The sequence below is a fragment of the Oncorhynchus mykiss genome, chromosome 13 (genome assembly GCF_057628025.1).
Source record: "Oncorhynchus mykiss isolate SJ-2025 chromosome 13, ASM5762802v1, whole genome shotgun sequence".
Classification (NCBI taxonomy): Eukaryota; Metazoa; Chordata; class Actinopteri; order Salmoniformes; family Salmonidae; genus Oncorhynchus; species Oncorhynchus mykiss.
In genome coordinates this window covers 71,227,179-71,366,427 of record NC_143034.1, presented here as the reverse complement: position 1 = coordinate 71,366,427, position 139,249 = coordinate 71,227,179, and the positions used below count along the sequence as shown (strand labels likewise).

Here is a 139,249-nt window from a genome sequence, read left to right as displayed (position 1 = left end):
GCTATATACAGTAGAGAGGCTATAACAGTAGCGAGGCTATATACAGTAGAGACGCTATATACAGTAGAGAGGCTATATACAGTAGAGAGGCTATATACAGTAGTGAGGCTATAACAGTAGAGAGGCTATAACAGTAGCGAGGCTATAACAGTAGAGAGGCTATATACAGTAGAGAGGCTATAACAGTAGCGAGGCTATATACAGTAGAGAGGCTATATACAGTAGAGAGGCTATATACAGTAGTGAGGCTATAACAGTAGAGAGGCTATATACAGTAGTGAGGCTATAACAGTAGTGAGGCTATATACAGTAGTGAGGCTATAACAGTAGAGAGGCTATATACAGTAGTGAGGCTATAACAGTAGCGAGGCTATATACAGTAGTAAGGCTATAACAGTAGAGAGGCTATATACAGTAGTGAGGCTATAACAGTAGTGAGGCTATATACAGTAGTGAGGCTATAACAGTAGTGAGGCTATAACAGTAGTGAGGCTATATACAGTAGAGAGGCTATATACAGTAGAGAGGCTATATACAGTAGTGAGGCTATAACAGTAGAGAGGCTATATACAGTAGTGAGGCTATATACAGTAGAGAGGCTATATACAGTAGTGAGGCTATATACAGTAGGGAGGCTATAACAGTAGCGAGGCTATATACAGTAGAGAGGCTATATACAGTAGAGAGGCTTTATACAGTAGTGAGGCTATATACAGTAGTGAGGCTATATACAGTAGTGAGGCTATATACAGTAGTGAAGCTATAAACAGTAGCGAGGCTATATACAGTAGCGAGGCTATATACAGTAGCGAGGCTATATACAGTAGTTAAGCTATATACAGTAGTGAAGCTATAAACAGTAGCGAGGCTATATACAGTAGTGAAGCTATAAACAGTAGCGAGGCTATATACAGTAGCGAGGCTATATACAGTAGCGAGGCTATATACAGTAGCGAGGCTATAAGAGTAGCAAGGCTATATACAGGCATCGGTTAGTCAGGCTGATTGAGGTAGTATGTACATGTAGGTATGGTTAAAGTGACTATGCATATATGATGAACAGAGAGTAGCAGTAGCGTAAAAGAGGGGTTGGCGGGTGGTGGGTGGCTGGACACAATTCAGATAGCCCAGTTAGCCAATGTGTGGGGGCATTGGTTGGTCGGCCCAATTGAGGTAGTATGTACATTCATTTATAGTTAAAGTGACTATGCATATATGATAAACAGAGAGTAGCAGCAGTGTAAAAGAGGGGTTCGGGCCTTCCTCTGACACCGACTGGTGTAGAGGTCTGGAAGGTATGAAGCTTAGCCCCAGTAATGTACTGGGCCGTACACACTACCCTCTGTAGTGCCATGCGGTCGGAGGCCGAGCAGTTGCCATACCAGGCAGTGATGCAACCAGTCAGGATGCACTCGATGTTGAAGCTGTAGAACCTTTTGAGGATCTGAGGACCCATGCCAAATCTTTTTAGTGCAACAGGTATACAGAGATGACCAGTTTACAGAGGAGTTTAGAGTGCAATGATGTGTCCTATAAGGAGCATTGGTGGCAAATCTGATGGCCGAATGGTAAAGAACATCTAGCCACTCGAGAGCACCCTTACCTGCCGATCTATAAATGATGTCTCCGTAATCTACCATGGATAGGATGGTCAACTGAATCAGGGTTAGTTTGGCAGCTGGGTGAAAGAGGAGCGATTACGATAGAAGAAACCATGTCTAGATTTAACTTTAGTCTGCAGCTTTGATATGTGCTGAGAGAAGGACAGTGTACCGTCTAGCCATGCTCCAAGTACTTGTGTGAGGTGACTACCTCAAGCTCTATATCCTCAGAGATAGTTTGACTGTTGCTGGGTGTTATCGGCCACTATCAGCACCGGCCTGTACCCTAAATGCCCTAAGCTCTCTCCTGGCCCCTTACACTAAGTCTGAATTTGTCCTGCTAGGTAACCTACGCTGGGACATACTTAAACCACCTGACCAGGTCCTAAAACAATGAGACTCACTAAATCATTCTCAGATTATTACCAATCCCACAAGATGTGACTCCAAACACCCAGAAAAGGCTACTCTCCTTGATGTTATCCTTACAAATAGTCTGCTCAGTGAAACAACCTGTCCTGCTTTGTCATAGACTCTTGCTAAAAAACTTTATTGAGCAAGTCTTCCTTCATGACCTGGCCTCTGTAAATTGGTACAGAATCAGCTTGATCTCCTCTGTCAAAGATGCTTGGACCTTATTTTTTGACATTTTCAGTGGTATCGTTAACAAATATGTGCCCATAAAGAAAATAAGAATTAAAAACAGGTTCAGCCCCTGGTTCAACCGTGATCTGGTAGAGTTACTCCACCTCAAGAATTCTATTTGGCAAATCGCTCAGCACAAGCATACTCAGGCTGACTGGCTCTCGTTCAGGCAAATTAGAAATAAATGCAGTCAGGCTATCCGGAATGTTGATGATGTGGTTGTTACTGACAAGGAGCACATGTCCCTTAATGTTGATGATGTGGTTGTTACTGACAAGGAGCACATGTCCCTTAATGTTGATGATGTGGTTGTTACTGACAAGGAGCACATGTCCCTTAATGTTGATGATGTGGTTGTTACTGACAAGGAGCACATGTCCCTTAATGTTGATGATGTGGTTGTTACTGACAAGGAGCACATGTCCCTTAATGTTGATGATGTGGTTGTTACTGACAAGGAGCACATGTCCCTTAATGTTGATGATGTGGTTGTTACTGACAAGGAGCACATGTCCCTTAATGTTGATGATGTGGTTGTTACTGACAAGGAGCACATGTCCCTTAATGTTGATGATGTGGTTGTTACTGACAAGGAGCACATGTCCCTTAATGTTGATGATGTGGTTGTTACTGACAAGGAGCACATGTCCCTTAATGTTGATGATGTGGTTGTTACTGACAAGGAGCACGTGTCCCTTAATGTTGATGATGTGGTTGTTACTGACAAGGAGAACATGTCCCATAATGTTGATGATGCGGTTGTTACTGACAAGGAGCACATGGCTGAGCACTTTATCCACCACTTCATTCCTTTTAAGATGACACCATCTATCTTTTCATATATGTGCAAATCTTTCTAAAACAGAAAATGGACACAATTCAATATATCAGTCAACGAGGAGGTAAGAATATAGTCTGTAAGAACATGTTGAAGGCTGGATGTATTGGCTGAAGATGACTGAACTGCTCCCTTTTCATTTGTTTGTTTTATTTAACTAGGCACGTCAGTTAAGAACACATTCTTATTTACGATGACGGCCTAACCCAGCCAAACCCGGACGACACTGGACCAATCGTGCGCCACCCTATGGGACTCCCAATCACAGACGGATGTGACAGCCTGGATTCAAACCAGGGACTGTAGTTACACCTCTTGCCCTGAGATGCAGTGCCTTAGACCACTGCACCATTCAGGATAATTCATTTAACAGGTGTGGCCGTGCCTCTTAAAAACTTGATCTGACGTCTCTAAACAAGTGATGTATTTTATAGGGATAATCAAGGTGGTCAGCTGATTTGCCTAAGGTGTTTGTCTTCGATTTCCTGTCAACCTCAGGGCCATTCAGAGTCATAAAGAAAGGGGGTGAACAGATGAGCTATTGTCCCTAGTGGCCTTTATGGCCCCATCATATAATGAAGCCAACATTCCAGCTCTGTTAAACCACTTCAGGACATGAAGGGTGATGCTGGTTCCTGTGTTAATGTGTAATTGTAAATTACCCCCCATTGTGGTCTATGGTTCGTATCCCTCGTGGTCTATCGTTACAGCAGGAGCATGATGGGTGGGGCACTGCTTCTGATGATAAACAATGTCATATCCCTGATGGGCTTGACATTGATGATGAAATGAGGTTAGAAGTTGGGTTACGGGAAGGAGGGACCTCCTTATACAGGCAGAGCCTTTGAGTGGATGGTTAGGTGTTCACACAACTCTGATCAGAACAGACATACTTTCTGAACTCATTAGATTTTCTACCTTTGGAAAGGATATGACATTTTGAACAGAGCGAGCTTGGATTGTAACAAATCACAAACAAACTGTGGACTAGACCTTTGCAGAATGAGAAACATCATGCACTTGACCTTTGGCTTCTTTTCATGCAAATCCAGCAAGATGACATCTGAAGCTGAGATGGCAGTTGAGGAGGGCTACATATCCCCCCCGCCCACCAGGCCCACCCTCCCTTCCACCCAGTGTTCCATCCACTTGGGAGTCCAGGCGGGGAGTATGAGGAGGGGGAGCGACGTCTTCCCGACCAGCAGGGGCATGGTGAGCGAGAGGGGCCGTAACCGCAGCTGGCTACTCTCTAGCATCATCACTTTCAACGTCCTGATCCTAGGTATTGCTCTGGTCAGTGGCAGTGTCTTCAACAACGTTAAGATCAACGCCATCAACCTGCAGATCTTCCTCATCGTCCTCATCATCCTCACCACTGCCTGGATGCTGTACTACACCATCTACACATCCAGGGAAGATCATGCCGTGCTCTACAAGGATAGCTATGCCGGGCCTGTGTGGCTCAGGGGTAAGAGAAGACACTTTTCTGATCTTCTTGGTCTACAGCTGCTAAATTACAGAAACTTTTCCAGAGTTCACAGTTTTTGTTTTTCCCCTGAAAATCACTGGAAATGAATAATGTCTCCCTCTGTTAAAATCACTGGAAATTAATAATCTCTCCCTGTGTTAAAATCACTGGACATTAATAACCTCTCTGTTAAAATCACTGGACATTAATAATCTCTCTTTCTGTTAAAATCACTGGACATGGTATCCAAGAGTACATCTGACTCTGGGGAAGTAGTTGGCCCTGGCCTGCTGCTGTTTTTCCTAGCCACCGTGCTTCTACAACTGCATTGCTTGCTATTTGGGGTTTTAGACTGGGTTCCTGTTCAGCACTTTGTGACATCTGCTGATGTAAAATGGGATTTATAAATACATGTGATTGATTGAAGTAGATTAAGGGCCTCATTGCCAAAATGCCGGAGCATCCATTTAATAATATTTATTTCTGTTAAAATCACTGGACATGAATAATCTCTCTGTTAAAATCACTGGACATGAATAATCTCTCTGTTAAAATCACTGGACATGAATAATCTCTCTGTTAAAATCACTGGACATGAATAATCTCTCTGTTAAAATCACTGGACATTAATAATTCCTCTTTGGATTGGGGAAGAGTTCTATTCTAATAGGATATTGTTACGAATCCCTTTTGGCCCGACAGTCTAGGGGAGATGGTATTGAGACCCGTAACATAACTCAAGCAAATTCTAATAGTGACAAAGTAAAAGTGAGAGCGAAATAACCAGGACAACTGAAATCTACCGTCAAACTCAGGGTTTATTAATAAACACACGGTAATGGGGGGAGCAGGAAAAGGGGCTGAGCTGGACCCAAGGAAAGAAACAATAAGCATTCAAAAACACCCCTAAACTAGACTAGCCTACTTTAACAACAGCTAACTAACTAACCAAAAATACAGTGGGTGGTCCGCCCAGTTCTAACTAGTGTATTTAACAAAGTTCACCTACGAGTAGTGTATGCCCATGGGCGACTTGTCTTAGTTTCCCCTTTTCCCACCAGCAATCAAACACAAACACCATAACCAAAAACAATACTCACAGGTGATGACAAAGTGCTATGGAGGTGCTCAAACAAAAGAGAGGTCAATACACAAAGAGAGAGTGAAACAGAGAGACCTACTGACATGGCATTACAGAGAGATTGAGCTCTAGAGCAAACAACTGATGGGGTTTTTAAACCAAGGGAAATTAACTGTGATTGGGAAAAGGAGAGAAAAGAACACAGGATACACACACAGGATACTGGTGTCCGTAACAGACACAGTGCCTTGCGAAAGTATTTGGTCCCCTTGAACTTTGTGACCTTTTGCCACATTTCAGGCTTCAAACATAAAGATATAAAACTATATTTTTTTGTGAAGAATCAACAACAAGCGAGACACAATCATGAAGTGGAACGACATTCAAACTTTTTTAACATATCAAAAACTGAAAAATTGGGCGTGCAAAATTATTCAGCCCCTTTACTTTCAGTGCAGAAAACTCTCTCCAGAAGTTCAGTGAGGATCTCTGAATGATCCAATGTTGACCTAAATGACTAATGATGATAAATACAATCCACCTGTGTGTAATCAAGTCTCCGTATAAATGCACCTGCACTGTGATAGTCTCAGAGGTCCGTTAAGAGCGCAGAGAGCATCATGAAGAACAAGGAACACACCAGGCAGGTCCGAGATACTGTTGTGAAGAAGTTTAAAGCCGGATTTGGATACAAAAAGATTTCCCAAGCTTTAAACATCCCAAGGAGCACTGTGCAAGCGATAATATTGAAATGGAAGGAGTATCAGACCACTGCAAATCTACCAAGACCTGGCCGTCCCTCTAAACTTTCAGCTCATACAAGGAGAAGACTGATCAGAGATGCAGCCAAGAGGCCCATGATCACTCTGGATGAACTGCAGAGATCTACAGCTGAGGTGGGAGACTCTGTCCATAGGACAACAATCAGTCGTATATTGCACAAATCTGGCCTTTATGGAAGAGTGGCAAGAAAAAAGCCATTTCTTAAAGATATCCATAAAAAGTGTCGGTTAAAGTTTGCCACAAGCCACCTGGGAGACACACCAAACATGTGGAAGAAGGTGCTCTGGTCAGATGAAACCAAAATTGAACTTTTTGGCAACAATGCAAAACGTTATGTTTGGCGTAAAAGCAACACAGCTGAACACACCATCCCCACTGTCAAACATGGTGGTGGCAGCATCATGGTTTGGGCCTGCTTTTCTTCAGCAGGGACAGAGAAGATGGTTAAAATTGATGGGAAGATGGATGGAGCCAAATACAGGACCATTCTGGAAGAAAACCTGATGGAGTCTGCAAAAGACCTGAGACTGGGACGGAGATTTGTCTTCCAACAAGACAATGATCCAAAACATAAAGCAAAATCTACAATGGAATGGTTTAAAAATAAACATATCCAGGTGTTAGAATGGCCAAGTCAAAGTCCAGACCTGAATCCAATCGAGAATCTGTGGAAAGAACTGAAAACTGCTGTTCACAAATGCTCTCCATCCAACCTCACTGAGCTTGAGCTGTTTTGCAAGGAGGAATGGGAAAAAATGTTCAGTCTCTCGATGTGCAAAACTGATAGAGACATACCCCAAGCGACTTACAGCTGTAATCACAGCAAAAGGTGGCGCTACAAAGTATTAACTCAAGGGGGCTGAATAATTTTGCACGCCCAATTTTTCAGTTTTTGATTTGTTAAAAAAGTTTGAAATATCCAATAAATGTCGTTCCACTTCATGATTGTGTCCCACTTGTTGTTGATTCTTCACAAAAAAATAGTTTTGTATCTTTATGTTTGAAACCTGAAATGTGGCAAAAGGTCGCAAAGTTCAAGGGGGCCGAATACTTTCGCAAGGCACTGTATCATTCACTATACCTAGGCAAAGTTTTACATTCACCCATTGTTTTTAATGAGTGAGATTATTTCTACTTGGATTTCATTGTTTTTTTCTCTAGGTGGACTGGTGCTGTTTGGCTTATGCAGTCTGATTATGGACGTGTTTAAGATTGCTAACTACGTAGGCTACCTGCACTGTGACTCTGCTGTGAAGATAGCGTTCCCTGTCGTACAAGCTGTATTCATACTTGTCCAAGTAAGAACACAAGTTCTGACATCTCAAATGGAGCTTCCATTAGGCGATATGACATTAAGGAAACCACTGAGGGATTTGGCTGGTGAGAAAAATGCAAGTATAGGTGATCATTGTATCTTTCTCAGACATACTTCCTCTGGCTCCACGCTAAAGACTGTGTACAGCTACAACGGAACATAACTCGGTGAGGGTAACTAACTGCTACTGTATAACTGAATGTATTACCATTTAATTATGTAAATTGATGGTTGGACATTTAACATTCCCCTTGGGAAGCATAAAGTCTTATTTATTATGTTATGTTATATTCTATTCTTACAGAATTAAATAGGATATACAAATAGTTAGTATTCTGTTCTGAACTCCTGTGTTTCCGTCTTGAAGCTGTGGGCTGATGTTGACTCTGTCTACCAATCTGATGTTGTGGATGGCAGCAGTCACAGAGGAGTCCATACACCAGACTGTTGTTCCACCAGAGGACGACAACAGCACACATTCCTATGACATCAGAGGTAGAGAACATTGTGTTGTTGAATCTTCTCTCTAGAAAATCTAAGTGAAATACTACAGGGTTGGGTTCAATTTCATTTCAATTCAGTATGTAAACTGAAATGGGAATTCCTTGTTTAAGGGTTCAATTCCATTTCAATTCAGTATGTAAACTGAAATGGGAATTCCTTGTTTAAGGGTTCAATTCCATTTCAATTCAGTATGTAAACTGAAATGGGAATTCCTTGTTTAAATAAAGGATCAATAAAATAAAATACATTATTAGTTTACTTTCTGAATTTACTGTATTTAAATAGAATTACCGAAGCCTATGAAATACAACCAACCAACATAACAAAACATCACCTCAGATTGATTTTATTTCAGCCCCTGGTGGATCCAGCAGCTGTAACTGCAGCCACTCTGCCTGTGCTGTCTTAGAAAAGGCCTATTACTACCTGTACCCCTTCAACATCGAGTACAGCCTGTTTGCCTCGGCCATGGCCTACGTCATGTGGAAGAACGTGGGCCGCCTGGTAGACGAGCACAATCACCACGCGCTCCATTTCCGCCTGAAGGACGTGCTGGTGGGGCCTGCGGTCGGGCTGGTCATGCTGGTGGCGGGCCTGGGAACCTTCGTCATCTACGAGGTGGACGTGGAGTCGGGGGACCCGGGGAAACGTGACACGGCGCTGGTGATACACTACGTGATGAACACGGTGGCTGTGACTCTCATGTCCGTCTCGACCGTGGCTGGTTGCGCCATCTACCGGCTGGACCAGAGGGACCACGTGTCGGGGAAGAACCCCACACGGAGCCTGGATGTAGGCTTGCTGATCGGCGCCTCATTCGGACAGTTCACCATCTGTTATTTCACCATCGTGGCTGTGGTGGCAACGGGGGCCGAGGGCCACCTCAACGCTCTCAACCTGGCTGTCTCCCTGCTCACTGTGATCCAGCTCTGCCTGCAGAACATCTTCATCATCGAGGGCCTGCATCGTGAGCCCTTCCACGAAGACATGCACCGGGCCTCTGTATTCACAAACCCATACGTCCTTCAAGCCCAAGCCCATAGAGACATACACAACCTCCCAGGGACATTCATGGAGACCAAGACGTCCCCGGCCCTCACAGTTCACAGTATGCATGTTGCTCCTTCTGCTCCTTCTAGCTCCCCCCTTCCTCAGCGCCATAGGCTGACCTGGAAGAGGAGGGCCCTGAAGGAGATCTGTGCATTTCTGCTGCTCTGCAACATCCTTGTGAGTAGCCTACTGAGTACCCACCACTGTCCTTTTCAAAATGGCTCTTTTAAAGGGCTTGTTAACCTAGGATGTTGTCCTTTCATCCCAAACAGTTTTTATTAAGTTTGGATAAAACTAGGGCCTCCTGAGTGGCGCGGTGGTTTAAGGCACTGCATCACAGTGCTAGCTGTACTGCATCACAGTTCTAGCTGTGCCACTAGAGATCTTGGTTTGTGTCCATGCTCTGTGGCAGCTGGCCGCGACTAGGAGACCCATGAGGCGGGGCACAATTGGCCCAGTGTTGTCTGGGTTAGGCCGGCAGGGATGTTCTTGTCCCAACGCACAATAGCGACTCCTGTGGCGGGCCGGGAGCAATGCACGCTGACACGGTCGCCAGGTGTACGGTGTTTCCTCCGAAACATTGGTGCGTTTGGCTTCCAGGTTAAGTGGGCGTTGTGTCAAGAGGCAGTGTGGCTTGGCTGGGTTGTGTTTTGGAGGACACACGGCTCTCGACCTTCGCCTCTCCCGAGTCCGTATGGGAGTTGCAGCGATGGGACAAAACTGTAACTACCAATTGGATACCACGAAATTGGGGAGAAGCATTTGGAATAAACGTCAACACCCTAGGTACTTCGAAAATAAGATGAAACTGCTGATCCATCATTTAAAGTAAAACAAATATATGTTTCCATAACTTGCTCATGAGCCAAATGGGGTTACTAGTTATTTCTACCGTACAATACATCATAGTAGAGTATGATCCTAACTAGTATGTTTAAGTTGAAAGATTGGACTGAACATCTTTACTCTGTTTCCGTTGACAGCTCTGGATCATGCCGGCGTTTGGCGCCCGCCCCCAGTTTGACAACACGATTGGAGCAGAGTTTTACGAGTTCACCATGTGGGCGGCTGTTGTGAATATCGGACTCCCCTTCGGAATCTTTTACCGTATGCACTCAGTCGCCAGCCTCTTTGAGGTCTTCCTAACCTCATAAGCAGGCGAATTACAGAAACAATTCTGAACTATTTTTTTGTATAATATTTTGTATTAAATATTATAACATGTTTTATTTTATTCCCACAACAAATACAAATGTATACATATGAACAACCATTTACAGCCGCACAGAAACAACAACTACATCTCACCTGCCCAGACCTGCATGCTCACATGCCCATCCCTAGAACAACAACTATGTCTCACATGCCCATCCCTAGAACAACAACTACGTCTCACCTGCCCAGACCTGCATGCTCACATGCCCATCCCTAGAACAACAACTACATCTCATCTGCCCAGACCTGCATGCTCACATGCCCATCCCTAGAACAACAACTACATCTCACCTGCCCAGACCTGCATGCTCACATGCCCATCCCTAGAACAACAACTACATCTCACCTGCCCAGACCTGCATGCTCACATGCCCATCCCTAGAACAACAACTACATCTCACCTGCCCAGACCTGCATGCTCACATGCCCATCCCTAGAACAACAACTACATCTCACCTGCCCAGACCTGCATGCTCACATGCCCATCCCTAGAACAACAACTACATCTCACCTGCCCAGACCTGCATGCTCACATGCCCATCCCTAGAACAACAACTACATCTCACCTGCCCAGACCTGCATGCTCACATGCCCATCCCTAGAACAACAACTATGTCTCACCTGCCCAGACCTGCATGCTCACATGCCCATCCCTAGAACAACAACTACATCTCATCTGCCCAGACCTGCATGCTCACATGCCCATCCCTAGAACAACAACTACATCTCACCTGCCCAGACCTGCATGCTCACATGCCCATCCCTAGAACAACAACTACATCTCACCTGCCCAGACCTGCATGCTCACATGCCCATCCCTAGAACAACAACTACATCTCACCTGCCCAGACCTGCATGCTCACATGCCCATCCCTAGAACAACAACTACATCTCATCTGCCCAGACCTCCATGCTCACATGCCCATCCCTAGAACAACAACTACATCTCATCTGCCCAGACCTGCATGCTCACATGCCCATCCCTAGAACAACAACTACATCTCATCTGCCCAGACCTGCATGCTCACATGCCCATCCCTAGGACAACAACTATGTCTCACATGCCCATCCCTAGGACAACAACTACGTCTCACCTGCCCAGACCTGCATGCTCACATGCCCATCCCTAGAACAACAACTATGTCTCACATGCCCATCCCTAGGACAACAACTACGTCTCACCTGCCCAGACCTGCATGCTCACATGCCCATCCCTAGGACAACAACTACGTCTCACCTGCCCAGACCTGCATGCTCACATGCCCATCCCTAGAACAACAACTACATCTCATCTGCCCAGACCTGCATGCTCACATGCCCATCCCTAGGACAACAACTACATCTCATCTGCCCAGACCTGCATGCTCACATGCCCATCCCTAGAACAACAACTACGTCTCACCTGCCCAGACCTGCATGCTCACATGCCCATCCCTAGGACAACAACTATGTCTCAACTGCCCAGACATGCATGCTCACATGCCCATCCCTAGAACAACAACTACGTCTCACCTGCCCAGACCTGCATGCTCACATGCCCATCCCTAGAACAACAACTACATCTCATCTGCCCAGACCTGCATGCTCACATGCCCATCCCTAGAACAACAACTATGTCTCACCTGCCCAGACATGTATGCTCACATGCCCATCCCTAGAACAACAACTATGTCTCACCTGCCCAGACATGCATGCTCACATGCCCATCCCTAGAACAACAACTATGTCTCACATGCCCATCCCTAGAACAACAACTATGTCTCACCTGCCCAGACATGTATGCTCACATGCCCATCCCTAGAACAACAACTATGTCTCACATGCCCATCCCTAGAACAACAACTACGTCTCACCTGCCCAGACCTGCATGCTCACATGCCCATCCCTAGAACAACAACTATGTCTCACCTGCCCAGACATGCATGCTCACATGCCCATCCCTAGAACAACAACTACGTCTCACCTGCCCAGACCTGCATGCTCACATGCCCATCCCTAGAACAACAACTACATCTCACCTGCCCAGACATGCATGCTCACATGCCCATCCCTAGAACAACAACTACGTCTCACCTGCCCAGACCTGCATGCTCACATGCCCATCCCTAGAACAACAACTACATCTCACCTGCCCAGACCTGCATGCTCACATGTCCATCCCTAGAACAACAACTATGTCTCATCTGCCCAGACCTGCATGCTCACATGCCCATCCCTAGAACAACAACTATGTCTCACCTGCCCAGACATGCATGCTCACATGCCCATCCCTAGAACAACAACTATGTCTCACCTGCCCAGACATGCATGCTCACATGCCCATCCCTAGAACAACAACTATGTCTCACCTGCCCAGACATGCATGCTCACATGCCCATCCCTAGAACAACAACTACGTCTCATCTGCCCAGACCTGCATGCTCACATGCCCATCCCTAGTGCCTGAATTATTGTTTGCCAATTGGCCTTAAATTGTACCCATTTGTTTTTCTCGGTGGCCCAGGCTATTTCAACATTTCAATAATAAATCATTAGATTTTTCCATTGTGTTAGTGATGGTGGATTGATTTCTATGTTTTTTGTATACATATTTTCAAGATGAGTGATGAGAAGAGAATCTTCCAGCCCATTGGGTATCTCACTACCCCCCCATATGCCATGTCTTGAAATGTCCAGACAGACAGATTAAAAGTAAGTTTACATTGTAATACTTCTGAAGGCCAAATTTCTAGCTCCGTCCATAACTTTTGGACTTTATAGCATTCCCAGAAAGCCTGGATTATTGAGTTATTATTAATTTTACACTTAAGACATGACTCTGCCCTTGTGCTGAAGAATATGTGAATTCTGTCTCTTGTATCAAAAATATCTATACGTTAATTCATACTGGATTAAGCATAATTTCGTTAGTTATGTTCCAACTTTCCCTCCTTCTTGTGTCAACGTCAATTCTTTTTAATTCTTGGTTCCTAGAGCTTGTATTTTTTTCCTAGGAGATAGTCAGTTGGATAGGCTCTCTGCAAGGTTTTCTTCCCTCTATCATATGAACATAATTTTCGGATTTTTTTTTTTTTAAAGGTTGCTCTGAAGTCCAAACGATTTCAAATTGCATTTTTTTACATGTAACTTCTAAGTTGCATGTATTTCAAAACATCTACATTGGTTAGTCCAAACTTACTTTTTAATGATGTCATTTCTTTCCTGTTACCAAGTCATTTACAGTTTCTATGCCTTTAGTTTTCCATGTGGACCAATTTATCGGTGAATTCTGAAAAGCTTTTCCAAGAGTTGTTCCATAAGGTTGTGTTTTTAGGGAGTGATGTTGGTTCTTGTAGAATACGTTACATTTTCTTCCATATTGTTATATTGTTCTTATCTGTGAAGTTGTTAATGTTCTTAGCTTTATCCTTTGAAAATAAACATGTAGAACAATTCCGGGGATGAGCATTCGCATCTTCAATATTTACCCATTGTTCATCTTTAGTGTATTCAACTAAATGTCGCAAGTAAAAGCTTTGCGTAGCGAGTTGATACAATTCCAAGTCTGGATGGTTAAAACCAGCCTCAAATTTAGGAAGATGGAAAACTTTCCTTTCTATTCTATGAATTTTATTTGCCCATAAAGTCTGTAATGACCGAGTATACACTTAAAAAAACGTATTCGCCACGGTAATTGGTATTACCGAATATAAATACAAAAACTTTGGGAGCCATGGCATTTTGAAGAGGTTTATTCTACCTGTAAAATGTATCGGAAGATTGTTCCATTTAATTAGATCTGCTTTCATATTGTTGAGTAATGGAATAAAGTTATCTTTATACATTTGTTGTTCGTTGTCACTTATTAAGCAGCCTAAGTTAAAAAACAACAACAACTGTCGTCCACTTAAAGGATTGCTGTAGATCATGAGTTATTATTTTTCTATTGCCATTATTTCATTTTTTCCCGGATGATTAAAGTATTCTTAGGAAAGGGGGCATTGAGTTTTTAATATCGGTATTATAACCCTTGTTATTATTTTATTGTCACAATTTATTAAACTTTCCAGTAATGTTTTCATGGTATCCAATTGGTAGTTACAGTCTTGTCTCATCGCTGCAATTCCAGTACGGACTTGGGAGAGGCGACCGTGTCAGCACGTATTGCGCCCGGGCCGCCACTAGAGCACGATGGGACAAGGACATCCCTGCCGGCCAAACCCTCCCTAACCCAGACCACGAGCCAATTGTGCGTCCCCCCACCTGTCTACAGGTCGCGGCCGGCTAAGTCAAGCCTGAACTCGAACCACAGCTAGAGATCAATGCAGTGCCTTAGACCACTGCGGCACTTGGGAGGACCTAGATTTTCCTAGTTTTAATGTTTGAAATAACAGTTTGATACATGGAACTAGGAAGTACTGAATTGAGTGACGTACACTACCTGTCAAAAGTTTTAGAACACCTACTCATTCAAGGGTTTTTCTTAATTTTGTATTATTTTCTACATTGTAGAATAGTAGTGAAGACATCAAAACTATTAAATAACACATAAGGAATTATGTAGTAACCAAAAATATATTTTATATTTGAGATTCTTCCAATAGCACCCCTTTGCCTTGATGGGCGGGGAGTCTGGGTGCTTTCCGGGTGCTCTGTATATTCATGTCTGTCAAGTTATTGTTAAACGTCAAATGTAATTCAATTGCATTGTTGTTATATAGTAAAATAAAACCATATAAACTCGAATATTAAAGAAAGATGGTCATACCATGGATCATTTAGCTATTTGATTAAGAATTTAAATATATATATATTTAACAAATATTTAAAAAATGATTTGATAAAATATTGAATTTGGCCTTTACTACTATCAAAACACATGGAAAAAGACAGTCAAAACATGGATCATAAGTCATAAGGTTTTGGTGTGTCTGTCCTGTGTCTAGGACATACGTAGGACATACGTATAAGAAACCTCAGGAAATATTGGTATGTTTTTTCATGTTCATGTTCATGTTTTAAAACCGGTTAGCTTCAGACGATTCCAGTGACACTTGTGGGGGTCGTAGTCGTGAGAGTCTCATCTTTCCATAGAGTGGTCATATTAGTTTGAAGACCGTCTCAGGATGTCTCATCTTTCCATAGAGTGGTCATATTAATTTGAAGACTGTCTCAGGATGTCTCATCTTTCCATAGGGTGGTCATATTAATTTGAAGACCGTCTCAGGATGTCTCATCTTTCCATAGGGTGGTCATATTAGATTGAAGACTGTCTCAGGATGTCTCATCTTTCCATAGGGTGGTCATATTAGTTTGAAGACTGTCTCAGGATGTCTCATCTTTCCATAGAGTGGTCATATTAGTTTGAAGACCGTCTCAGGATGTCTCATCTTTCCATAGGGTGGTCATATTAGATTGAAGACTGTCTCAGGATGTCTCATCTTTCCATAGAGTGGTCATATTAATTTGAAGACCGTCTCAGGATGTCTCCTCTTTCCATAGGGTGGTCATATTAATTTGAAGACCGTCTCAGGATGTCTCATGGTCTGCCCCCTGTTCACTGCAGATGCGGAAGTGCGAAATCTTTGCTGCAGTATTTGTGTTACATAACTCAACTAACCTGGTCCCAGATCTGATTGTGTCTTGCCAAGTTGACAGTATTTTGTGTTACATAACTCAACTAACCTTGTCCCAGATCTGTTTGTGTCTTGCCAAGTTGACAGTATTTGTGTTACATAACTCAACTAACCTTGTTCCAGATCTGTTTGTGTCTTGCCAAGTTGACAGTGTTTGTGTTGTCATGACAAAGTTAGTGGCAGATAGACAATTCACACAGCCTTGCCAAGTTGGCAAGACAGCACAAACAAGATCTGGGACCAGGCTAGGACTGAACATCACATCCTCCTGAAACGACCTGCATTTGTTTATTTTCTCAACTATCTGCACCAGACAAAATGTGTATAGTTGTGCTGATATAGGTGATGTTTTGTGACACTACAATTTATTTCCCCAAGACACCGATAAGGCTGTGCAAAATTGTGAATGATCTACATGACATTATTAAAGGTGAGGTCATTGGGTTGATTCCCACAAGACTTTGATCTGTTCAGTCATGTTATTTATCAGTGATTACTCCAAGGAAGGGAGTAAGGAAACTCATATGGAATTTGAATAGGGCCTATGGTTGGCTCCCTCATGTGAATACACAGGGATAACAACTTCCACCTATGGACTAAATAATGAAAAGCAGAAAAAAGTACAACTACTGTGTAAAGACATGCCACAAGACATACCACTGCTCCTAGCAGACCTTGGTTAGGCAAAGCAAACATCTGTTCCTCACATACTCCCTTTAAAGAACTTAACTTGAAAAACAAAGGGATACAAAAAAAACTCTTGAGATGCCGTAACAACATCATAGCCAGTATGCACTTCCTCAAAATAGTCAGAATAATTCTAAGATAAATCCACATTTTTTTGCAGAGGAGGTCTCAGTCATGCAGCTGTACATCTAAACGAAGATGTTTGGTGAAGTAAGTAATAAAAAAAAAAAAGAAAACTAGTTGTGTCTCATTGAATGAATCCCGTCCATAGTTCCTACTCCTATTAGGAGTAGTACTGTTGACCAATCACCGACGAAGGGGGCGTAGACTTCGGCTACCGAATTTTGACTTGCCTCAAGAAAAAAAATGTGCTCAAAATGAAACTAATAAAAAAAAATCACAGAATGTAATTAGAAATGTGCATGAGTTGTTGACTGGGAAGCATGCGACAGGCTTTCCATATCAGACAATTCTATATGACATCTTATGGTTCCTTCAAATGCAATATGATTGTAATGTCTATCAACAATGACAAGCCACCGGGGTCTGACAACTTGGATGGAAAATGACAGAATAAAAGCAGACAATATTGCCACTCCTATTTGTCATTCCTTCAATCTAAGCCTACTAGAAGGTGTGTGCCCCCAGGCCAGGAGGGAAGCAAAAGTAATTTTGCTACCCAAGAATAATAAAGCCCCCTGTCCTGGCTGAAATAGCCGACCAATCAGCCTTTTACCAACGCTTAGTAAACTTTAGGGAAGCACGCTTAAAGGGAAGGACATTCAACAAGCATGGCACTTACACAAATGACTGATGATTGGCGGAAAGAAATTGAAGATACAAAGATTGTGGGAGCTGTTTTGTTAGACTTCAGTGTGGCTTTTGACATTATTGATCATAGTCTTCTGCTGGAAAAACGTATGTGTTATGGCTTTACACCCCCTACTATTGTCACGCCCTGACCTTAATTATCTTTGTTTTCTTTAGTATTTTGGTCAGATCAGGGTGTTGCTAGGGTGGGTATGTTAGTTTTTGTATTGCCTAGAGGTTTTTGTATATCTAAGGGGTTTTGTAAGTCTAGGTATATGGTGGCCTGAATTGGTTCCCAATCAGAGGCAGCTGTCTATCGTTGTCTCTGATTGGGGACCATATTTAGGTAGCCATTTGCCACAGGGTATTTGTGGGTTCTTATTCTATGTTTAGTTTCCTGTCTGCACTACTCATATTTGCGTCAAGGTTCATTATGTTAGTTTGTTCAGTGTTCTTCCTTTATTAAAGAAGTATGTAGGCTTACCACGCTGTGCCTTGGTCTCCTCCATACGACGACCGTGACAACTATATTGTGGATAAAGAGTTACTTGTCAAACAGAACACAGAGGGTGTTCTTTAATGGAAGCCTCTCCAACATAATACAGGTAGAATCAGGAATTCCCCAGGTCAGTTGTCTAGGCCCTTTACTTTTTTCAATCTTTACTAATGACATACCACTAGCTTTTTAGTAAAGCCAGTGTGTCTATGTATGCGGATTACTCAACACTCTACACATCAGCTACTACAGTGGGTGAAATCACTGCAACACTTAACAAAGAGCTGCAGTTAGTTTCAGAATGGGTGGCAAGGAATAAGTTCTAAATATTTTTAAAACTAAAAGCATTGAATTTGGGACAAATCATTCACTAAATCCTAAACCTCAACTAAATATTGCAATAAATAATGTGGAAATTAGGCAAGTTGACCAACTGTCATGGTCAAAACATGTTGATACAATAGTAGCTAAGTCTGTCCATAATAAAGTGCTCCTCTGCCTTTTTAACAACACTATCAACAAGGCAGCTCCCACAGGCGAGTTTTGTCGCACCTGGACTACTGTTCAGTCATGTGTTCAGGTGCCACAGAGGTTACTCTGAAAACTACAATTGTCTCAGAACAGGGCAGCATGGCTGGCCCTTAAATGTACAGGAAGAGCTAACATTAATAATATGCATGTGATTCTCTCATGGCGGCTCAAAGTGGAGGAGAGAATGACTTCATCACTAATTGTTTTTGTAAGAAGTGTTGACATGCTGAATGCACTGAGCTCTCTGTTTAATATACTAGCACACAGCTCGGAAACCCATGCATACCCCACAAAACATGCCACCAGAGGCCTCTTCATAGTCCCCATGTCCAGAACAGACTATGGGAGGCACAGTTTTATGTAGAGCCATGGCTACATGGAACTCTATTCCACATCCGGTAACTGATGCAAACAGTAGAATCAGATTTAAAAAGCAGGTAAAAATACACCTAATGGAAGAGTGGGGACTGTGAAGAGACACACACAAAGGTACAGACACACACTTACACATAGTAAGATACACTCTACACACACTTACATATGGATTTTGTCATGTAAATATGTGGTAGTAGAGACCTGAGGGAACACACTTAATATGTGGTGAAAAGCGTTATGAAATGTAATGTCATTAAATATTTTAAATTGTATATAAGTGCCTTAATGTTGCTAGACCCCAGGAAGAGTAACTGCTGCCTTGGCAGGAACTAATGGGATCCTTAATTAATACAAATAAAATAATTGAAAGGCTTTGCTGGTTCCTTTATGAATAGTTTATAATATAATATTCTGTATAATTCAAGAAAAAAATACTACTTTAAACATCAAACACAGTATTTACAGTCGACAATGCTGATTGCAGAATGATATGCAGACAAATATAACAATGTACATGTAAGATATAGCCATTGACTTTTACACAGTAACATAAAGTCAGTTTGGATATTTGTTTCTTTCAGTCTGGAACAGACAATAGTGTCCTTTTCAAGTTCTTGACAAGATACAATCCCTTGTCACATTGCCACTTTACAAAGAACACAGCAGTAAGGTCTCATTGGAGGAAGTGCAATTTCACAACATGACACGTTCTCACTTTAATGTGTCAAATACAATTCATGTGAAATAGCAATGCCATCCAATAATATTTTAGGCTGCTATCTAAAAGTGTAATTTTGACACTTTATAATACATTTCATGAATAAGCAACAGTAAACATTTCTGTATTTAGAAGCATTGGAATTCCTACAAATGTATAATAATTTCTGAACATGTATAAGTTTATATAATGTCTTCATAAAGGTCATATAATAAAGTGTAACCAATGTCTCCCATACTCTTCCAATCACTCTCTCCATCACTCTCTCCATCACTCTCTCCATACTCTCTCCATCACTCTCTCCATCACTCTCTCCATACTCTCTCCATCACTCTCTCCATCACTCTCCATCCACTCTCTCCATCACTCTCTCCATCACTCTCTCCATACTCTCTCCATCACTCTCTCCATACTCTCTCCATCACTCTCTCCATACTCTCTCCATCACTCTCTCCACCACTCTCTCCATCACTCTCTCCATCACTCTCTCCATACTCTCTCCATCACTCTCTCCATCACTCTCCATCCACTCTCTCCATACTCTCTCCATCACTCTCTCCATCAAAGCTGATTTTCACACAGAGCTTTAACATGGAGTCCATGAATAGGAAGGGAGACGGAAAGACAGTTTGCTTGCTAACACTAATGTCTCAGTGCTTTGACAGACATTCTGTAGTCTTGAGGTTTCAGGGTGTACTTACACAGTGTAGATAATAGTTCTATCCTCATCCATGTCTAGGGGTTTGAATTACACATTGACCCTTGTGGGTGCCCATTGTTTATGTCTTTGACACTTCTGGTATGGCTTCACATAGATATTTCAATTCTGATATGGGGTCCTGATTTGTAAAAGGGGGGTCCTGATTTGTAAAAGGGGTGCCCAGCCCCTCTTAGCCCCCCTGTAATTTGAACCCTGTACAACTCAACCTCCTGCTTTTGGAGTAGGTGCTAGCTATCCCCCCCCTTTCTCAATATTGTCCACATTACGTTTGCACAACCGGGGGAAAGTCAAAGAGAAGGTGTGAGGGGCAAGCATGATGATGATGAGGCAAGTTGAAGGTAGGTGAGGTTCAAGGTAGGTGAGGTTCAAGGGAGAGAGTGCCAGTAGGAGGAAGGGGCAGGAACAAGACAGGAAGTAGTCCCATGTTCAGTCAACATCTCTTTCCTGTTATCTACATCTTCTGGATCTCAAAGAGACGTACGTCCGTGTCGTACCAGATGGGCGGGTCCACGTTGCTGTGGAGACAAAGGTTTCAACTGTTAAATACATTGGAAGACTATTTCCTCTTAGATCTAAGACGAAGAGAGAACGCATTGGAACATTTGAAAAATGTTCAGGAAGTCCCTCCCTGCTTAATTCATTTTCTTCTGTTTGTTGCCAAATGAACACATCCCAGAAGAAAGAAGTACACGGATGAAACCCCACATGAATCATGAAAATGAGTGAAATACCATAGGACTACAGCTCCCATCATGCCCTACTCACCGCAGGTAGACCACTCCCCACATGTAGGTGCGGAACCACATGGCCGTGCCGGCGTTGGCCTGGTACTTCCGGATGAGGATGGGATGGGGGACGGGCAGGAGGCCCACCAGGGTACCATGCTGGAGGAACTTCAGGATCTCAGACTCGTCTGTCAAACCTCTGAGAGAGAGGGAAAATATATTTTTGGCTCCACATACATAAAAACAGATATTTAAATATCATCAGTCATTAAAGTGTTTCTTCCAAAATGGATGGTGTGTGTTGTATGAAGGGGTTGGGAGCAAAGTTAGAAAAATAATAAAATAACTTATAATATATATAATATTATAACGTATAATATATATAATAAAATAACTTCACAGCATCTACTGACACTTCATAGAAGTAAACCTTTGATGACCAATATGACCAGTGATGTTTGACTTACTTGTCGATACAGATCTTCTCAACCTGTGGGACCAGCACCTGCAGCAGACGCATTATGGTCTGTAGGGGGAGCTTACACTTCCAGGAGAGGACCTGAGGGAGAAGGAAGGGACACGTCACACTCTTAGAACAAAAGGTGCTAAGTAGAACCATTACAGGGTTCTTCAGTTTGTCCTCATAAGGGAACCATTTTTGGTGCTGGATAAAACCCTTTGCAGAGGGTTCTATCTAGAATGGATCTGTGGGTTAGAGTGTGGCCATGGCAACACCAGGGTTGTGGGTTAGTGTGGCCATGGCAACACCAGGGTTGTGGGTTAGTGTGGCCATGGCAACACCAGGGTTGTGGGTTAGTGTGGCCATGGCAACACCAGGGTTGTGGGTTTGAGTCCCACATTCACTGTCTATGTTGACAGTTCTTTAAGTGGCCTTGAATAAAACCGTCTTCTAAATGACAATATTTCATTTTACTATTAAAACTACTCACCCAGTCTGGTGTAGGGACCAGTGAGATTGATACCTACTCACCCAGTCTGGTGTAGAGGACCAGTGAGATTGATACCTACTCACCCAGTCTGGTGTAGAGGACCAGTGAGATTGATACCTACTCACCCAGTCTGGTGTAGAGGACCAGTGAGATTGATACCTACTCACCCAGTCTGGTGTAGGGGATCAGTGAGATTGATACCTACTCACCCAGTCTGGTGTAGAGGACCAGTGAGATTGATACCTACTCACCCAGTCTGGTGTAGGGATCAGTGAGATTGATACCTACTCACCCAGTCTGGTGTAGGGGATCAGTGAGATTGATACCTACTCACCCAGTCTGGTGTAGGGACCAGTGAGATTGATACCTACTCACCCAGTCTGGTGTAGGGACCAGTGAGATTGATACCTACTCACCCAGTCTGGTGTAGGGACCAGTGAGATTGATACCTACTCACCCAGTCTGGTGTAGAGGATCAGTGAGATTGATACCTACTCATCCAGTCTGGTGTAGAGGACCAGTGAGATTGATACCTACTCACCCAGTCTGGTGTAGAGGATCAGTGAGATTGATACCTACTCACCCAGTCTGGTGTAGAGGACCAGTGAGATTGATACCTACTCACCCAGTCTGGTGTAGGGACCAGTGAGATTGATACCTACTCACCCAGTCTGGTGTAGGGAATAGTGAGATTGATACCTACTCACCCAGTCTGGTGTAGGGACCAGTGAGATTGATACCTACTCACCCAGTCTGGTGTAGGGGACCAGTGAGATTGATACCTACTCACCCAGTCTGGTGTAGGGACCAGTGAGATTGATACCTACTCACCCAGTCTGGTGTAGGGGACCAGTGAGATTGATACCTACTCACCCAGTCTGGTGTAGGGACCAGTGAGATTGATACCTACTCACCCAGTCTGGTGTAGGGATCAGTGAGATTGATACCTACTCACCCAGTCTGGTGTAGGGATCAGTGAGATTGATACCTACTCACCCAGTCTGGTGTAGGGATCAGTGAGATTGATACCTACTCATCCAGTCTGGTGTAGAGGACCAGTGAGATTGATACCTACTCACCCAGTCTGGTGTAGGGACCAGTGAGATTGATACCTACTCACCCAGTCTGGTGTAGGGGACCAGTGAGATTGATACCTACTCACCCAGTCTGGTGTAGGGACCAGTGAGATTGATACCTACTCATCCAGTCTGGTGTAGGGATCAGTGAGATTGATACCTACTCACCCAGTCTGGTGTAGAGGATCAGTGAGATTGATACCTACTCACCCAGTCTGGTGTAGGGACCAGTGAGATTGATACCTACTCACCCAGTCTGGTGTAGAGGACCAGTGAGATTGATACCTACTCACCCAGTCTGGTGTAGGGACCAGTGAGATTGATACCTACTCACCCAGTCTGGTGTAGGGAATAGTGAGATTGATACCTACTCACCCAGTCTGGTGTAGAGGACCAGTGAGATTGATACCTACTCACCCAGTCTGGTGTAGGGATCAGTGAGATTGATACCTACTCACCCAGTCTGGTGTAGGGACCAGTGAGATTGATACCTACTCACCCAGTCTGGTGTAGGGGACCAGTGAGATTGATACCTACTCACCCAGTCTGGTGTAGGGACCAGTGAGATTGATACCTACTCATCCAGTCTGGTGTAGGGATCAGTGAGATTGATACCTACTCACCCAGTCTGGTGTAGGGATCAGTGAAATTGATACCTACTCACCCAGTCTGGTGTAGAGGACCAGTGAGATTGATACCTACTCACCCAGCCTGGTGTAGAGGACCAGTGAGATTGATACCTACTCAACCAGTCTGGTGTAGGGATCAGTGAGATTGATACCTACTCACCCAGTCTGGTGTAGGGATCAGTGAGATTGATACCTACTCACCCAGTCTGGTGTAGGGACCAGTGAGATTGATACCTACTCACCCAGTCTGGTGTAGAGGACCAGTGAGATTGATACCTACTCACCCAGTCTGGTGTAGAGGACCAGTGAGATTGATACCTACTCATCCAGTCTGGTGTAGAGGACCAGTGAGATTGATACCTACTCACCCAGTCTGGTGTAGAGGACCAGTGAGATTGATACCTACTCACCCAGTCTGGTGTAGAGGACCAGTGAGATTGATACCTACTCACCCAGTCTGGTGTAGGGATCAGTGAGATTGATACCTACTCACCCAGTCTGGTGTAGAGGACCAGTGAGATTGATACCTACTCACCCAGTCTGGTGTAGGGACCAGTGAGATTGATACCTACTCACCCAGTCTGGTGTAGGGGACCAGTGAGATTGATACCTATTCACCCAGCCTGGTGTAGGGACCAGTGAGATTGATACCTACTCACCCAGTCTGGTGTAGGGACCAGTGAGATTGATACCTACTCACCCAGTCTGGTGTAGGGACCAGTGAGATTGATACCTACTCACCCAGTCTGGTGTAGGGGCCCAGTGAGACTGAGAGGTACAGGAGATGGTGGATGATGTGCTTGACATGCGCCTTCTCTCCATCTCTGCCTCAGTGTAGAAAACATCCTGAGAACATAGAACACTGATGACTGATACACACACACGCACGCGCATGCACGCACGCACGCACGCACACACACACGCACACACACACACACACACACTTACCTCATTGTCCCTTCCAGAAACAGACTCTGTGTCGCTGGCCCCTACAATGGCGCCGTGGACAGCCTGGGGTGTGTGGTCAGCCTGGGTTGTGTGGTCAGCCTGGGGTGTGTGGTGTGATGCGTGTGAATGCTCCATCTTCAGCACAGAGATCATGGTGCCATCCTCTGACACCTGAGACTTCTCGGTCAGTTTGTCAATGGCTGCAGACAGGGATTGATTTGACTGCACAGTAAAACAATCCACACAGTACAAAGGTGCTCCGAACGTGACAGAGATAGCACAATAAAGACAGAGTTATATTTCCTTTGTGGTCCTGAAGGGACTGACGCTATATGTCAGTTCATACAAAACTATGACACCCCACTGGATGATAACTGTTGTGTTGAGAGAGTCCATATGGGGGAGGTGCAGTTGTGTATCTGGTATAGAATCCTGGTAGTGCTCAGATAGTAGTTATAGATACAGTAGTTATTGCACCTAGTAGTGTTCAGATAGTAGTTATAGATACAGTAGTTATTGTACCTGGTAGTGTTCAGATAGTAGTTATAGATACAGCAGTTATTGTACCTGGTAGTGTTCAGATAGTAGTTATAGATACAGTAGTTATTGTACCTGGTAGTGTTCAGATAGTAGTTATAGATAGGTTGTGTACCTGGTAGTGTTCAGATAGTAGTTATAGATACAGTAGTTATTGTACCTGGTAGTGTTCAGATAGTAGTTATAGATACAGTAGTTATTGTACCTGGTAGTGTTCAGATAGTAGTTATAGATACAGTAGTTATTGTACCTGGTAGTGTTCAGATAGTAGTTATAGATACAGTAGTTTTGTACCTGGTAGTGTTCAGATAGTAGTTATAGATAGGTTGTGTACCTGGCAGTGTTCAGATAGTAGTTATAGATACAGTAGTTATTGTACCTGGTAGTGTTCAGATAGTAGTTATAGATAGGTTGTGTACCTGGTAGTGTTCAGATAGTAGTTATAGATACAGTAGTTATTGTACCTGGTAGTGTTCAGATAGTAGTTATAGATACAGCAGTTATTGTACCTGGTAGTGTTCAGATAGTAGTTATAGATACAGTAGTTATTGTACCTGGTAGTGTTCAGATAGTAGTTATAGATAGGTTGTGTACCTGGTAGTGTTCAGATAGTAGTTATAGATACAGTAGTTATTGTACCTGGTAGTGTTCAGATAGTAGTTATAGATACAGCAGTTATTGTACCTGGTAGTGTTCAGATAGTAGTTATAGATACAGTAGTTATTGTACCTGGTAGTGTTCAGATAGTAGTTATAGATAGGTTGTGTACCTGGTAGTGTTCAGATAGTAGTTATAGATACAGTAGTTATTGTACCTGGTAGTGTTCAGATAGTAGTTATAGATACAGTAGTTATTGTACCTGGTAGTGTTCAGATAGTAGTTATAGATAGGTTGTGTACCTGGTAGTGTTCAGATAGTAGTTATAGATACAGTAGTTATTGTACCTGGTAGTGTTCAGATAGTAGTTATAGATACAGTAGTTATTGTACCTGGTAGTGTTCATATAGTAGTTATAGATACAGTAGTTATTGTACCTGGTAGTGTTCAGATAGTAGTTATAGATAGGTTGTGTACCTGGTAGTGTTCAGATAGTAGTTATAGATACAGTAGTTATTGTACCTGGTAGTGTTCAGATAGTAGTTATAGATACAGTAGTTATTGTACCTGGTAGTGTTCAGATAGTAGTTATAGATAGGTTGTGTACCTGGTAGTGTTCAGATAGTAGTTATAGATACAGTAGTTATTGTACCTGGTAGTGTTCAGATAGTAGTTATAGATAGGTTGTATACCTGGTAGTGTTCAGATAGTAGTTATAGATACAGTAGTTATTGTACCTGGTAGTGTTCAGATAGTAGTTATAGATACAGTAGTTATTGTACCTGGTAGTGTTCAGATAGTAGTTATAGATAGGTTGTGTACCTGGCAGTGTTCAGATAGTAGTTATAGATACAGTAGTTATTGTACCTGGTAGTGTTCAGATAGTAGTTATAGATACAGTAGTTATTGTACCTGGTAGTGTTCATATAGTAGTTATAGATACAGTAGTTTTGTACCTGGTAGTGTTCAGATAGTAGTTATAGATACAGTAGTTTTGTACCTGGTAGTGTTCAGATAGTAGTTATAGATAGGTTGTGTACCTGGTAGTGTTCAGATAGTAGTTATAGATACAGTAGTTTTGTACCTGGTAGTGTTCAGATAGTAGTTATAGATAGGTTGTGTACCTGGCAGTGTTCAGATAGTAGTTATAGATACAGTAGTTATTGTACCTGGTAGTGTTCAGATAGTAGTTATAGATACAGTAGTTATTGTACCTGGTAGTGTTCAGATAGTAGTTATAGATACAGTAGTTATTGTACCTGGTAGTGTTCAGATAGTAGTTATAGATAGGTTGTGTACCTGGTAGTGTTCAGATAGTAGTTATAGATACAGTAGTTATTGTACCTGGTAGTGTTCAGATAGTAGTTATAGATACAGTAGTTATTGTACCTAGTAGTGTTCAGATAGTAGTTATAGATAGGTCGTGTATCTGGTATAGAATCCTGGTAGTGTTCAGATAGTAGTTATAGATACAGTAGTTATTGTACCTGGTAGTGTTCAGATAGTAGTTATAGATAGGTTGTGTATTTGGTATAGAATCCTGGTAGTGTTCAGATAGTAGTTATAGATACAGTAGTTATTGTACCTAGTAGTGTTCAGATAGTAGTTATAGATAGGTTGTGTATTTGGTATAGAATCCTGGTAGTGTTCAGATAGTAGTTATAGATACAGTAGTTATTGTACCTGGTAGTGTTCAGATAGTAGTTATAGATAGGTTGTGTATCTGGTATAGAATCCTGGTAGTGTTCAGATAGTAGTTATAGATACAGTAGTTATTGTACCTGGTAGTGTTCAGATAGTAGTTATAGATAGGTTGTGTATTTGGTATAGAATCCTGGTAGTGTTCAGATAGTAGTTATAGATACAGTAGTTATTGTACCTGGTAGTGTTCAGATAGTAGTTATAGATACAGTAGTTATTGTACCTGGTAGTGTTCAGATAGTAGTTATAGATACAGTAGTTATTGTACCTAGTAGTGTTCAGATAGTAGTTATAGATAGGTCGTGTATCTGGTATAGAATCCTGGTAGTGTTCAGATAGTAGTTATAGATACAGTAGTTATTGTACCTGGTAGTGTTCAGATAGTAGTTATAGATAGGTTGTGTATTTGGTATAGAATCCTGGTAGTGTTCAGATAGTAGTTATAGATACAGTAGTTATTGTACCTAGTAGTGTTCAGATAGTAGTTATAGATAGGTTGTGTATTTGGTATAGAATCCTGGTAGTGTTCAGATAGTAGTTATAGATACAGTAGTTATTGTACCTGGTAGTGTTCAGATAGTAGTTATAGATAGGTTGTGTATCTGGTATAGAATCCTAGTAGTGTTCAGATAGTAGTTATAGATACAGTAGTTATTGTACCTGGTAGTGTTCAGATAGTAGTTATAGATAGGTTGTGTATTTGGTATAGAATCCTGGTAGTGTTCAGATAGTAGTTATAGATACAGTAGTTATTGTACCTGGTAGTGTTCAGATAGTAGTTATAGATAGGTTGTGTATTTGGTATAGAATCCTGGTAGTGTTCAGATAGTAGTTATAGATACAGTAGTTATTGTACCTGGTAGTGTTCAGATAGTAGTTATAGATACAGTAGTTATTGTACCTGGTAGTGTTCAGATAGTAGTTATAGATAGGTTGTGTATTTGGTATAGAATCCTGGTAGTGTTCAGATAGTAGTTATAGATACAGTAGTTATTGTACCTAGTAGTGTTCAGATAGTAGTTATAGATAGGTTGTGTATTTGGTATAGAATCCTGGTAGTGTTCAGATAGTAGTTATAGATACAGTAGTTATTGCAATTCTCAGTATTTGTCCATAGACCCGAGATACATTTTTGCCATTTTAAAGTTAATTTCCTGCAATTCTACACATTTTGCTATGGAGCTGAGAGAAAATGTTGCAATTTTAAAGCACTTTTCCAGCGATTCTATATATTCTGCCATAGAGCTGAGAGGAAATGTTGGTTACAAAACTAATTTCCAGCGATTCTACATATTCTGCCATGGAGCTGAGAGGAAATGTTGGTTACAAAACTAATTTCCAGCGATTCTACATATTCTGCCATGGAGCTGAGAGGAAATGTTGGTTACAAAACTAATTTCCAGCGATTCTACATATTCTGCCATGGAGCTGAGAGGAAATGTTGGTTACAAAACTAATTTCCAGCGATTCTATATATTCTGCCATGGAGCTGAGAGGAAATGTTGGTTACAAAACTAATTTCCAGCGATTCTACATATTCTGCCATGGAGCTGAGAGGAAATGTTGGTTACAAAACTAATTTCCAGCGATTCTATATATTCTGCCATGGAGCTGAGAGGAAATGTTGGTTACAAAACTAATTTCCAGCGATTCTACATATTCTGCCATGGAGCTGAGAGGAAATGTTGGTTACAAAACTCATTTCCAGCGATTCTACATATTCTGCCATGGAGCTGAGAGGAAATGTTGGTTACAAAACTAATTTCCAGCGATTCTACATATTCTGCCATGGAGCTGAGAGGAAATGTTGGTTACAAAACTAATTTCCAGCGATTCTACATATTCTGCCATGGCGCTGAGAGGAAATGTTGGTTACAAAACTAATTTCCAGCGATTCTACATATTCTGCCATGGAGCTGAGAGGAAATGTTGGTTACAAAACTAATTTCCAGCGATTCTACATATTCTGCCATGGCGCTGAGAGGAAATGTTGCAGTAAAAAAAAATATGAAAGAAATAAAATACAACAGAAATACATTGTTTACAGAAGTATTCAGACTCTTTGCTACGAGACTCGGATTTGAGCTCAGCTGTATTCTGTTTCCATTGATCATCCTTGAGATGTTTCTACAACTTGATTGGAGTCCACCTGTGTAAAATCTAATTGATTGGACATGATTTGGAAAGGCACACACCTGTCTCTATAAGGTCCCACAATTGACAGTGCATGTCAGAGCAAATATCAAGCCATGAGGTTGAAGGAATTGTCCTTAGAGCTCCAGAGACTGGATTGTGTCGAGGCACAGATCTAGGAAGGGTACCAAAACATTTCTGCAGCATTGAAGGTCCCCAAGAACACAGTGGCCTCCATCATTCTTAAATGGAAGAAGTTAAGAACCACCAAAGACTCTTCCTAGAGCTGGCCACCCGGCAAAACTGAGCAATCAGGGGAGAAAGGGCTTGATCAGGGAGGTGACTAAGAACCCAATGGTCACTCTGACAGAGCTCTAGAGTTCCTCTCTGGAGATGGGAGAAGCTTCCAGAAGGACAACAATCTCTGCAGCAGTACTCTAATTAGGCCTTTATGGTAGAGTGGCCAGACGGAAGCCACTCCTCAGTAAACGGTACATGACAGCCCGCTTGGAGTTTGCCAAATGACCACTAAAGACACTCAGACCATGAGAAACAAGATTCTCTGATCTGATGAAACCAAGATTGAACTAATAGCAAGCTTCACACCTGGAGGAAACCTGGCACCATCCCTACGGTGAAGCATGGTGGTGGCAGCTTCATGCTGTGGGGATGTTTTCCAGTGGCAGGATCTAGGAGACTAGTCAGGATCGAGGCAAAGATGAACGGAGATCCTTGATGAAAACCTGCTCCAGAACGCTTAGGACCTCAGACTGGGGTGAAGGTTCACCTTCCAACAGGACAACGACGCTAAGCAGCCAAGACAACGCAGGACTGGCTTTGGGACAAGTCTCTGAATGTCCTTGTGTGGCCCAGCCACAGTCCGGACTTGAACCCGATCTAACATCTTTGGAGAGACATGAATATAGCTGTGCAGCATTGCTCCCCATTCAACCTGATAGAGGCATTGCTTTATCTTGGCCAGGTCGCAGTTGTAAATTAAATAAAGGTTGTGGTTAAATAAAGGTGAAATAAAAATAAGAGAGGATCTACAGAGGATCTACAGTGAAGAATGGGAGAAACTCCCCAAATACAGGTGTACCAAGCTTGTAGAGTCATACCCAAGAAGACTCGAGGCTGTAATCGCTGCCAAAGGTGCTTCAACTAGGTACTGAGTTTAAGGGTCTGAATACTTATGTAAATGTGATATCTCATTTAATTTTTTTATAAATTAGCAAAAATGTATAAAAAAATGTTTTTTCTTTGCTATTATAGGGTATTGTGTGTAAATTGATGAGGATTTAATCAATTTTAGAATAAGGCTGTAACCTAACAAAATGTGGATAAAGTCAAGGGGTCTGAATACTTTCCGAAGGCACTGTATATAAGTTGTTATAGTTATGGATCGGTGGTGCACCTGGTATAGCGACCAGGCTGGTCTTCAGCGTTCCTGGCTCGGCGGGGACGGCCGGACGGGAACCCTCCATGGACACCGTTTCCTGGGAGCTGGTACGGGAGATGCCGGTGATGGCATCCGGTGACTTTCTCTTCCTCAGCAAGGCCTTCTGGATGGAGGCGGGGTCGGACGGCAGGTTGGCCAACTGATGGAACAAGTTGCGTTTGCGGATAATGGCGTAGACTAGGTTACAGTTTCCTGGAAGATTTAAGAGTCAGGGTTTATGAGGGTTACATTGATACGACACAGCAGCACATCAAAGGCAGGCAGTGAATAGTCCTTCTACTGACTGAACCCACAGAAAGTAAGAAACACATAAATAGACTAAATACAATTCCCTTTCATATTGTATTTATTTATCCATGGAACAGTGAGGAATTGAGAGCCTGGAAATAGATTATAGAGGGGCCCAGGTAGGAGAGTGGCAGAGACAGACTCAAACCCCCGTCACTAGCCGGTATCTGTGGTCCAGAGTCAACAGCAATACCAACAGATCAGACTCTGGCAGGACTAAACACAGTCTTATGCTATTCTACGGAGTCAGACATGTAACGTGTTCTGAGAGGAGCAGGCTGGGTAAACACTGGTCCTCTCACCATCAAACTGGTACTGGATGATGTTGTTGAAGGCCTCCAGCAGGAAGAAGACAAGATGGTGGTTCTGGGAGGCGGAGAAGAGGAACCAGTTGGTGGAGAAGGCTTCCAAGAGGTGGAGCAGTTTGTTGGCTGCAACCATTGACAGACTCTTCAGGTAGGGAGACACTGTGGAGGAGAGGGAGGAGAAGTCATTCAGGTAGGGAGACACTGTGGAGGAGAGGGAGGAGAAGTCATTCAGGTAGGGAGACACTGTGGAGGAGAGGGAGGAGGAGTCATTCAGACACTGTGGAGGAGGGGGAGAAGGAGTCATTCAGGTAGGGAGACACTGTGGAGGGGAGGGAGGAGAAGTCATTCGGATACGGAGACACTGTGGAGGAGAGGGAGGAGGAGTCATTCAGGTAGGGAGACACTGTGGAGGAGAGGGAGAAGGAATCATTCAGGTAGGGAGACACTGTGGAGGAGAGGGAGGAGAAGTCATTCAGGTAGGGAGACACTGTGGAGGAGAGGGAGGAGGAGTCATTCAGGTAGGGAGACACTGTGGAGGAGAGGGAGAAGAAGTCATTCAGGTAGGGAGACACTGTGGAGGAGAAGGAGGAGAAGTCATTCAGGTAGGGAGACACTGTTGAGGAGAGGGAGGAGGAGTCATTCAGGTAGTGAGACACTGTGGAGGAGTGGGAGAAGGAATCATTCAGGTAGGGAGACACTGTGGAGGAGAGGGAGGAGAAGTCATTCAGGTCGAGAGACACTGTGGAGGAGAGGGAGGAGGATTCATTTGTAGAGATACTGTACATTGTGACCACAGATTGAGCCTAATCCTAGCTAGACTAAAAAGCAAGTAACATCTCAATATGCATGTACAGCATCTAAGAATTACTTAATGAGTACATCTGTTTGGGTGTTTAAGGTGATCTCAGGGACTGTCCCAAAGTAATGTAATATTGAACTGTTCAATACCTCAGAACTTTCTGTGAGGCTGAGGTTACAAAAAGGAGTGTAGATGTTTCCTGTGGACCGGATTGTCTCATGATGACGTGTTGCTGTGCCGATTGTAGCCTACTGTATGTTTTAAATGTTGTAACGCTGTAATGACTACTGCTGTAATGTAACGCTGTAATGACTACTGCTGTAATGTAACGCTGTAATGACTACTGCTGTAATGTAACGCTGTAATGACTACTGCTGTAATGTAATGTTGTAACGCTGTAATGACTACTGCTGTAATGTAACGCTGTAATGACTACTGCTGTAATGTAACGCTGTAACACTGTAATGTAACGCTGTAACACTGTAATGTAACGCTGTAACACTGTAATGTAACGCTGTAACGCTGTAATGACTACTGCTGTAATGTAACGCTGTAAGGACTACTGCTGTAATGTAACACTGTAAGGACTACTGCTGTAATGTAACGCTGTAACGCTGTAAGGACTACTGCTGTAATGTAACGCTGTAATGACTACTGCTGTAATGTAACGCTGTAATGACTACTGCTGTAATGTAACGCTGTAATGACTACTGCTGTAATGTAACGCTGTAATGACTACTGCTGTAATGTAACGCTGTAAGGACTACTGCTGTAATGTAACGCTGTAACGCTGTAAGGACTACTGCTGTAATGTAACGCTGTAATGACTACTGCTGTAATGTAACGCTGTAAGGACTACTGCTGTAATGTAACACTGTAATGACTACTGCTGTAATGTAACGCTGTAATGACTACTGCTGTAATGTAACGCTGTAAGGACTATTGCTGTAATGTAACGCTGTAACACTGTAATGTAACGCTGTAATGACTACTGCTGTAATGTAACGCTGTAACACTGTAATGACTACTGCTGTAATGTAACGCTGTAATGACTACTGCTGTAATGTAACGCTGTAACACTGTAATGACTACTGCTGTAATGTAACGCTGTAACATTGTAATGTAACGCTGTAACGCTGTAATGACTACTTCTGTAATGTAACGCTGTAACACTGTAATGTAACGCTGTAATGACTACTGCTGTAATGTAACGCTGTAATGACTACTGCTGTAATGTAACGCTGTAAGGACTACTGCTGTAATGTAACGCTGTAAGGACTACTGCTGTAATGTAACGCTGTAATGACTACTGCTGTAATGTAACGCTGTAACACTGTAATGTAACACTGTAATGACTACTGCTGTAATGTAACGCTGTAACACTGTAATGACTACTGCTGTAATGTAACAATGTAATGACTACTGCTGTAATGTAACGCTGTAACACTGTAATGTAATGCTGTAACACTGTAATGTAATGCTGTAATGACTACTGCTGTAATGTAACGCTGTAACACTGTAATGTAACACTGTAATGACTACTTCTGTAATGTAACGCTGTAACACTGTAATGTAACGCTGTAATGACTACTGCTGTAATGTAACGCTGTAACACTGTAATGACTACTGCTGTAATGTAACGCTGTAACACTGTAATGTAACGCTGTAACAGTAATGACTACTGCTGTAATGTAACGCTGTAACACTGTAATGTAACGCTGTAATGACTACTGCTGTAGTGTAACGCTGTAACACTGTAATGACTACTGCTGTAATGTAACGCTGTAATGACTACTGCTGTAATGTAACACTAATGACTACTGCTGTAATGTAACACTGTAATGACTACTGCTGTAATGTAACGCTGTAATGACTACTGCTGTAATGTAACGATGTAATGACTACTGCTGTAATATAACACTGTAATGACTACTGCTGTAATGTAACGCTGTAACACTGTAATGTAACGCTGTAACACTGTAATGTAACGCTGTAACACTGTAATGTAACGCTGTAACACTAATGACTACTGCTGTAATGTAACGCTGTAACACTGTAAGGTAACGATGTAATGACTACTGCTGTAATGTAACGCTGTAACACTGTAATGACTACTGCTGTAATGTAACACTGTAATGACTACCACTAATGTAACGCTGTAATGACTACTGCTGTAATGTAACGCTGTAATGACTTCTGCTGTAATGTAATGCTGTAATGACTACTGCTGTAATGTAACGCTGTAACACTGTAATGTAACGCTGTAACACTGTAATGTAACGCTGTAACACTAATGTAACGCTGTAACACTAATGACTATTGCTGTAATGTAACGCTGTAACACTGTAAGGTAACGATGTAATGACTACTGCTGTAATGTAACGCTGTAACACTGTAATGACTACTGCTGTAATGTAACACTGTAATGACTACCACTGTAATGTAACGCTGTAATGACTACTGCTGTAATGTAACGCTGTAATGACTTCTGCTGTAATGTAATGCTGTAATGACTACTGCTGTAATGTAACGTTGTAACGCTGTAATGACTACTGCTGCCTTCTTGGCCAGGTCTCTTTTGTAAAATAGACTACGTTTCTCAATGGGACTTTCCTGGTTAAATGAAGGTTGAATAAATAAATAAAGAACCATGTGCATATTTGACCAGCAGATGGAGCCAGTGCAGAGATACTCGCCATTCACTACGATGGTGAGCAGGCAGTCAAAAAGAGGCTGTAGACGCTGGTGGCCGCTGGTGATGATCTTGTGGAACACCTGGAGATCACACAGAGGTACAGACATAGAGATATAATTACTAGAAGGGACAAGGGCAATTTGACTGGTACACTTATGGGTACACTCAATCGCCGTCAAGCCACCCATCAGACAACATTTATTGACTTGAATGTCTGTTGTAGCAATTATATTTCTATAGGACCTGGATTCAAATAATATTTGTTTCCATTCAAATGCTTTATCTGGGTTTCATTGATCTTGCTTGGCGCAATGGAACCAATGGGAGAGTCCCAATAGGGAGAACCCCGCCCATTTGGCACTTCAGGCTCAATTACAAATATTTGAATGAAATACTATTTGAATCTAAGTGTAATAAAGACACTAAGCTATAACTGGAGAGGCTTTTTAATTAACACACAGAGGCAGATCCCAGAAAATGTAATATTGCCTGCAGAACTAATCCGTTTGCTACAGTCACACTGTATTCCACAGAGATATATTCTATTCATTCTATATCTATGCTGTCACCTACTGTAACTTGTATGGCAGAGTCTTACTACTATGAGTAGGTCGGCGTGGGTCCCTGTAAACACTGGGATGTCCATAGGTACGTGGACAGAGTAGGGCTTGTTGAGACGCACACCAAAGTTCCTCTCTCCACTCAGCAGTAGCAGGATGAAGACACCGATGTGCATGAGACCCACACGGGCTGTAGCAGAAACACACACACACACACACACACACACACACACACACACACACACACACACACACACACACACACACAGATATATAGTATATTCCAGTCCCTACAAACTATACTCACACCCTGCCATCATTCATAGGATAGGTCTATCCGTGTGTGTGTGTCGACAGACTGTACTCACACTGGTCGGCCCGGGCATCATTAAGGTAGAAGAGGATGGGTACCAAGATGTCCAGAACATCACTGCTCTTCAAAACGAAGAATAGGAACTTCTGTGATGGGCAGAGAGACGGTGGTATGGGTTATTAGAGTGTGATGCGTGTTTGTTTCTCTGTTGAGGGTCGGCTATTCCTCTATTCTATCTCTGTTGAGGGTAGGCTATTCCTCTATTCCTCTAGTGTTGAGGGTAGGCTATTCCTCTATTCTATCTCTGTTGAGGGCAGGCTATTCCTCTATTCTATCTCTGTTGAGGGCAGGCTATTCCTCTATTCTATCTCTGTTGAGGGCAGGCTATTCCTCTATTCTATCTCTGTTGAGGGTCGGCTATTCCTCTATTCTATCTCTGTTGAGGGTTGGCTATTCCTCTATTCTATCTCTGTTGAGGGTTGGCTATTCCTCTAGTCTATCTCGTTGAGGGTAGGCTATGCCATCTCTGTTGAGGGTAGGCTATTCCATCTCTGTTGAGGGTCGGCTGTTCCATCTCTGTTGAGGGCAAGCTATTCCTCTATTCTATCTCTGTTGAGGGCAGGCTATTCCTCTATTCTACGTCTGTTGAGGGCAGGCTATTCCTCTATTCTATCTCTGTTGAGGGTAGGCTATTCCTCTATTCTATCTCTGTTGAGGGTAAGCTATTCCTCTATTCTATCTCTGTTGAGGGTAGGTAATTCCTCTATTCTATCTCTGTTGAGGGCAAGCTATTCCTCTATTCTATCCTATCTCTGTTGAGGGTAAGCTATTCCTCTATTCTATCTCTGTTGAGGGCAAGCTATTCCTCTATTCTATCCTATCTCTGTTGAGGGTAAGCTATTCCTCTATTCCATCTCTGTTGAGGGTCGGCTATTCCATCTCTGTTGAGGGCAGGCTATTACTCTATTCTATCTCTGTTGAGGGCAAGCTATTCCTCTATTCTATCCTATCTCTGTTGAGGGTAAGCTATTCCTCTATTCTATCTCTGTTGAGGACAGGCTATTCCTCTATTCTATCTCTGTTGAGGGCAGGCTATTCCTCTATTCTATCTCTGTTGAGGGCAGGCTATTCCTCTATTCTATCTCTGTTGAGGGTCAGCTATTCCTCTATTCTATCTCTGTTGAGGGCAGGCTATTCCTCTATTCTATCTCTGTTGAGGGCAGGCTATTCCTCTATTCTATCTCTGTTGAGGGTCGACTATTCCTCTATTCTATCTCTGTTGAGGGTTGGCTATTCCATCTCTGTTGAGGGTCGGCTATTCCATCTCTGTTAAGGGCAGGCTATTACTCTATTCTATCTCTGTTGAGGGCAAGCTATTCCTCTATTCTATCCTATCCTATCTCTGTTGAGGACAGGCTATTCCTCTATTCTATCTCTGTTGAGGACAGGCTATTCCTCTATTCTATCTCTGTTGAGGGCAGGCTATTCCTCTATTCTATCTCTGTTGAGGGTCGGCTATTCCTCTATTCTATCTCTGTTGAGGGCAGGCTATTCCTCTATTCTATCTCTGTTGAGGGTAGGATATTCCTCTATTCTATCTCTGTTGAGGGTCGATTATTCCTCTATTCTATCTCTGTTGAGGGCAGGCTATTCCTCTATTCTATCTCTGTTGAGGGTCGGCTATTCCTCTATTCTATCTCTGTTGAGGGTTGGCTATTCCATCTCTGTTGAGGGTCGGCTATTCCATCTCTGTTGAGGGCAGGCTATTACTCTATTCTATCTCTGTTGAGGGCAAGCTATTCCTCTATTCTATCCTATCTCTGTTGAGGGTAAGCTATTCCTCTATTCTATCTCTGTTGAGGACAGGCTATTTCTCTATTCTAACTCTGTTGAGGGCAAGCTATTCCTCTATTCTATCCTATCTCTGTTGAGGGTAAGCTATTCCTCTATTCTATCTCTGTTGAGGACAGGCTATTCCTCTATTATATCTCTGTTGAGGGCAGGCTATTCCTCTATTCAATCTCTGTTGAGGGTCGGCTATTCCTCTATTCTATCTCTGTTGAGGGTTGGCTATTCCATCTCTGTTGAGGGTCGGCTATTCCATCTCTGTTGAGGGCAGGCTATTACTCTATTCTATCTCTGTTGAGGGCAAGCTCTTCCTCTATTCTATCCTATCTCTGTTGAGGGTAAGCTATTCCTCTATTCTATCTCTGTTGAGGACAGGCTATTCCTCTATTCTATCTCTGTTGAGGGCAGGCTATTCCTCTATTATATCTCTGTTGAGGGTAGGCTATTCCTCTATTCTATCTCTGTTGAGGACAGGCTATTCCTCTATTATATCCTATCTCTGATGAGGGTAAGCTATTCCTCTATTCTATCTCTGTTGAGGGCAAGCTATTCCTCTATTCTATCCTATCTCTGTTGAGGGCAGGCTATTCCTCTATTCTATCTCTGTTGAGGGTAGGCTATTCCTCTATTCTATCTCTGTTGAGGGTCAGCTATTCCTCTATTCTATCTCTGTTGAGGGTAGGCTATTCCTCTATTCTATCTCTGTTGAGGGTAGGCTATTCCTCTATTCTATCTCTGTTGAGGGTCAGCTATTCCTCTATTCTATCTCTGTTGAGGGTCAGCTATTCCTCTATTCTATCTCTGTTGAGGGTAGGCTATTCCTCTATTCTATCTCTGTTGAGGGCAGGCTATTCCTCTATTCTATCTCTGTTGAGGGTAGGCTATTCCTCTATTCTATCTCTGTTGAGGGTCAGCTATTCCTCTATTCTATCTCTGTTGAGGACAGGCTATTCCTCTATTCTATCTCTGTTGAGGGCAGGCTATTCCTCTATTCTATCTCTGTTGAGGGCAGGCTATTCCTCTATTCTATCTCTGTTGAGGACAGGCTATTCCTCTATTCTATCTCTGTTGAGGACAGGCTATTCCTCTATTCTATCTCTGTTGAGGACAGGCTATTCCTCTATTCAATCTCTGTTGAGGGTCGGCTATTCCTCTATTCTATCTCTGTTGAGGGTCGGCTATTCCTCTATTCTATCTCTGTTGAGGGTCAGCTATTCCTCTATTCTATCTCTGTTGAGGACAGGCTATTCCTCTATTCTATCTCTGTTGAGGGTAGGCTATTCCTCTATTCTATGTCTGTTGAGGACAGGCTATTCCTCTATCCTATCTCTGTTGAGGACAGGCTATTCCTCTATTCTATCTCTGTTGAGGACAGGCTATTCCTCTATTCTATCTCTGTTGAGGGTCAGCTATTCCTCTATTCTATCTCTGTTGAGGGTCGGCTATTCCTCTATTCTATCTCTGTTGAGGGCAGGCTATTCCTCTATTCTATCTCTGTTGAGGACAGGCTATTCCTCTATTCTATCTCTGTTGAGGGTCAGCTATTCCTCTATTCTATCTCTGTTGAGGGCAGGCTATTCCTCTATTCTATCTCTGTTGAGGGTCAGCTATTCCTCTATTCTATCTCTGTTGAGGGCAGGCTATTCCTCTATTCTATCTCTGTTGAGGACAGGCTATTCCTCTATTCTATCTCTGTTGAGGGTCAGCTATTCCTCTATTCTATCTCTGTTGAGGGCAGGCTATTCCTCTATTCTATCTCTGTTGAGGACAGGCTATTCCTCTATTCTATCTCTGTTGAGGGTCAGCTATTCCTCTATTCTATCTCTGTTGAGGGCAGGCTATTCCTCTATTCTATCTCTGTTGAGGGTCAGCTATTCCTCTATTCTATCTCTGTTGAGGGTCAGCTATTCCTCTATTCTATCTCTGTTGAGGGTAGGCTATTCCTCTATTCTATCTCTGTTGAGGACAGGCTATTCCTCTATTCTATCTCTGTTGAGGACAGGCTATTCCTCTATTCTATCTCTGTTGAGGACAGGCTATTCCTCTATTCTATCTCTGTTGAGGACAGGCTATTCCTCTATTATATCTCTGTTGAGGGTAGGCTATTCCTCTATTCTATCTCTGTTGAGGACAGGCTATTCCTCTATTCTATCTCTGTTGAGGGTAGGCTATTCCTCTATTCTATCTCTGTTGAGGACAGGCTATTCCTCTATTCTATCTCTGTTGAGGGCAGGCTATTCCTCTATTCTATCTCTGTTGAGGACAGGCTATTCCTCTATTATATCTCTGTTGAGGACAGGCTATTCCTCTATTCTATCTCTGTTGAGGACAGGCTATTCCTCTATTCAATCTCTGTTGAGGGTCGGCTATTCCTCTATTCTATCTCTGTTGAGGGTCGGCTATTCCTCTATTCTATCTCTGTTGAGGGTCAGCTATTCCTCTATTCTATCTCTGTTGAGGACAGGCTATTCCTCTATTCTATCTCTGTTGAGGGTAGGCTATTCCTCTATTCTATGTCTGTTGAGGACAGGCTATTCCTCTATCCTATCTCTGTTGAGGACAGGCTATTCCTCTATTCTATCTCTGTTGAGGACAGGCTATTCCTCTATTCTATCTCTGTTGAGGGTCAGCTATTCCTCTATTCTATCTCTGTTGAGGGTCGGCTATTCCTCTATTCTATCTCTGTTGAGGGCAGGCTATTCCTCTATTCTATCTCTGTTGAGGACAGGCTATTCCTCTATTCTATCTCTGTTGAGGGTCAGCTATTCCTCTATTCTATCTCTGTTGAGGGCAGGCTATTCCTCTATTCTATCTCTGTTGAGGGTCAGCTATTCCTCTATTCTATCTCTGTTGAGGGCAGGCTATTCCTCTATTCTATCTCTGTTGAGGACAGGCTATTCCTCTATTCTATCTCTGTTGAGGGTCAGCTATTCCTCTATTCTATCTCTGTTGAGGGCAGGCTATTCCTCTATTCTATCTCTGTTGAGGACAGGCTATTCCTCTATTCTATCTCTGTTGAGGGTCAGCTATTCCTCTATTCTATCTCTGTTGAGGGCAGGCTATTCCTCTATTCTATCTCTGTTGAGGGTCAGCTATTCCTCTATTCTATCTCTGTTGAGGGTCAGCTATTCCTCTATTCTATCTCTGTTGAGGGTAGGCTATTCCTCTATTCTATCTCTGTTGAGGACAGGCTATTCCTCTATTCTATCTCTGTTGAGGACAGGCTATTCCTCTATTCTATCTCTGTTGAGGACAGGCTATTCCTCTATTCTATCTCTGTTGAGGGTAGGCTATTCCTCTATTCTATCTCTGTTGAGGACAGGCTATTCCTCTATTCTATCTCTGTTGAGGACAGGCTATTCCTCTATTCTATCTCTGTTGAGGACAGGCTATTCCTCTATTCTATCTCTGTTGAGGACAGGCTATTCCTCTATTCTATCTCTGTTGAGGACAGGCTATTCCTCTATTCTATGTCTGTTGAGGACAGGCTATTCCTCTATTATATCTCTGTTGAGGACAGGCTATTCCTCTATTCTATCTCTGTTGAGGACAGGCTATTCCTCTATTCTATCTCTGTTGAGGGCAGGCTATTCCTCTATTCTATCTCTGTTGAGGACAGGCTATTCCTCTATTCTATCTCTGTTGAGGACAGGCTATTCCTCTATTCTATCTCTGTTGAGGACAGGCTATTCCTCTATTCTATCTCTGTTGAGGACAGGCTATTCCTCTATTCTATCTCTGTTGAGGACAGGCTATTCCTCTATTCTATCTCTGTTGAGGGCAGGCTATTCCTCTATTCTATCTCTGTTGAGGACAGGCTATTCCTCTATTCTATCTCTGTTGAGGACAGGCTATTCCTCTATTCTATCTCTGTTGAGGACAGGCTATTCCTCTATTCTATCTCTGTTGAGGGCAGGCTATTCCTCTATTCTATCTCTGTTGAGGACAGGCTATTCCTCTATTCTATCTCTGTTGAGGGCAGGCTATTCATCTCAGCTACTAAATGTAACATTACTGTCTATATGGTATATTTTGTACAGTGCCTTGCGAAAGTATTCGGCCCCCTTGAACCTTGCGACCTTTTGCCACATTTCAGGCTTCAAACATAAAGATAGAAAACTGTATTTTTTTGTGAAGAATCAGCCCCTTCACAACAGTATCTCCGACCTGCCTGGTGTGTTCCTTGTTCTTCATGATGCTCTCTGCGCTTTTAACGGACCTCTGAGACTATCACAGTGCAGGTGCATTTATACTGAGACTTGATTACACAGGTGGATTGTATTTATCATCATTAGTAATTTAGGTCAACATTGGATCATTCAGAGATCCTCACTGAACTTCTGGAGAGAGTTTGCTGCACTGAAAGTAAAGGGGCTGAATAATTTTGCACGGCCAATTTTTCAGTTTTTGATTTGTTAAAAAAGTTTGAAATATCCAATAAATGTCGTTCCACTTCATGATTGTGTCCCACTTGTTGTTGATTCTTCACAAAAAAATACAGTTTTATATCTTTATGTTTGAAGCCTGAAATGTGGCAAAAGGTCGCAAAGTTCAAGGGGGCCGAATACTTTCGCAAGGCACTGTATGTACCTGTCTTCTACCTTTTGTGTATTCACTGATGATGTAAATATGGTATATTATGTGACGTTTACGTACACCTTAGCCAAATACATTTAAACTCAGTTTTTCACAAGGTCAGTTAGGATCACCACTTTATTTTAAGAATGTGAAATGTCAGAATAATGGTAGAGAGAATGATTTATTTCAGTTTTAATTTCTACCCTGTGGGTCAGAAGTTTACATACACTCAATTAGTATTTGGTAGCATTGCCTTTAAATTGTTTAACTTGGGTCAACCGTTTTGGGTAGCCTTCCACAAGCTTCCCACAATAAGTTTTGGTCCATTCCTCCTGACAGAGCTGGTGTAACTGAATCACATTTGTAGGCCTCCTTGCTCGCACACATTTTTTCAGTTCTGTCCACACATTTTCTATGGGATTGAAGTCAGGGCTTTGTGATGGCCACTCCAATACCTTGACTTTGTTGTTCTTAAGCCATTTTGCCACAACTTTGAAGGTATGCTTGGGGTCATTGTCCATTTGGAAGACCCATTTGCGACCAAGCTTTAACTGATGTCTTGAGATGTTGCTTCAATATATCCACGTAATTTTCCTACCTCATGATGCCATCTATTTTGTGAAGTGCACCAGTCCCTCCTGCAGCAAAGCACCCCCACAGCATGATGCTGCCACCCCCGTGTTTCACGGTTGGGATGGTGTTCTTCGGCTTGCAAGCCTCCCCTTTTTCCTCCAAACATAATGTAGGTCACTAGGGCCAAACAGTTATATTTTTGTTTTATCAGACAAGAGGACATTTCTCCAAAAAGTATGATCTTTGTCCCCATGTGCAGTTGCAAACCGTGGCTTCTTCCTTGCTGAGCGGCCTTTCAGGTTACGTCGATAGAGGACTCGTTTTTTCTGTGGATATAGATACTTTTGTACCTGTTTCCTCCAGCATCTTCACAAGGTCCTTTGCTGTTGTTCTGGGATTCATTTGCACGTTTTGCACCAAAGTACGTTCATCTCTAGGAGACAGAACGCGTATCCTTCCTGAGCGGTATGACGGCTTCGTGGTTCCATGGTGTTTATACTTGTGTACTATTGTTTGTACAGATGAACGTGGTACCTTCAGGCGTTTGGAACTTGCTCCCAAGGATGAATCAGACTTGCGGAGGCCTTGAAATACATCCACAGGTACACCTCCAATTGACTCAAATGATGTCAATTAGCCTATCAGAAGCTTCTAAAGCCATGACATAATTTTCTGGAATTTTTCCAAGCTGTTTAAAGGCACAGTCAACTTAGTGTATGTAAACTTCTGCCCCCACTGGAATTGTGATACAGTGAATTATAAGTGAAATAATCTGTCTGCAAAAAATTGTTGGAAAAATGACTTGTGCATGAGTAGATGTCCTAACCGACTTGCCAAAACTATAGTTTGTTAACAAGACATTTGTGGAGTGGTTTAAAAACAAGTTTTAATGACTCCAACCTAAGTGCATGTAAAATTCCGACTTCAACCGTACCTGTCTTCTACCTGTTGTCTATTCACTGATTATGTCAATATGATATATTATGCATGTACCTGTCTTCTACCTGTTGTGTATTCACTGACGATGATGATGTCAGAAGGTGCATCTAGCTAAAATGTTTGTTTTTTTCAAATATAACGTGGCTCAATTGAATACAGTCCACACAATAACATCCTGTATGGTTTCCTACCAGCCTGGTCCTAGATCTGTTTGTGCTGTATATCTTAGCACTCCTACAGTATGGTAAGGAATAACACAGATCTGGGATCAGGCTAGTCTCCTACCTTATTATAATATAATAATATGATAATAATGTACAATAGTAATATATTATAAATGACCTTATTGAAGTCACAGAGCTTCCAGAAGAGCACCAGCAGCTCCTGGTGGAACTGGATCTTCTTGGTGGAGTTGGGCAGGTAGGTCTGCATCAGTGGGTTTACCAACAGGCGAGCCAGTCCCTTCAACACAAAGTCATAGTCCTGGAGAGGGGGTGACACAAGCAGGCTTTGAGGTTCACATCTTAATTTGAGAGTTTTAGAACAACGTCTTTTCACATAGCAAAGCTGCACTTGTGATGTACCATTAGAGGAGAAAGTGTGTAAACATGATAGAAGAGAGAACTACAAAGAAGAGAGAACTACAAAGAAGTGAGAACTACAAAATAATAGTCCTAGGGGGACTATTATTGGGGGGGTCACATGACCTTTAGACTAGGGTCAGACCTTTAGACTAGGGTCAGACCTTTAGACTAGGGTCAGACCTTCAGACTAGGGTCCGACCTTTAGACTAGGCTCAGACCTTCAGACTAGGGTCAGACCTTCAGACTAGGGTCAGACCTTTAGACTAGGGTCAGACCTTTAGACTAGGGTCAAACCTTTAGACTAGGGTCAAACCTTCAGACTAGGGTCAGACCTTTAGACTAGGGTCAGACCTTTAGACTAGGGTCAGACCTTCAGACTAGGGTCAGACCTTTAGACTAGGGTCAGACCTTTAGACTAGGGTCAGACCTTTAGACTAGGGTCAGACCTTTAGACTAGGGTCAGACCTTTAGACTAGGGTCAGACCTTTAGACTAGGGTCAGACCTTTAGACTAGGGTCCGACCTTTAGACTAGGCTCAGACCTTCAGACTAGGGTCAGACCTTTAGACTAGGGTCTTTTGACACGGCTGCACTTGTAATGTAGCCTGGTTAAATGAGACTGAACATTCCTCACAACTAAAACAGTGTAACATTCAGTCTACATGTAATGCACCATTTAAAGGAGCATGTCTAGGACCAATAGGCTCCTTAACAGCTTCAACCTCCAAGCTATAAAACTGTTGAACAACCTCCAAGCTATAAAACTGTTGAACAACCTCCAAGCTATAAAACTGTTGAACAACCTCCAAGCTATAAAACTGTTGAACAACCTCCAAGCTATAAAACTGTTGAACAACCTCCAAGCTATAAAACTGTTGAACAACCTCCAAGCTATAAAACTGTTGAACAACCTCCAAGCTATAAAACTGTTGAACAACCTCCAAGCTATAAAACTGTTGAACAACCTCCAAGCTATAAAACTGTTGAACAACCTCCAAGCTATAAAACTGTTGAACAACCTCCAAGCTATAAAACTGCTGAACAACCTCCAAGCTATAAAACTGCTGAACAACCTCCAAGCTATAAAACTGCTGAACAACCTCCAAGCTATAAAACTGCTGAACAACCTCCAAGCTATAAAACTGTTGAACAACCTCCAAGCTATAAAACTGCTGAACAACCTCCAAGCTATAAAACTGCTGAACAACCTCCAAGCTATAAAACTGCTGAACAACCTCCAAGCTATAAAACTGCTGAACAACCTCCAAGCTATAAAACTGCTGAACAACCTCCAAGCTATAAAACTGTTGAACAACCTCCAAGCTATAAAACTGCTGAACAACCTCCAAGCTATAAAACTGCTGAACAACCTCCAAGCTATAAAACTGTTGAACAACCTCCAAGCTATAAAACTGTTGAACAACCTCCAAGCTATAAAACTGTTGAACAACCTCCAAGCTATAAAACTGTTGAACAACCTCCAAGCTATAAAACTGCTGAACAACCTCCAAGCTATAAAACTGCTGAACAACCTCCAAGCTATAAAACTGTTGAACAACCTCCAAGCTATAAAACTGTTGAACAACCTCCAAGCTATAAAACTGTTGAACAACCTCCAAGCTATAAAACTGCTGAACAACCTCCAAGCTATAAAACTGTTGAACAACCTCCAAGCTATAAAACTGTTGAACAACCTCCAAGCTATAAAACTGTTGAACAACCTCCAAGCTATAAAACTGCTGAACAACCTCCAAGCTATAAAACTGTTGAACAACCTCCAAGCTATAAAACTGTTGAACAACCTCCAAGCTATAAAACTGTTGAACAACCTCCAAGCTATAAAACTGTTGAACAACCTCCAAGCTATAAAACTGTTGAACAACCTCCAAGCTATAAAACTGCTGAACAACCTCCAAGCTATAAAACTGCTGAACAACCTCCAAGCTATAAAACTGTTGAACAACCTCCAAGCTATAAAACTGTTGAACAACCTCCAAGCTATAAAACTGTTGAACAACCTCCAAGCTATAAAACTGTTGAACAACCTCCAAGCTATAAAACTGTTGAACAACCTCCAAGCTATAAAACTGTTGAACAACCTCCAAGCTATAAAACTGTTGAACAACCTCCAAGCTATAAAACTGTTGAACAACCTCCAAGCTATAAAACTGTTGAACAACCTCCAAGCTATAAAACTGCTGAACAACCTCCAAGCTATAAAACTGTTGAACAACCTCCAAGCTATAAAACTGCTGAACAACCTCCAAGCTATAAAACTGCTGAACAACCTCCAAGCTATAAAACTGTTGAACAACCTCCAAGCTATAAAACTGCTGAACAACCTCCAAGCTATAAAACTGCTGAACAACCTCCAAGCTATAAAACTGCTGAACAACCTCCAAGCTATAAAACTGTTGAACAACCTCCAAGCTATAAAACTGTTGAACAACCTCCAAGCTATAAAACTGTTGAACAACCTCCAAGCTATAAAACTGTTGAACAACCTCCAAGCTATAAAACTGCTGAACAACCTCCAAGCTATAAAACTGCTGAACAACCTCCAAGCTATAAAACTGCTGAACAACCTCCAAGCTATAAAACTGTTGAACAACCTCCAAGCTATAAAACTGTTGAACAACCTCCAAGCTATAAAACTGTTGAACAACCTCCAAGCTATAAAACTGTTGAACAACCTCCAAGCTATAAAACTGTTGAACAACCTCCAAGCTATAAAACTGTTGAACAACCTCCAAGCTATAAAACTGTTGAACAACCTCCAAGCTATAAAACTGTTGAACAACCTCCAAGCTATAAAACTGCTGAACAACCTCCAAGCTATAAAACTGTTGAACAACCTCCAAGCTATAAAACTGTTGAACAACCTCCAAGCTATAAAACTGCTGAACAACCTCCAAGCTATAAAACTGTTGAACAACCTCCAAGCTATAAAACTGTTGAACAACCTCCAAGCTATAAAACTGTTGAACAACCTCCAAGCTATAAAACTGTTGAACAACCTCCAAGCTATAAAACTGCTGAACAACCTCCAAGCTATAAAACTGTTGAACAACCTCCAAGCTATAAAACTGTTGAACAACCTCCAAGCTATAAAACTGCTGAACAACCTCCAAGCTATAAAACTGTTGAACAACCTCCAAGCTATAAAACTGTTGAACAACCTCCAAGCTATAAAACTGTTGAACAACCTCCAAGCTATAAAACTGTTGAACAACCTCCAAGCTATAAAACTGTTGAACAACCTCCAAGCTATAAAACTGCTGAACAATTCATCAAATGGCCACCCGGACTACAGCCATTTTATTGTGTTACATTTTTTACTTTAGTTTATTTAGTAAATATTTTCCTAAATCTATTTATTGAACTGCATTGTTGGTTAAGGGCTTGTAAAGTAAGCATTTCACTGTAAGATCTACACCTGTTGTATTCGGTGTAGCAGATATGTGACAAATACAATTTGATTTGATTTGCTTAGAAATGTGTGAAAAATATGACAAGAAGAAAAATGACTGTACCTCTTCCCTGTGAATTCTTGAAAGGTAGTTTACAAACAGGTTGTCAGGGCCCACAGACTGCAGAGAGACGGAGAGAAAAATTATGTAACAGCAACAACTGAGGGCCATGACAGACCCCTGGTCTCTGAAGGTGAATGTTAACACAATGTATCACGACAGACCCCTGGTCTCTGAAGGTGAATGTTAACACAATGTATCACGACAGACCCCTGGTCTCTGAAAGTGAATGTTGACACAATGTATCATGACAGACCCCTGGTCTCTACAGGTGAATGTTAACACAATGTATCATGACAGACCCCTGGTCTCTACAGGTGAATGTTAACACAATGTATCACGACAGACCCCTGGTCTCTGAAGGTGAATGTTAACACAATGTATCACGACAGACCCCTGGTCTCTGAAAGTGAATGTTGACACAATGTATCATGACAGACCCCTGGTCTCTGAAGGTGAATGTTAACACAATGTATCATGACAGACCCCTGGTCTCTACAGGTGAATGTTAACACGATGTATCATGACAGACCCCTGGTCTCTACAGGTGAAGGTTAACACAATGTATCATGACAGACCCCTGGTCTCTACAGGTGAATGTTAACACAATGTATCATGACAGACCCCTGGTCTCTACAGGTGAATGTTAACACAATGTCAATGTATCATGACAGACCCCTGGTCTCTACAGGTGAATGTTAACACAATGTATCATGACAGACCCCTGGTCTCTACAGGTGAATGTTAACACAATGTATCATGACAGACCCCTGGTCTCTGAAGGTGAATGTTAACACAATGTATCATGACAGGTCCCTGGTCTCTACAGGTGAAGGTTAACACAATGTATCATGACAGACCCCTGGTCTCTGAAGGTGAATGTTAACACAATGTATCATGATAGACCCCTGGTCTCTACAGGTGAATGTTAACACAATGTATCATGACAGGTCCCTGGTCTCTACAGGTGAATGTTAACACAATGTATCATGATAGACCCCTGGTCTCTACAGGTGAATGTTAACACAATGTATCATGACAGACCCCTGGTCTCTACAGGTGAATGTTAACACAATATATCATGACAGACCCCTGGTCTCTGAAGGTGAATGTTAACACAATGTATCATGACAGACCCCTGGTCTCTACAGGTGAATGTTAACACAATGTATCATGACAGACCCCTGGTCTCTGAAGGTGAATGTTAACACAATGTATCACGACAGACCCCTGGTCTCTGAAGGTGAATGTTAACACAATGTATCACGACAGACCCCTGGTCTCTGAAAGTGAATGTTGACACAATGCATCATGACAGACCCCTGGTCTCTGAAGGTGAATGTTAACACAATGTATCATGACAGACCCCTGGTCTCTGAAGGTGAATGTTAACACAATGTATCATGACAGACCCCTGGTCTCTGAAAGTGAATGTTAACACAATGTATCATGATAGACCCCTGGTCTCTGAAGGTGAATGTTAACACAATGTATCATGACAGACCCCTGGTCTCTACAGGTGAATGTTAACACAATGTATCATGACAGACCCCTGGTCTCTGAAGGTGAATGTTAACACAATGTATCATGACAGACCCCTGGTCTCTACAGGTGAATGTTAACACAATGTATCATGACAGACCCCTGGTCTCTGAAAGTGAATGTTAACACAATGTATCATGATAGACCCCTGGTCTCTACAGGTGAATGTTAACACAATGTATCATGACAGACCCCTGGTCTCTGAAGGTGAATGTTAACACAATGTATCATGACAGACCCCTGGTCTCTACAGGTGAATGTTAACACAATGTATCATGACAGACCCCTGGTCTCTACAGGTGAATGTTAACACAATGTATCATGACAGACCCCTGGTCTCTGAAGGTGAATGTTAACACAATGTATCATGACAGACCCCTGGTCTCTACAGGTGAATGTTAACACAATGTATCATGACAGACCCCTGGTCTCTACAGGTGAATGTTAACACAATGTATCATGATAGACCCCTGGTCTCTGAAGGTGAATGTTAACACAATGTATCATGACAGACCCCTGGTCTCTACAGGTGAATGTTAACACAATGTATCATGACAGACCCCTGGTCTCTGAAGGTGAATGTTAACACAATGTATCATGACAGACCCCTGGTCTCTACAGGTGAATGTTAACACAATGTATCATGACAGACCCCTGGTCTCTGAAAGTGAATGTTGACACAATGTATCATGACAGACCCCTGGTCTCTGAAGGTGAATGTTGACACAATGTATCATGACAGACCCCTGGTCTCTACAGGTGAATGTTAACACAATGTATCATGACAGACCCCTGGTCTCTACAGGTGAATGTTGACACAATGTATCATGACAGACCCCTGGTCTCTGAAGGTGAATGTTGACACAATGTATCATGACAGGTCCCTGGTCTCTGAAGGTGAATGTTGACACAATGTATCATGATAGACCCCTGGTCTCTGAAGGTGAATGTTGACACAATGTATCATGACAGACCCCTGGTCTCTGAAGGTGAATGTTGACACAATGTATCATGACAGACCCCTGGTCTCTACAGGTGAATGTTAACACAATGTATCATGACAGACCCCTGGTCTCTACAGGTGAATGTTGACACAATGTATCATGACAGACCCCTGGTCTCTACAGGTGAATGTTAACACAATGTATCATGACAGACCCCTGGCCTCTACAGGTGAATGTTAACACAATATATCATGACAGACCCCTGGTCTCTACAGGTGAATGTTAACACAATGTATCATGACAGACCCCTGGTCTCTACAGGTGAATGTTAACACAATGTCAATGTATCATGACAGACCCCTGGTCTCTACAGGTGAATGTTAACACAATGTATCATGACAGACCCCTGGTCTCTACAGGTGAATGTTAACACAATGTATCATGACAGACCCCTGGTCTCTACAGGTGAATGTTAACACAATGTATCATGACAGACCCCTGGCCTCTACAGGTGAATGTTAACACAATGTATCATGACAGACCCCTGGCCTCTACAGGTGAATGTTAACACAATGTATCATGACAGACCCCTGGTCTCTACAGGTGAATGTTAACACAATGTATCATGACAGACCCCTGGTCTCTACAGGTGAATGTTAACACAATGTATCATGACAGACCCCTGGTCTCTACAGGTGAATGTTAACACGATGTATCATGACAGACCCCTGGCCTCTACAGGTGAATGTTAACACAATGTATGTTGAATTAAATGTGAGAGACACACAGACAGAGAGACACACACACACACACAGCATCACTCTCCCCCTGTACAGAAGGGTCCAGGCCTTACATCCTGGTCCTCCATGCTGGAGGGAGAGGGGGGTCGGTGGGCCAGCCCTCCTCCATCGTGCTCCAGGGTGACGATGAGGATCTGCACGGCTTGCTCCACCAGCTGCTCCCGGTAGTCGGAGAAGAGCAGGTGATTGTAAGGGATGCCATAGCCCACCGGGTCGTAGGCACACACCACGTTTACCAGGGAGGTGAAGAGAGGCAGGGCATGCCTGAGGTAGGTGGACGGAGGGAAATAATCACTTGTGTCAGTTATTGTTAGGGGGAAATTATGTGGTGTGTGTGTGTGTGTGTGTGTGTGTGTGTGTGTGTGTGTGTGTGCACCTCACCTGTTTTCTGTGGAGCAGAAGAAGCTGACCCAGGGGTTGAGGATGGTGTTGTCTGAGGAGGGAGGGAGGTACATGGCCTCAGAGAAACAGGTTAGCAGCAGCCTCAGCAGCTCCGTCCTGAGGGGTGAAAATCATACATAGAGAGAGATTCACTGTGGGGGAGAGAGAGAGAGAGTGGGGTAGGTAGAGAGAGAGAGAGAGAGAGAGAGAGAGAGAGAGAGAGAGAGAGAGAGAGAGAGAGAGAGAGAGAGAGCGCAACACAATTTGACCCAACCAAATCATGAGAAAACAAAAAGATAATTACTTGACACATTGGGAAGAATTTACAAAAAAAACAGAGTAAACTTGAATGCTATTTGGCCCTACACAGAAAGTACACAGTGGCAGGTGACTGGCCCAAAATTAAGGAATTCTTTGACTATGTACAGACTCAGTGAGCATTGTCTTGCTATTGTGAAAGACAGCCGAAGGCAGACATGGCTCTCAAGAGAAGACAGGCTACGTGCACACTGCCCACAAAATGAGGTGGAAACTGAGCTGCACTTCCTAAAATCCTGTCAAATGTATGACCATATTAGAGACACATCTTTCCCTCAGATTACACAGATCCACAAAGAATTCATAAACAAATCAATTTTGATAAACTCCCATATCTATTGGGTGAAATACCACAGTGTGTCATCACAGCAGCAAGATTTGTGACATGTTGCCTTAAGAAAATGTCAACTAGTGAAGAACAAACATCATTGTCATTACAACCTATATTTATGTTTATTTATTTTCCCTTTTGTACTTTAACTATTTGCACATCATTACAACACTGTATATAGACATAATATGACATTTGTAAAGTCTTTATTCTTTTGGAACTTTGTGAGTGTAATGTTTACTGTATATTTCTTATTGTTTATTTCATTTTGGTTTATTATCTATTTCACTTGGTTTCCCATGCCAATAAATCCCATAAATTGAATTGAAATTGAATTGAAGGGGGGGAGAGAGAGAGAGAGAGAGAGAGAGAGAGAGAGAGTGGGGGTAGAGCGAGAGAGTGGGGGTAGAGCGAGAGATAGAGAGAGAGAGTGGGGGTAGAGAGAGAGTGGGGATAGAGAGAGAGGGAGAGAGTAAGAGATGGTGGGGGTAGAGGGAGAGAGAGAGATAGTGGGGGTAGAGAGAGAGAGAGTAAGAGATGGTGGGGGTAGAGCGAGAGAGTGGGGGTAGAGAGAGAGAGAGAGAGAGAGAGTAAGAGATGGTGGGGGTAGAGCGAGAGAGTGGGGGTAGAGCGAGAGAGAGAGAGAGAGAGTGGGGGTAGAGAGAGAGAGAGAGAGTAAGAGATGGTGGGGGTAGAGTGAGAGAGTGGGGGTAGAGCGAGAGAGAGAGAGAGAGAGAGAGTGGGGGTAGAGAGAGAGAGTGAGAGAGTAAGAGATGGTGGGGGTAGAGGGAGAGAGAGAGAGATAGTGGGGGTAGAGAGAGAGAGAGAGAGAGAGAGAGAGAGAGAGAGTGAGAGAGGGGGGATAGAAAGACGATCATCAGAACTGTGATCATCACTGTGACTCACCTGTTGAGGTCGTGGATGTAGTTGAGTGGGGGGGACTGGGCGAACCCCACCCCTGCCTCCCAGATATACTCACAGCTGTCTATGGTCTGCATGTCCTCCACAGAGTCCTGTAGGATGGTGACATCATCATGGGACCATCAATCCCAATAACTACTGGGAGAGAGCTACTACTGCTCCGTACACCATCACATCACTGTTCAGTCATCTAAAGCAATGAATACATCATATGAAGCTAACAACGAGTCAGTGCACAATTTCACAGAGAGACCTAAGGTGCTATGGTGCCGTGTGGTTCAGGTGGTAGAGCATGGTGCCATGTGGTTCAGTTGGTAGAGCACGGTGCTGTGTGGTTCAGTTGGTAGAGCACAGTGCTGTGTGGTTCAGTTGGTAGAGCACGGTGCTGTGTGGTTCAGTTGGTAGAGCACGGTGCTGTGTGGTTCAGTTGGTAGAGCACGGTGCTGTGTGGTTCAGTTGGTAGAGCATGGTGCCATGTGGTTCAGTTGGTAGAGCACGGTGCCATGTGGTTCAGTTGGTAGAGCACGGTGCTGTGTGGTTCAGTTGGTAGAGCATGGTGCTGTGTGGTTCAGTTGGTAGAGCACGGTGCCATGTGGTTCAGGTGGTAGAGCACAGTGCTGTGTGGTTCAGTTGGTAGAGCACGGTGCTGTGTGGTTCAGTTGGTAGAGCACGATGCTGTGTGGTTCAGGTGGTAGAGCACGGTGCTGTGTGGTTCAGGTGGTAGAGCACGGTGCTGTGTGGTTCAGGTGGTAGAGCACGGTGCTGTGTGGTTCAGGTGGTAGAGCACGGTGCTGTGTGGTTCAGTTGGTAGAGCACGGTGCTGTGTGGCTCAGTTGGTAGAGCACGGTGCTGTGTGGCTCAGTTGGTAGAGCACGGTGCTGTGTGGCTAAGTTGGTAGAGCATGGTGCTGTGTGGTTCAGTTGGTAGAGCACGGTGCCTTGTGGCTCAGTTGGTAGAGCACGGTGCCTTGTGGCTCAGGTGGTAGAGCACGGTGCTGTGTGACTCAGTTGACTCAGTTGCCGCCCACCTCCTCCAGGACTGCTTTGCAGAAGAAATGCCAGACAGTGTAGAGACGCGAGAAATTGAACTTCAGTGAGTTCGCCCCATTAGTTTGCACAATATAGATCAGCGATTTTTCTGTGATCGAATCAACATTATATCAGCCCATTGTCAATGCAGCAAACCGATACAAATCTAACTTTGCAAGATTGAGTATGTGATTTTATTGTAGGCAGAGCCTGAGCGCAACGGAGAGTAGAATTCTATTGGCAGCCCACGAGCGGTCTTTCAACCACCCGCGAGCGAATGCGCTTTTCAGATCAGTTCAGATCAGAGCCGCGCTTGTGTGCACGTTTCTTTATATTCTTTCATTCATTTTATTTCGTAAAGTGGTTATTTGCAATTTACAGTCACCTTGGCGCATGGTGTTACAGAAAATACAAATTATAAATGAATGTTAAGCCCTTCATAATGTAAAAACGTTTTTTTAAAGTTTCATGCAATGTAGGTCTGTATTGAACACCACCTACAGGCTACTGTAGGCTGTATCATAGAAATCAAAAGCTATTTCCATGTGAAAATGTTATGGGATTTGCTCCATTAAAACGGTAAGGGTACAGCCTATTGGCTACTGTCTAAAACTGTAAGGGTACAGCCTATTGGCTACCGTCTAAAACTGTAAGGGTACAGCCTATTGGCTACCGTCTACAACTGTAAGGGTACAGCCTATTGGCTACCGTCTACAACTGTAAGGGCACAGCCTATTGGTTACTGTTTAAAACTGTAAGGGTACAGCCTATTGGCTACCATCTACAACTGTAAGGGTACAGCCTATTGGCTACCGTCTAAAACTGTAAGGGCACAACCTATTGGTTACTGTTTAAAACAGTAAGGGTACAACCTATTGGTTACTGTCTAAAACTGTAAGGCTACAGCCTATTGGCTACCGTCTAAAACTGTAAGGGTACAGCCTATTGGCTACCGTCTACAACTGTAAGGGTACAGCCTATTGGCTACCATCTACAACTGTAAGGGTACAGCCTATTGGCTACCGTCTACAACTGTAAGGGCACAGCGTATTGGTTACTGTTTAAAACTGTAAGGGTACAGGCTTAATGTTCACTGTAAACGCGAGCGGGAAGTTGCACAAAATTCTCCCAAGGTTCAAGTTTTCACTCACAAGACAAACAATTTTCTCAGTGCCCCACTTCAAGACCTCTTTACTGAGGAATGTGGTTGTTTTTTATCATTGTGTTTTGTGTTTTTGTGTTTTCTTGGTGTATTTCCTATGCTGCTGTGATTGGGTAATTGTTGTGTAATTGTTAAGCTGCAGGGCTCCCTTGCAAAAGAGACCTTGGTCTCAATGGGACTCCCTGCTAAAGAGACCTTGGTCTCAATGGGACTCCCTGCTAAAATAAAGGTTCAATCAAAATGAATAAGCACTGGATCCGATGAGAGTACTCACAGGTCCTCTCCGGTGGCTGTTCACAGTGAAGTCAGGACAGAAGAGCAGGTCGGCCATGGCCAGGAGCAGAGACTCAGCCAGTGGACGAGCTCCATCATCATCCATCTCATCTGTCTGTGAAGGAGGACAGGAGGATGGAGTGGACAGGAGGATGGAGTGGACAGGAGGATGGAGTGGACAGGAGGATGGAGGGGACAGGAGGATGGAGTGGACAGGAGGATGGAGTGGACAGGAGGATGGAGTGGACAGGAGGATGGAGTGGACAGGAGGATGGAGTGGACAGGAGGATGGGGGACAGGAGGATGGAGTGGACAGGAGGATGGAGTGGACAGGACAAAAGACAAAAGTAAACCCAGAAACTTCTGAATGAGTTGTTTGCCAAAGCATCCTGACATTTCTGAATGTCTAATGAGGAACTAGAGTTGTACTGAACTTTTAGGAGTCTAGTTCCTCTTATCTTCCCATGTAGGACGAAACAAATGTGATGAGGAGAGGTAGAATATGCACCTGGGAGATGTGTTCTTCTCTCAGCATCATGATGCATTTCTGTGTTGTGTTCATTAGGCAGCTGATGGAAGAACTGCCAGGGACTACCTACACTTGTCCAATAAGAAATGGCTGTGTGCTCAAATGACGACACAACCATGGTGTACTGTGGGTGAAACATTACCATCTACTGGAATGAGGAAACTAATTAGTCAAATGAATGAAGTATTTCATTTGTTTTGTTGTCAACCGAAGCCAATTTCCTCCCACATATCCACCAGTCTCACTTGGCTCCAGTGCAGGGACTACAGACATCTAAGACTCATTCATGTTGAGATGACACATTAACAGGACTGGTATTTTTTACTAACATCTTCCATGAAGTGTTTGTAAAATGGAACAGTGGGTAGAGTCTGTCTAGCCTGGTCCCAGATCTGAGACCAGGCTAGTATCTGTGGAATATGGGACAACACACTGGTGCTTGCAGCAGCTACAGTATGTGGGTGTTTGCTGCAATAAGAGGTTAGCCTACACTGATCTGCAGCCATAGGGATTATCATTTCAAATCTCACTGCGGGCAACATTGCCATAGTGCAAAAGCACTGCGCAAATGAAATCACGCCGCCCGATTGTAATAAGGGTTTACGGTCATTTGAGCCAGTTTACTACAGCAGGAACATAATCCTGCAGCAACAGGAAATGTGATTTATTATGTGGATCATAATTAATGGACATGTTTGTAAGGGTTGATATAATTTTCATAAGGGAAAATCAAGTCAGAAATTTGCAAAGCCTTTTTAAACCACAAATACACTAAAAATAAAACATTTACTGCATTGCAAAAAAAGTTATTCTGCAACAGGGTGATCAAATTAAGATCTTACATCTGTGCTGTAAGTGTTTCTCAAACCCTAGCCAAATCTACACACAGTATACTCCTATGTTTTACTCCCACACACCCACCGCCCACTCCCCACAGCTCTTCCAGCACCAGGCACAGTGGACCAGAAGAGGTCCCTACACTCACCACAGCTCTTCCAGCACCAGGCACCGTGGACCAGAAGAAGCCCCTCCAGTCTTGGTCCTCAAAGATGTAGGGGAGGATGCGGGTCAGCATACGACTACAGTTCAGAACAATCTGTTTCTCCTTCTCCGAGGGGCATCCTGACTCTGCTGCCTGCACCAGCTTCTCTACGGCCTGGGGGAGAGATGGCCTTGGTGTTATAAATACAGCCTGGGGGAGAGATGGCCTTGGTGTTATAAATACGACCTGGGGGAGAGATGGCCTGGGGGGAGAGATGGCCTTGGTGTTATAAATACAGCCTGGGGGAGAGATGGCCTTAGGGAGAGATGGCCTGGTGGAGAGATGGCCTGGTGGAGAGATATGGCCTGGGGGAGAGATGGCCTGGGGGAGAGATATGACCTGGGGGAGAGATATGGCCTGGGGGAGAGATGGCCTGGTGGAGAGATATGGCCTGGGGGAGAGATATGACCTGGAGGAGAGATATGGCCTGGAGGAGAGATGGCCTGGTGGAGAGATATGGCCTTGGGGAGCGATGGCCTGGTGGAGAGATATGGCCTGGGGGAGAGATGGCCTGGTGGAGAGAAATGGCCTGAGGGAGAGATGGCCTTGGTGTTATAAATATGGCCTGGGGGAGAGATATGGCCTGGGGGAGAGATGGCCTGGTGGAGAGATGGCCTTGGTGTTATAAATACGGCCTGGGGGAGTGATGGCCTGGTGGAGAGATGGCCTTGGTGTTATAAATACAGCCTGGGGGAGAGATGGCCTGGAGGAGAGATGGCCATGGTGTTATAAATACAGCCTGGGGGAGAGGTGGCCTTAGGGAGAGATGGCCTGGTGGAGAGATGGCCTGGTGGAGAGATATGGCCTGGGGGAGAGATGGCCTGGGGGAGAGATATGGCCTGGGGGAAAGATGGCCTGGTGGAGAGATATGGCCTGGGGGAGAGATGGCCTTGGTGTTATAGATATGGCCTGGGAGAGAGATGGCCTGGTGGAGAGATAAGGCCTGGGGGAGAGATGGCCTTAGTGTTATAAATACGGTCTGGGGGAGCGATGGCCTGGTGGAGAGATATGGCCTGGTGGAGAGATATGGCCTGGGGGAGAGATGGCCTTGGTGTTATAGATATGGCCTGGGGGAGAGATGGCCTGGTGGAGAGATAAGGCCTGGGGGAGAGATGGCCTTAGTGTTATAAATACGACCTGGGGGAGAGATGGCCTGCTGGAGAGATATGGCCTGGGGGAGAGATGGCCTTGGTGTTATAAATATGACCTGGGGGAGAGATGGCCTGGTGGAGAGATATGGCCTGGGGGAGAGATGGCCTTGGTGTTATAAATACGACCTGGGGGAGAGATGGCCTGGTGGAGAGATATGGCCTGGGGGAGAGATGGCCTGGTGGAGAGATATGGCCTGGGGGAGAGATGGCCTTGGTGTTATAAATACGGCCTGGGGGAGTGATGGCCTGGGGGAGAGATATGGCCTGGGGGAGAGATATGGCCTGGGGGATTGGTCATTTTCTGGTAGTACCTCTCTGTTCCACTCTGTTTTCTTTCATGCTGTGCCTACAGAACACAGCCATGATGTTACAGAACACAGCCATGATGTTACAGAACACTGCCATGATGTTACAGAACACAGCCATGATGTTACAGAACACTGCCATGATGTTACAGAACACAGCCATGATGTTACAGAATACAGCCATGATGTTACAGAACACTGCTATGATGTTACAGAACACTGACATGATGTTACAGAACACTGACATGATGTTACAGAACACAGACATTATACAACGGGTGGGTCTAATCCTGAATGCTGATTGGTTAAAACCGCATTCTAGCCGGTGTCTATTCCACAAGTTACTACCGGCTAAATCTGACGTTAAAATGCCTATTTACTCTGTTCTATCTGACTGTGCAATCCACTGTCTCATCAGCCCAGCCAAGCAATGTATCTCCTTGATCTCCACTATAAAAAACATCTAGACATTATCTCACATTTCTTGTAGACTAACATTTAGTTTTCAACAGTGTAGATTTGTATAAACCTTGTTGTCTGTCTGACATTTGAAACATTGTTTCTTTATTCAAATTCGATCTCCAGTTGTCCCACTGTAATGAACGTGTCGGGAGTCGGGACAAGACAGACAGGCAGGCAACGTTTCTCAGCCAGTCAAAATCAGGAATCAGCATCATTTTTATAGATATATACAAAGAAATGTCAATTGAAAACAGGTCAAAAAAAATGAAGTGCAGCTAGTTTGCAGTCCTTCCAGCTTCAGTTTGATGTGATTGTGTTAGCTGTGTTGTTGGCTCACTCCTCTGAACAACAGTGTCATGACGAGTGAGCACATTTTCTATGCCAGGTGAAATTGCGCATCACTAGCTTATTGCTATGCATGTTTCCAAGTAAATGTCACTAGAAACCAGCTTAAACAAATGCAAATGCAGCTACTTTGCTGTTATTCTGGCTGCACTTTTTGATGTGACTATAAGTTAGCCGTAGTTGGCTAGCTAGCGAGCAAGAGATAAGAACGTTACCAGCCAGTCTGTCCTGTTCCATTAGAGAGCCCCCAACACCAACAGTCTGTCATGTTCCATTAGAGAGCCCCCCCCAGTCCCCAACAGTCTGTCATGTTCCATTAGAGAGCCCCCCCCCAGTCCCCAACAGTCTGTCATGTTCCATTAGAGAGCCCCCCAGTCCCCAACAGTCTGTCCTGTTCCATTAGAGAGCCCCCCAGCACCAACAGTCTGTCATGTTCCACTAGAGAGCCCCCAGTCCCCAACAGTCTGTCATGTTCCATTAGAGAGCCCCCCAGCACCAACAGTCTGTCATGTTCCATTAGAGAGCCCCCCAGCACCAACAGTCTGGCATGTTCCATTAGAAAGCCCCCCAGCCCCAACAGTCTGTCCTGTTCCATTAGAGAGCCCCCCAGTCCCCCACAGTCTGTCATGTTCCATTAGAGAGCCCCCCAGTCCCCCACAGTCTGTCCTGTTCCATTAGAGAGCCCCCCAGTCCCCCACAGTCTGTCCTGTTCCATTAGAGAGCCCCCAGCACCAACAGTCTGTCCTGTTCCATTAGAGAGCCCCCCAGTCCCCAACAGTCTGTCCTGTTCCATTAGAGAGCCCCCAGCCCCAACAGTCTGTCCTGTTCCATTAGAGAGCCCCCCAGTCCCCAACAGTCTGTCCTGTTCCATTAGAGAGCCCCCCAGTCCCCAACAGTCTGTCATGTTCCATTAGAGAGCCCCCCAGTCCCCAACAGTCTGTCATGTTCCATTAGAGAGCCCCCCAGTCCCCAACAGTCTGTCCTGTTCCATTAGAGAGCCCCCAGCCCCAACAGTAGGTGTGTTTTGTTTCTGATAGTTCCATTAGAGAGCCCCCCAGCCCCAACAGTCTGTCATGTTCCATTAGAGAGCCCCCCCAGCCCCCAACAGTCTGTCATGTTCCATTAGAGAGCCCCCCCAGCCCCAACAGTAGGTCTGTTTTGTTTCTGATAGTTCCATTAGAGAGCCCCCCAGCACCAACAGTCTGTCCTGTTCCATTAGAGAGCCCCCAGCCCCAACAGTCTGTCCTGTTCCATTAGAGAGCCCCCAGCACCAACAGTCTGTCCTGTTCCATTAGAGAGCCCCCCAGCCCCAACAGTAGGTCTGTTTTGTTTCTGATAGTTCCATTAGAGAGCCCCCCAGCACCAACAGTCTGTCCTGTTCTATTAGAGAGCCCCCAGCACCAACAGTCTGTCCTGTTCCATTAGAGAGCCCCTAGCACCAACAGTCTGTCCTGTTCCATTAGAGAGCCCCCAGCACCAACAGTCTGTCCTGTTCCATTAGAGAGCCCCCAGCACCAACAGTCTGTCCTGTTCCATTAGAGAGCCCCCAGCACCAACAGTCTGTCCTGTTCTATTAGAGAGCCCCCAGCACCAACAGTCTGTCCTGTTCTATTAGAGAGCCCCCAGCACCAACAGTCTGTCCTGTTCCATTAGAGAGCCCCCCCAGCCCCAACAGTCTGTCCTGTTCCATTAGAGAGCCCCCAGCACCAACAGTCTGTCCTGTTCCATTAGAGAGCCCCCAGCCCCAACAGTAGGTCTGTTTTGTTTCTGATAGTTCCATTAGAGAGCCCCCCAGTCCCCAACAGTCTGTCATGTTCCATTAGAGAGCCCCCAGCACCAACAGTCTGTCATGTTCCATTAGAGAGCCCCCAGCCCCAACAGTCTGTCATGTTCCATTAGAGAGCCCCCCCAGCCCCCAACAGTCTGTCATGTTCCATTAGAGAGCCCCCCCAGCCCCAACAGTAGGTCTGTTTTGTTTCTGATAGTTCCATTAGAGAGCCCCCCAGTCCCCAACAGTCTGTCCTGTTCCATTAGAGAGCCCCCCAGTCCCCAACAGTCTGTCCTGTTCCATTAGAGAGCCCCCAGCCCCAACAGTCTGTCCTGTTCCATTAGAGAGCCCCCCCAGCCCCCAACAGTCTGTCCTGTTCCATTAGAGAGCCCCCCCAGCCCCAACAGTAGGTCTGTTTTGTTTCTGATAGTTCCATTAGAGAGCCCCCAGTCCCCAACAGTCTGTCCTGTTCCATTAGAGAGCCCCCAGCACCAACAGTCTGTCCTGTTCCATTAGAGAGCCCCCAGCACCAACAGTCTGTCCTGTTCCATTAGAGAGCCCCCAGCACCAACAGTCTGTCCTGTTCCATTAGAGAGCCCCCCAGCACCAACAGTAGGTCTGTTTTGTTTCTGATAGTTCCATTAGAGAGCCCCCAGCACCAACAGTCTGTCCTGTTCTATTAGAGAGCCCCCAGCACCAACAGTCTGTCCTGTTCCATTAGAGAGCCCCCAGCACCAACAGTAGGTCTGTTTTGTTTCTGATAGTTCCATTAGAGAGCCCCCCAGCCCCAACAGTCTGTCATGTTCTATTAGAGAGCCCCCCAGCCCCAACAGTCTGTCCTGTTCCATTAGAGAGCCCCCCAGCCCCAACAGTCTGTCCTGTTCCATTAGAGAGCCCCCCAGCCCCAACAGTAGGTCTGTTTTGTTTCTGATAGTTCCATTAGAGAACCCCCCAGCCCCAACAGTCTGTCCTGTTCCATTAGAGAGCCCCCCAGTCCCCAACAGTCTGTCCTGTTCCATTAGAGAGCCCCCAGCACCAACAGTAGGTGTGTTTTGTTTCTGATAGTTCCATTAGAGAGCCCCCAGCACCAACAGTAGGTGTGTTTTGTTTCTGATAGTTCCATTAGAGAGCCCCCAGCACCAACAGTAGGTCTGTTTTGTTTCTGATAGTTCCATTAGAGAACCCCCCAGCCCCAACAGTCTGTCCTGTTCCATTAGAGAGCCCCCCAGTCCCCAACAGTCTGTCCTGTTCCATTAGAGAGCCCCCAGCACCAACAGTAGGTGTGTTTTGTTTCTGATAGTTCCATTAGAGAGCCCCCCAGCACCAACAGTCTGTCCTGTTCTATTAGAGAACCCCCAGCCCCAACAGTCTGTCATGTTCTATTAGAGAGCCCCCCAGTCCCCAACAGTCTGTCCTGTTCCATTAGAGAGCCCCCCAGCCCCAACAGTCTGTCCTGTTCCATTAGAGAGCCCCCCCAGCCCCCAACAGTCTGTCCTGTTCCATTAGAGAGCCCCCAGCCCCAACAGTCTGTCCTGTTCCATTAGAGAGCCCCCCCAGCCCCAACAGTAGGTCTGTTTTGTTTCTGATATTTCCATTAGAGAGCCCCCAGCCCCAACAGTCTGTCCTGTTCCATTAGAGAGCCCCCAGCACCAACAGTCTGTCCTGTTCCATTAGAGAGCCCCCAGCACCAACAGTCTGTCCTGTTCCATTAGAGAGCCCCCAGCACCAACAGTCTGTCCTGTTCCATTAGAGAGCCCCCCAGCACCAACAGTAGGTCTGTTTTGTTTCTGATAGTTCCATTAGAGAGCCCCCAGCACCAACAGTCTGTCCTGTTCCATTAGAGAGCCCCCCCAGCCCCAACAGTCTGTCCTGTTCCATTAGAGAGCCCCCAGCCCCAACAGTAGGTCTGTTTTGTTTCTGATAGTTCCATTAGAGAGCCCCCCAGCCCCAACAGTCTGTCATGTTCTATTAGAGAGCCCCCCAGCCCCAACAGTAGGTCTGTTTTGTTTCTGATAGTTCCATTAGAGAGCCCCCCAGCCCCAACAGTCTGTCATGTTCTATTAGAGAGCCCCCCAGCCCCAACAGTCTGTCATGTTCCATTAGAGAGCCCCCCAGTCCCCAACAGTCTGTCATGTTCCATTAGAGAGCCCCCCCAGCCCCAACAGTAGGTCTGTTTTGTTTCTGATACTTCCATTAGAGAGCCTCCCAGTCCCCAACAGTCTGTCATGTTCCTTTAGAGAGCCCCCAGCACCAACAGTCTGTCATGTTCTATTAGAGAGCCCCCCAGCCCCAACAGTCTGTCATGTTCTATTAGAGAGCCCCCCAGCCCCAACAGTCTGTCATGTTCCATTAGAGAGCCCCCCAGTCCCCAACAGTCTGTCATGTTCCATTAGAGAGCCCCCAGCCCCAACAGTAGGTCTGTTTTGTTTCTGATAGTTCCATTAGAGAGCCCCCAGCACCAACCGTCTGTCCTGTTCCATTAGAGAGCCCCCAGCACCAACAGTCTGTCCTGTTCCATTAGAGAGCCCCCAGCACCAACAGTCTGTCCTGTTCCATTAGAGAGCCCCCAGCACCAACAGTCTGTCCTGTTCCATTAGAGAGCCCCCAGCACCAACAGTCTGTCCTGTTCCATTAGAGAGCCCCCAGCACCAACAGTCTGTCCTGTTCCATTAGAGAGCCCCCAGCACCAACAGTCTGTCCTGTTCCATTAGAGAGCCCCCAGCACCAACAGTCTGTCCTGTTCCATTAGAGAGCCCCCAGCACCAACAGTCTGTCCTGTTCCATTAGAGAGCCCCCAGCACCAACAGTCTGTCCTGTTCCATTAGAGAGCCCCCAGCACCAACAGTCTGTCCTGTTCCATTAGAGAGCCCCCAGCACCAACAGTCTGTCCTGTTCCATTAGAGAGCCCCCAGCACCAACAGTCTGTCCTGTTCCATTAGAGAGCCCCCAGCACCAACAGTCTGTCCTGTTCCATTAGAGAGCCCCCAGCACCAACAGTCTGTCCTGTTCCATTAGAGAGCCCCCCAGCCCCAACAGTAGGTCTGTTTTGTTTCTGATAGTTCCATTAGAGAGCCCCCCAGCCCCAACAGTAGGTCTGTTTTGTTTCTGATAGCAGTTTATAAAGGAAGCAGCGAGTCAGAGACGGGAAGGGAGGACGCCTTGCTTCTTTCCTGCATCCAGGAGCAGCGGGCCCTGACTCCCTGACAGACACCTCTGCCAGTCAGCCAGCTACTCAATAAAAGCTGTTTCAGAACAATATCTCTGTGGAATGCATTGGATGTTAGTACAGCTTGCATCCAGTACCTAAAACAAATGTGTTTAGTCTTAGAGTGCAGTATCTAACAGTTTTTGTCGGTTTCCCAGACAGATTAAACCTAGTCCAGTTCTAAAAAACATTCTCAGTGGAGAATCTCTATTGAAAGATGTTTTCAGTCCATGAGTATAGGCTTAATCTGTGTCTGAGAAACCGTTCTGGTTCATGTGCTGCAGCCCAGTGCAGTTCCTCTTCCATAACATCCTCCTCATCATCATCCTTCTACCTTATAGCAGAGGGTTGCCAGATTGGAGGGGGACTCCTCCCGAACAGCTCGGATCTCTGCGGCTGGCACCAGGGCAAACACATCCTGCACAGTGGTGGCAGTGTCAGCCCAGAACTGGTCCCAGAAGGCATCGTCTGTGGCCTCCACTGGCTGTGGAAAATGCATGTATCTGCTTTTAGACTACATTTCCCACCACCCATTGGGCTCGTCTAGGCTTGCTCCAATCTGACTAATGATAACCTATTAGATTGGGTGTAAAAACAGCATGTATAACAGTGTCATAGAAAGCAATAGGGTAATGTAATATAATGAATATCAAATCACACAACAAATGCATTCAGAATCAACAAATATATCAGATTGGAGCAAGAGGGCTAGAATAATAGAAATAAACATATCATGAGAATAATGTCACCTCATTCTAATAACTAGGTTTCATGTCAACACAAGTTAGCAGATGGGGCAACATAACAACCTATCTCTTCCTAATTGCTGTTAGTCTATACAACAACAGGAAATATGAGCTGCTCTAATCTCTGCACATAACAGTACACCTGCCACATCTGTGTGCGGTGGGAGAAAGGACCCCTACGTCATTTGACCATCGAATAAGATATGCGTTACCGGTGATCTATAAGAATCCAAATAAAATAAAAAAAACATTTTAAACAACAAGTAGTCTACTTGGCTAAAAACTATGCTGCCTGTTTCTCATGTCGTCGATGATAAGGTCTGCAGAAGGGCGTTATGATCATGCAGACAGTGAATAGACACTGACTATTAAACAGCGGGGTGTTTGGATATGGTAAAGGTTTATGAGCCCACTTTTCATATAACACAGAAACCTAATGCGAAATAGAAACACGCCGGAATAACAATAGGACAGGATAAATCATATGAGAGTTTTAAAACAGTAGCGTGTCACTGCTATCATTGCGGGGGATTTGATTATAACCTAACAAAACGCATGATCAAATACGCCAAGCATTTCATGACGTGCGGGACAATATTTTTTTTAAATAAATATCTCAATATAGACCTATGCATTAAACATCGACGGACTATATGCAGACCCTATCTTTTGTTTTCCAATAGAGCTCTTATCCTTCCTAGTGATATACAACCAGCTATAGCGCTCTTTCTGTGATCGCTATTTATACTCAAATATTTTCCTATTTCTCAGCGTTGGCCTATAATAAATATTTCAAAGGTACCCAACCTGTGTTTTGGTTGTCAGCTGTATCACTGCTTTCCTGAAGTTCAGTTTAGAATCGGTGTTACCCATTTTGATATTCCTTTATATACTACAGCGTTGTTGATGCCGTGAATCCCTACTAATCTTGTTCACCTCTTTCCTCCGCTTGAGTCACTCGCGGAGGCGTTTTTACGTCACTGGTTGGCTAGCCTTTTACACCGGGCTCTAAACTTCCGGGTTCTTCAAGAGTACAATAATCACTATGCCTATCATAAGGTCAAATGTAATACATATTATACAGGGAACCCTTGTACCTGGTATAATATCATAATATTTTAGGGTTATCTCTTTAAAAATATATTAATGGCCTGCAATTTACAATACAATCGGGGTTTTATTCTATACAATCACTTTGATTGAAATCACTGTTATAATATTGATATAATTGGTTACAATATGCATAAATGTAACAATAAGATATTGTAAATTGTATCGATAATTGTATGAGTGTCTGTACTGGCTGTAGACGGTACCGGAAACAGCGACACCATGTGGTATCTCCTGTCAACGTTCTGTCTGTACTGCGCAGTCGCGGTGTCATGTAAACAGCAGAGGTTCGTGAGCTAGCTAACCAGCTACATAGATGTTAGGGCGTTGATACCGGCGATATTGTTCAAATGTAGCTTTCAATCAATATATTTGTATTTCTTTACCACACATCGCATTGTCTAGCAGGATAATCTGACCTGTGAGACCCTTATCTACACCGAGGATACCTCCTTTTGTTGTTTTGATCAGTGATTCGAGAAGGCTAACGTTACGGTAGCTAGCAAGTTAACGTTAGACAGCATAGTTTGGGTTCTTGCAACGTTGAGCTTCAAAGCTCGAATGTAAGGGCGGGTTTCTTTCTCTTACATTGTTTACATTTTAGCTAACTTTAGATAGCTATCAACCTAACGTGACCGTCTTGCTAGCTTAGTTATAGTCTGTCAACTGTCGTTTTGCTAGCCATGATTTGACTTCGAAAACAGCAGGTGTACCATTATGATATTATTGATTTGGTGCTTTGACTGTTTGGTCGTTTCTAGCTAAACAGCTTAGCTGGTAATACAGTAGTTAAAATGTCATGTTTGGGTGAGGTAGCCAAGTGTATGTCCCTTTGTTAGTTAGCTATATATTCGACACGCTGGTTTCATGGCACTTAAAATACCAACATTATGTATTTTAGCAGGCTTGTAACAACTGTGTGGGACACTCGCTAGATCGTTAATTAATTAGCTTGCTGGGCTGTAATCAACCTGTGAGTAGCCTAGGCCGAAAACGGACTGTGACAAACAACTTGTCACTGCAGCCTAACGTTATATTGCCCACGACACGTAACCAGCTGCAAGGCCTGTCATTAGGACAATACAATCAATACATGTTAACTGAAAACAGGTGAGTTCGTTGCATTATTTATCTGCATGCTACTTGCACCGTCGGGCATGTATATTGTATCTTAGATTCTAATGCGTTTGTCTTTCAATCCCTTATAAGGAAACGCCAGCGGAGTGGTGGGGAAGAGGAGAATGGCCAGCTGGTGCCTAAGGCCAAAAGGTCGAGCAGAGGAGCTAACCCCCTCTCTCCTGAGCTGGGCCTGGATGCCTGGGACTCTGAGGTACGTACGAGCGCCAATGACAAGAGACATCACATTGTCAACATTGTGTGAATCCCCCCAACAGTACATTGTCAGCTAGGGGTAACGGCAGCCTAGTGTCAGCCTACTCTTAGGCCTACCTTTCCTTCCTGTACTTTCACTAACAGTGCCATTGGGCCTACCGCTGTTACACTTGAGACGTGTTGTTAAAATGGTTAACCTACTGTGTGTGTGTTATTGTCAACAGGTCGACAGACACTGAATGAGGAAACCATAGTCAGTCAGTAGTGTTTTTGCTAATGCTTGAATGCCACTATCTCCTCATCCAGTTGTCCAACAGTGAGAGCAGAGGGATTAGCAGTCCGGACCATGCGGTGGGGAGCAGCAGCAGTAGCCAGTGTGCTGTGGACAGCCTCAGTGGGGCCCAACCCTACGCCCCTGGCCCATGTAGTCCCCTCAGCTCGGCTCTCTCCTCAGAGCTAGCTGACCCCACTAACCTGGTCTCGTACCATCAAATCAACCGCATCCTACGAGAGGCCCACTTTGAGAGTCTGCAGTGCCGAGGCCACCCCAGAGATGCATGATGATTTCCCCCCATTCCAGCCATGCCTCTGGGGCAGGAGAGGACCGACCACAACCTGGGCATGCCCGGAGCATTACATGGTGGATCACTCACTCAGCTCTACTACCCCTCTACATCTCCTGTTTCCATAACATCACAACAGCTCTATGCTGTCTGCATATCGTTGGATGGAGACTAGCTAGTCCAGGCCTGCTTTATTATTGAAACTTGGCAATCCATTTAGAATGTAAAAAGAAACCTGTTCATATTGTTGGCAATAATAACTCTTTGATCCAATTGGGAATATCCTGACCTGTGACTCTTATTTTGTTGTTCCAGACCAGTCTGGGTTATATGCTGCATAGTACCAGTCTGGGTTACATGCTGCATAGTACCAGTCTGGGTTACATGCTGCATAGTACCAGTCTGGGTTATATGCTGCATAGTACCAGTCTGGGTTATATGCTGCATAGTACCAGTCTGGGTTACATGCTGCATAGTACCAGTCTGGGTTATATGCTGCATAGTACCAGTCTGGGTTATATGCTGCATAGTACCAGTCTGGGTTACATGCTGCATAGTACCAGTCTGGGTTTGTACCATGTTTGAGAGTGAAATTGGAGGGGCTGCAGGAACTTCGTGTCTGTACAGGGTTACTGGGGTTTGGTGTCTGTGTAGGGGTTGCTGGGGTTTAGGGTCTGTGTAGGGGTTATTGGGGTTTAGGGTCTGTGTAGGGGTTACTGGGGTTTAGGGTCTGTGTAGGAGTTACTGGGGTTTAGGGTCTGTGTAGGGGTTACTGGGGTTTAGGGTCTGTGTAGGAGTTACTGGGGTTTAGGGTCTGTGTAGGGGTTACTGGGGTTTAGGGTCTGTGTAGGGGTTACTGGGGTTTAGGGTCTGTGTAGGAGTTACTGGGGTTTAGGGTCTGTGTAGGGGTTACTGGGGTTTAGGGTCTGTGTAGGGGTTACTGGGTTTGGGTAGTCATATACTGAATGAAATCTGCACTATGAAGGTTACGGTGTACTGTACGTGAATCAATAACTGTGAGGATTTGTTTGCTTCCGCACTTTACAGGGGGCTAACAATCACCTACTTTAACTATCCAGGGTTTTGTTTATTAGGTACCAAATGGACTGAAAAGGGGGAATGCCTGGACTTGTCCATAAAAATCATTTGTTTAAATTTTATTTCGCAATGTTTTACTACAGTGTGCCCTACTGAACAGGACCAAGGGTCATAAAAATAATTTGTTTAAATTTTATTTCACAATGTTTTACTACAGTGTGCCCTACTGAACAGGACCAAGGGTCATAGTGCAACTTAATCAGGAAAATGTTCACCTACACCAGTAACGAAGAAGGGACCTTGGATCTGACTGAGCTTGTATAAAAATGCACTGTAACCTCTGTTTTGTGACCTGTTTTTGGGGGAGCTTTGCACACGGCTTTACTACCCAAACACCTCTTATCAAGAAGACCTTCCCTCAGCCCGGACTTGTTAGCAGTGTGGTTGAAGCCACTGAAACTGGCCTAGCTGCAAAACAAACCCACTTGAATCCAGGTGGATGGTTGCTGTATGATTCAGTCTGAATCCAGCTGGATGGTTGCTGTATGATCCAGTCTGAATCCAGCTGGATGGTTGCTGTATGATCCAGTCTGAATCCAGCTGGATGGTTGCTGTATGATCCAGTCTGAATCCAGCTGGATGGTTGCTGTATGATCCAGTCTGAATCCAGCTGGATGGTTACTGTATGATCCAGTCTGAATCCAGCTGGATGGTTGCTGTATGATCCAGTCTCTGTGAACATCCAGGTATTTAAAGCACCGACCATAAGGCTGTGTGTTTTCACAGGCCCCTTTCCCCCAAAGTTGGATTCGCTGTCCTCTTCGTGGGGGAGGAGCGCAACTGTCCCTCTTTAAGTCAAGACTAGGTTTAGTGTTATATCAGAAAATATGGTTTATTTTTATCATTATTTTTTGTATTAAGAATTTCTACATGACATCTTGCCTGCCATTGAAATTTTGGATTTGATTTAGTTTTTTTAATTCACCTACATTTGAAAATAAAGATGTTTTGAAACAGCTTTGTGTTGTATCTTTGTACCTTAGCCTGAATTTTCAATAGAGACGTGTCCCCTTTGACATTTTTTTATTTTATTTAACCTTTATTAAAATATTGTATAAAACAATGAGATACTTTAATGAGATATGACCTGTGTTAGGGTCTGCAGCCCAGCATTAATGAGATATGACCTGTGTTAATGAGATATGACCTGTGTTAATGAGATATGACCTGTGTTAGGGTCTGCAGCCCAGCATTAATGAGATATGACCTGTGTTAAGCACTGCAGCCCAGCGTTAATGAGATATGACCTGTGTTAGGGTCTGCAGCCCAGCATTAATGAGATATGACCTGTGTTAAGCACTGCAGCCCAGCGTTAATGAGATATGACCTGTGTTAAGCACTGCAGCCCAGCGTTAATGAGATATGACCTGTGTTAAGCACTGCAGCCCAGCGTTAATGAGATATGACCTGTGTTAAGCACTGCAGCCCAGCGTTAATGAGATATGACCTGTGTTAAGCACTGCAGCCCAGTGTTAATGAGATGTGACCTGTTAGAGGATTGGTGGTGAAAGATCCCTTTAATGAGATGTGACCTGTTAGAGGAATGGTGGTGAAAGATCCCTTTAATGAGATGTGACCTGTTAGAGGAATGGTGGTGAAAGATCCCTCTAATGAGATGTGACCTGTTAGAGGAATGGTGGTGAAAGATCCCTTTAATGAGATGTGACCTGTTAGAGGAATGGTGGTGAAAGATCCCTTTAATGAGATGTGACCTGTTAGAGGAATGGTGGTGAAAGATCCCTCTAATGAGATGTGACCTGTTAGAGGAATGGTGGTGAAAGATCCCTTTAATGAGATGTGACCTGTTAGAGGAATGGTGGTGAAAGATCCCTTTAATGAGATGTGACCTGTTAGAGGAATGGTGGTGAAAGATCCCTTTAATGAGATGTGACCTGTTAGAGGAATGGTGGTGAAAGATCCCTTTAATGAGATGTGACCTGTTAGAGGAATGGTGGTGAAAGATCCCTTTAATGAGATGTGACCTGTTAGAGGAATGGTGGTGAAAGATCCCTTTAATGAGATGTGACCTGTTAGAGGAATGGTGGTGAAAGATCCCTTTAATGAGATGTGACCTGTGTTGGAGGAGGAGCGCTGAAAGATCCCTTTAATGAGATGTGACCTGTGTTGGAGGAGGAGCGCTGAAAGATCCCTTTAATTAGTCCCATCATTGTCTTGTCTCAGACCCATTTTAAACAGATGACATACATTAATGCATCCCACGTAACCAGGGCTACCTCCTACTGGAAGTCCTCAGTACCAGTGAGCGTGCCTAAAATGTCCTATGCTTCCCATGTCCTCATAAGGAAATGATGGATGTGTCAATGATAACCCATGATTAGTTATCTGTTGGGAGGACAGTTGGTGCCCTAGGATGTGTTCATTAGGGCATGCAACGTAAATCATTTTGCAACAGAAAATTTCAATTTCTTAACAGAAAAGTGCAGGTAGTCCCTGCTTAGGCCTCCTAGGCCATGCCTCTAACTCATTATCATGGCAAATTCTGCTAGAAAACAGACATAGGACTTCAAACGAGAGAGGCAAGTGTATCGGCCCTCTTTTTCAACACACAAGATGGCCTTGAGGAGAATTTAGTCCTGAGCGGGAAAGCTCATTTATCCTATAGGCCTGGGCAAACCGAAACAATATATTTAAATATTTAATTTACTTTGTTTTTTTCCAGAACAGTTCCAGCAGCTATGGTAGATGCATAACTAGGCCAGCTCAGTTTAGCCCGGCTTGGGATGGTTTGTTTCGGTATGGCCCTATAGTGTGGAATTAAATCAGGCGTTCCATTTCTAAAACCAGCATCACATTCCATTTAAGCTTGGGCTTATCTATTTAGGTGCTAATTAATGTAGACATGTGGCAAAATGCTCACATCCAAGCATCTTGAATAAAACATCTAGTAAGTCTTTCATTGAATTGAAGACCTTATTTAGAAAGCAATGCCATTTATTTGGACAATGAAAACGATAAGGAGTGTCCTGGCTGATTGCCAGTGTGGTAAATGACAAACTGATACAGGAAGCAAAGGAATAGACAGGCCATAGAGAAGGAGTGTGTGAGTGCGTGTGCACGTTAACCTTGACTCTTTCTTTAGCAAGGCAGGCTAGACCAGACAGTGTTTATTTCCTGGCCGTCTCTGAGGAATGTCTAGTCAAAGACAAACCTTACACCCTTGATCCCTGTTCACACGTTGATTATTAAACAGCACTAATGTTCATCACCACTAGATGGTGACAGACTCTGAGAAATAAATCAAGTAGCTTTGGAACGGAAATACTTCCTGTATGAATGATTTCAACTCTGTGAGTGTCAGAGAATTCTTGGTTTGTGATGCACTTTAATAAGAATGCACTGAATCAACTACATTTATTTGTTTAGAATCCCTGTTCACACACACACACACACCCGCTAGTGGAGGAGGCTGAGGGGAGGACAGGCTCATAATAATGTCTGGAACGGAGTGAATGGAATGGCATCACACATGGAAACCATGGAAACCATGTGTTTCAGTTATTTGATACCATTCCAGCTACTCCTCTCCAGCCATTATTATGAGCCTGTCCTCCCTAATTAAGGCACCACCAACCTCCTGTGACACACGCACAGCACATAAAGGTGGGTGTCTGTGATGAATGGCCTATATTATTCGTGCAGAGGGGAAAGAGGTAGTTCAAATGAACTGTCCTTGTTCTGGGTTTGATGTATATGAACACATTCATACATGTTTTACTATGGCCAGCAGAATCTGGGTTAGGGCCAATTCCTTGTTTTCATTTTGTCCTCTGCAAAAACGTCTCTAACTCCAAATCAGTCAAAGTAATTGAACTCCAAACAGTTCATTGGAATGTTTTTACCATGGTTTTGTTGGTGAAATGTCATTATTTCTCTTTGTAGTCTGAAAGATTTGGCCTCCATTAGCAAGACTTCTAGACATGTTGAGAGAGACATGGTCTGGCTCCCATATCGTCTGTCCACGTAGAGCTGCGACAGACTGTGGTGGTGGGAGGCAGAGAGTTTATCTAGTCACCCTCCCTCTCTATGTAAGACCGGGGTGAAATGTGTTTGGGCAGCTGTTTCTGTTGGCTGGCTTGAGATGGTCATTGGGCTGGCATATACAGCCCTGGGTCTCCCATCTACCATACTGGCCAACACAAACATCTGCTCTACCCTCCCAATACAGACAGACAGACAGACAGACAGACAGACAGACAGACAGACAGACAGACAGACAGACAGACAGACAGACAGACAGACAGACAGACAGACAGACAGACAGACAGACAGACAGACAGACAGACAGACAGACAGACAGACAGACAGACAGACAGACAGACAGACAGACAGACAGACAGACAGACAGACAGACAGACAGACAGACAGACAGACAGACAGACAGACAGACAGACAGACAGACAGACAGACAGACAGACAGACAGACAGACAGACAGACAGACAGACAGACAGACAGACAGACAGACAGACAGACAGACAGACAGACAGACAGACAGACAGACAGACAGACAGACAGACAGACAGACAGACAGACAGACAGACAGACAGACAGACAGACAGACAGACAGACAGACAGACAGACAGACAGACAGACAGACAGACAGACAGACAGACAGACAGACAGACAGACAGACAGACAGACAGACAGACAGACAGACAGACAGACAGACAGACAGACAGACAGACAGACAGACAGACAGACAGACAGACAGACAGACAGACAGACAGACAGACAGACAGACAGACAGACAGACAGACAGACAGACAGACAGACAGACAGACAGACAGACAGACAGACAGACAGACAGACAGACAGACAGACAGACAGACAGACAGACAGACAGACAGACAGACAGACAGACAGACAGACAGACAGAGAGGTGGTAGCAGTGACCCAGTGTCTTATAGCAGGGCGTTGGAACAGAACCAAAATGTGGATGTAGAGGAATATGATGACAGGTAGAAGACAAGAGAGTAAAGTGATATAGAATAAGTCAGGTTTAAGGTCTCCCTCCCTCCCTCCCTCCCTCAACAAACAGCTCTACATGAAGACCAGCACCATGTTGAGTGATGGGACTATCTCAGGATGCAGTCAGGAAGGCCACGTGCTGGACCAGCCAGGTTTTAGGTTTATACAAGGGTTTATTTCACAGACTGTGGACTTCACATGCTGCCTAAGTGGCAGACAAAGACAGTCTCCATCATACCACCCCCCCCCCCCCCCCCCCCAATCATTGCACAGTAAAGTAAGCAAACGGCCCCCCCACATGTTCTATAGTGTACTGTCTGTGTCTTCAATGGTAATGCTCCCTCCAGCCAATCTTGAGTGCTGAGTTACCAGCAGCCCGAGCCTCAGTGTGCTTGGGTCAGTGTCTGTGACTTTATGGTCTCTCCCTAATCAATTTCACAAAAATGCAATAGAGACAATCTACAGTAGACTGTTTTCCAAGCGGAGCAAAGCCCACAGTCGAGGCTCTCTGCTAATCAATCACAATAAAAGTTCACCCCCGAAGGGGGAAGAAAAGCATAGTGGACCTTTTTGTTTCACAGTGCTCTGGCTGAATCGTCGACCAGACAGCTTATCTCATCCTCTGTGTATGTTCAGCCATTCTTGGTGTGATATAGTTTGATGTTAAATGTTTTGTGTGATTTTCAGGACCAAGACACCCATCCAGAGAGCCGGTCCTTATTCTAGGCAAGCAGAACTGTAGTGGTTTATACAGGAGAACTGTAGTGGTTTATACAGGATAACTGTAGTGGTTTATACAGGAGAACTGTAGTGGTTTATACAGGATAACTGTAGTGGTTTATACAGGAGAACTGTAGTGGTTTATACAGGAGAACTGTAGTGGTTTATACAGGATGTGTGTATAGCACCAGTATATAGGTTGCTGTTTAAAAGGGCCTATTAGGTGAATGGGAACAGTGCTGCTCTTAGTGACTGCACTCAGGCCTATTAGTCAGTCCGCCGGACGACGGCAGCCAGACTGCAGCTCCAACCACCTCCCATCGTATCTCTAGCCACACTGATGACCTGCCACACTGATGACCTGCCACACTGATGACCTGCCACACTGATGACCTTCCCCACTGATGACCTGCCACACTGATGACCTGCCACACTGATGACCTGCCACACTGATGACCTGCCACACTAATGATCTGCCACACTGGTATGTTTCATCAGGAGAGGAGTCCAATGGTTGGCTCCTCTCACAACAAGACCCCATAATGCCTGGCTCCTCTCACAACAAGACCCCATAATGCCTGGCTCCTCTGACAACAAGACCCCATAATGCCTGGCTCCTCTGACAACAAGACCCCATAATGCCTGGCTCCTCTCACAACAAGACCCCATAATGCCTGGCTCCTCTGACAACAAGACCCCATAATGCCTGGCTCCTCTCACAACAACACCCCATAATGCCTGGCTCCTCTGACAACAAGACCCCATAATGCCTGGCTCCTCTGACAACAAGACCCCATAATGCCTGGCTCCTCTCACAACAAGACCCAATAGGGCCTGCTACCAAGATGCAATTTGTTGCATAGCTGTCAGGAAGAGATATGCCCTCACTTAAATAGCCGCTCGTAATCTCCTCCATCTCCCTGTTTTACCGTAATTGAACCCACAGGCCGCCAACGCCATCAATAGCTGAGCTCATCGCCAAATTAACAAAACCTGTCCCAGGCCCAAATGCTTGCCCGAATTAGAGCTAAGGGCTTGCCTGGTGTGACTGTCTGGACTCTGTCCAGCATGGTGTGACGTTCTAGACTCCAGCATGGTGTGACGGTCTAGACTCCAGCATGGTGTGACGTTCTAGACTCCAGCATGGTGTGACGGTCTAGACTACAGCATGGTGTGACGTTCTAGACTCCAGCATGGTGTGACGGTCTAGACTCCAGCATGGTGTGACGTTCTAGACTCCAGCATGGTGTGACGGTCTAGACTACAGCATGGTGTGACGTTCTAGACTCCAGCATGGTGTGACGGTCTAGACTCCAGCATGGTGTGACATTCTAGACTCCAGCATGGTGTTACTGTCTAGACTCCAGCATGGTGTGACGGTCTAGACTCCAGCATGGTGTGACGTTCTAGACTCCAGCATGGTGTTACTGTCTAGACTCCAGCATGGTATGACGGTCTAGGTCCAGCATGGTGTGACGGTCTAGACTCCAGCATGGTGTGACGGTCTAGACTCCAGCATGGTGTGATGGTCTAGACTCCAGCACGGTGTGACGGTCTAGACTCCAGCATGGTGTGACGGTCTAGACTCCAGCACGGTGTGACGGTCTAGACTCCAGCACGGTGTGACGTTCTAGACTCCAGCACGGTGTGACGGTCTAGACTCCAGTACGGTGTGACGGTCTAGACTCCAGCACGGTGTGACGGTCTAGACTCCAGCACGGTGTGACGGTCTAGACTCCAGCATGGTGTGACGGTCTAGACTCCAGCATGGTGTGATGGTCTAGACTCCAGCATGGTGTGACGGTCTAGACTCCGGCATGGTGTGACGGTCTGGACTCTGGCATGGTGTGATGGTCTAGACCCCAGCATGGTGTGACTGTATGGACTCCAGCATGGTGTGACGGTCTAGACTCCAGCATGGTGTGACGGTCTGGACCAGCATGGTGTGACGGTCTGGACTCCAGCATGGTGTGATAGTCTAGACCCCAGCATGGTGTGACTGTCTGGACTCCAGCATGGTGTGACGGTCTAGACTCCAGCATGGTGTGACGGTCTAGACTCCAGCATGGTGTGACTGTCTGGACACCAGCATGGTGTGACGGTCTAGACTCAAGCATGGTGTGACGGTCTAGACTCCAGCATGGTGTGACGGTCTGGACTCCAGTATGGTGTGACGGTCTGGACTCCAGCATGGTGTGATGGTCTAGACTCCAGCATGGTGTGACGGTCTGGACTCCAGCATGGTGTGACGGTCTAGACCCAAGCATGGTGTAACTGTCTGGACTCCAGCATGGTGTGACGGTCTAGACTCCAGCATGGTGTGACGGTCTACACTCCAGCATGGTGTGACGGTCTGGACTCCAGCATGGTGTGACGGTCTAGACTCCAGCATGGTGTGACTGTCTGGACTCCAGCATGGTGTGACGGTCTAGACTCCAGCATGGTGTGACGGTCTAGACTCCAGCATGGTGTGACTGTCTGGACTCCTGCATGGTGCGACGGTCTAGACTCCAGCATGGTGTGACTGTCTAGACTCCAGCATGGTGTGACGGTCTAGACTCCAGCATGGTGTGACAGTCTAGACTCCAGCATGGTGTGATGGTCTAGACTCCAGCATGGTGTGATGGTTTAGACTCCAGCATGGTGTGATGGTCTAGACTCCAGCATGGTGTGACAGTCTAGACTCCAGCATGGTGTGACGGTCTAGACTCCAGCATGGTGTGACTGTCTAGACTCCAGCATGGTGTGACTGTCTAGGTCCAGCATGGTGTGACGGTCTAGACTCCAGCATGGTGTGATGGTCTGGACTCCAGCATGGTGTGACGGTCTAGACTCCAGCATGGTGTGGGAGACCATAATAAGAACCATATCTTAACAACAACAAATCCTGCAGAAAGCTAACAAAGCACACTGTAGATATTAAACACATTTATCATGTCTGTCAGTAGTCACTCAAGTGATCTGTTCAAAGTGTTTCTCTCTCTCTCTCTCTTTCTCTCTCTCTCTCTCTCTCTCTCTCTCTCTCTCTCTCATTCCCTGGTGTAAAGGTCCTTTGTTTTCTGACACTTAAACAAAAGCCGAGGCCAAGCTTAGAAGACTGTGAATTCCCGCTGATTTTCCCAAAAGGGAATCTTCAGGTCTGACCTCCTCCAAGATCAACAGAAGATAGAAGCCTTCAGGGCTCAGCAGAGCTCTGGGGTTATTTATTGGCTCGTTTTCCAGTGCAACGACAACAGCCGTTGAAGAAGCCTGTAGAAGAGCGTAAAGAGAGGAATGCCGTAAAATCAGTTAATACCAATGACAATTGCACAGTCAAGGCTGAACATGAACACCAGAAGTGCTCCTATAATGTGGAGAAAACATGGAGAAAACATTCCTATAATGTGGAGAAACATGGAGAAAACATTCCTATAATGTGGAGAAACATGGAGAAAGCATTCCTATAATGTGGAGAAACATGGAGAAAACATTCCTATTATGTGGAGAAAACATTCCTATAATGTGGAGAAAACATGGAGAAAACATTCCTATAATGTGGAGAAAACATGGAGAAAACGTTCCTTAATGTGGAGAAAACATTCCTATAATGTGGAGAAAACATTCCTATAATGTGGAGAAACATGGAGAAAACATAGAGAAAACATTCCTATAATGTGGAGAAATATGGAGAAAACATTCCTATAATGTGGAGAAACATGGAGAAAACATTCCTATAATGTGGAGAAACATGGAGAAAACATTCCTATAATGTGGAGAAAACATTCCTATAATGTGGAGAAAACATGGAGAAAACATTCCTATAATGTGGAGAAACATGGAGAAAACATTCCTATAATGTGGAGAAAACATGGAGAAAACATGGAGAAAACATTCCTTAATGTGGAGAAAACATTCCTATAATGTGGAGAAAACATTCCTATAATGTGGAGAAAACATTCCTATAATGTGTAGAAAACATTCCTATAATGTGTAGAAAACATTCCTATAATGTGGAGAAAACATTCCTATAATGTGGAGAAAACATGGAGAAAACATTCCTATAATGTGGAGAAAACATTCCTATAATGTGGAGAAAACATGGAGAAAACATTCCTATAATGTGGAGAAACATGGAGAAAACCATCCTATAATGTGGAGAAAACATTCCTATAATGTGGAGAAACATGGAGAAAACATTCCTATAATGTGGAGAAACATGGAGAAAACATTCCTATAATGTGGAGAAACATGGAGAAAACATTCCTATAATGTGGAGAAAACATTCCTATAATGTGGAGAAAACATGGAGAAAACATTCCTATAATGTGGAGAAACATGGAGAAAACATTCCTATAATGTGGAGAAAACATGGAGAAAACATGGAGAAAACATTCCTTAATGTGGAGAAAACATTCCTATAATGTGGAGAAAACATTCCTATAATGTGGAGAAAACATTCCTATAATGTGTAGAAAACATTCCTATAATGTGTAGAAAACATTCCTATAATGTGGAGAAAACATTCCTATAATGTGGAGAAAACATGGAGAAAACATTCCTATAATGTGGAGAAAACATTCCTATAATGTGGAGAAAACATGGAGAAAACATTCCTATAATGTGGAGAAACATGGAGAAAACCATCCTATAATGTGGAGAAAACATTCCTATAATGTGGAGAAACATGGAGAAAACATTCCTATAATGTGGAGAAACATGGAGAAAACATTCCTTAATGTGGAGAAAACATTCCTATAATGTGGAGAAAACATTCCTATAATGTGGAGAAAACATTCCTATAATGTGGAGAAACATGGAGAAAACATTCCTATAATGTGGAGAAACATGGAGAAAACATTCCTATAATGTGGAGAAACATGGAGAAACATGGAGAAAACATTCCTATAATGTGGAGAAACATGGAGAAAACATTCCTATAATGTGGAGAAAACATAGAGAAAACATTCCTATAATGTGGAGAAACATGGAGAAAACATTCCTAAAATGTGGAGAAAACATAGAGAAAACATTCCTATAAAGTGGAGAAAACATTCCTATAATGTGTAGAAAACATTCCTATAATGTGTAGAAAACATTCCTATAATGTGGAGAAAACATTCCTATAATGTGGAGAAAACATGGAGAAAACATTCCTATAATGTGGAGAAAACATTCCTATAATGTGGAGAAAACATGGAGAAAACATTCCTATAATGTGGAGAAACATGGAGAAAACCATCCTATAATGTGGAGAAAACATTCCTATAATGTGGAGAAACATGGAGAAAACATTCCTATAATGTGGAGAAAACATAGAGAAAACATTCCTATAATGTGGAGAAATATGGAGAAAACATTCCTATAATGTGGAGAAACATGGAGAAAACATTCCTATAATGTGGAGAAACATGGAGAAAACATTCCTATAATGTGGAGAAAACATTCCTATAATGTGGAGAAAACATGGAGAAAACATTCCTATAATGTGGAGAAACATGGAGAAAACATTCCTATAATGTGGAGAAAACATGGAGAAAACATGGAGAAAACATTCCTTAATGTGGAGAAAACATTCCTATAATGTGGAGAAAACATTCCTATAATGTGGAGAAAACATTCCTATAATGTGTAGAAAACATTCCTATAATGTGTAGAAAACATTCCTATAATGTGGAGAAAACATTCCTATAATGTGGAGAAAACATGGAGAAAACATTCCTATAATGTGGAGAAAACATTCCTATAATGTGGAGAAAACATGGAGAAAACATTCCTATAATGTGGAGAAACATGGAGAAAACCATCCTATAATGTGGAGAAAACATTCCTATAATGTGGAGAAACATGGAGAAAACATTCCTATAATGTGGAGAAACATGGAGAAAACATGGAGAAAACATTCCTTAATGTGGAGAAAACATTCCTATAATGTGGAGAAAACATTCCTATAATGTGGAGAAAACATTCCTATAATGTGGAGAAACATGGAGAAAACATTCCTATAATGTGGAGAAACATGGAGAAAACATTCCTATAATGTGGAGAAACATGGAGAAACATGGAGAAAACATTCCTATAATGTGGAGAAACATGGAGAAAACATTCCTATAATGTGGAGAAAACATAGAGAAAACATTCCTATAATGTGGAGAAACATGGAGAAAACATTCCTAAAATGTGGAGAAAACATTCCTATAATGTGGAGAAACATGGAGAAAACATTCCTATAATGTGGAGAAAACATTCCTATAATGTGGAGAAAACATAGAGAAAACATTCCTATAATGTGGAGAAAACATTCCTATAATGTGGAGAAAACATTCCTATAATGTGGAGAAAACATTCCTATAATGTGGAGAAAACATTCCTATAATGTGGAGAAACATGGAGAAAACATTCCTATAATGTGGAGAAAACATTCCTATAATGTGGAGAAACATGGAGAAAACATTCCTATAATGTGGAGAAAACATAGAGAAAACATTCCTATAATGTGGAGAAAACATTCCTATAATGTGGAGAAAACATTCCTATAATGTGGAGAAAACATTCCTATAATGTGGAGAAAACATTCCTATAATGTGGAGAAAACATTCCTATAATGTGGAGAAAACATTCCTATAATGTGGAGAAAACATGGAGAAAACATTCCTATACTGTGGAGAAAACATTCCTATAATGTGGAGAAAACATTCCTATAATGTGGAGAAACATAGAGAAAACATTCCTATAATGCTCCTATATTGACCGTAATGGTATCATCCATAGGTGTGTGGTCTGACCATGTAATGACTATTGTTTTCAGTAAATTGGACAACAATATTGTTTAGGCATCAACATGGTTGTTATTGAGACATGCCTAAACAGTACTGTAACAGCACACTGTACTCTTGTTTCCGCCGGACCAATGACCTGGTCAGTGGAGTGGGAACACTTGTACAGATGAGCAGTCACCAAAAGGGAGCAAAGAGAATCAGAGGTCCCTGTCTGGCTGCAAAACACAAACAAAGGCTTGTCTTCTCATCTGGAGATTCTCCATAGCAACATGTCCTCTGTAGCTCTCATGGCTGCTCCTCCATAGCAACATGTCTTCTGTAGCTCTCATGGCTGCTTCTCCATAACAACATGTCCTCTGTAGCTCTCATGGCTGCTCCTCCATAGCAACATGTCTTCTGTATCTCCCATGGCTGCTTCTCCATAGCAACATGTCCTCTGTAGCTCTTATGGCTGCTCCTCCATAGCAACATGTCCTCTGTAGCTCTCATGGCTGCTTCTCCATAGCAACATGTCCTCTGTAGCTCTTATGGCTGCTTCTCCATAGCAACATGTCCTCTATATTTCTCATGGCTGCTCCTCCATAGCAACATGTCCTCTGTAGCTCTCATGGCTGCTTCTCCATAGCAACATGTCCTCTGTAGCTCTCATGGCTGCTTCTCCATAGCAACATGTCCTCTGTAGCTCTCATGGCTGCTTCTCCATAGCAGCATGTCCTCTGTAGCTCTCGTGGCTGCTTCTCCATAGCAACATGTCCTCTTAGAGTTTAGGAGTCAGTAATCTCGGTTAACCCAGAACTAAAATATTGCATGATTTGGTCCGTGAGAGTTTAAGGAGTGAGAGATTCACATGGCAGTGACTGAGAACCCTGTAATGATCTTAATGATGTCATTATAGAAGTGACCTGTATTCAACTTCCTGGCTGGATTCATCCTATACAGAACATGGCAAATGAAGGAGACATAATTGTAAAAACAGATAAAACTCCTGCGTGTGTGTGTGTGTGTGTGTGTGTGTGTAGGATACAGCTTCATGTTTATCCTGCACTCAAGATATCAGCGCTGCACGTTGTATGTGGTATTGATGTTTTGATCAGAGACCTTTTCGAGACAAACCACAAAGGATAAGCATGGTGATGTGTGTGGTAACATTTCACCTGTACTTGCCTGAGAAAGGTCAGTGAGATTGGATCTGGAAAGACAAGCTTGGAACTCTTGTGAAACCCTTGTCTCTTGGTCCAGTGTTCGACCTGACTAACGGTGGTAGATGTTGTCCTCGTAGAGATACAACAGTGGTGTGTTTGATTTGGCACAGACCAAGATAATATTCACTCTAGATGTCTGTCCCTCTCAATTACTTCAAGTTGTCAGGTGTCTGGTGCAGACTGAGTCGTTAGACTGGTTCAGTACAACTCTATTTAATACATTTCTCTGTTCCTTTATTTGTATTATTATAGTCAGTGTCTGGTCCACTATACAGACAGGTCTGTGTCTGGTCCACTATACAGACAGGTCAGTGTCTGGTCCACTATACAGACAGGACAGTGTCTGGTCCACTATACAGACAGGTCAGTGTCTGGTCCACTATACAGACAGGTCTGTGTCTGGTCCACTATACAGACAGGTCAGTGTCTGGTCCACTATACAGACAGGTCAGTGTCTGGTCCACTATACAGACAGGTCAGTGTCTGGTCCACTATACAGACAGGTCTGTGTCTGGTCCACTATACAGACAGGTCTGTGTCTGGTCCACTATACAGACAGGTCAGTGTCTGGTCCACTATACAGACAGGTCAGTGTCTGGTCCACTATACAGACAGGTCTGTGTCTGGTCCACTATACAGACAGGTCTGTGTCTGGTCCACTATACAGACAGGTCAGTGTCTGGTCCACTATACAGACAGGTCAGTGTCTGGTCCACTATACAGACAGGTCAGTGTCTGGTCCACTATACAGACAGGTCAGTGTCTGGTCCACTATACAGACAGGTCAGTGTCTGGTCCACTATACAGACAGGTCAGTGTCTGGTCCACTATACAGACAGGTCAGTGTCTGGTCCACTATACAGACAGGTCAGTGTCTGGTCCACTATACAGACAGGTCAGTGTCTGGTCCACTATACAGACAGGTCAGTGTCTGGTCCACTATACAGACAGGTCAGTGTCTGGTCCACTATACAGACAGGACAGTGTCTGGTCCACTATACAGACAGGTCAGTGTCTGGTCCACTATACAGACAGGTCAGTGTCTGGTCCACTATACAGACAGGTCAGTGTCTGGTCCACTATACAGACAGGTCAGTGTCTGGTCCACTATACAGACAGGACAGTGTCTGGTCCACTATACAGACAGGACAGTGTCTGGTCCACTATACAGACAGGTCAGTGTCTGGTCCACTATACAGACAGGTCTGTGTCTGGTCCACTATACAGACAGGACAGTGTCTGGTCCACTATACAGACAGGACAGTGTCTAGTCCACTATGTATGTATGTATGTATGTATGTATGTATGTATGTATGTATGTGTGTACAGTATGTATGTGTGTATGTTTATGTATGTGTGTATGTACAGTCTGTCTGTCTGTCTGTCTGTCTGTCTGTCTGTCTGTCTGTCTGTCTGTCTGTCTGTCTGTCTGTCTGTCTGTCTGTCTGTCTGTCTGTCTGTCTGTCTGTCTGTCTGTCTGTGTGTGTGTGTGTGTGTGTGTGTAGGATACAGCTTCAGGTTGATCCAGACTGTCTCACTACAGTTTGCTGTTTTGATTAACATAGTGGTTTTATCAGCTAAGTCACTCACTGTCATTGTCGCGACCCATAAAAGTGGAGCCCAAAGAACATTAAGTCTAGAATTTACAGGCATCATATATTAGAGTGGAGAGCTGCTAAACCTTATGCAGTCTCTTGGCAGTGTTGGGTTTTCTCTCCCTCTGTCTCGCTCCGTTGGTTTGTTCCCCTGTTGCTTTGGAGTGCCTACAATTTCCCTGTCTTTATTTTCATTGGTATTTAAAGAGCACCGCGCTCCCTTGAATGTGCTCCTTCAATAGCAGGCTTTTCAGCACACACACACACACACACACACACACAGCACTCAGGGACCCACAGAGCGTCAGACCTACACTGGATCTGAAAGCATTTCTCTCTGTCAGTGGACGTGAGCGGAGGAGCGCATTAATTGATCGGCTTGTTTTCCACCATCTTTTGTGCCTCAGCTCCAGCCTTGTTTATATCCATGAAGGTTGGCGAATAAGTCTATTCAGAAGCTCTTTCTTTGCTTGGTGCGCAGCGCAGCACAGAACAGCACTTTCTGTTGAAGTTGGCCTGAACCTTTACTGTGGGAAATGGACCTCACACATTTAATCTGGGGGTGTCATCGCTGTGTGTGGTTTTATTATGTCTCCTCAGGTTTCACCTTCTATAATGTGATCCTCTGTCTTTACTGTCCAGTGTGTTGCTTTGCTTCCACTCTTATTTTCCATCAGGCTCTTCTTAGCACTCACAACTATTGTTGGGAGGTAATTAAATAAATGAAGGATTTCCATTTGTTCTAGAACAGTCAGATGAAGAAGTTCAGGTGGTTTGAAGACTGACGAAGGGTAACAAGCAACTAATATGATTTCTATATGAGGACAGTGTCAGGGACATTTATTTCAGTGTGTGTGTCTCTGTTCCTCCCACAGCACATCTGGCCGTTGCAGTCGACTATCTTCTTAAAATACTCAATAATTGGTCACTCATGAGATCAAAGTGACTTAAAAAAATATATATATATTTTACGAAGCTGTTTTCTGAAAAATATGTGGCACATGATTGAATATTTGTGACCATTCTCCAGCCATAACACATTCCAACATAATGGTGTACACTGAAGAAGTAACTAATGCTGTTTTACCACTTCCACCAGGAAATAAATAGGTGGATTTACCTCAGCGTTGAAATCTAACATAACTAATGCTGTTTCCTTTCAGGTAAGACTATCATCGTAAGCTGCTCTAAAAGCCCTGAACCCTGCTTCAAATAGAAAACATAGTCTGCATTTAATATGATGCATGTAAGGAACCAAAGTTAAAAGCCGTTTCGATGTGTTGCTGCTGTCGCCTCCACAGCCATGTTATTACAAGCTCTGGTTGTTTTGGTGCCTCTTATCAGTGACAGAGCAGACCTGAAAGGCCTGTACCAGGAACTGTCTACAGCAATCATCAAACTATAGTCCTGTGTCATTGAACATTGTTTAAGGTATGTGTGAACGCAGTGAAATACATGTTGTGTATTATCACGCACGCACACACACACACACACACACACACACACACACACACACACACACACACACACACACACACACACACACACACACACACACACACACACACACACACACACACACACACACACACACACACACACACACACACACACACACACACACACACACACACACACACACACACACACACACAGTACAGCACAGATGGTCCCACACACGCCCACACACATCTGGCCCAGCTGGAGTTGGGAACACGTCTGCTGTGTCCCAGGTGGGGAAAGATCCAGTCACTACTGGTTTAACTCTAAACTCTGTCTCTGCCTTGTTCATTCCCATGTTTCAATCTGTCCCCGCCAAAACCCCACACCCAGCCGGGGTCTCCCCCAGGTTCATCCATCCATACAGAATGTCCTATTGTGCTTGACCGAGGGGAACAAATATCTGAACCCAAATCGGATGTTTTACGGTCTCCTACACACTGGCTCCTCGTTGTGTTTTCTGGTTTAAAGACTGAGCTCCTGATTCCCTTGATTCTCTCTCCGTTCTCTCACACTCCCTCTTACTCATCATGTACACTACCCCCCCCTCTTTCTCTCTCTCCCCCGCTCTCTCTTTCCCTCTTTCTCTCTCTCTTTCCCTCTCTCTCTCTCCACCTCTCTCTCTAGCTCTCTCCGTCCCTCTCTCTCTCCACCTATCTCTCTCTGTCTCTCTCGCTCTCTCGCCCTCTCGCTCTCTTTCCCTCTCTCCCGCCGCTCTCTCTCACTCACTCCCCACCTCTCTCTCTAGCTCTCTCCGTCCCTCTCTCTCTCCACCTATCTCTCTCTGTCTCTCTCGCTCTCTCGCCCCCCCGCTCTCTCTTTCCCTCTCTCCCCCCCGCTCTCTCTCACTCACTCCCCCCCCCCCCCCCCCCGCTCTCTCTTTCTAGAAGAGAAATAAGTGTGCAGCCTGCAGACAGCAGCAGCTGTAAAGTGCTTCTCCCTGACCACACCAGGCATCCTGATGATGGGCAGGGTTTGTGGTCACTGTGCTGACCTCTATGATGACATTCTGGCACGGGGTGGACAACCCAATAACACAGCATAGCACAAATACCACAGAGGGCTGAAAGGGGCTCATTCACACTGTGGGGATGGATAGACATGTCAGAGATTCCATTCCAGCTGTTGGGCCATTCCCTGTCCAGATGAACACTTGTTGTGCAGTGCAGTGCAGAGCAGCACGTGTTTTCCTGTTCCTCTGTCCTCGCTGCCACTCCCTCTCTTCCTGGTAATCCCTCCATCTATATCCTACCTCTTCCATCTCGTTCTCCTGTTTTATAATCAATCTGATCTAATGGTCCTATTGTGATGTCATATCCAGGGGAGATGAAATACTGTCTTGACTCTGTGATAAAATCACTCCTCTCCTGTTTTACATATGGTATGTCCTTTATTGTCCACACACACATACACAAACACATACACACATGCTGTACACACACATAAACATACACACATACATACTGTACACACACACACACACACACACACACACACACACACACACACACACACACACTGTTCAAGTTGACCGACATAGGATATGGGTGGAGGTGTGTATGGTAACATCTCCAGCTGCTATACCAGGTGTGAAGAGAGTATACCTGCACAAAATAAAGCAGCTTTACTTCCACCACTCACTGGGGTTCTGTTACAAGCCTTCTTCCCTCAGGGGCCTTAGGGTTTGGGAAAGGGAGATGTAATGATGGATAATGGACAGAACAAAATACAAGGATGGAGGGAGGAATTGAGAGATCTACAACGGTGTCCTAAGTTCCATTGGCAAACTCTAAACATGGGTTCAAATATTCTTGGATTTCTTTAACTGCACTTGATTGAGCTAGCCTGGTGAAATGGAAACAATGGAAGAGTCCCAAAAGTCCAAACCCTGCCCACCTGGCTCTGCAGTTATAGGCTCAATCGAATGCACAAATAATTTGACTGGAAACAAACACTGTTTAAACCCAGTCTGGTAATATTCACGCAACACATACGCAGCCCTTGAATGCTTCAGTAGTGCATGAATTATGCACGTCATGCATTTTCAGCCAATCAAAACAAAGTAGAGTTGTTACACTTGGTCAGTTTCCTGGAAGTCTTTAATGTTTTACGATGTGGCTTTTTAACAACCATAACTGATGGAGCAGTTCACCTCACAAAGCCACTAGAGCTCCTGTTAGGTAGCCAGGTCAATAACCAGTGGAATGCAAAATGTACTGTTTGTATGTATGTATGTATGTAAATGTGTGTGTGTGCAAGTATGTGTGTGTGTGTGTGTGTGTGTGTGTGTGTGTGTGTGTGTGTGTGTGTGTGTGTGTGTGTGTGTGTGTGTGTGTGTGTGTGTGTGTGTGTGTGTGTGTGTGCGTGCGTGCGTGCGTGCGTGCATGTGTGTGTGTGTGGGGAGAGAGGGAAGAAAATAAAAGGAGAGAAAGGTGAGAGGTCATTACTTTACAACAACACAAATGTGATGGTTCAACCAAACGACATTATTTCAACGACCATTGAAAGTATGGAACAGGAAAGACAGAAAACCGTGCTTTGATTTAGTTTACTAAGCCACAGCCACTTATAACTAACATAGACTGAAGAAGGAAACGCAACACAAAGTGCTCAGATCACCTCAACTTAACATCAAATGAAGTCATTTAGCAAGAAAAATAAACATGTATTAATTATCACGGAAATAAATATCAAGTAATTAGTTGATGTTAGTAGTTAATAAAGTCCGGCCCATCATCTAATGCCCTGTCAAAGTCTGACACTTCCAGTGGCTGACAGGTTGTGTGTCTGGATCTAATGGAACCCATTTACATCCTGTCCAAATGGAAAACACATGGAGATCCCCAGTCCACCTGGCTCTGATCAGCTACTGAGCTCCACCACATGCTCAGAGCACGCCCAGTGAGAGTGAGAGTGAGTGAGTGAGTGAGTGAGTGAGTGAGTGAGTGAGTGAGTGAGTGAGTGAGTGAGTGAGTGAGTGAGAGAGAGAGAGAGAGAGAGAGAGAGAGAGAGAGAGAGAGAGAGACAGAATTAGAGAATTAGACCAAATCATGAGAAAACAAAGAGATAATTAATTGACACATTGGAAAGAATTAACAAAAAAAGGAAGTAAACTACAAAGCTATTTGTCCCTAAACAGAATACCTGACTGTGACTGACCCAAACTTAAGGAATTCTTTGACTATGTACAGACTCAGTGAACATTGTCTTGCTATTAAGAAAGGCCGCCGAAGGCAGACCTGGCTCTCAAGAGAAGACAGGCTATGTGCACACTGCCCACAAAATGAGCTGCACTTCCTAACCTCCTGCCAAATGTATGACCATATTAGAGACACATCTTTCCCTCAGATTACACAGAACCCACAAAGAATTCATAAACAAATCACATTTGTTAAACTCTCATATCTATTGGGTGAAATACGACATTATGCCATCACAGCAGCAAGATTTGTGACATGTTGCCACAAGAAAAGGTCAACCAGTGAAGAACAAGCACCATTGTAAATACAACCCATGTTTCTGTTTATTTATTTTCCCTTTTGTACTTTAACCAGTTGTACAACGTTACAACACTCTATATATACATAATATGACATTTGTAATGTTTTTATTCTTTGGGAACTTTTGCGAGTGTAATGTTTACTGTTGATTTTTGATTGTTTATTTCACTTTAGTTTATTATCTATTTCACTTGCTTTGGCAATGTAAACATATGTTTCCTATGCCCATGAAGCCCCTTGAATTGAACTGGAAGTAAGAGAGAAAGAGAGAGAGAGATGCTCCAGGGAGAGTAGTAGCAGGAATCACTGTATTTTGACTGTATTGTTTTCTTGTTATATTTGTTCATGTATTCATTTCCCTCTTGTGACGAGCAGACTGGTTTGCTGCTGGACCACTAGGGGGACTCGTGTCTTATGGACATTCATTTCAGCGGAAGGCTGGCTTTGCTTTGGATCACCTCTCATGTGATAACAGAGGTGCTGTACACAACATAGCTTTGACCTGCCTTTAGTCCTTCAGTTACAGCTGTAGAGATCCTACAGGATAGAGACGGAGCATAGACCTGCCTTTAGTCCTTCAGTTACAGCTGTAGAGATCCTACAGGATAGAGACGGAGCATAGACCTGCCTTCAGTCCTTCAGTTACAGCTGTAGAGATCCTACAGGATAGAGACAGAGCATAGACCTGCCTTCAGTCCTTCAGTTACAGCTGTAGAGATCCTACAGGATAGAGACGGAGCATAGACCTGCCTTCAGTCGTTCAGTTACAGCTGTAGAGATCCTTCAGGATAGAGACGGAGCATAGACCTGCCTTCAGCCCTTCAGTTACAGCTGTAGAGATCCTACAGGATAGAGACGGAGCATAGACCTGCCTTCAGTCCTTCAGTTACAGCTGTAGAGATCCTACAGGATAGAGACGGAGCATAGACCTGCCTTTAGTCCTTCAGTTACAGCTGTAGAGATCCTACAGGATAGAGACGGAGCATAGACCTGCCTTCAGTCCTTCAGTTACAGCTGTAGAGATCCTACAGGATAGAGACGGAGCATAGACCTGCCTTCAGTCCTTCAGTTACAGCTGTAAAGATCCTACAGGATAGAGACGGAGCATAGACCTGCCTTCAGCCCTTCAGTTACAGCTGTAGAGATCCTACAGGATAGAGACGGAGCATAGACCTGCCTTCAGCCCTTCAGTTACAGCAGTAGAGATCCTACAGGATAGAGACGGAGCATAGACCTGCCTTCAGCCCTTCAGTTACAGCTGTAAAGATCCTACAGGATAGAGACGGAGCATAGACCTGCCTTCAGTCCTTCAGTTACAGCTGTAGAGATCCTACAGGATAGAGACGGAGCATAGACCTGCCTTCAGCCCTTCAGTTACAGCTGTAAAGATCCTACAGGATAGAGACGGAGCATAGACCTGCCTTCAGTCCTTCAGTTACAGCTGTAGAGATCCTTCAGGATAGAGACAGAGCATAGACCTGCCTTCAGTCCTTCAGATACAGATGGAGAGATTCTAATATCTTAGGATATTCAGAGTCACAGCCCTAGTTACTGGAATCACAGCCCTAGTTACTGGAATCACAGCCCTAGTTACTGAATCACAGCCCTAGTTACTGGAATCACAGCCCTAGTTACTGAATCACAGCCCTAGTTACTGAATCACAGCCCTAGTTGCTGAATCACAGCCCTAGTTGCTGAATCACAGCCCTAGTTACTGGAACCATAGCCCTAATACTTATTTTCCACCATAATTTGCAAATAATTTCATTAAAAATCCTACAATGTGATTTTCTGGATTTTTTTCCCTCATTTTGTCTGTCATAGTTGAAGTGTACCTATGATGAAAATGACAGGCCTCTCTCATCTTTTTAAGTGGGAGAACTTGCACAATTGGTGGCTGACTAAATACTTTTTTGCCCCACTGTATATTTTCTTTTCATTGTCTTTCATGGTCCTTTTCAGCACTGTTCCAGGAACTGTAGTGGATGTGTAATCAGGTCAGCTCAGCTTGGCTTGGTGATCCATATGGGTGTGTTTCCTGTGTGTTAGGCCTACAGCACGTCAGATGAGGACATATTGAAGGAAGAGTCCCTAGCGACCAGGAGAGGAGACAGGTCAATATTGTCTCTGTTTGATGGGACATGCAATAGTCACTATCTTGATAGATTCATTGATTCCTTCAGCAAGCAATGGTGGTATGCCTGTGGGTGGATGGGATATGGGGAGCAGTTTTCCAATGAACATGGAGAGATTTGATATGTTTATTCACGTGCGTGTGCATGCATGTGTGTGTTTGTGTGCGTCAGTGTGTGTGCCAACGTGCGTGTCTGCATGTATGTGCGTGTATGGTTGGGAGACAGCAGGTACCACTTTGACCTTCAGCAGGTCTCCTCCACCTCCACCTCTGGTTTGACCATCCACACTCCCAACTCATCAATCCTCAGTGTCATCGTTACCACAGTCCTGGCCATTGATATAATAACCATGACGTGAAGACGTGAAAATGATGAATGGGCTTTTCCGGTCAGGAAGCCGTGGTTGAGGTCAGAGACACTCCACACTCTTTCATCTCCACATCCATTTTTCACTTTCTTCCCTCTGCCATGGTTCTCTCCTTCTTTTCAACTCTCTCTCTCCCTCTCTCCCTATCCATGTCTCTCTCTCCCTCTCCATGTCTCTCTCTCCCTCTCCATGTCTCTCACTCTCTCTCTCCCTCTCTCCCTATCCATGTCTCTCTCTCCCTCTCCATGTCTCTCTCTCCCTCTCCATGTCTCTCTCTCCCTCTCTCCCTCTCCATGTCTCTCTCTCTCTCCATGTCTCTCTGTCTCCCTCTCTCTCCCTCTCCGGGTTAGGGAAGGTTTGGCCGGTAGGGATATCTTTGTCTCATTGCACACTAGCAACTCCTGTGGCGGGCCGGGGGCAGTGCACGCTAACCAGGTCGCCAGGTGCACAGTGTTTCCTCCGACACATTGGTGCGGCTGGCTTCCGGGTTGGATGCGCGCTGTGTTAAGAAGCAGTACGGCTTGGTTGGGTTGTGTTTCGGAGGACGCATGACTTTCGACCTTCGTCTCTCTCTCGAGCCGTACGGGAGTTGTAGCGATAAGACAAGATAGTAACTACTAACAATTGGATACCACGAAATTGGGGAGAAAAGGGGGTAAAAAGTAAAAAATGCAGTACAGTGCCTTGCGAAAGTATTCGGCCCCCTTGAACTTTGCGACCTTTTGCCACATTTCAGGTTTCAAACATGAAGATATAAAACTGTATTTTTTGTGAAGAATCAACAACAAGTGGGAGACAATCATGAATGGAATGACATTTATTGGATATTTGAAACTTTTTTAACAAATCAAAAACTGAAAAATTGGCCGTGCAAAATTATTCAGCCCCCTTAAGTTAATACTTTGTAGCGCCACCTTTTGCTGCGATTACAGCTGTAAGTCGCTTGGGGTATGTCTCTATCAGTTTTGCACATCGAGAGACTGACATTTTTTCCCATTCCTCCTTGCAAAACAGCTCGAGCTCAGTGAGGTTGGATGGAGAGCATTTGTGAACAGCAGTTTTCAGTTCTTTCCATAGATTCTCGATTGGATTCAGGTCTGGACTTTGACTTGGCCATTCTAACACCTGGATATGTTTATTTTTGAACCATTCCATTGTAGATTTTGCTTTATGTTTTGGATCATTGTCTTGTTGAAAGACAAATCTCCGTCCCAGTCTCAGGTCTTTTGCAGACTCCATTAGGTTTTCTTCCAGAATGGTCCTGTATTTGGCTCCATCCATCTTCCCATCAATTTTAACCATCTTCCCTGTCCCTGCTGAAGAAAAGCAGGCCCAAACCATGATGCTGCCAACACCATGTTTGACAGTGGGGATGGTGTGTTCAGGATGATGAGCTGTGTTGCTTTTACGTCTTGCATTGTTGCCAAAAAGTTCAATTTTGGTTTCATCTGACCAGAGCACCTTCTTCCACATGTTTGGTGTGTCTCCCAGGTGGCTTGTGGCAAACTTTAAACAACACTTTTTATGGATATCTTTAAGAAATGGCTTTCTTCTTACCACTCTTCCATAAAGGCCAGATTTGTGCAATATACGACTGATTGTTGTCCTATGGACAGAGTCTCCCACCTCAGCTGTAGATCTCTGCAGTTCATCCAGAGTGATCATGGGCCTCTTGGCTGCATCTCTGATCAGTCTTCTCCTTGTATGAGCTGAAAGTTTAGAGGGACGGCCAGGTCTTGGTAGATTTGCAGTGGTCTGATACTCCTTCCATTTCAATATTATCGCTTGCACAGTGCTCCTTGGGATGTTTAAAGCTTGGCAAATATTTTTGTATCCAAATCCGGCTTTAAACTTCTTCACAACAGTATCTCGGAACTGCCTGGTGTGTTCCTTGTTCTTCATGATGCTCTCTGCGCTTTTAACGGACTTCTGAGACTATCACAATGCAGGTGCATTTATACGGAGACTTGATTACACACAGGTGGATTGTATTTATCATCATTAGTCATTTAGGTCAACATTGGATCATTCAGAGATCCTCACTGAACTTCTGGAGAGAGTTTGCTGCACTGAAAGTAAAGGGGCTGAATAATTTTGCACGCCCAATTTTTCAGTTTTTGATTTGTTAAAAAAGTTTGAAATATCCAATAAATGTCATTCCACTTCATGATTGTGTCCCACTTGTTGTTGATTCTTCACAAAAAAATACAGTTTTATATCTTTATGTTTGAAGCCTGAAATGTGGCAAAAGGTCGCAAAGTTCAAGGGGGCCGAATACTTTCGCAAGGCACTGTGTGCATCATATCCCCCTCCATGATTATATTGTTAGAATGCAGTATGCTTCATATCCCCCTCCCTCCAGGAATCTATAGTTAGAATGCAGTATGCATCCCCTCCATGATTATATTGTTAGAATGCAGTATGCTTCATATCCCCCTCCCTCCAGGAATCTATAGTTAGAATGCAGTATGCATCCCCTCCATGATTCTATAGTTAGAATGCAGTATGCTTCATATCCCCTCACCTCCATGATTCTATAGTTAGAATGCAATATGCCTCATTTCCCCTCACCTCCATGATTCTATAGTTAGAATGCAATATGCCTCATATCCGCTCACCTCCATGATTCTATAGTTAGAATGCTGTATGCCTCATATCCCCTCACCTCCATGATTCTAAAGTTATAATGCAATATGCCTCATGTCCCCTCACCTCCATGATTCTATAGTTAGAATGCAATATGCCTCATATCCCCTCACCTCCATGATTCTTTAGTTAGAATGCAATATGCCTCATTTCCCCTCACCTCCATGATTCTATAGTTAGAATGCAATATGCCTCATATCCGCTCACCTCCATGATTCTATAGTTAGAATGCTGTATGCCTCATATCCCCTCACCTCCATGATTCTAAAGTTAGAATGCAATATGCCTCATATCCCCTCACCTCCATGATTCTAAAGTTATAATGCAATATGCCTCATATCCCCTCACCTCCATGATTCTAAAGTTAGAATGCAATATGCCTCATATCCCCTCACCTCCATGATTCTATAGTTAGAATGACTCATATCCCCTCACCTCCATGATTCTATAGTTAGAATGCAGTATGCTTCATATCCCCTCACCTCCATGATTCTAAAATTATAATGCAGTATGCCTCATATCCCCTCACATCCATGATTCTATAGTTAGAATTCAGTATGCTTCATATCCCCTCACCTCCATGATTCTATAGTTAGAATGCTGTATGCCTCATATCCCCTCACCTCCATGATTCTAAAGTTATAATGCAATATGCCTCATGTCCCCTCACCTCCATGATTCTATAGTTAGAATGCAATATGCCTCATATCCCCTCACCTCCATGATTCTTTAGTTAGAATGCAATATGCCTCATTTCCCCTCACCTCCATGATTCTATAGTTAGAATGCAATATGCCTCATATCCGCTCACCTCCATGATTCTATAGTTAGAATGCTGTATGCCTCATATCCCCTCACCTCCATGATTCTAAAGTTAGAATGCAATATGCCTCATATCCCCTCACCTCCATGATTCTAAAGTTATAATGCAATATGCCTCATATCCCCTCACCTCCATGATTCTAAAGTTAGAATGCAATATGCCTCATATCCCCTCACCTCCATGATTCTATAGTTAGAATGACTCATATCCCCTCACCTCCATGATTCTATAGTTAGAATGCAGTATGCTTCATATCCCCTCACCTCCATGATTCTAAAATTATAATGCAGTATGCCTCATATCCCCTCACATCCATGATTCTATAGTTAGAATTCAGTATGCTTCATATCCCCTCACCTCCATGATTCTATAGTTAGAATGCAATATGCCTCATATCCCCTCACCTCCATGATTCTATAGTTAGAATGCCTCATATCCCATCTCCTCCATGATTCTATAGTTAGAATGCAATATGCCTCATATCCCCTCACCTCCATGATTCTAAAGTTATAATGCAATATGCCTCATATCCACTCACCTCCATGATTCTATAGTTAGAATGCAATATGCCTCATATCCCCTCACCTCCATGATTCTAAAGTTATAATGCAATATGCCTCATATCCCCTCACCTCCATGATTCTATAGTTAGAATGCAATATGCCTCATATCCCCTCACCTCCATGATTCTAAAGTTAGAATGCAATATGCCTCATATCCCCTCACCTCCATGATTCTATAGTTAGAATGCAATATGCCTCATATCCCCTCACCTCCATGATTCTATAGTTAGAATGCAATATGCCTCATATCCCCTCACCTCCATGATTCTATATTTAGAATGCCTCATATCCCCCTCACCTCCATGATTCTATAGTTAGAATGCAATATGCCTCATATCCCCTCACCTCCATGATTCTAAAGTTATAATGCAATATGCCTCATATCCCCTCACCTCCATGATTCTAAAGTTAGAATGCAATATGCCTCATATCCCCTCACCTCCATGATTCTATAGTTAGAATGTTGTATGCTTCATATCCCCCATAACCCTAACAACACCACAGTCTAACCCTAACAACACCACAGTCTAACCCTAACAACACCACAGTCTAACCCTAACAACACCACAGTCTAACCCTAACAACACCACAGTCTAACCCTAACAACCTCACAGTCTAACCTTAACAACACCACTGTCTAACCCTAACAACACCACAGTCTAACTCTAACAACACCACAGTCTAACTCTAACAACACCACAGTCTAACCCTAACAACACCACAGTCTAACCCTAACAACCTCACAGTCTAACCCTAACAACACCACAGTCTAACCCTAACAACACCACAGTCTAACTCTAACAACACCACAGTCTAACTCTAACAACACCACAGTCTAACCCTAACAACACCACAGTCTAACCCTAACAACACCACAGTCTAACCCTAACAACCTCACAGTCTAACCCTAACAACACCACAGTCTAACCCTAACAACACCACAGTCTAACCCTAACAACACCACAGTCTAACCCTAACAACACCACAGTCTAACCCTAACAACACCACAGTCTAACCCTAACAACACCACAGTCTAACCCTAACAACATCACAGTCTAACCCTAACAACCTAACAACCTCACAGTCTAACCAACAACCTCACAGTCTAACCCTAACACCCTCACAGTCTAACCCTAACAACACCACAGTCTAACCCTAACAACCTCACAGTCTAACCCTAACAACATCACAGTCTAACCATAACAACCTCACAGTCTAACCCTAACAACACCACAACACCACAGTCTAACCCTAGCAACACCACAGTCTAACCCTAACAACCTCACAGTCTAACCCTAACAACATCACAGTCTAACTCTAACAACCTCACAGTCTAACCCTAACAACACCACAACACCACAGTCTAACCCTAACAACACCACAGTCTAACCCTAAAAACCTCACAGTCTAACCCTAGCAACACCACAGTCTAACCCTAACAACACCACAGTCTAACCCTAACAACACCACAGTCTAACCCTAACAACCTCACAGTCTAACCCTAACAACACCACAGTCTAACCCTAACAATACCACAGTCTAACTCTAACAACACCACAGTCTAACTCTAACAACACCACAGTCTAACCCTAACAACACCACAGTCTAACCCTAACAACCTCACAGTCTAACTCTAACAACACCACAGTCTAACTCTAACAACACCACAGTCTAACCCTAACAACACCACAGTCTAACCCTAACAACCTCACAGTCTAACCCTAACAACACCACAGTCTAACCCTAACAACCTCACAGTCTAACCCTAACAACACCACAGTCTAACCCTAACAACACCACAGTCTAACCCTAACAACACCACAGTCTAACTCTAACAACACCACAGTCTAACCCTAACAACACCACAGTCTAACCCTAACAACACCACAGTCTAACCCTAACAACACCACAGTCTAACCCTAACAACACCACAGTCTAACCCTAACAACACCACAGTCTAACCCTAACAACACCACAGTCTAACCCTAACAACACCACAGTCTAACCCTAACAACACCACAGTCTAACCCTAACAACACCACAGTCTAACACTAACAACACCACAGTCTAACCCTAACAACACCACAGTCTAACCCTAACAACACCACAGTCTAACCCTAACAACACCACAGTCTAACCCTAACAACACCACAGGCTAACCCTAACAACACCACAGTCTAACCCTAACAACACCACAGTCTAACCCTAACAACACCACAGTCTAACCCTAACAACACCACAGTCTAACCCTAACAACACCACAGTCTAACCCTAACAACACCACAGTCTGACCCTAACAACACCACAGTCTAACCCTAACGACACCACAGTCTAACTCTAACAACACCACAGTCTAACCCTAACAACACCACAGTCTAACCCTAACAACACCACAGTCTAACCCTAACAACACCACAGTCTAACCCTAACAACACCACAGTCTAACCCTAACAACACCACAGTCTAACCCTAACAACACCACAGTCTAACCCTAACAACACCACAGTCTAACCCTAACAACACCACAGTCTAACCCTAACAACACCACAGTCTAACCCTAACAACACCACAGTCTAACACTAACAACACCACAGTCTAACCCTAACAACACCACAGTCTAACCCTAACAACACCACAGTCTAACCCTAACAACACCACAGTCTAACCCTAACAACACCACAGGCTAACCCTAACAACACCACAGTCTAACCCTAACAACACCACAGTCTAACCCTAACAACACCACAGTCTAACCCTAACAACACCACAGTCTAACCCTAACAACACCACAGTCTAACCCTAACAACACCACAGTCTGACCCTAACAACACCACAGTCTAACCCTAACAACACCACAGTCTAACTCTAACAACACCACAGTCTAACCCTAACAACACCACAGTCTGACCCTAACAACACCACAGTCTAACCCTAACAACACCACAGTCTTTTCAAATAGAACATTGTATTGAATGTACGGAACATTTATTCTTCACAATACCCATCTACAAGAAGTAGGTGGAATAAAGCCTGTCACATATATCGTCCTCTTAAAACCTCTTTAAAACCTGTCCCACGTTCACTGTATGTCCAGAAGCATGAACATAGTACCCTCATGAACATCAACCCACAAGATCATTGTCAAATGTAGGGCCTCCCCCCTCCCCCCCCCCTGGTCCGGTCAACAAATAGGACAACATAGCAGAGTGGAGAGGACAATTGTCTCCATATCAGACTTGTTTGGTCCATGTCCTCACATCACCAACACCAACCAAGAGTTACAGTGATCCGAGGGACCTTTTGTCCACCAGTCATTGTTGTGGCCTGCCTACCCATCGCATACCCATTCTATGGCGGACAATGCTGTCCATTGAGCTTATATGAATTGCTGCAGTTTATTGGTTGTTGATCTGAATGGGAGTCTTACACTGTTCCAGGAGATGTTGCATTTTTTTTTTATGTTAATGGAAAAATGGTCGGTCTTGATTTGCTATGTGATGTTGACAGGTTGGCGTTTCTACTGAAGTCAAAGTCCAACGTCCCAAGTAAGTAGGACAAATAATAATGCTGTGTCATCATCAGCTATTTAAACATCTGTGTTGTCGTTTTTAGAGTGGCTGGGAACATGAAACATTCTCACTAATATACATTTTTTCTCCAAAATAATTGTTTTCCATCCTACTTTTTACGTCACCAGTTGCCACTGGCTACATGCTACATGTTTGACAATACGCGGGCTCCCGATTGGCGCAGCAGTCTAAGTTACTGCATCTCAGTGCTAGAGGCGTCACTACAGACCCTGGTTCAATTCCAGGCTGTATCACAACCGGCTGTGATTGGGAGTCCCATAGGGTGGCGCACAATTGGCTCAGCGTCATTGTAAGTAGGAACTTGTTCTTAACTGACTTTTTTTTTTTTGTGTCACTTTCAAAGAAATGTTGCTTTAAAAAGTGATATAGTCAAAGAGATGTTCCTAGTTAAATATTGAGTGTGTCACTTGTTTTGAAGCTTTTGGATATCAGTTTAGGGTGTATTTCTTACCACATGTTTAGGAGTAGCACCAGCTCTAAGAAATCATCTGTCCTCCAGCAGAATGTTCCTTCCTGAGCCCCTACTGCCAGTATAGCTGTAATGAACTAGTCCCTTGTCTGTATGTGCCCCTGGGGCAGAGCAGCAGTGGTGGAACAGTAAGGAGATTTAAGCATCCTTTGTTAGTGGAGGCAACTTCTGCTTCGTCGCCACAGCAACAAGATCACTGGGTTCAACATGTCAGTTAGATATCTTTACCATAGAAACGAGGGAAGAATACAGTGAAACAAATGACTTGAATTACATCATGATCAGGCTGTAACCTACTGTTTACCCGTAAGAGTCTATTGGTTCAATCTAAGTAACACAGTACAAAAATCCCCATCAAAATCTGCCAGTTTAAGCTGTTGGCCTTCCGCATCTGCGGTGGAAGGTGGCCGATCTATTGTGGCCACTCTATGGAAAGGGGAGACTGTAACTAACACAACAATGGTCTCCGTTTTGCTCTATGACCCCCACAAGTTTTACAGGACTTATCTGAATTTGGTTAATTAACGCTGATGTGCCAACTTCTGACTTTAGTGTCCGAACCGTTTGAGATACAAACTAATACCTGTCACGACTCCAACCGAAGGTGGCTCCCCTTCCCGTTCGGGTGACGCTCCCTCTCATTTTACCTATTCCCTCACCCAGATCCTCTCCCTCGCTCTCTCATTTTACCTATTCCCTCACCCAGATCCCCTCCCTCGCTCTCTCATTTGACCCATTCCCTCACCCAGATCCCCTCCCTCACTCTCTCATTTTACCTATTCCCTCGCCCAGATCCTCTCCCTCTCATTTTACCTATTCCCTCACCCAGATCCCCTCCCTCTCATTTTACCTATTCCCTCACCCAGATCCCCTCCCTCGCTCTCTCACTTTACCTATTCCCTCACCCAGATCCCCTCCCTCCCTCTCTCACTTTACCTATTCCCTCACCCAGATCCCCTCCCTCTCATTTTACCTATTCCCTCACCCAGATCCCCTCCCTCGCTCTCTCACTTTACCCATTCCCTCACCCAGATCCCCTCCCTCGCTCTCTCACTTTACCCATTCCCTCACCCAGATTCCCTCCCTCTCATTTTACCTATTCCCTCACCCAGTTCCCCTCCCTCGCTCTCTCACTTTACCCATTCCCTCACCCAGATCCCCTCCCTCCCTCTCATTTTACCTATTCCCTCACCCAGATCCCCTCCCTCTCATTTTACCTATTCCCTCACCCAGATCCCCTCCCTCGCCCTCTCATTTTACCTATTCCCTCACCCAGATCCCCTCCCTCCCTCTCTCACTTTACCTATTCCCTCGCCCAGATCCCCTCCCTCCCTCTCATTTTACCTATTCCCTCGCCCAGATCCCCTCCCTCCCTCTCTCACTTTACCTATTCCCTCCATCCTCTGGTCTGCCTGCTCCCTCCATCCTCTGGTCTGCCTGCTCCCTCCATCCTCTGGTCTGCCTGCTCCCTCCGTCCTCTGGTCTGCCTGCTCCCTCCATCCTCTGGTCTGCCTGCTCCCTCCGTCCTCTGGTCTGCCTGCTCCCTCCGGTTTGCCTGCTGCCTGCTCCCTCCGCCCTCCGGTCTGCCTGCTCCCTCCGCCCTCTGGTCTGCCTGCTCCCTCTGGTCTGCCTGCTCCCTCTGGTCTGCCTGCTCCCTCTGGTCTGCCTGCTCCCTCTGCCCTCTGGTCTGCCGGCTCCCTCCGCCCTCTGGTCTGCATGCTCCCTACGCCCTCTGGTCTGCCTGCTCCCTCCGCCCTCCGGTCTGCCTGCTGCCTGCTCCCTCCACCCTCTGGTCTGCCTGCTCCCTCTGGTCTGCCTGCTCCCTCCGCCCTCTGGTCTGCCTGCTCCCTCCAACCTCTGGCCTGCCTGCTCCCTCCAACCTCTTGCCTGCCTGCTCCCTCCAACCTCTGGTCGGTCTGCTCCCTCCAACCTCTGGCCTGCCTGCTCCCCATGTCACGTCCTACGTCCTCTGGGTGGAAGACAGAACTGAGGAACATGGACGGTCGGTCCCACTTTAAATAAACAACAACTAGGTTTAATGAAGCCTTCATAGACCCTTTATAATGCATATATCCTGTATATAGATGCTTTACGAAGTATTAATGTAAAAGGTGTTGCAACAGGACCTTAAAGGGGCAATCAGCAGTTGCTACATCCATTTTTGGACTTTTACATTGATACGAACCCAACATACCCATTGATTATTGAATAATATAACTTATAAATGCCTGATGAGCTTAGTTTAACCATCATACCCCATCAGAACCCAAAATATATGTTTGCGGCGCCGACAGAGATGGCCGCCTCGCTTCGCGTTCCTAGGAAACTATGCAGTATTTTGTTTCTTTACGTGTTATTTCTTACATTGGTAACCCAGGTCATCTTAGGTTTCATTACATACAGTCGAGAAGAACTACTGAACATAAGAGCAGCGTCAACTCACCAACATTACGACCAGGAATACGACTTTCCCGAAGCAGATCCTGTGTTCTGCCCACCACCCGGGACAATGGATCGGATCCCAGCCGGCAAACCAATACAACGACGCTGTAAAAGGGGCAGAGGAAGCGGTCTTCTGGTCAGGCTCCGGAGACGGGCACATCGAGCACCACTCCCGAGCATACTACTCGCCAATGTCCAGTCTCTTGACAACAAGGTTGATGAAATCCGAGCAAGGGTAGCATTCAAAAGAGACATCAGAGACTGTAACGTTCTTTGCTTCACGGAAACATGGCTCACTCGAGACACGCCATCAGAGTCAGTACAGCCAGCTGGTTTCTTCATGCATCGCGCAGACAGAAACAAGCATCTTTCTGGTAAGAAGAGGGGCAGGGGGGGGGGGGGGGGTTGCCTTATGATTAACGAGACGTGGTGTGATCATAACAACACACAGGAACTCAAGTCCTTCTGTTCACCTGACTTAGAATTCCTCACAATCAAATGTCGACCACATTATCCACAAAGAGAATTCTCTTCGATTATAATCACAGCCGCATATATTCCCCCCCAAGCAGACACATCGATGGCCCTGAACAAACTTTATTTGACTCTATGTAAACTGGAAACCACATATTCTGAGGCTGCATTCATTGTAGCTGGGGATTTTAACAAGGCTAATCTGAAAACAAGACTCCCTAAATTCTATCAGCATATCGATTGTGCTACCAGGGCTGGTAAAACCCTGGATCATTGTTATTCTAACTTCCACAATGCATATAAGGCCCTCCCCCGCCCTCCTTTCGGAAAAGCTGACCACGACTCCATTTTGTTGCTTCCAGTCTATAGACAGAAACTAAAACAGGAAGCTCCCGCTCTCAGGTCTGTTCAACGCTGGTCCGACCAATCTGATTCCACGCTTCAAGATTGCTTCGATCACGTGGATGGGGATATGTTCCGCATTGCGTCAAACAACAACATTGATGAATACGCTGATTCGGTGAGCGAGTTCATTTGCAAGTGCTTTGGCGATGTCGTACCCACAGCAACTATTAAACCGTGGATTGATGGCAGCATTCGCGTGAAACTGAAAGTGCGAACCACTGCTTTTAATCAGGGCGAGGTGACCGGAAACATGATCGAATACAAACAGTGTAGCTATTCCCTCCGCAAGGCAATCAAACAAGCTAAGCGTTAGTATAGAGACAAGGTAGAGTCTCAATTCAACGGCTCAGACACAAGAGGTATGTGGCAGGGTCTACAGTCAATCACGGATTACAAAAAGAAAACCAGCCCCGTCGCGGACCAGGATGTCTTGCTCCCAGACAGACTAAACAACTTCTTTGCTCGCTTTGAGGAAAATACAGTGCCACTGACACGGCCCGCTACCAAAACCTGCGGACTCTCCTTCACTGCAGCTGACGTGAGTAAAACATTTAAACGTGTTAACCCTCGCAAGGCTGCAGGCCCAGATGGCATCCCCAGCCGCGCCCTCAGAGCATACGCAGACCAGCTGGCTGGTGTATTTACGGACATATTCAATCAATCCTTATCCCAGTCTGCTGTTCCCACAAGCTTCAAGAGGGCCACCATTGTTCCTGTTCCCAAGAAAGCTAAGGTAACTGAGCTAAACGACTAGCACTCACTTCCGTCATCATGAAGTGCTTTGAGAGACTAGTCAAGGACCATATCACCTCCACCCTACCTGACACCCTAGACCCACTCCAATTTTCTTACTGCCCCAATAGGTCCACAGGTGACGCAATCGTAACCACACTGCACACTGCCCTAACCCATCTGGACAAGAGGAATACCTATGTGAGAATGCTGCTCATCGACTACAGCTCAGCATTTGACACCATAGTACCCTCCAAACTCGTCATCAAGCTCGAGACCCTGGGTCTTGACCCCGCCCTGTGCTACTGGGTACTGGACGTCCTGACGGGCCGCCCCCAGGTGGTGAGGGAAGGTAACAACATCTCCACCCCGCTGATCCTCAACACTGGGGCCCCACAAGGGTCCGTTCTGAGCCCTCTCCTGTACTCCCTGTTCACCCACGACTGCGGGGCCATGCACGCCTCCAACTCAATCATCAAGTTTGCAGACGACACTATAGTGGTAGGCTTGATTACCAACAACGACAAGACGGCCTACAGGGAGGAGGTGAGGGCCCTCGGAGTGGGGTGTCAGGAAAATAACCTCACACTCAACGTCAACAAAACAAAGGAGATGATCGTGGACTTCAGGAAACAGCAGAGGGAGCACCCCCCTATCCACATCGACGGGACAGTAGTGGAGAGGGTAGTAAGTTATGAGTTCCTCAGCGTACACATCACAGACAAACTGAATTGGTCCACCCACACAGACAGCGTGGTGAAGAAGGAGGTTGAAGAAATTCGGCTTGTCACCAAAAGCACTCACAAACCTTTACAGATGCACAATTGAGAGCATCCTGTCGGGCTGTATCACTGCCTGGTACGGAAACTGCTCCGCCCACAACCGTAAGGCTCTCCAGAGGGTAGTGAGGTCTGCACAACAACCACCCGAGCCATTGCCTGTTCACCCCGCTATCATCCAGAAGGCGAGGTCAGTACAGGTGCATCAAAGCTGGGACCGAGAGGCCATCAACTGTTAAACAGCCATCACTAATATAGAGAGGCTGCTGTAAAAATACATGTAATAAATGTATCACTCGCCACTGTAAACAATGCCACTTAATATAATGTTTAAATACCCTACATTACTCATCTCACATGTATATACTGTACTCAATACCACCTACTGCATCTTGCCATCTTTATGTAATAAATGTATCACTAGCCACTTTAAACAATGCCACCTAATATAATGTTTAAATACCCTACATTACTAATCTCATATGTATATACTGTACTCAATACCATCTACTGCATCTTGCCTATGCCGTTCTGTACCATCACTAATTCATATATCCTTATGTACATATTCTTCATCCCTTTACACTTGTGTGTATAAGGTAGCTGTTGTGAAATTGTTAGGTTAGATTACTTGTTGGTTATTACTGCATTGTCGGAACTAGAAGCACAAGCATTTCGCTACACTCACATTAACATCTGCTAACATTAAGATCTGCTAACCATGTGTATGTGACAAATAAAATTTGATTTGATTTGTTTTACTCCAATGTTTGAAAACTAAGCAAATGTAAACCAACACTCCATAGCCTCAAAACTTGGTTAAAACTATAATTTTTATATCATGGATAGTCAGTCCTTGCATCCATAGGTCCCTCTATGAATTTGACAGTGATGACATTTTCCAGCTACATCCCAGCTTCCTAACAAAACAGTGGTGGGGAGGATGCTTTGTTATTGCTTCAGCTGCTGATTGGCCCTTTAATCTGGCACTTTGCCATATGTGGCATGCGTGAACATATTTCTCTACACAGAGATTTAAAAAACATCCGTGTGCATATTAAAAGATGCAATACACAGCATAGTTTGTGAGGTGATGCATGGATTCATTGCTCTTTCCACCACTGTATTCAGAACAGGCAGTGTAGATATACCCGATCAGGCCGAGACATGTGAATGTTTTAGATGGAGGCTGTTTCTGTTGCTACTACTAGTCTACTGAAACATCCCGCCAATGATCTGGGGTTGTTAAAGTTTTATCTTTGGCAGAACAGCGCTGTCTTGTCAGCTTGTGGAGAGGGAAAACGATATGGTGCATTTAAAGATCTATAAAACTGCTCCTCCATCTTTGGGAGCCGTATTAGCTCAGACGTTGAAATACGACTCATCACTTTTATGTCTGAAACACAATTGGCCATTGGGATATGAAATTAATCTGACAGAGGGGCCCATCTGCTGCAGAGGCCTGTTGGCCATTGTGAACACTGATCCTATCTTGGCGAGGGACATTTTTAATTGGGCACTTCATGCGAACAGCATATACGTGTCACATAAACGTACCTGTTGGTATGACTTTTATGCTGGATCTGGCGTGGGGAGATCCTTACTAATCAGTGACCTTAATTCATCAATCAAGTACAAGGGAGGAGCAAAAACCCACAGACACTTGGCCCTCTGTGGAATGGGTTTGACACCTGTGTTGTACACATTCAATCAATATTTGTTTTTAAATGGATTTAGCTGCAAAACTACAACAATTCAGGGATTGGCAAATGTTTTTTGTTGTTTTTGGAACTCAGTCTCAATTTACTGTTGCAAGGTAGAATAGTAGGTGCAATTTCGAAATTTGGTTGTGCATCAGCAGTTTATTATGTCAGTGAATTAGTCTAGCGGTCGGCTATCTGAACATTGTAATCATGGTGTAATTACCGGCCGGGGGCCCCCTTGAATTTGTTAGTCAATCTCACTCAGATATCATGTTAAAAACTGCAAACATTTCTCTCCACCCGATGGCAAAATGTGTAGAATTGCAGGAAATTAGCTGCAAAACTGAATTCACATTGTACTTTGACCTTAGGTATTATTCTCCCTGTGGTCTTTTGAGCTCCAATGAGAGGGGAAGTGTTCTGTTTGAGGACTGGGCTAGGCCAGTGGGCTTGCTATGCTGAGAATGTGTCTCCTCATTGATCAGTCATCACAGACCAGTCTATCAGTCAGCAGCTTCTTTTCACTGCACTGGCCAGCGGGGCTGGATATCTATGTAATGAGGGCTGGACGTTGGGAACGCTCCAGGCTGTTGCACCACCATGTTAATAATATATTTATATACTTTATCATTCATTCACAAACACTTTATTTGGATAGTCCCAAGTAGATGTTCCGTAGATGTTCACTAACTGTCAACATTTCAAAAAACTATCCACTAACCCCAACCCTAGCCTAAACCTAACTCTAGCCTTAACCCTTAACATAGCCCTTATTCTAAACCTAACCCTAGCCTTAACCTTTAACCTAGCCCTTATTCTAAACCTAACCCTAGCCTTAACCTTTAACCTAGCCCTTATTCTAAACCTAACCCTAGCCTTAACCTTTAACCTAGCCCTTATTCTAAACCTAACCCTAGCCTTAACCCTTAACCTAGTCCTTATTCTAAACCTAACCCTAGCCCTTATCATAAACCTAACCCTAGCCTTAACCCTTAACCTAGCCCTTATTCTAAACCTAAACCTAACCCTAGCCTTAACCCTTAACCTAGCCCTTGTTCTAAACCTAACCCTAACCTTAGTTGCTGATCAACAGATAATTTGTTGATAGTATAACCATCTGTAGATCATCTATGGGGTGGCAGGGTAGCCTAGTGGTTAGAGCGTTGGATTAGTAACCGAAAGGTTGCAAGTTCATATCCCTGAGCCGACAAGGTACAAATCTGTCGTTCTGCCCCTGAACAGGCAGTTCCTAGGCCGTCATTGAAAATAAGAATTTGTTCTTACCTGACTTGCCTAGTTAAATAAAAGTTTAAAAAAAAATCCATATGTGACCTTTATTTCTGGTCGTATGTGCCTCTTTTGGTCTGACTGGGAGATTTCAAAATCAAATCAAATGTTATTTGTCACATGCGCCGAATACAACAAGTGTAGGTAGACCTTACCGTGAAATGCTTAAGCCCTTAACCAACAATGCAGTTTTGAGAAAAATAAGAGTTAAGAAAATATTTACTAAATAAACTAAAGTTTAAAAAATAAAAGAGCAACAATAAAATAACAATAACAAGGCTATTTGCAGAGGGTACCGGTAGCGAGTCAATGTGCAGGTTAGAGGTTATTGAGGTAATATGTACATGCAGGTAGGGGTAAAGTGACTATGCATGGACAATAAACAGCGAGTAGCAGCAGCGTAAAACAAAGTGTAGGGGTCAATGTAAGTAGTCCGGGTAGCCATTTGATTAGCTGTTCAGCAGTCTTATGGCCTGGGGGTAGAAGCTGTTCAGCAGTCTTATGGCCTGGGGGTAGAAGCTGTTCAGGAGTTTTATGGCCTGGGGGTAGAAGCTGTTCAGGAGTCTTATGGCCTGGGGGTAGAGGCTGTTCAGGAGTCTTATGGCCTGGGGGTAGAAGCTGTTCAGGAGTCTTATGGCCTGGGGGTAGAAGCTGTTCAGCAGTCTTATGGCCTGGGGGTAGAAGCTGTTCAGGAGTTTTATGGCCTGGGGGTAGAAGCTGTTCAGGAGTCTTATGGCCTGGGGGTAGAAGCTGTTCAGGAGTCTTATGGCCTGGGGGTAGAAGTTGTTCAGGAGTCTTATGGCCTGGGGGTAGAAGCTGTTCAGGAGTCTTATGGCCTGGGGGTAGAAGCTGTTCAGGAGTCTTATGGCCTGGGGGTAGAAGCTGTTCAGGAGTTTTATGGCCTGGGGGTAGAAGCTGTTCAGGAGTCTTATGGCCTGGGGGTAGAAGCTGTTCAGGAGTCTTATGGCCTGGGGGTAGAAGCTGTTCAGGAGTCTTATGGCCTGGGGGTAGAAGCTGTTCAGGAGTCTTATGGCCTGGGGGTAGAAGTTGTTCAGGAGTCTTATGGCCTGGGGGTAGAAGCTGTTCAGGAGTCTTATGGCCTGGGGGTAGAAGCTGTTCAGGAGTCTTATGGCCTGGGGGTAGAAGTTGTTCAGGAGTCTTATGGCCTGGGGGTAGAAGCTGTTCAGGAGTCTTATGGCCTGGGGGTAGAAGCTGTTCAGGAGTCTTATGGCCTGGGGGTAGAAGCTGTTCAGGAGTCTTATGGCCTGGGGGTAGAAGCTGTTCAGGAGTCTTATGGCCTGGGGGTAGAAGCTGTTCAGGAGTCTTATGGCCTGGGGGTAGAAGCTGTTCAGGAGTCTTATGGCTTGCAGGTAGAAGCTGTTAAGAAGCCTTTTGGACCGGTACCGCTTGCCGTCTATGACTAGGGTGGCTGGATTCTTTGGCAAATTTTAGGGCCTTCCTCTGACAACGCCTGGTACAGAGTTCCTGGATTGCAGGAAACTTGGCCCCAGTGATTTACTGGGCGGTATGCACTACCCTCTGTAGCGCCTTGCGGTCAGAGGCCGAGCATTTGCCATACCAGGCGGTGATGCAACCAGTCAGTATGCTCTCAATGGTGCAGCTGTAGAGCTTTTTGAGGATCTGAGGACCCATGCCAAATCTTTTCAGTCTCCTGAGGGGGAATAGGCATTGACGTGCCCTCTTCACTTTATATACTGTACCTGTACAAAATGTTTGTATGAGCCCCTTTCAAACAGCCCCTTATTTACCACTGATGTACAGGTATATGCCTTTATACAAATCAGTGGGTAACTGGCAAATGAAGAGTGCTGCAAGGTGTTGTTAAACCATGGGTGCTTTTTGGAGGTGTTAAACAATGGAAGTGTTCATGAATTTACCAGCAAAAAGCAGTGAACCATTCACACAGACCTGATGGCTGTATTTTGATTACAGGGTCTGTGAAAATGCAGGAGTCACGTCTATGTCTTTAGGTGGGTTTTATTCCCCCTTGTTTTTTACCCAACTACCCTTTTCAGGCACTCCAACAGCTGCTATAAAGAAGCAGGCCTGGTCAAACAGTGGGGTTTTGGTCTGTGTAGGAAAGGAAGATACTGCATGTTTACTTGACTAGTGTGTTGTTATGCCTGTGCCCTGTGTTGTTTTGCGACTGCTGACTCAAGTGGATCCACCTTACGCCATTGGTTGGCATCTGGTTGCATGTCGCCCTACTGTCACCTCAAAATGATTGTCGCCATTTTCGACACAAGATATTTATTAAGATGTAACAATATTCCTGTTGTTCTTCAGGTTTGCTTTTTACTGCCCATCCTGTCTTCTATCACGTTGGCATTGCAACACACCTTGTCTCAGTTGTTTTTAGATCATAATTCAGTCTCTCAGTTGGCGATCCATTTGTATGCGTGGCGTCTTTTGGCAGACTGTTACTGGCTTGACGCAATCAAGCCCCACTGAATAACAATCCCTCTTTAAAACAAGAAGAAAGAAAAAATTACCTTTGAGATATTAATATGTTAAATGTTGAATAAATGAATGTGAAAAATTGTGTTTCAGAAAGTAGCGTGTTAGAGCCCACTATAAGGAGGATAATGAACCAATATGTTGTCTGTATCATGTACAGTTCACGGATCATAAGGTCTGACAGGAAGCATGTATAGGTCTGAAAAGAGCCTAAAATGGCCACTTTCATCCTGATTTTCAAAAGAAAACTGTGTGATATAAATGTAAATAGCATGTCCAACATCCTTTCTCCCAATGAAGTTTCTATGTGAGGATTGCTAGAACAATCTGAGATAGCAGAAATATTTTCGGCCTTTCCTGGCGTGGAACAGACCCCTTCCTCTCTTCCATCCCTTTAACCTTGCAACACACCTTGTCTCAATAGTTTTTAGATCATAATTCAGTCTCTCAGTTGGCGAACCATTTGTATGCATGGCGTCTTTTGGCAGACTGTTACAGGCTTGACGCAATCAAGCCCCACTGAATAACAATCCCTCTTTAAAACTAGATTACCAGCAGTAAGCATATTTTCCACTTGCATATGAACAGAAATCGTGTGATTTAATTTCACTATCAAATTGACGTAAGATAAATCACAAACTATCTGTAAAACCCCAAACCAGCTCACAATTGAATCCATTTAGGTTGGTCCCGCAGCACCAGTGTAGAGAAGTGGATAAAGGCCGGGGTTGTGTGAAATGAAATGAATGCGAGGCTATGTGAAAGGAGGAAGCCCACAGGGGCTCCATGCAGCAATGGAGAGAGGCTTCTGTAGCAGAGATACTGGGTCTGTGTTAGTTAGCTCTGATCTGCATTATCTTCTGTGCCCAGTTTAGCCCATGTGATGTTTGTGCAGGGCCCCTGGAAACCTGCTGCAGCTGCACGGGGGTGAGAAATTGATCGCCTCACAAACTCCCTTTCTTCTCTCAAACAAGAGCTTTTAGTGACAACGGCCATCAGTCACATGACCACTGACCCCCCCCCCCTATCACACACCCCCCACCACTCCCATCACCCACCCAAACATCCATCTCCCAGAATGCACCCCTCTCAACCCCACCAACCACTGCAGATGTTGGGAACAGAACTTGGAGAACAAGTTTGACGATGGAGCCTCAATACAGGCCCTGTGTGTCTTAAACCAACAACAGCTGTATCAGACAGCTGTGATTCAAATACATGGTAAAGGAATACTGTGCCTTGAGACTCAGCACACTTTGTGGCCAACAGTTTATGTTCCTCTTACATCTTTGATACTGAAAACAAAACTAAATGAATGTATGTAAGCACACTGAGTTTTCAGTTGTGCACATACTGTATGTGCTGGATCCCACTTCTGACACCATGTGGGGTTCCAACAATGGCTGAATAAAACATCACACTTAGTGTCCTAGAGTAGTCACAGACGTAACTATAGGAGTCACAGACTGAGCTACAGTAGTCACAGACATAACTATAATAGTCACAGACTGAACTATAATAGTCACAGACATAACTATAGTAGTCACAGACTGAGCTACAGTAGTCACAGACATAACTATAGTAGTCACAGACTGAACAATAGTAGTCACAGACATAACTATAGTAGTCACAGACTGAACAATAGTAGTCACAAACTGAACAATAGTAGTCACAAACTGAACTATAGTAGTCACAGACATAACTATAGTAGTCATAGACATAACTATAGTAGTCACAGACATAACTATAGTAGTCACAGACTGAGCTACAGTAGTCACAGACATAACTATAGTAGTCACAGACTGAACAATAGTAGTCACAAACTGAACTATAGTAGTCACAGACATAACTATAGTAGTCACAGGCTTTACTATAGTAGTCACAGGCTGAACTATAGTAGTCACAGGCTGAACTATAGTAGTCACAGACTGAGCTATAGTAGTTACAGGCTGAACTATAGTAGTTACAGGCTAAACTATAGTAGTCACAGACATAACTATAGTAGTCACAGACTGAACTATAGTAGTCACAGACTGAACTATAGTAGTCACAGGCTGAACTATAGTAGTCACAGACTGAACTATAGTACTCACAGGCTGAACTATAGTAGTCACAGACTGAACTATAGTAGTCACAGACTGAACTATAGTAGTCACAGGCTGAACTATAGTAGTTACAGGCTGAACTATAGTAGTCACAGACTGAACTATAGTACTCACAGGCTGAACTATAGTAGTCACAGACTGAGCTATAGTAGTCACAGACTGAACTATAGTAGTCACAGACTGAACTATAGTAGTCACAGACTGAACTATAGTAGTCACAGACTGAACTATAGTACTCACAGGCTGAACTATAGTAGTCACAGACTGAGCTATAGTAGTTACAGGCTGAACTATAGTAGTTACAGGCTGAACTATAGTAGTCACAGACTGAACTATAGTAGTCACAGACTGAACTATAGTAGTCACAGACTGAGCTATTGTAGTCACAGACTGAACTATAGTAGTCACAGACTGAACTATAGTAGCTCAGGGTTGGAGGAGTGTTTCAAATATCTCTTGATGAGATACACAACATTATGCATTGGCAAGGCATATGGTTTGCCCTTTTTATGACTCCAATGCTACACACAGTATTTTTTTTTGTATTTGCACAACCATTTTAGGGTGATATGAAAGTAGAGTTTCTGAGGTTTCCAAAACCATATTGCACACACTGATTATTAACCGTTAGATAGACAGAGAGTTGGGAAAGTTATACTCATTGGTCCTGCTGTGGTCACCTGTTGGAATGAGAACCCTATGGCTGTATGGTCTTGTGTTCTGGAGAGCCAGGCGGGCGTGGCTGGAAGGGGTAGTTATAGACCATTTGTTTTTCAGTGACAATACTTTGACATTGTTGTTGCTGAGAAGGACAGATAACAGAGATGTAATGTGTGTGCAGCAATGGGAACTGCTCTAGATTATTTCTGAGAACCAGATACCTTCCCAACAGTTAAGGTCAATGCCTTAAATCGCCCGGGTGTCAGAATGGAGAGCCAAGCAATAAATAGCACAGTGAGTGAGATGGTTGTAAGGTCGTCTAGAAGATTCAGATGAATAACATCAGCCAGACAGCAACGCTGCTCAGCACATTGGACATTACATTTGACATTTTGGTCATTTAGCAGACGCTCTTATCCAGAGTGACTTACAATTAGTGCCTTCATCTTAAGAGAACTAAACATGATACTACTACCATTAGGGGGATGATACTACTACCATTAGGGGGATGATACTACTACTACCATTAGGGGGATGATACTACTACTACCATTAGGGGGATGATACTACTACCATTAGGGGGATGATACTACTACCATTAGGGGGATGATACTACTACTACCATTAGGGGGATGATACTACTACCATTAGGGGGGTGATACTACTACCATTAGGGGGATGATACTACTACTACCATTAGGGGGATGATACTACTACCATTAGGGGGATGATACTACTACTACCATTAGGGGGATGATACTACTACCATTAGGGGGATGATACTACTACTACCATTAGGGGGATGATACTACTACTACCATTAGGGGGATGATACTACTACCATTAGGGGGGGTGATACTACTACCATTAGGGGGATGATACTACTACTACCATTAGGGGGATGATACTACTACCATTAGGGGGATGATACTACTACCATTAGGGGGATGATACTACTACCATTAGGGGGATGATACTACTACCATTAGGGGGATGATACTACTACCATTAGGGGGGATGATACTACTACCATTAGGGGGGATGATACTACTACCATTAGGGGGGATGATACTACTACCATTAGGGGGATGATACTACTACCATTAGGGGGATGATACTACTACCATTAGGGGGGTGATACTACTACCATTAGGGGGGATGATACTACTACTACCATTAGGGGGATGATACTACTACTATTAGGGGGATGATACTACTACCATTAGGGGGATGATACTACTACTACCATTAGGGGGATGATACTACTACTACCATTAGGGGGATGATACTACTACTACCATTAGGGGGATGATACTACTACTACCATTAGGGGGATGATACTACTACCGTTAGGGGGATGATACTACTACCATTAGGGGGATGATACTACTACCATTAGGGGGATGATACTACTACCATTAGGGGGGATGATACTACTACCATTAGGGGGATGATACCACTACCATTAGGGGGATGATACTACTACCATTAGGGGGATGATACTACTACCATTAGGGGGGATGATACTACTACCATTAGGGGGGATGATACTACTACCATTAGGGGGGATGATACTACTACCATTAGGGGGGATGATACTACTACCATTAGGGGGATGATACTACTACCATTAGGGGGATGATACTACTACCATTAGGGGGGATGATACTACTACCATTAGGGGGGATGATACTACTACCATTAGGGGGGTGATACTACTACCATTAGGGGGATGATACTACTACCATTAGGGGGGATGATACTACTACCATTAGGGGGGTGATACTACTACCATTAGGGGGATGATACTACTACTACCATTAGGGGGATGATACTACTACTACCATTAGGGGGATGATACTACTAGCATTAGGGGGATGATACTACTAGCATTAGGGGGATGATACTACTACCATTAGGGGGGGATGATACTACTACCATTAGCGGGATGATACTGCTACCATTAGGGGGATGATACTACTACCATTAGGGGGATGATTCTACTACCATTAGGGGGATGATACTACTACCATTAGGGGGATGATTCTACTACCATTAGGGGGATGATACTACTACCATTAGGGGGATGATACTACTACTACCATTAGGGGGATGATACTACTACTACCATTAGAGGGATGATACTACTACTACCATTAGAGGGATGATACTACTACTACCATTAGGGGGATGATACTACTACTACCATTAGGGGGATGATACTACTACCATTAGGGGGGTGATACTACTACCATTAGGGGGATGATACTACTACCATTAGGGGGGATGATACTACTACCATTAGGGGGATGATACTACTACTACCATTAGGGGGATGATACTACTACTACCATTAGGGGGATGATACTACTACTACCATTAGAGGGATGATACTACTACCATTAGAGGGATGATACTACTACCATTAGGGGGGATGATACTACTACTACCATTAGGGGGATGATACTACTACTACCATTAGAGGGATGATACTACTACCATTAGGGGGGTGATACTACTACCATTAGGGGGATGATACTACTACCATTAGAGGGATGATACTACTACCATTAGGGGGGTGATACTACTACCATTAGGGGGATGATACTACTATCATTATGGGGATGATACTACTACCATTAGGGGGGATGATACTACTACTACCATTAGGGGGATGATACTACTACCATTAGGGGGATGATACTACTACTACCATTAGGGGGATGATACTACTACTACCATTAGGGGGATGATACTACTAGCATTAGGGGGATGATACTACTAGCATTAGGGGGATGATACTACTACCATTAGGGGGGATGATACTACTACCATTAGCGGGATGATACTACTACCATTAGGGGGATGATACTACTACCATTAGGGGGATGATTCTACTACCATTAGGGGGATGATACTACTACCATTAGGGGGATGATTCTACTACCATTAGGGGGATGATACTACTACCATTAGGGGGATGATACTACTACTACCATTAGGGGGATGATACTACTACTACCATTAGAGGGATGATACTACTACTACCATTAGAGGGATGATACTACTACTACCATTAGGGGGATGATACTACTACTACCATTAGGGGGATGATACTACTACCATTAGGGGGGTGATACTACTACCATTAGGGGGATGATACTACTACCATTAGGGGGGATGATACTACTACCATTAGAGGGATGATACTACTACTACCATTAGGGGGATGATACTACTACCATTAGGGGGATGATACTACTACTACCATTAGGGGGATGATACTACTACTACCATTAGAGGGATGATACTACTACCATTAGGGGGATGATACTACTACTACCATTAGGGGGATGATACTACTACTACTACCATTAGAGGGATGATACTACTACCATTAGGGGGGTGATACTACTACCATTAGGGGGGTGATACTACTACCATTAGGGGGATGATACTACTACCATTAGAGGGATGATACTACTACCATTAGGGGGGTGATACTACTACCATTAGGGGGATGATACTACTACCATTAGGGGGATGATACTAATATCATTAAGGGGATGATACTACTACCATTAGGGGGGATGATACTACTACTACCATTAGGGGGATGATACTACTACCATTAGGGGGATGATACTACTACCATTAGGGGGATGATACTACTACCATTAGGGGGATGATACTACTACTACCATTAGGGGGATGATACTACTACTACCATTAGGGGGATGATACTACTACTACCATTAGGGGGATGATACTACTACTACTACCATTAGAGGGATGATACTACTACCATTAGGGGGGGATGATACTACTACTACCATTAGGGGGATGATACTACTACCATTAGGGGGATGATACTACTACCATTAGGGGGATGATACTACTACCATTAGGGGGATGATACTACTACTACCATTAGGGGGATGATACTACTACTACCATTAGGGGGATGATACTACTACTACCATTTGAGGGATGATACTACTACTACCATTAGGGGGATGATACTACTACTACCATTAGGGGGATGATACTACTACCATTAGGGGGGTGATACTACTACCATTAGAGGGATGATACTACTACCATTAGGGGGGATGATACTCCTACTACCATTAGGGGGATGATACTACTACTACCATTAGAGGGATGATACTACTACCATTAGGGGGGTGATACTACTACCATTAGGGGGATGATACTACTACCATTAGAGGGATGATACTACTACCATTAGGGGGGTGATACTACTACCATTAGGGGGATGATACTACTATCATTATGGGGATGATACTACTACCATTAGGGGGGATGATACTACTACTACCATTAGGGGGATGATACTACTACTACCATTAGGGGGATGATACTACTACTACCATTAGGGGGATGATACTACTACTACCATTAGGGGGATGATACTACTACTACCATTAGGGGGATGATACTACTACTACCATTAGGGGGATGATACTACTACTACCATTAGAGGGATGATACTACTACCATTAGAGGGATGATACTACTACCATTAGGGGGGATGATACTACTACTACCATTAGGGGGATGATACTACTACTACCATTAGAGGGATGATACTACTACCATTAGGGGGGTGATACTACTACCATTAGGGGGATGATACTACTACCATTAGAGGGATGATACTACTACCATTAGGGGGGTGATACTACTACCATTAGGGGGATGATACTACTATCATTATGGGGATGATACTACTACCATTAGGGGGGGATGATACTACTACTACCATTAGGGGGATGATACTACTACCATTAGGGGGATGATACTACTACTACCATTAGGGGGATGATACTACTACTACCATTAGGGGGATGATACTACTAGCATTAGGGGGATGATACTACTAGCATTAGGGGGATGATACTACTACCATTAGGGGGGATGATACTACTACCATTAGCGGGATGATACTACTACCATTAGGGGGATGATACTACTACCATTAGGGGGATGATTCTACTACCATTAGGGGGATGATACTACTACCATTAGGGGGATGATTCTACTACCATTAGGGGGATGATACTACTACCATTAGGGGGATGATACTACTACTACCATTAGGGGGATGATACTACTACTACCATTAGAGGGATGATACTACTACTACCATTAGAGGGATGATACTACTACTACCATTAGGGGGATGACACTACTACTACCATTAGGGGGATGATACTACTACCATTAGGGGGGTGATACTACTACCATTAGGGGGATGATACTACTACCATTAGGGGGGATGATACTACTACCATTAGAGGGATGATACTACTACTACCATTAGGGGGATGATACTACTACCATTAGGGGGATGATACTACTACCATTAGAGGGATGATACTACTACCATTAGGGGGATGATACTACTACTACCATTAGAGGGATGATACTACTACCATTAGGGGGATGATACTACTACTACCATTAGGGGGATGATACTACTACTACTACCATTAGAGGGATGATACTACTACCATTAGGGGGGTGATACTACTACCATTAGGGGGGTGATACTACTACCATTAGGGGGATGATACTACTACCATTAGAGGGATGATACTACTACCATTAGGGGGGTGATACTACTACCATTAGGGGGATGATACTACTACCATTAGGGGGATGATACTAATATCATTAAGGGGATGATACTACTACCATTAGGGGGGGATGATACTACTACTACCATTAGGGGGATGATACTACTACCATTAGGGGGATGATACTACTACCATTAGGGGGATGATACTACTACCATTAGGGGGATGATACTACTACTACCATTAGGGGGATGATACTACTACTACCATTAGGGGGATGATACTACTACTACCATTAGGGGGATGATACTACTACTACTACCATTAGAGGGATGATACTACTACCATTAGGGGGGGATGATACTACTACTACCATTAGGGGGATGATACTACTACCATTAGGGGGATGATACTACTATCATTATGGGGATGATACTACTACCATTAGGGGGGGATGATACTACTACTACCATTAGGGGGATGATACTACTACCATTAGGGGGATGATACTACTACTACCATTAGGGGGATGATACTACTACTACCATTAGGGGGATGATACTACTAGCATTAGGGGGATGATACTACTAGCATTAGGGGGATGATACTACTACCATTAGGGGGGATGATACTACTACCATTAGCGGGATGATACTACTACCATTAGGGGGATGATACTACTACCATTAGGGGGATGATTCTACTACCATTAGGGGGATGATACTACTACCATTAGGGGGATGATTCTACTACCATTAGGGGGATGATACTACTACCATTAGGGGGATGATACTACTACTACCATTAGGGGGATGATACTACTACTACCATTAGAGGGATGATACTACTACTACCATTAGAGGGATGATACTACTACTACCATTAGGGGGATGACACTACTACTACCATTAGGGGGATGATACTACTACCATTAGGGGGGTGATACTACTACCATTAGGGGGATGATACTACTACCATTAGGGGGGATGATACTACTACCATTAGAGGGATGATACTACTACTACCATTAGGGGGATGATACTACTACCATTAGGGGGATGATACTACTACCATTAGAGGGATGATACTACTACCATTAGGGGGATGATACTACTACTACCATTAGAGGGATGATACTACTACCATTAGGGGGATGATACTACTACTACCATTAGGGGGATGATACTACTACTACTACCATTAGAGGGATGATACTACTACCATTAGGGGGGTGATACTACTACCATTAGGGGGGTGATACTACTACCATTAGGGGGATGATACTACTACCATTAGAGGGATGATACTACTACCATTAGGGGGGTGATACTACTACCATTAGGGGGATGATACTACTACCATTAGGGGGATGATACTAATATCATTAAGGGGATGATACTACTACCATTAGGGGGGGATGATACTACTACTACCATTAGGGGGATGATACTACTACCATTAGGGGGATGATACTACTACCATTAGGGGGATGATACTACTACCATTAGGGGGATGATACTACTACTACCATTAGGGGGATGATACTACTACTACCATTAGGGGGATGATACTACTACTACCATTAGGGGGATGATACTACTACTACTACCATTAGAGGGATGATACTACTACCATTAGGGGGGGATGATACTACTACTACCATTAGGGGGATACTACTACTACCATTAGGGGGATGATACTACTACCATTAGGGGGATGATACTACTACCATTAGGGGGATGATACTACTACCATTAGAGGGATGATACTACTACCATTAGGGGGATGATACTACTACTACCATTAGAGGGATGATACTACTACCATTAGGGGGATGATACTACTACTACCATTAGGGGGATGATACTACTACTACTACCATTAGAGGGATGATACTACTACCATTAGGGGGGTGATACTACTACCATTAGGGGGGTGATACTACTACCATTAGGGGGATGATACTACTACCATTAGAGGGATGATACTACTACCATTAGGGGGGTGATACTACTACCATTAGGGGGATGATACTACTACCATTAGGGGGATGATACTAATATCATTAAGGGGATGATACTACTACCATTAGGGGGGGATGATACTACTACTACCATTAGGGGGATGATACTACTACCATTAGGGGGATGATACTACTACCATTAGGGGGATGATACTACTACCATTAGGGGGATGATACTACTACTACCATTAGGGGGATGATACTACTACTACCATTAGGGGGATGATACTACTACTACCATTAGGGGGATGATACTACTACTACTACCATTAGAGGGATGATACTACTACCATTAGGGGGGGATGATACTACTACTACCATTAGGGGGATGATACTACTACCATTAGGGGGATGATACTACTACCATTAGGGGGATGATACTACTACCATTAGGGGGATGATACTACTACTACCATTAGGGGGATGATACTACTACTACCATTAGGGGGATGATACTACTACTACCATTAGAGGGATGATACTACTACTACCATTAGGGGGATGATACTACTACTACCATTAGGGGGATGATACTACTACCATTAGGGGGGTGATACTACTACCATTAGAGGGATGATACTACTACCATTAGGGGGGATGATACTACTACTACCATTAGGGGGATGATACTACTACTACCATTAGAGGGATGATACTACTACCACCATTAGAGGGATGATACTACTACCATTAGGGGGATGATACTACTACCATTAGAGGGATGATACTACTACCATTAGGGGGGTGATACTACTACCATTAGGGGGATGATACTACTATCATTATGGGGATGATACTACTACCATTAGGGGGGATGATACTACTACTACCATTAGGGGGATGATACTACTACCATTAGGGGGATGATACTACTACCATTAGGGGGATGATACTACTACCATTAGGGGGATGATACTACTACTACCATTAGGGGGATGATACTACTACTACCATTAGGGGGATGATACTACTACTACTACCATTAGAGGGATGATACTACTACCATTAGGGGGGTGATACTACTACCATTAGGGGGATGATACTACTACCATTAGAGGGATGATACTACTACCATTAGGGGCCGGTGGTAGTCTCGAGGTTAGAGAGGCTGGGGTTGCCGGTTCGAAACCCCTGAGCTGCCTGGAAGGAAATCTGGAGGGAGTGAAGCAGCAACTGGAGGGTTACAGGCTTCAATATCCCAGTATACTACCTACCGCCATTGTGCCCTTGAGCAAGGTACTTTACCCCTAATTGCTCCAGCCCCTGTGCTGCTCCCAGCCTGTGATGTGTGTTGTGCGTCAGGTTGGGTACTGTGGAAGCAAAACATTAAGAATATTTGTGCGCAATACAAGTATAAGTATAATGCAATATAATACAAGTACTGTATCGCATTATTTTCGTGATGATTTTTTACAATTTTTATATTTTTGTGCATTTCTTCATCTCTGTCCCAAATGACACCTATTCTCTGCACTACTTTACCAATAGGGCTCTTTTTAAAAGTAGTGCTCTGCTAATGTGATGGTGTTTTAATAAGTGGCAAATATTTAACTGGGATTAGGCTATGATATAAATCATAATTTGAAAATAAATGAGCAAACTATTTTATTAATCTATGCTACTTTCTTGGACGACTCATCCTGCTGTCATGCCAGTTTATTTTAGGCCTGTGTCTGACTTCTTTGAGTAATACATTCTACATATTCTAAATTTGGATTTGAAGACACTGCTTGTTTGTCCAATTCAATTAATTCAATTTTGATTGAGGTTATTTCTCCGGAGTGGTTGACAGGAAATGGAAGCGCGACACCGCTCCTCATCAGTAATGAAGGGGTTACTAATATGACGTCAGTGATCTGTGAAAAGAGATACAAATCTCCTCCGGAGATATTTGAGAAACGAGGAAATTTGCCTTTCTCAAGACAATTCTTCAATTTAGGACATAACTTAATGAATTCCCTGCAGACAGTGCTAGATGCATCTTTATAGAATGGCTTTCTAAGCAATTCGTTTTTACATTTAAGGTGTTTTTCTCTGGAGTGGAACGTCACTCGATATACTAGTTGTTTGTGGGGATTTGCTCGGAGTTTAGGGGCGCTATAGGCTAGCTAGGGTAGGCTGAAATTCATTTAGTTAGCAGGCAACGAAAATGTAGCAACGAGTGACAATGTAATATTAGCCTATAGCTAAACGTTTGTTTATTCCATTTCTAACATTGCAAACTCAGTACAGGGTGTCGACGGATTTTGCGTCCCACTCATTTAAAAGGATTACTGAAATCTTCCGTAGATATAATTCGATGTGTGCTGAAATGTCGATTCGACCGAGATGGATTGCTTGTCTGATGGACGTTCTCACGAGGCTCCCCAGCCTTTTGTCTGGCGAGAACGGCAGTATGTCGAGATGAAGGGACCAGAGAACTCGCGGCCATTTAAGTTGGGAGAGTTCTGCATCCACAGAGAGATCTGGCAGTTTCGGAAGAACCAGCTCACAATCCAAACCCGTTTGAAACGGAAGGGTGTCAAACATGAGTGACACCAATTTGTTTGTTTTTTTAAATGGAAAGAACACTGTTGGTTTAGATTTCAATTTTCTTGTCAGTTAAATTGAATTATGATGCTTATTTATGCATTAAACAAGCAAAACGAATGCAGAAGTATGGTATTGATTAATTTGACTGTAACATGGTTAACTGTCAATAGTTTGTGTTTCAGCAACTTTGTGGTGGTGAATGATGGAACAGAACATGTTTTAAATATGGTAGGCTACATTTCTAATTGTCTGTTGCCACAAGAAGCGAGCATGCAGTGAATCAATGAACGCAATTAATTCTCAGCTGGAATTCTGAAGTACGAATATACTATTGCTTAGATTTTCTATTCCATTTTTATGACTAGCTTCTCGATTTCTACTGTGACGTTCATACGACTAACCCCTCTACTGACCATGTTAGCATAATTTGCCATAATAATAATTTATAAATCCCAATCAGTACAAAGACCAACAGGGTTTCTATCATGTCTGGCATTTCTTTGCCACTTTGTATTAAGGCATAAAATATGGTTAAAAGTATAAACTCAAACAACTATAACAATTATGAATTGTAATGATAATAATTAGCATGTTTAAGGATTTTATTTATACAAATAATTGAATGTAATTGTCATTTGAGTTAAATTATTAATTCATTTGTATTTTCCCCTGACGTAATCAGAAAAAATTACTTTGCATATTTGATGACACAGGCCATGCCTGGCCAAAAAAAGAGTCAAGGTTGCCAGACACACACAGAGAGATTCCAATATCCTTCATGTAAGTAAAGGTTGGTTGTGTATAATCGTTTATAGAAAATAAATACATTCCTAGTAACATGTTGACAATCATATCTTCCAGATAGGCCTATAGGTAAGATCCCATGGCAATGTCCTTTCTCTTTTTAGCATGTTATATGGCCCCAGATTCTCCCAATGCACCGATGGCCAGATTTCAATTTAGTAAATTAAGCCTTTCTTACGCACTTCTCAGTAGATGGTATTCAAACTTACCTTATGAAGGTGCGTAATGGGCTTTGCAGGCGTGGATCCCTTGCCTGCACTGAATACATGTAATTCAACTGCTGAAAACCCTCCCACTTGTTGGCCAACAGATTTACTCGTGGAGTTTTCATTCAGTAGGGGTTTCAGTACATTTCTGTTACGTCATCTCTTTAAATACAGTGTACATTCAATTAGAATTGAGAGAACAGGTTCTGAAAACAGGGATCAATGAAAGAATGCCCTCTATGCTTCTTCCTCCCTGTTGTAAATATGGTACATTTAAAAATATTTTGTAGATTATTTAGGTACATTTTAGGGTTAGGAAAGTATGTATGAATTATTTAAAAAACGGTTTGGAGAGCCTTTACACACTAAATATATTGATGAAGTGGTTGAATTAATCCTGAAAGTTGTCATATTCAAGATCAATCCATGAAATATTGGAAGGTGGAAAAAAGTGTAGAGAAGGGGATGCCTAGTCAGATGGGTGACTGATTGCATCCAACCGAAATGTGTCTTCAGCATTTAACCCAATCCCTCTGAATCAGAGAGATGCAGAGGACTGCCTTAATCAATGTCATCGGCGCCCAGGGAGCAGTTGTTGGGGGTTAACTGCCTTGCTCAAAAGCAGAACGGCAGATTTTTTCACCTTGCCAGCTTGGGGATTCAAACCAGACCTCTCTAGGTTTAAACTGATATGTGTGGTCTGATTTCCATAAATATCCAAATAGGCTACATGTCCCAAATTATTGCACAACGTTAGCCTAATATGATCCACTAATGCTAGCGACCCTCAGAAACAACTTACCAAGATGTGACAGAGGAAAGAAAGGTTAATGGAACGGAATGATGCAAAATGTAAGATACAAATTGAAGAAAACTGACACAAAAGTGACAGTTATAAATCTACACTACCGGTCAAAAGTTTTAGAACACCTACTCATTCAATGGTTTTTCTATATTATATATATATATATTTACATTGTAGAATAATAGTGAAGACATCAAAACTATGAAATAACACATATGGAATCATGTAGTAACCAAAAAACTGTTAAACAAATCAAAATATATTTTACATTTGAGATTCTTCAAATTAGCCCCCCTTTGCTTTGATGACAGCTTTGCACACTCTTGGCTTTCTCTCAACCAGCTTCACCTGGAATGATTTTACAACAGTCTTGAAGGAGTTCCCACATATACTTAGCACTCGTTGGCTGCTTTTACTTCACTCTGCAGTCCGACTCATCCAAAACCATCTCAATTTGGTTGACGTCGGGGGATTGTGGAGGCCAGGTCATCTGATGCAGCACTCCATCACTCTACTTCTTGGTAAAATAGCTCTTACACAGCCTGGAGGTGTGTTGGGTCATTGTCCTGTTGAAAAACAAATGATAGTCCCACTAAGCCCAATCCAGATGGGAAGGCGTATCACTGCATTATGCTGTGGTAGCCATGCTGGTTAAGTGTGCCTTGAATTCTAAATAAATCACAGACAGTGTCACCAGCAAAGCACCCCCACATAATAACACCCCCTCCTCCATGCTTTACGGTGGGAACTACACATGCGGAGATCATCCATTCACCTACTCTTCGTCTCACAAAGACACGGAGGTTGGAACTAAAAATCTTCAATTTGGACTCCAGACCAAAGGACAAATGTCCACTGGTCTAATGTCCATTGCTCGTGTTTCTTGGCCCAAGCAAGTCTCTTCTTATTATTGGTGTCCTTTAGTAGTGGTTTCTTTGCAGCAATTCGACCATGAAGGCCTGATTTACACAGTCTCCTCTGGCCACTTGATGCTGAGATGTGTCTCTTACTTGAACTCTGTGAAGCATTTATTTGGGCTGCAATTTCTGAGGCTGGTGACTCTAATGAACATATCCTACCCAGAGGTAACTCTGGGTCTTCCATTCATGTGTCGGTCCTCATGTGCCAGTTTCATCATAGTGCTTGATGGTTTTTGTGACTGCACTTGAAGAAACTTTCAAAGTTCTTGACATTTTCCATATTGATTGACCTTCATGTCTTAAAGTAATGATGGACTGTCGTTTCTCTTTGCTTATTTGAGCTGTTCTTGCCATAATATGGACTTGGCCTTTTACCATATAGTGCTATCTTCTGTTTACCCCCCTACCTTGTCACAACACAACTGATTGGCTCAAACGCATTAAGAAGGAAAGAAATTCCATAAATGAACTTTTAAGACGGCACACCTGTTAATTTAAATTCCAGGTGACTACCTCATAAAGCTGGTTGAGAGAATGCCAATAGTGTGCAAAGCTATCGTCAAGTCAAAGGGTGGCTATTTGAAGAATTTCAAATATAAAATATGTTTTTGATTGGTTTAACACTTTTTTGGTGACTACATGATTCCATATGTGTTATTTCATAGTTTCTATGTCTTCACTATTATTCTACAATGTAGAAAATTGCAAAAAGAAAGAAAAACCATTGAATGAGTAGGTGTTCTAAAACTTTTGACCGGTAGTGCATGTTTCCAGCCATAGGCTATAAGTAAAGCTTTCTACAGCACACACGTCACCTTGGTTGGTTCAGCGCTACTGACGTCTATAGTTTGCACTTATCCATTTATAAATTACAGTGCATGGAGAATGCTGTTGTTTCTATTAGAGAAAAAAAATTAAGTAGGTACTTTTTCCACTTGGAACCGTCAGGTTCGCTCATTATTCATGGTTCCCTCACGTGTAAAGGTGGTGGAATTAAGTCAAGGTCAGAATACGGCTTATCTGTATACACACCTCTGCCACACCTTAATATTTTCGATCTCCACCCAAAATGAATAGCGGGTGAATAGCACACTATTCGCATGCTTAAATTCGAGGTCAGAATACGCAAAGGGAAAAAAGTGCGTTCCATTTATGTACTCTTAACTCGGGTCGGAATCGGGGCCTGACTGCATTATTCTCACATTCAAGGTGTTCACTTCAGAAGGAGTAATCTCTTTTGTATAATCCTACATCATATTAAAAATATGTGTTTGTATGCGTTGATGATCAGATTCAATCAGCACTAGTGTCCCATGCCTAACCAAGAGCTGAGCCTGTAGCTGTGACATGAGCGGTAGGTAGTAAGAGATTCCCACATCAGAAAACAACGGACCCCGTTCAATTGATTGTATAGCCTATAGGGTATAATTTGACAGTAGTTTACAGGCAGCTAGCTCGGTGGCAAGCAAAATTCTGTATTTCATATTACAGTACACCTGTTGTAATATGAATACGGTATCAAGACACGTACTGTGTAATAACACACAGTACAATACTGTAAAATTGATTTTATTATATTGTAAAAAAAACTAAACGCTACTGAAAATGGAATGAATAAATACATGGATGAATGAATTACATTTATTGATGGTAAGGGTTTGTATTTCACAGTATTTTACTGTAATTACATAGGATTGGCACAAGCAGGTTTGCTACTAAGTGTTTACATATTTTTAGCATATCAATTAATATTTGGTGTTTTATATCACTTGCACTTCTAGAGGCCTTAATTAACGACGGCTTCCAAACTGACATCAACTACAGGGGAAAACAGATCAAAAGGACATGGCTAAATGATTAAAACCACTTAACGTTCAAGACTTGCTGACACTTCAATCAGTCCCCTATACATTTTGAATTGATGGGGAACTTTAGCCACATAGGAGTATAATTGGTGCAGCATTCTCACTCATGGGGTGCAACAAATAAAGCCTCTTACAAGGCACACCTCAAAATATGTTAACGAGCCAGAAACAACAATACCATGCATCCACTAGTGGTCAAAAGGTTTTTGGCGCTCTAAAGATATGGTATGGTACTGTATTCTGTGGGATGGAATTACAGCACCATTCGAAAATACAGCAATTTCCCCACAATACACCATAATTAACAGTATGCTGCAGTAAAACATTTCAACGTTTTTTACTGTTGATAATACCTAAAATGACCGCGCGCATAAATGACAGTTTTCCATCGCAGTGTAGGTACACTACATGGCCAAAAGTATGTGGACACTCGTCGAACATCTCAGAGAGATGCTCGTCGAACATCTCATTCCAAAATCATTGGCATTAATATGGAGTTGGTCCCCCTTTGCTAATATAACAGCCTCCACTCTTCTGGGAAGGATTTCCACTAGATGTTGGAACATAGCTGCGGGGACTTGCTTCCATACAGCCACAAGAGCATTACACGGAACCCAAACTGGCTGCGCGCGTGCGTCATCGTGCATATATTTATTTTGTCCCCCCACACCAAACGCGATCACGACACGCAGGTTAAAATATCAAAACAAACTCTGAACCAATTACATTAATTTGGGGACAGGTTGAAAAGCATTAAACATGTATGGCAATTTAGCTAGCTAGCTTGCACATGCTAGCTAATTTGTCCAATTTAGCTAGCTTGCTGTTGCTAGCTAATTTGTCCTGGAATATAAACATTGAGTTGTTATTTTCCCTGAAATGCACAAGGTCCTCTACTCCGACAATTAATCCACACGTTTCTAGTCATCTCTCCTCCTTCCAGGCTTTTTAATTGAATAACATGGATTTCTACATTTATTTTGCGTTCCAATTCATCCCAAAAGTTTTTGACAGGGTCGAGGTCAGGGCTCTGTGCAGGCCAGTTAAGTTCTTCCACACGTATTTCGACAAACCATTTCTGTATGGACCTCGCTTGTGCACGGGGGCATAGTCATGCAGAAACAGGAAAGGCCCATCCCCAAACTGTTGCACACAAAGTTGGAAGCACATAATCGTCTAGAATGTCATTGTATGCTGTAGCGTTAAGATGCCCCTTCACCGGAACAAAGGGGCCTAGCCCAAACCATGAAAAACAGCCCCAGACCATTATTCCTCCTCCACCAAACTTTACAGTTTGCACTAAGCATTGGGAAAGGTAGTGTTCTCCTGGCATCCTTCAAACCCAAATGAATCCGTCTGACTGCCAGATGGTAAACCGTGATCACTCCAGAGAACACGTTTCCACTGCTCCAGAGTCCAATGACGGCAAGCTTTACACCACTCCAGCCGACACTTGGCATTGCACATGGTGATCTTAGGCTTGTTTGCGGCTGCTCGGGCATGGAAACCCATTTCATGGAGCTCACGACGAACAGTTCTTGTGCTGATATTGCTTCCAGAGGAAGTTTGGAACTTGGTAGTGAGTGTTGCAACCGAGGACAGACAATTTTTACACACTACGTGCTTCAGCACTTGGTGGTCCCGTTCTGTGGGCTTGTGTGGCCTACCACTTCGCGGCTGAACCGCTGTTGCTCCTAGACGTTTCCACTTCACAATAACAGCACTTACAGTTGACCAGGGCAGCTCTAACAGGGCAGAAACTTGACTAACTGACTTGTTGGACAGGTGGCATCCTATGACGGTGCCACGTTGAAAGTCTCAGCTCTTCAGTACGGGCCATTATACTGCCAATGTTTGTCTATGGAGATTGCATGGCTGCGTGCTTGATTTTACACATCTGTCAGCAACGGGTGTGGCTGAAATAGCCGAATCCACTAATTTGAAGGGGTGTCTACATACATTCATAGTGTATGTAGTCCTATGCTTGGATTCCTATAGATTTCTTGACATTTTTAATGCAGTGAATTTCTCTTCCCCAACACAGGTTTCAATGAAAGGGGGCTGTCAGTAGTTCATGCTCGTCTTTAAGAGTTTCGTTTCCCCAAACCCTTCTTAATCTTAATTGAAACCTTGTGCATTTTATTACTGACAAACCCACTTTACCGGATGGGAATCAATTGGATGAGTTAACACGTCAAACTCAAAATTCCCTCCACCAACATGCACTTCACCTTTAGCATCGTTCACGTTTTCATGTGGGGCCAAAACACTCATGGCTTTATAGCAATAGTAACCTAATTGTTACATGAATTGGAGCCAAACCTCGAGTCCTTTTGCACACTGTTCTATGTTTATTAGGTACGGAACACAATGTGTTAGATTTCATGTCTTACCATGTAGGCCTATAGGATGCATGCAATCAGTTCCTGCATGACGGCAACAGGCAATGAACAATTGAAGAGTTTATTTGAAAAATGCTACATCCACCAATTTTTTACATTTGTCACAAATAATTATTGCTTATGGGTACCTTCATCTGTGTGTAAAATATCACTGTTCTCAAATTTTTTATTCATAGATTTTATATGTGTATTAAAATGTTTTTTTTTTGTTGCAAAACGCTGTTCCATTGTTTAGCTGGAATGGAATGTTCATGTACTGTATATTTTACTGTAATGTGGTCGTCTCACCTACTGTAGCTACCTTAAGATCAATGCACTTACTGTAAGTCGCTCTGCCAAAGAGCATCAGCTAAATGACTAAATTGTCAAATGTAAATGTTCTAAATGCAGATCTCATATTACTGTATTGATTCATTTTTGTATTATTATTTAAATAGTGATGTCACAATTGTATCATTTCTACAAAAAAATGTTTTGTGTGAAAACCAGTTCACTTATTTCTCTGAGAGTGAGGCAGATATGTAAAGTTATCCAAAAAAAAAACATGAATATTTGTCTCTCAGAAATGAAACCATCAAGTAATAGATTGTCTGTCATTGAACAACCCCATGCCATGATTAAATAGTGGGGAAAAAACACACCAATCTCTTTCATATGTTCGTTAAAGAATAGAAGCAAATTTACCAACATTTTACATATATAAACATATTTAAACATTTTATGTATATAGCGTTTTGGAATAAAACTCAAATGATCAATAGTGTCAGACATATATATAGTGTCTTCCAAAATATTCTCATACCTTTTCCACATTTTGTTGTGTTACAGCCTGAAATTAAAATGGATTAGATTGAGACTGTGTCACTGATCTATCTACACACAATACCACATAATGTCAAAGAGGAATTTTGTTTGTAGAACATTTTAAAAATAAATAACACATTTAAAACTTAAATGTCTTGAGTCAAGAAGTATTCAACCCCTTTGCTATGGCAAGCCTAAATAAGTTCAGGGATAAACATGTGCTTAACAAGTCACATAATAAGTTGAATGGACTCATTCTGTGTTCAATAATAGTGGATAACATTATTTTTTTATGACTACCCCATCTCTGTACCCCACACATACAATTATCTGTCAGGTCCCTCAATCGAGCAGTGAATTCCAAGCACAGATACAACTACAAAGACCAGGGAGTTTTTTCAATGCCTCACAAAGAAGGACGCCAATTGGTAGATGTGTAAACATTAAAAAGCAGATGCTGAATCTCCCTTTGAGCCTGGTGAAGTTATTAATTAGGCTTTGGATGACGTATCAATACACCCAGTCACTATAAAGATACAGGCCTCCTTCCTAACTCAGTTACAGGCCTCCTTCCTAACTCAGTTACAGGCCTCCTTCCTAACTCAGTTACAGGCCTCCTTCCTAACTCAGTTACAGACCTCCTTCCTAACTCAGTTACAGGCCTCCTTCCTAACTCAGATACAGGCCTCCTTCCTAACTCAGATACAGACCTCCTTCCTAACTCAGTTACAGGCCTCCTTCCTAACTCAGATACAGGCCTCCTTCCTAACTCAGATACAGGCCTCCTTCCTAACTCAGATACAGGCCTCCTTCCTAACTCAGATACAGGCCTCCTTCCTAACTCAGATACAGGCCTCCTTCCTAACTCAGATACAGGCCTCCTTCCTAACTCAGTTACAGGCCTCCTTCCTAACTCAGATACAGGCCTCCTTCCTAACTCAGATACAGGCCTCCTTCCTAACTCAGTTACAGGCCTCCTTCCTAACTCAGATACAGGCCTCCTTCCTAACTCAGTTACAGGCCTCCTTCCTAACTCAGATACAGGCCTCCTTCCTAACTCAGTTGCAGGAGAGGAAGGAAACTGCTCAGGGATTTCAACCATGAGGCCAATGGTGATTTTAAAACAGTTAAGAGTTTAATGGTGGTGATATAAGAAAAGTGAGGATGGATCAACAACATTGTAGTTACTCCACAACACTAACCTTATTGACAGAGTGAAAAGAAGGAAACCTGAACTGAATAAAATATTCCAAAACATGCATCCTGACTCCAACAAGGCACTTAAGTAAAACTACTGAGGTTTTTGTTGCATAAAACAAAACGGAATACAGCTATAAGCACAGGCAAAATCCTAGAGAAGAATTCACTAATTCACCATTCAGCAGGACAATAACCGAAAACACAAGGTCAAATATACACTGGAGTTGCTTACCAACACGAAAATGTATGTTCTTGAGTGGCCTAGTTACGATTTTGACTTAAATAGGCTTGAAAATCTATGGATAGACTTGAAAACGACTGTCTAGCCATGATCAACAATCAACTTGACAGAGCTTGAAGAATTTTAAAAAGACTAATTAGCAAATATTGCACAATCCAGGTGTGCAATGCTTAGAAACTTACCCAAAAAGACTCACAGCTGTAATCGCTGCCAAAGGCGCTTCTACAAAGTATCGACTCAGGGGTGTAAATACCTATGTAAATTAGATATTTCTGTATTTAATTTTCAATACATTTGTAAAAATGTCTAAGTATTTACACATTCTGTAGATGGGTGAGCATTTAAAAAAAAAAAAAATTTGAATTCGGGATGTACCACAACAACATGTGGAATAAGTCAATGGGTATTAATACTTTCTGAATGTACCTAGTAATGTCAATGTTTCTTTATTTTTTCTTATGATTTTGATATATTTAGGTTTTTACTGGGATATATAGACATATAGCCTACATCACCAATTATGAATGCATGAACAGAACATATTTAGCACAATATTCATAAGAATAACAAGGATGTTGTTAGGCCATCGTTTCACTGCAGCCTATCTATACACATTGCAGGGACTGATCAATTCACCTTATATATGCCTACCTTTATCAGACAGACATTGCACCTCGTGTGTTACGCCACTATGCACCGTGTATTGCACGTGCTCTTATTTTCACATTCTCTTGTATGTATCATAATTTGCTTCTTCGATATAAAAAGCAAGTGTCTTTCGTTGCAAAACATCTTTGGGTATATGGGCTGCTGTGTCCACTACGTGCACGGCTACAAAGGGGCCTGTTCCCTTGGTTGGATGTGGGTGGGAGCTTGAGAGATTGTCAATCAGAGCCGCTTCATAGACCAAGGACAATATCCTTCGTAAGAAATCAGTCACTCCGCATTTAGTATCAATGTGCCCCGCTATAGGGCAGCGCAGCACGCACTGGCACACGGTTCATATGGGAGAGAGAAAGCACTTGTCGTGTGTGAGCGTGTGCGTGTGTCGACCTATGTTTGCGCGAGCGCGTGGTGAACTTTGAGACTGGGCACAGCCTCTCCCATAACGTGCGCTCAACCTGTACGCGCGTACACACCGTTGTAAAGAGGCTATAATGAGACGAAGCACTACAATCCCTACCATATCTCTTCTAAATGCACATTTCAATATTAACCAGGTCTACTTGACATTTTGTTGAATAAGGACTACAATTCCGTATTGTCCTGATGGACTGGGCATGAATGTGACTGAATAAACCCACTTGAATTAAAATCAAATCAATTCTGAGGCAGGTGTAGACGGTTTGGTTTTATGTCAATTTGGTGTTTGAGTAAAATGTAGAATATTCTAGATAGTTTTAATCGATTTGTCTTGCTTGCATTTTACCTTGAGGTACATTCCTTAATGAGTCTGAAATTAAATGCTAACTGCAGGTAGCCAATGAATATCTACAAATACCGAATATTTATGGCTATATCATACTGAATTACATATTAAGTTACACATGTTGCAACAAACGATAAATAAATATACATCCATTTATGTATATATTTATTTGTACCTATCGTGTTATAACGGATTATAACCAGTCCTAGTCTTGTAAAATATCTGTTTACTTTTCCCACTACCATTACCATATGCATACTGGTGTAACTAGGCCGTCGCCATAGTTCAGGGGTCACCGACCTAGAGAAACCATGGTGATGAGTTCTCAGAATCAACACCATGCTCCTCCACAATCCCATCTAATGTCAGCCTATTGTTGGGTCTCAATCATTATTTTTTATTTAAAAATTCAGTCGCAGGTCTAGGTTTAATCAATATTACAATGATGTATGTCAAAAATAACTGTCTGTTTTTTATTGCCACGGTGACCAAGATGAATGTTATGTATTGTCTGTATATGTAAACAATAAAATAGCAAAATAATAAAGAAAATACAGATAATTCTCCATTTTATTTATTGTTGAAAAATAAAACAACATTAGTATTCAATGTATATGATTCCTCCATAAATATACAAAACATCTAAATGTCTCTTTGATAAATTATATGACTCTTAATTGAGGTAATTTATATTTTTTTCCAGTAAGATACAGTTCATCATTAAATGCAATGTACATTTTATTCTATTCATAGCCAAGATATTGTCTCATGTAAATAAAGTTATCTCACGTAAACACAACATATTTGCTCCTGTTTGATTATTTTACAGTATGTACAAACACATTTTATTGCAGTAGAGGCACACGATTTTGCACAATCGTATATATTTTACATTTGCAGAGTCTACAGTTGCAGACTATGCCCTTCCCTCGCATAGGCTACTGGTTTTCTTTTCAGACAAATTATCCCAACAGATTTCAGTGATCGCGGAGTGTAGGCGTTTGGCAATATATACTACTCTCATTTTACAGCGACTGATCTATTGAAGGCTATTTATTACAAACTACTTTTTAATGTTAACTACGTGGTGATCATCCAATTATTATTTCTACAGAAGATAACAAGCGGTATTTTCGCAAGCACAGCTATTTGTTTAACACTATATACGACAAACCTCAAGCAGCCACAACATTTCTAGTTGTTAAATAGGCCTATTGGTGAAAGGGTTCATTTACATTTCCTCCATTGAAACTCCAAGAGGAGGGACTCCGGGCTTGCCGTTTCACTTCTTTCTCTATGAGACGATATATCTACTCGCTGTATTCCATTCATCTGGTGATTCGCGGCGGTTGCCTCAAAACGTTTACTGCTAAACCATTGTTGCTGCGCATTTATCCGAAATATAACCTAATTTAAAAATATATATAATGTTTAACGTCCCCTCTTCCTGCCCGCCGTATTCCCTTTGATTCACGCTTGACTCATATGGCTCCAGGGCGAACGGGGTCCGAGTATGGAGCGCCTTGAAACAGTCTCGTCTTATCTCCTTTCATCATCTAACCCTGGGACGCCTTGAAACCGCAGGGCCAGTTATTGCTTCTTTTTTTTCCAGACAGCCCAATGCGGACTGGACAGCACCCAATGAGAGTCTTGTTTACACTATGTGAGTGACAATGCTCTGGCAATGTGCCAGCCAATCAAAACGCATATTGAGTGGGACTCATTTTTAAACCCTTTATAGTCCATAATACTAATAAATACAGGAGAAATGTTAACTTGTTACAGTGATGATGCCTTCTATAGTTTATCTTCCAACGCCGGTGGTTGAACTAAATAACACCCGATCATAACCTTCTGAAATAATAGCCCTGCAAAATAAGCATTTAAGGCATGTTGTCATGGTTTGAAGAAACACTTTTCTATCTGAAGTTGTCACAACATGAAAGCTCTGACCTCATTGTTGTGCTCATAGACACTTCAGGCAGAAATAAGAGTGATTATTGAGTAGTAGATGTAAAGATATAGACCCTTCGTAATTGTACATCCGTATTTCAAATATATTATCATAACAACTAGTCTATTGATCCACCAATGTGTTCCCATCCACGACATTTTTATTACATTATTTTATTACAAAATATGCCTGATTTAACTGTTTTAAATGCGCATTTAAATGTAAGGATTTTAGGGAGATTTGTATTTTGGACACAATATTTTTTTTTAATCATACTAACTAGATAGACAGTGCATGCTTGTCTCATTAAAATGTTGAATAAAAGTGTTAATAAAATCATGGGTAATTTCTGAAAACTGCAGATATGTCCAAAATGACACATTACTTAATTACTTACAGACGGATACATCATAAGGGACAACTACAGTATACATTTTAACATATAACATACTGAACAAGTTCTCTAAATATTTATTATTTAAATATTGCTTTGACTTAAACAACACGGCTTTACTGTATTTTTTTTTCATTATTAGTGGTGGTCTTGTGGATGTATGTCTATTTGTGTAGGCCTAAATGTTCAATTGCTCAAACCTACATGTAAATAGCTCACAGTAAAACTTTAAATCTGGCGCGCATCACTTTGTTCAGTCGCTACGCTATTGGCTCTTGATATGGGCCAATCAACATCTCGTGTGTCCCCGGGCGAGCGGCACAAGCTCATTAGCATGCAGGTATCCGGCCAATGGGCGAATGTGTTTACCCTCCCCGAGATGCGAGGCACGAGCTGATCAGTGCACTGGGAAAGAGAATTGCTGTTCGGAGATCCGAGCCTCGATTCTGTAGTCTAGAAGCCCGAATCCCGGTGCTTTCAGCAGATTGAACGACGTACTGCGCAGCTCAAAATGAAAACCTATAGGATGTAACCGTAGGCACACGTTTTTGTCCAAATGAACGTAATTTTTGGTCTGTATTTTTTCCCCTTTATTTTATAATTTCCTAATTTATTGCTATGCAAGGATTTAACATACCAGTAAGTAAATTGTATTTTATATTTTCTTGATCTTGGCAAATTAAACCATAGCTTTATGTCGACCACGAACACAACATTTGAAATGACAGGCCTAATAACTAAATAATTCATGGATGTAACTATTCTACAAAAGCCCAGGTAATTTTATAAACAACACAATTACAGTATGACACACCTAGGCTGTAACAGTGTAATAATTGCAAGCAAGTGTATGCTAGGTCAATATTAAATTCTGCATGCAATGTCTAAATTCAATGTATGTAAATATGAGGCTTTGTGCGCATATCTATTTATGGGCTGGCTTTTAAAATTAAAATCTTAATTATGCGGTTGGCGTTATTTAAAACCAAATTAATAGGCCTAGCCCAAACTATTATTATTATAACACAATAATTATATTTAGAGTATATATTAGCAATTGGCATGAGGTGATCTACCGATTAGACTACCGTTTATTTTCCTACATTTTTATTTTACAAAGACAAAACTGCATTATGTAGCGGCATAATCGTTTTGGTCGAGATTTATTGATCGACGACGCATTTAATCAATTTGTAAATGAGTAATCATTGTAGTTGCTTGAGTCGTTTATTTTACAGGAGACCTGATAATATATGAATTCGGACTATTTCATGTTACATGGCCGCTCTAAGATGTATTTATTTTTTGTATTTACCTCGATTGTCTGTTGGCAAATCATTCTAAATGGTTCAACCGTCAATTTAGTTTATGTAGAATTAGTAACGTAGCCTACACGCCGTGGTGGTATTTGTATAGGGAATAATGTTTACAATCGTTGCCCTGCTATGGTGTATTCCCACCCCGCCAGGTTTGACGTGGATGGGCGCCTCTCCCGCAGCATGATCCGACCCAATAAAAGATAATTTGATTTATCATCGGAGTTCCTGTGTCCGAACGGATTCTGCAAATGAAATATGCAATGCAATTGAATTATTGGCGTCGATCATTTGAACATGTTAGCAAACAAGACAGTGTTCGTGTATAAAATTCACATAGCATGAGTCCGACACAGCTTTGTGTAGTAGGCTAGGCTACCAACCACAAAGCGTTTCCCCTATTACGCTGTAATAAAAATGGTCATAGCCTACTCGCCCCAAATAGCCATGGCGTCTTCGCATTTCTAAAAGGTAATATAGGTTTGCAATCAGGTTGTTCTTAGATAGTCTTGTTTTAGTCGTCAAACACATGTAGGCGGGCGGTTTATGACTTTATATCCTCCGGGTGAAGGACTGTAGCAAGGCTAATGGCTGACTGCAAGCAGTTTAAACGTGGAGACAAAGACAGTCTTCGCCACGGTCATTCACCTTGGATTTTTAGTACTAGAATTTTGGGGATTCAGCATTTTTCATGTCAAAATCAAACCTTTCACGATGAAGAAACTTGAACAGCATTTATACATAGGGATTTATATCAATTAAAATATTTGGCCAATACTTCCAATGTCCATGCAAATATTGTTTTAGATAGCTGGCTAGGCTGCACTGTTTACTTATCCCTTGGACAGTCAGTTAATAAAGTGAGAAAATAACTAATGTATAGCATTTTACAGATGAAGGAATATTGGTTTGGCCCTATACACATTACATGCTCTTGTGTTTGATTAAAATGAGAAAGAGAAAGCTCGAGTGATAGGCTATATTATATTTATGCAGGAGCCTAAAGGCTAGAGGTTATATTAGGGTTTGCTACTCTTTGATTACCTGAAATAACAGCGTAAATGGGTCACGAAAGATGAGGAGCTGGAAAGCAGCTATTTGCATGGACAGTTTGGACACGCACAAGTTCTTGATTAATTGATAACGACGTTTCGGACGACGGTGCATTTTGATGTGTAATTTTCACATGGGGGGGAAAATTACTTCGCAGATATTTCACATACGTGGAAATAATCGCGTTACAGTCAAGCGTGGAC

The 139,249-nt window shown here is 43.4% G+C and overlaps 4 protein-coding genes across 15 annotated transcripts in view; 3 read left to right on the top strand and 1 right to left on the bottom strand.

Annotated features, from left to right (window-relative positions):
- Positions 1 to 3,856: 3,856 nt before the first annotated feature.
- Positions 3,857 to 11,293, top strand: LOC110487088 (proton channel OTOP2-like). The gene is made up of 6 exons (XM_021559012.3): positions 3,857 to 4,552; positions 7,578 to 7,714; positions 7,840 to 7,898; positions 8,099 to 8,226; positions 8,591 to 9,462; positions 10,269 to 11,293. The coding sequence occupies exons 1-6, from the start codon at positions 4,087 to 4,089 to the stop codon at positions 10,437 to 10,439; spliced, it is 1,833 nt and encodes a 610-aa protein (XP_021414687.3). The 5' UTR covers positions 3,857 to 4,086; the 3' UTR covers positions 10,440 to 11,293.
- Positions 11,294 to 19,386: 8,093 nt separating this feature from the next.
- hid1a (HID1 domain containing a) lies at positions 19,387 to 66,485 on the bottom strand. Its single transcript, XM_090197416.1, has 19 exons — positions 66,283 to 66,485; positions 65,064 to 65,213; positions 57,437 to 57,607; positions 55,924 to 56,037; positions 53,445 to 53,551; positions 51,890 to 52,006; positions 51,562 to 51,772; positions 48,226 to 48,282; positions 44,452 to 44,592; positions 36,227 to 36,317; positions 35,897 to 36,048; positions 35,300 to 35,378; positions 31,799 to 31,963; positions 31,164 to 31,400; positions 24,782 to 24,981; positions 24,575 to 24,679; positions 21,646 to 21,737; positions 21,219 to 21,377; positions 19,387 to 20,968 (listed from the first exon to the last, which is right to left on the bottom strand). The coding sequence occupies exons 1-19, from the start codon at positions 66,346 to 66,348 to the stop codon at positions 20,905 to 20,907; spliced, it is 2,478 nt and encodes an 825-aa protein (XP_090053542.1). The 5' UTR covers positions 66,349 to 66,485; the 3' UTR covers positions 19,387 to 20,904.
- A 313-nt stretch (positions 66,486 to 66,798) lies between these two features.
- LOC110517310 (protein VCF1) lies at positions 66,799 to 68,760 on the top strand. 2 transcript variants are annotated; one of them, XM_036941864.2, is made up of 3 exons: positions 66,799 to 67,695; positions 67,795 to 67,915; positions 68,224 to 68,760. In XM_036941864.2, exons 1-3 carry the CDS (start codon positions 67,679 to 67,681, stop codon positions 68,476 to 68,478), a joined length of 393 nt encoding a protein of 130 aa, XP_036797759.1. In that variant the 5' UTR covers positions 66,799 to 67,678; the 3' UTR covers positions 68,479 to 68,760. The 2 variants fall into 2 exon arrangements, with proteins under 2 accessions (XP_036797759.1, XP_021451107.1); XM_021595432.3 differs by having other exon boundaries at positions 66,837 to 67,148.
- A 68,270-nt stretch (positions 68,761 to 137,030) lies between these two features.
- bahcc1a (BAH domain and coiled-coil containing 1a) overlaps positions 137,031 to 139,249 on the top strand; it is a 184,493-nt gene continuing 182,274 nt past the window's right edge. For all 11 annotated transcript variants that reach the window (XM_090197404.1, XM_090197412.1, XM_090197408.1 and 8 more), the window contains exon 1: positions 137,031 to 137,316. The gene's annotated coding sequence lies outside the window, so the exon portion shown is untranslated. The remainder of the gene's footprint in view (positions 137,317 to 139,249) is intronic.

Excerpts from the sequence above, each read along its gene's own strand:
- LOC110517310 (XM_036941864.2), top strand. Across the intron at positions 67,916-68,223 it reads TGGATGCCTGGGACTCTGAG|TTGTCCAACAGTGAGAGCAG; the intron begins GTACGTACGAGC and ends CTCCTCATCCAG.
- hid1a (XM_090197416.1), bottom strand. The coding sequence starts at position 66,348 with ATGGGTAACACCGATTCTAAACTGAACTTCAGGAAAGCAGTGATACAG. Across the intron at positions 56,038-57,436 it reads CTGGTGCTGGAAGAGCTGTG|ACAGATGAGATGGATGATGA; the intron begins GTGAGTGTAGGG and ends CCTCCTTCACAG. Across the intron at positions 35,379-35,896 it reads ACGCCGACCTACTCATAGTA|GTGTTCCACAAGATCATCAC; the intron begins GTAAGACTCTGC and ends TGTGATCTCCAG.
- LOC110487088 (XM_021559012.3), top strand. The coding sequence starts at position 4,087 with ATGAGAAACATCATGCACTTGACCTTTGGCTTCTTTTCATGCAAATCC. Across the intron at positions 7,715-7,839 it reads CTGTATTCATACTTGTCCAA|ACATACTTCCTCTGGCTCCA; the intron begins GTAAGAACACAA and ends TATCTTTCTCAG. Across the intron at positions 9,463-10,268 it reads TGCTGCTCTGCAACATCCTT|CTCTGGATCATGCCGGCGTT; the intron begins GTGAGTAGCCTA and ends TTCCGTTGACAG.